This window comes from Adiantum capillus-veneris, chromosome 6, assembly GCF_014529385.1.
Source record: "Adiantum capillus-veneris isolate H3 chromosome 6, ASM1452938v2, whole genome shotgun sequence".
Taxonomy (NCBI): Eukaryota; Viridiplantae; Streptophyta; class Polypodiopsida; order Polypodiales; family Pteridaceae; genus Adiantum; species Adiantum capillus-veneris.
The window spans coordinates 94,397,324-94,541,502 of record NC_140936.1 but is presented as its reverse complement, the minus strand read 5'-3'; the positions used below and the strand labels follow the sequence as shown (position 1 = coordinate 94,541,502).

At 43.9% G+C, this 144,179-nt stretch overlaps 1 protein-coding gene across 3 annotated transcripts; it reads left to right on the top strand.

Annotated features, from left to right (window-relative positions):
- Positions 1 to 45,347: 45,347 nt before the first annotated feature.
- Positions 45,348 to 120,556, top strand: MLH3 (MUTL protein homolog 3). 3 transcript variants are annotated; one of them, XM_086514540.1, is made up of 24 exons: positions 45,348 to 45,636; positions 46,457 to 46,615; positions 46,733 to 46,784; positions 46,864 to 46,911; positions 47,038 to 47,192; positions 47,261 to 47,318; positions 47,465 to 47,522; positions 47,613 to 47,705; positions 47,853 to 48,018; positions 48,110 to 48,125; positions 48,210 to 48,430; positions 48,546 to 48,624; positions 48,715 to 50,022; positions 94,754 to 94,853; positions 117,120 to 117,267; positions 117,477 to 117,674; positions 117,837 to 117,881; positions 117,964 to 118,017; positions 118,136 to 118,239; positions 119,334 to 119,379; positions 119,463 to 119,525; positions 119,607 to 119,679; positions 119,894 to 119,979; positions 120,163 to 120,556. In XM_086514540.1, exons 2-24 carry the CDS (start codon positions 46,490 to 46,492, stop codon positions 120,352 to 120,354), a joined length of 3,489 nt encoding a protein of 1,162 aa, XP_086370666.1. In that variant the 5' UTR covers positions 45,348 to 45,636; positions 46,457 to 46,489; the 3' UTR covers positions 120,355 to 120,556. The 3 variants fall into 3 exon arrangements, with proteins under 3 accessions (XP_086370666.1, XP_086370667.1, XP_086370664.1); XM_086514541.1 differs by having other exon boundaries at positions 48,712 to 50,022; positions 117,477 to 117,605; XM_086514538.1 differs by having other exon boundaries at positions 48,712 to 50,022.
- Positions 120,557 to 144,179: the final 23,623 nt, after the last annotated feature.

The following is a 144,179-nucleotide window of genomic DNA, read 5'->3' as shown; positions in this document are numbered from 1 at the left end:
TAAGAGTTTCCAAAGGACTAAGAAATTTTCTAAGAGACGTTTTAAAAAAAATGTTTTTGGGGCCCTATTTGAAAAAGCTTTTTTTTAGCTATGTGAGAGAGAAGAAGCAAGGCCAAGGGTGCATTTTTGGTGATCAAAAGCTCGTGGAGTGGTGAGAGGAGAGAAAGAGCAATAATTTGGGCTATATACACCTTGTAACTATTTTTTTGGTTGGTGAAAAGCATCATTGCGCAAATTGGTGTCGTTCCCCCTTTCCCCCTTCTTTTTTTGACCTCTTCTGTGCAAGTTGCAGTGTTGTGTGCATGTGTGGATGTATGCCGAGCTGGCAATGTTTTCATCAGTTGCAAAGAGGGTGAGAGAGAAGTATTATGTGTGCAAAGATTTGTGGAATGAGCTTTATGGAGAGTGGGCTTGAGTGTAGTGCTACATATGGTGTGTGAGTTTGCGCACTGTGTTGACAATGCCACGCTGGTGTGAGTTGTGGTTTTTGAAGGTGTATTTGAGAGGATAGGGGTGATGTGACTACCCTGAGCTATATAGGGGCATTTGTGTGTGTGTGTGTGTTGGGTGTACTCCCCATTCCCCCTCTCCATCTTCTGGTGCCCTCACTAAGGAGGTACATTGATTGCTCCTCGATTGACGTAAAGAAGTGGATTTTTTACATTAGTAATCATGGCGACACAAAGCTATGGTCCAATTTTCACAGGTGAAGAGAATCCAGATGAATGGCTTGGATATTCAAATTGTATATGTTGTCTCTATAAATTCCAAATGAGAACAGCAAAATGCAAACTTTCCCGTTGGTGATGCATGATAAGGCTAAGATGTGGTTTGAAGCTTTGGAAGGAGAGCCAAGAAAGGCATGGCCGACCCCATGGATGATATTTTTGCATGATTTACGTAGGGAAGCATCCCTAATCGAGATGGATGCGAAGATAAAGGCTCTACAATAGGATGTGAGTGAGAAGTTTAATCTATTTTGGATCAATTTGAAGTATCCTCGTCCGAGCAATGAAACAACGATAACCATAGATACCGCTTCTCCCAAGATGTATGTAGAGCTAGCAACATATATGCAGCTAACCAATGGTGAATATTTCAAATTGGATAAATTTATGGCATGTTTGCATCCCAAGGTTTGAGATAAAGCGGACTATGAAAGCCCGAAAAACTACAATGGTGCAATGGTGATTGCAAGGTCAAAAAGCAGGAAGATAAAGAAGAAGATATAATAGGATGTAACACGTTACAAAATGATGGTGCATGTTCAACTACAAGGTCCTCCATCCCAGGAAGAGAATAAGGGGAATAGTGCAGTGGCTACTATTTCCACAACAGTAGGTGTATACGATCTAAGATCTATCGAAGAAAATACAAGAATTGCGGCTAAGTCTGATAGACAGGGGGCAGCCAAGAGGAGGGGATGTAACATTTAATGGTCTAGTAACTTGTGCGTAGCGGAAAATAACGGACATAGTGAGCATTTCATTATAATAGATTCCTAATGAGCATAGCAAGAGTGCTTGGATGGAGAGAGTAACAAAAGCATAACAACTAGTTAGATAGGCAAGACCAATATTTCAAAAAGAGAGAAATTAAGCTATTGACAACAATTTAGGACCATATTTACATGGAGCCGCGGTCCCCCCTCCAAAAGGCTTTGTATTATAGGTTTCCCCATCAAGGGAGACATTTCACAATACAATACTTTGTGTTCCTTCAATAACTTGCTGGTGCAATGAAGATGGAAGCTTCAAGCACCATGCTCACACTTATAAAACACAACATCAATTCCCTCACGGTCTCAGACCCAAGACCTCACACACCTTCGAAGATGGTGAGAGCTAGTGAGGTATGAGAGTAGATTGAGAGGAAGAAGGAGTATTCTTACGAGAAAGAAGTATATCTCCTCACATAATCACTCATAATAGCTTAGCATAGCTTAGCATAGCTTAGTAATTAGCATGGTAGAGGAGATGAGCATGCATTGGAGATGGCTCTTCGTTCAATTTGCATCACAAAGCCAAGAGTTGCTGGTGTAGGCCTCCCTTCTCACAAGCTTGGAGTAGATGATGAGCTTTCCATTAAAGCTTGAGAAGGAGAGAGAGTCTTCTTTGCTTCCTACATGAGATTGTGTGAGTATGTGTGTGATAGTCCTTATCAAAATCAGCCCCCTCTTTCTTAGTCGACCCCTCTTGATTTTTACTCATGTTGGCATCCCATTGGACCCTGCAAAGCTTAGCCAATGATAATTAAGAAGCGTAAGTGATAGCCTTGTGACATGTGTCCCCCTTTCCCCTTTTGTGTAATTAAATAATGCAATTAAACTCTCATTGGACCCCTTTGTCTTCTGGCCAATAGAAATCAGGCAAGCCATTGGGTTGTTGAATGCTCATTGGACCCCTTGGGAGACTGTCCAATAGTCTTCTAAAGAGCTTAATTTCTATCGGTTCTTTTATCAAGTGTTTTAAAATGAATTAAACTAAATGTATTCTGGCCTAATTTTCATTGGTCCACCTCTATGGCCATCCAATAGGATTTGAATGCACCTTGGGGCAACTGGGCTAGGGAGCTGACATGTGTCCCCTATTCCCTTTGTGTAAAGGGAGCCTACTAGTGTGTGTGTGTGTGTGTGTGTGTGTGTGTGTGTGTGTTTCTCTCTCCTCCCCTACAATTTGGGCTCGCCCCCTCCTATCTACGGATATGTGAAGACTCTATGGTCTTCACATAAGCATTCAATTTTACCTAGAGTTTGACCATTGGACATAACCTTTGAATTTTGGAACCTTAGCATTTTTGGAAGTCTTAATGGGCTGAACCTTAGGGTCTTTGAATCCCATTGTTGCACATTGCTCTTTTGAAGATGGCCCCCCCTTTGGATCCCTATTTTCCCTCCTTTGGATCCCTATTGTGACCGATCTGCCAGCTTAACCAATATTCTAGCTTTTTCTCCCCTTGTACTTCCCCATATTAAATGATCAATTTAACATGAGAAAATCATTTAGGAGAATTAGATATTAGTTATTATGACAAGGAAGAGGTAGGGCAAGATAGTTTTTGGGCAGGTCCAAACAATCCAATGCAGTTAGCCCCACCAAATGGCGGTGAAGTCTCTAGGATGAATATTATCAGGTTGGATAAGCAAGAAGTGGATGACTTGGACAATAAGAGAGCAACACCTGGAAAAGGAAATAGAAACCGAGTGGGAAACCAGGCTCACAATGGTAAAGACAAGGTATACAACAGTAGAGAATAGCCTGAAACTAGCAAGAGAAGAAGGCATTGCAAGATCAACCACACGGATTTTCAGCTTGGACGTGGCTATCCAAAACATGACCCGGTAAGTGATGTTCAAAGTCAAGGAGCCAATATCACTTTTGAGCAGTTATTGGTGTTAAATCCAAAGCTAAGGCGATGAGGCGGTCCGGGGCAAGCAACACGAGAGGCAACCTCTAAACACCCCTCAAGGCTCCCGTGCTGCTCAATTGGGGTTGGGGCAGCCACAAACAAGAGAAACCACAACAAACCCACAGTCAACAACAAGTGAAGGGGCACCACCTAGTTAGAGAATGAACTAGGAGGCCGAAGAGGAGAATCTCTTAGCAATACAAGCGAGAAGGAAGGGTACTCATATCAATGCTACAAATACACACACCAAACACCTATAGAGAGAGAGAGAGAGAGAGAGAGAGATTTGTGCAAGAATTAAGATTCGCTTTAAATGATTGATACGGGTGTATAAACAGTTTGGAGGAGAGTCAAGAGACACGATTAAGTTTGATGAAGTTGCAATCTACACATTATCTTAGGATTATGGGTGGGAACACTCTCACCATACAACCCTCTTATAATGTTTTCCCAAGTAGCAAAAAACAAACGCAAGAGCTCTTGAGTCACATACATGCAAACACTACAAAAGAATCTCAAAATGAAAACGCGTCATCTTAAACCAAACAAGATGAGGTTGCCAAGCGTGAATTGGAGGGACTCAAGAGAGTTTTGAACCGCGATAGCACCCAACTTATTGATTCAATTGATGTGCAAGAGTAGGTACAACTTTGATTGGAAGTTATGAATCACTCACTCCCTTGCAATGCTACAACTAGCTCAAAGAAGCCTTCCTATACACCACACGTAATGGTGTATAGCGAGCGCACTCTCTCTCCCTACAACTAAGATGACGAATGGTACGCTCAAAGTAGTGAGCAATAGTGTAGAGATCATGCCCTTTACAAAGGGAAAAGGGCTCTATTTATAGGTGAGGAGAACCCTTATTAGGATTATCTCCTGATCAACGTTTACATAGAAAACCATGTTTATGAATTTTTTTATATGTTCTTATGAGAGTGGGGCTCTCTTGTCTCTTGAGTCACATGGATGTGGGCTCAAGAGGAGAGAATTATTAAGGTGAAATAGAGAAGAATCTATAGAGGTAAGTGATTTTTGTGTGAGGTTGCCTACTCCAAGGTAGAGTAGAGTGGGTGCAATTTACAATAAAGGGTTAGCAGTTAATGTCAGTAATCACTAGAAAAGTTAGTAATATAGTTACAATGGGTTGAATGACTTGAAGGATGAGAAAAGTGGGGTGAACGAGATGGGTGTACTTTTGAGATGGTGAATCCTTAAGGAAACTTGGACTCACCCTTGCATAGATTGTCGAAAGTGATCGCCGTTCTCCTTCTTCTTCTTTTCACGCCGCCACCATACACGAATCACCACAAAGAGAATGAGGGTTTTGTTGAAAAAAAACCCCAATTTTCAAAAGATTAAGTATGGTTAGGTTGTTGATTTTTTATGCATTCTTGAAATGGTAGGATAAAATTGTAATATGGAAGTAATAAAGAGAGATATGGAGATAGTGGATGTAGGTAGAGCTTCAAAAGAGAGCTGTGTGTGTGAGAGGGGAGGCTAATGGTGAAGAGGGTGAGAGAAAACCATGGAAGTTGCACGTTTGAGTGAGGAATAGAGAGAAATGAGTGAGTGTGTGTGTGTGTGGGGGGGGGGGGGGGGGGGGGGGGTAGGAAAGGAGGTGAGAGAAGACCAAGAGTTACTTTGTGAGAAAAGTAGGGCAAACTGGGGTCCACAAAAAAAATCATATCTCACCGGTGATAGCTCCAAACATTATCAAAAGTTTTGAGATGAAATTGAGCTCTTGGTCCATATTTTGTCTTTTAGTCATTGCTTCAAATTCAAAGTGGAGATAGATATTAAAAGTCCCACTTAAATGCCTATTTTTCTTCACAAAAAAGTCTTGAGTGGCCCCCCTTTTGTTGAATTTGCATAAGGCCCCAAAGGTGAGCCCCTCCTTGCATGAGAGCATGACCTAATATATTTTTACAGGTTTGAAAACATGCATGGTTGTGGATTATGTACAAATATAATATATGGATATGATGGGAAAAAAACAGATTAGTATATAATTAATTCATTGAATCTACAATAGTGTTAGTTGTTTATACAAAAAATAAATTTATAGAAATCAAATGAGAAGGGTCCTCATTTGTTTTTATTGATGTATATTTATTTACAAGAGATAAGAAAAAATACCTTCAAAAAATAGAAATTTAGTGAAAGGCCATGACTGATGGTGAAAGGTATTTTTTTTGAGGTTTTTCCTTGGAGTGGATTCACACCAAAAATAAGAAAAGCTTGCATGAAATGATTTTTTATAGAAAACATGGTAAGAAAGATCATGGTACTGGTGACTAAATGTACATAGCATACTTAGATAAATAACACACATATAGGTAAAAATATTTAAATAAATACCAAAATCATTATAGAAAATCCCTATATTTAAGCTTTATATACAATGAAATACTTACACACAAATGGGCCATAATATTTTTTTAGTATTTATTTTTTTGGTTCAACTAGTCCAATTACTGGCTAGCTGAGGGTTTTAAGGAGATATGGAGAAAGTTTCCTAACTCACAGACGCCTATGTACAGTGAAAGAACGAGAATAACCACAGTGTTTGAGTGATTTTGATAGGGTGAGGTAGCTCATTATGGCAATTACAGAGAGCCAAGAAACGGTTGTCATTAGCACTCCCCTAGGATGATGGTACATTCATGTTACATCATGAGGCATTTTTTCCAAAGAGAGTGGTTCTGAGTCTTGTGTGACTCTTGTTATCTTGACAAGATTTTTATAGTGTAGCTCCTTGTCACTTTAGCTTGAGTTACACACATGCATCATGCAACAAAACTTACATGAGATAGAAGCTCTTTGATAATTCTTTGATATATCCTTTGGTAGAAGGCGACTCAAGTAGCACTTTAGCCGATACCCCGTTTACCTTCCTAGGGTGCTCTTAACCATTCGAGTCCATGAGCTAACTTGAATTGAAAGCCCTTTTGACAATGTATGGTCCCTGCCATCTAAAACTTGGTATCAAAGGATTATTAAGTCAATTGTCATACCTTAGCACAAGATCTCCTTCCTTGATGCCTTTGTCCTTCAGTTTCTTGTCGAGCTTTTCTTTTGCTTATATAGCTTTCCTCTTATAGCACTCATAAGCCGCTTCTCTCTTCCACTCAAGTTCGACTAAGATAAGAAGTTAATTTGTCCATGTTTCTTGATCATCTAGTGCCCTCTTACCATGAAGCCTCATTGTTGGAATGTTGAGTTCCATAGGTTGCAAGGCCTCTTGACCATAGACCAAGTGAAATGGTTTAAACTCTCTGGCCTCCCTATATGTGGTTTGATATGCCCATAAGGCACCATCCAAGAAGTCATCCCACAACTTTGTTTTGTTTTGCACGTTTTTTTTATGATGCTTGCAATGACACCATTAGCCTTCTCCACCAAACCATTTAATTGTGGGTAGTAGGGTGTACTATGACGATGGAGAATGTGAAGCTCTTCACAAACTTCCGTGAGTAAACCCTTCATGAACCCCCGACCATTATCAGAAACAATCTCCAAAGGTGTGTCAAATCTACAACAAATATTAGTGTAAACAAACCTGCACATTGTTTTCCCATTTACCCTTCCCACACTTTGAGCCTCTACCCACCTAGTTATGTAATCTAAAGCCACTACAATGTAGAGTTTATCATTTTTAGTTCTAGGGAGAGGACCCATAGCATCAATGCCCCAGTTTTCAAAGGGTCCGTTTGCAAGCACTATTTGCCTCGGGCCATGCACCAACCTTTTATTTCCATTTACCTGACATTTGTGACAGCTTTTACACCAATGTTGGACATCCACATACAGGCTTGGCCAAACATGCCCCATAAGCAAAATCTTCTTCATAGCTAACTCTTGGGCAAAATGACCACCACATACCTCTTCATGCAAACCTTTTAGAATGGATGGAATTTCCTCGATAGTTGGTACTCTTCTGCACACTTGATATAGGGAGCCTTCTAGGTAGAGATAGAAAGTTGCCTTCTTCATGAGTCTCCTCTTCTGAACTTTTGTGAAGTCTTGTGGAAACTGACCCTCCAAAATATAGCCAATAATGCGAGCCAATGACTCCAATCCCTGGTATCTTGGTTGCTTGACAGCTTCTGCCACCATGATGACCTGCACTTTTTTCTCAATACATGTAGCTGCTTATTGTGCAAGTAAATCAGTATTTTCATTCTGTTTCCTAGGAATATAATACAATTGCACTTCTTCAAATTGATTAAACAACCTACGGATGAAATGAACCTTTGTCCTTAGGCTTTTATTCTTGCATGCCCAAATGCCTAAGATTTGCTTCACAATGAGAAGTGCAACCCTCTTTACCATGAGATGTTGTATACCTTGACTAATGCACATCTTCAAACCATAAAGTAATATGTCATACTCTGCTTCATTGTTGCTAGTTAAACCTGGTAGATTGACCTTCTCTTTCATGACCACCACTCCAGTTGGGTTGAGCAATACTAGCCTCCCCCCCTTCTTTTCCTATGGCTCATCAAAAAGCTCTATCAAAGAACAAGGTAAAAGCATTAGGAATACTTTCTGGTGGTGGCAATGGTAGGGTCTTTACTTTAGGCACCTTAATCTCCTTATCATGTACCCTATAAGTGAGAATCTCTGCCAATTGTGCACGCACACTATCTTCTACCTTGAAATAGTATTGGAACTCTTGCAACTCCATAATCCACTTTGAGATCCTAGTACTAACATTCATTTGAGATGACACCCAAGGGAACAAATTTTCTGCAGTGAGAATTACAAAAGGTTTTGGTAGCAAGTAGGATCTAAACTTTCTCACTACAAACATGAGAGAAAGCATCATGAGTTCTGCTTCTGTGTAGTCTCTCTCCAAAGCATTCATGACCCTACTAGCAAAGTAGATGGGTCACATCCTGGTACTGTGGGAATCTTATTGTAGCAAAACAACACCAATTGTTTCTTTCCCAACGCTAGAGCTAACAAAGAATGTGTACTCCCAACAATGAGACAGAAGTGTTGGTAGTTCTGACAAGATGACTTTGATGTTACAAAAATATTCTTCAAGCTCATCAGACCAAAAAAACTTGACTTATTGTGTCAAATTCTGCAAGCGGTGAAGTAACTCCGAGGCTAAGTGAATGAAGCGTGACATATACTTCACATATTTAATGAATGAGATGACCTCCTTAAGACTCTTGGGTGACGGTAACTCAATAAGAGCCTTTGCCTTTGAAGGATCCACTTTGATGCCTTTGTAAGAAACTTTGTGACCAAGCAAGATCACTTGATCCTCACCTATGTGGCACTTGTCGAGGTTGACTTGACCTCCCATGTCGTAGAGTTTCTTCAAACCCTCTTCTACCTTAATAGATGCAATTATTTTGAGCTATAAATACAAAAATCATCAATAAAAACCCTAATGGACTTTCCAAAGAATGCTTGAAACACCATGTTCATGAAGTGTTGGAAAGTTGCAGGAGCATTTGTCAGGACAAATGGCATGACTCTGAAAGCATAACAACCCCAAGGAGTGATAAAGGTTGTTTTTGATTGATCCTCCAATGCAATACCTATTTGAAAGTAACCTAAATAGCCATCGCACACAGTATACTTCTCATGACCAGCTACCTCATTTAGTATCTCATTTGAAAGTGGAGGAGAAAGTGATCTCTTTTTGTTGCCTCATTTAGTGGATGGTAATCCACACACACCCTCCACTTGCCGTTCTTCTTGGGAGTGACAACAATGAGAGAGACCCACTCTAAATTCTTCGATAGATAAATGAAACCTGCTGCTAGAAGTTTACTTACCTCCTTGAGTAAAGCCTGCTCCTTGATGACTCCTAGCCTTTGTAGCTTTTGTGCCTTAGGTGCGGCCTCTGGCTTTAGCTCGATCTTGTGTTGAACATCATCTACTTCAAGCACATCGGTGTATTCTTTAGCAAAAAGATTAGGAAACTTCCTTAGCACACATTTGAACTCCCCTCTTTCTTCCTTTGTAAATGTGGTTGATAGCATACCTTCTAGCATCGCTTTGTCTTGCACACCTTGGTTCTCTTGAGGACCTACCTTCTCCAAGCTTAGGCAAGAGGTTTCTTGGTTGCTGGGCTTAAACCTTACCCCCATGAATTCAATGAAAGACTCCTCTTTCGTAGTGCTACCACTACCTTCTTCTTTTGAAGTGCAATCAGTCCAGTCTTCCTCCTTCTCACTTTGCGATGATTCTTCATGGAGCTCCTCTCAATGTTGCTCCTTCATGTCAAAGACAACCTTCTCATAATTGTCATTCCTGCAAATCAACTTTCCACTTTCCCAATCCTACAAAGCTCGCATTTTTATTAGCCATGGTCTTCCTAAGATAAATGGATAGCCACTTCCCTTGGTCGACATAACATAAAAATCCATCGCCTTCTTAATGTCAAAGGCCTCCACAAAGACATTTTTACAAATGCCTACGCACCTAGACTTGCTATTGTTTACCGTTTTCACTTTGATTTCAGGTGACTCATGGATGTGCATGCCTAGTCTTTGCACAAGTCCTTTTGTCATGATGCAAATTTGTGCACCCCCATCCACTAGACCTTTCCTAACCAACCTTCCTATGATGTAACAATCTAGCATAGGTGTAATTTCCTCATTCTCTAACTTCCTTCGTTAAATCCCTCCTAACTTGTGGGCATAATGCAAGAAATTGAGGCCATGAGATATCAGTGCCCTTGCCTCTCATGTCTTCCAACAGGTTGTATGGAGCCATACCATGTCCAAGAGGAAAGTCTTGGAGGTTGATACGACGTCGAGTCCTTTTGGCTTCCTTGGTCTCCTTTGCCTTCGTCTCTCATCCATGGTCACTTTGTGACGTGACTCCTTCTTTCTCTTTACCTTTTTCACGGCCAAGCTTGATGCCATTTGCTTCCATGTCAATCTCATTTGAATTTGTCACCTCTCCCACATGCACATTTGGATCTAGCAAAGGTGGAACTCCTTCCACTCCTTGTGGAGGTGGTCTTGCTCCATTTGGCTTTTGTAGAAGCCTTGGTTGTTAGCTAGTTCCTTCACCTGCATTCATCACTAGGTAATTCAAGTTAGGTCTCCCTGGCTCCCCACGGGGCCAATAAAAATTATACATCCCATGTCCAGACTCTCCGCAATTCCAACATTGCAAAAGTCTCCATGTCGTGGCTCTCACTTCTCGGCTTTCTTTGTTTGCCCCTTGGGGCCTACAGCTTGTGCAAGGTGGATTGACAAGTTGCTTAAGGATTCATTCAATTACCTTCGCTGTCACCTCATGAATCTCTCTAGATATTGATGCTTGCAATTTTCCTAGACCCTCTATTGGAACCTCTCCTCTTAGACACTTGAGTTTCCTATACTTCAAGTGTGAATTGGAGAGACTCAAGAGAGTTTTGAACCATGGTAGCACTCAGCTTATTGATTCAATTGATGTGCAAGAATAGGTACAACTTTTATTGGAAGTTATGAATCACTTATTCCCTTGCAATGCTACAACTAACTCAAAGAAGCTTTCCTATACACCACAAGTAGTGGTGTATAGAGAGCTCACTCTCTCTCCCTACAACTAAGATGGCTAATGGTATGCTCAAAGTAGTGAGCAATAGTGTAAAGATCATGCCCTTTTACAAAAGGAAAAGGGCTCTATTTATAGGTGAGGAGAGCCCTTATTAGGATTATCTCTTGATCAATATTTACATAGAAAACCATGTTTATGAAATCATTTATATGTTCTTATGAGAGTGGGGCTCTCTTGTCTCTTGAGTCACATGGATGAGGGCTCAAGAGGAGAGAATTATTGAGGTGAAGTAGAGAAGATTTTAGAGAGGTGAGTGATTTTGGTGTGAGGTTGTTTACTCCAAGGTAGAGTAGAGTGGGTGCAATTTACAAGAAAGGGTTAGCAGTTAATGTCAGTAATCACTAGAAAAAGTCAATAATATAGTTACAATGGGTAGAATGACTTGAAGGATGAGAAAAGAGGGGTGAATAAGATGGGTGTACTCTTGAGATGGTAAATCCTTGAGGAATCTTGGACTCGCCCTTGGGTAAATTGTCGAAAGTGATCGCCGTTCTCCTTCTTCTTTTCACGCCGCCGCCATACTCGAATCACCACAAAGAGAATGAGGGTTTTGTTGATAAAAAAACCCCCATTTGCAGAGATTAAGTATGGTTAGGTTGCTAATTTTTTGTGTATTCTTAAAAGGGTAGAATAAAATTGTAATATGGGAGTAATAGAAACAGATATGGAGATGGTGGATGTAGGTAGAGCTTCAAAAGAGAGCTACGTGTGTGAGAGGGGAGTCTAATGGTGAAGACTAGGGTGAGAGAAAGCCATGGAAGTTGTAGGTTTGAGTGAGAAATAGAGAGAAATGATTGTGTGTATCTGTGTGTGTGGAAGTAGGAAAGGAGGTGAGAAAAGACTATAAACTAGGGTCCACACAAAATCCTATCTCATTGATGGTAGCTCCAAAAATTATCAAAATTTTTGAGGTGATTATTCAGCTCTTGGTCCACATTTTGACTTTTAGTCATTGCTTCAAATTTGGAGTGGAGATAGATATAAAAAATCCCATTACAATGTCTATTTTTCTTCACAAAAAATTCTTCAGTGGCCCCCTTTTTGTTGAATTTGCATAAGGCCCAAAGGTGAGCCCCTCCTTGCATAAGATCATGACCTAATAGATTTCTAGAGGTTTGAAAACATGCATGGTTGTGGATTATACACAAAGATAATATATGGATGTAATGGAAAAAAACATATTATTATATAATTAATTCATGGAATCTAGAATATTGTAATATGTATATACAAAAAATAAATATATTAAAATATAGAAAATCAAATGAGGAGAGTTCTTATTTGTTTTTATTGATGTATATTTATTTACAAGAGATAAGAAAAAATACCTATAAAAATGGGAATTTAGTGAAAGGCGGTGACTGATGGTGAAAGATAATTTTTTGAGGTTTTTCCTTGGAGTGGATTCACACCAAAAATAAGATAAGCTTGCATGAAATGATTTTTTATAGAATACATAGTAAGAAAGATCATGGTGATGGTGACTAAATGTACATAGCATACGTAGGTAAGTAGCACACACCTAAGTAGAAATATTTAAATAAAAACCAAAATAATTATAGAAAATCCTTATATTTAGGTCCTATATACAATGAAATACTTACACATAAATGGGCCATAATACATTTTTAGATTGTTTTCATTTATTTGTTTTTGGCTCAACTAGCCCAATTACTAGCTAGCTAAGGGTTTAAAGAGATATGGGAAAAGTCCCCTAACTCCCACACACCTATGTACAGTGAAAGGGTGAGGATAACCACAGTTTTGTGTGATTTTGATAGAGTGAGATACCTCGCTATGGCAATTATAGAGAGCCAACAAATGGTTGTCGGCGACAATGGTCTATGACCATCAGCACGAGGCTACCAAGGGCTAAAGGAAATGCACATGCGGTTCAGAATATAGCCTTGATGGTGGAGATCCCTACGGATGTTATTTCTTTTGAGGAGGCAGTCATCAAAAAGAAGATGCAGATACATGCATATATAGATGTTGGAGCTCAGCTTTGTGTTATGATAGAAGCGGCTATGAATGAGGCAGGTGGCCAGGTCAAATGTGCACATGAGTATGGCCAACCATGCTAAGGCAAGGTGTTTAGGTGTGGTTCAGGACGTAAGAGTGAAGGTAATGGGAATAGAGTGTTTGATTGACTTTTTTGTGATGAAGGCAAGTGATAATGACTACTCTATTATCTTGGGGAGGCTGTGGGTGTTGGCAATAGGAGCTAAGAAATATTGGGAGAGTAGGGTGTTCACCTTGCCAGATAAACAAAAGGAAAAGCAAATGGGGCTAGACCTGAAGATTAGAGAGAGTCAATGTCATCCTATGGAAGCAAGAGATGATGGGGATTCAACAACAAGCTATGAGTACAAGACTAAAACATCTTACAATGAAGGCTTTACTAGAACTACAGGAGAAGAGGGGAATGGTGATTATATGTTGGAAATTGATACTAATTTTTGGTGTCACCATGGAGAATCCCCCTATATCAAGAAAGATATGCATCCTCATGTACATGGCATAGGTGAAAAACAGGGGATGGATATGTTTAGCGAATACCTAACCAAGCAAGAGAAGGAGACTCCAGCTTTGTGCTTCTTACCCTAACTTGTTTGTGACGGAGTACAAGGATTTGCGAGGAGCAAACGGAGTAGAGCAGAAAATTGTACTTAAGGAGGAGTACCATCCGAGAGCCCATAAGTTAAAGGAGGTTAGGTGAAAGTCAAAAGGAGACCTTATGGCAGGACATAAACAAGCTGCTAGATGCAGGTATCATCTATCCTGTGAAGGAGTCGGAGTGGGTTTCACTAGTGGTCACACTCTAAAAAAGAATGGGAAATGGAGAGTGTGTTTTAATTATAAGGAATTGAATGCGGCTACCAGGAGGAACCACTACTCGTTGCCATTTCAAGATGAGATTTTGAATCAAGTGGCAGGTCATGAGAAGTATTCGATCATGGATGGGTTTTCAGGATATTTCCAAATAGACATTGCACTTGAAGACCAGCTGAAGACTACATTCATATCTACTTGGAGATGTTTTGCCTATCGCTGAATGCCATTTGGTTTAGTGAATTCCTATGCCACTTTTGAGGATTGGATGAATAGGGTATTTGGTCCATATTTGGGTAGGTTCATAAGGGAGATTATGGATGATATCGGTTGGTATAGCTCAAGGTTGTAGTTGTGTTTCCAGAGGGTCAATGAGGTAGGTGGCCAATTTAACCCTAAAAAATTCAAGTTGGCACAACCTCGAGCTCATCTATTAGGTCATGTAGTGTTGCAAAATGGAATTGAAGCGGATCAAGAGAAGATGAAAGCATTGGTATTGATGGAGCCACCATCAAATGCTCAAAGTTTAGCTTCATTTGTGCATATAGTAAAGTATTTTTCATGCTTTTTGTTAGCTAGCTCAAAAAATTTATTTTGTCGAGATCTTGCGTCAATTGACTTAATTTTATGGAATGTTTGGTGGTAAGTTTGACATCCTACATGCATGGCTATGGTGTGTAGAGCTTGGGAGGGGGGTAAAAATTGCACATGAGGAGGGCCTTTTGGGCCCATTGCCCAAAATTTGGGCCAAATTCAAAGTTGTGGACATTTTTGTAGTGATCGAACAATAAACTTTATCGCTGGAAGTCAAAACAGAGTTGTTCTCTACATTTTTTAGTAGGAAAACTAGCGCAGCATTTTGTAGAAAAATCCATAGCTCGTCATTTTTGCTTGCCAAACCAAGCATGACACGACCTTCCTTGCTTACTGGCATGCATTCCAACAATTTTTGTAGTAGTTAGAAGGACAAAAGTTGCCTTGATTGGGCAAACGAATCCCATCATGATTGGCAAAGCAAGAAGTATAGGAGCAAGATTGACGCCTTCAATATGCACAAAAAGATCTTCAAATGCATGTTCAAAGATGATTCTACTATGTATTGGCTTTCATGGGATTTGATTCGTAGGTACATTGTTCCCAAAGAGGAACAAACACCATCCGATGTGCATGTCGAGATTGCTTTAGATGATGATGATGAGCAAAGTTTGGCTTATTTCTTGGCAAGTGAGAAGAGGCATCTGAGAATCTCAAATGTATTTCTCAATGTAGATATGAAGCATGAAATTGATGAAGTGAATTCTAGTTGCGATAATGAGAATTTGATGCATGTCATGGATGCGATGGATGATGCACTGGCAATGCATGCAATTCTAAATCATGAGGAGCTTATGCAAGAGCCACTTATGCATGAATCTATGCAAGAAAAGCCTATGGAAGAAGAGTATGATTGTGGATCTATGCATGCTTCAGTTAGTAGGAGAGGCCATCCTTCAAAGTACAAAATTGTGGGAAGATTAGACCAAAGTTGTAGCAGGTTGATGTGGTTTGTGATAGTCATGTAGATGATGCTGATGAGGTTTTTGATAGGCATGTTAATGTTCATGTGAACAAATTTGATAGGTCTCATGCTCAGGCGGCAAGGGATATGGGCTTCTAAAGGAGCCAAGCAAAGTGCATAAGCCTATTGTCCAACAAAGGTCGGCCTTTGAAGCTGAGGATTCAGGTGATGAACATGATTCGATGGGAGAAGAGGATGAATGCAAAGATGAGCTTTTGGAGACTGAAGGTTCAGTTTTACGTGAGAGTGATGATGAGGCCGATTGGTCTGATGTATCCATGCCAATGTGGAAGAGTGGGGACAATATGCATGTGAAGCCTCAAGGGACATTCAAGCAACTCCCTTTGTTTGTGGATATAGTCAAGTCCTAATATGGGGCAAACTCCACAAGAGCTTACCAAAATTCAGTTGTTTTTCACTGTTCCCAATTGACTTAGTTGACATGATTGCACACGAGACAAATTGTTATGCATTGGAGAAGCGTGAGCATATTTTATGCCAGCACGAGTCTACAAGAAGATGGACTGATCTTGATAGACAATTTTTTTTACGATTCCTGGGTGCATCACTTGCTATGTCTTTACAGTACATGCCTGATAAAAACTACTATTGGAAATAAGAAAATGGGCCAAACTGAGTATCAACGGATTAAATGCTTCAATGAGAAAATGGGCCAAACTGAGTATCAACAAATTAAACGCTTTCTGCATGTAAGAGATAATTCTTAGAGGCCTCTTATAAGGGGTCCTAGAGACCATAAGCTATGGTAGATATTTCCAAGACTAAATGTACTTTTCAACCTTATTATAATTGTGGGAAAAATGTTGTGGATCATGTTGAACCAAGAACATTAATGTACATAAGTGGTCCAATGGGTGGACACACCTTAGTGAAGTTGAGTGCAAAGGCAAGCAAGTGTTGCTTTGTTTGTGCGACAGAAAGGAAGAAGCATATACATGAAGGGAACCTAAGCTATCAAGAACAGTGTATGGCTATCCTAAATGTAAAAATTTATTGTGTGTGGATCTGTGCTTCTCCAAATACCATGCCATGGTAGGCTATGATCGCATGGGTATAAGCGCGAATCAAGTTGTGCGGTCATATAATCGTCCAGTGCAAGTTTGAGATCCATTTATGCATCTTAAGTACATTGATTTGGGATCTTGGACTCTTGTGCTTGGTTATGATCATTTTTTTAGTCCACATTGTCATACGCACTGTTTGTATCAATTTGAATATGCTGCCATGCACGCAGTAAGGAACTGTTGTTTTGTTGATCCTAACCAAAATAGAGGACAAGGAGGCTAGGCAATGATGGTGCATCAAAGTTGTTCGATATTATGAAGTGGCATGAACAATGTTGTGGGTGCATGTGAGTGTAGGACAAAGTGCTAAAGTAGATGTGAAGGCCCTAGGCAAGCATGTGTTAGAGGAAATATATGCACGATGCACTTTTTCAAGCCAAAAAGGCTTTAAGATGGGCCAATTGGGATGGCAAGTCCAGGTGTCTAAAGTGTCAAAGTTGTGCTCTAGAATGTGGTGTTCAAGATGCTCTTTAAACTGTTCTAGAAGGCTCCTCAAATGGAGCTACTGTGTGAAAGATAGGGTAGTTCAAAGTTGGTATGCCTTGCAAATCCCCAACGGATAGGACAAGTGGGGACAAATAGTCCAAGTTGTGTCTTATTATCTTTCACAATAACTCAAAGGCTACATATACTTGCAGGTGTGTGTGTGTGTGTGTGTGTGTGTGTGTGTGTGAGAGAGAGAGAGAGAGAGAGAGAGAGAGAGACTCGTAGAGAGAGAGAAGTGGATAATTTATGGGAGGAGAAGCAAAGTTGGATGTCGGAGGGGGGGGGGGGGGGGGGGGGGAGGAGGTTGAAATGGAGAGAAGACTCAATTTTCTATAAGGAAGTAGCGCTATGGCGCACGGGAAAAACACTATCGATCGCAAAAAGCTACTCGCATGCCATAGTGCTACTTTCTGCGAGAGAGAGAGAGAGAGAGAGAGAGAGAGAGAGAGAGAGAGAGAGAGAGAGAGAGAGATAGATAGATTTTATTATCGTCCTCGGAGGTCAAATATGACCTATGGGACCAAAGTTACATGTGATGTAGTATGTGTACGGCTGATGAGTGACTCTCGATGCTCCAAAATTGTAGTGATGAGAGTCGCAATGGAGAGCCCACACTTTGGCTGGGAGAGGAAAGTGTGTAGGTCTAAGTTATGGCTGAAAATGTGAGTGAAGCAAGTTCGGATGTGATCAAAAGCTAAGCACTCTAGTAGTGTGTGGTACTCAGACTCTCGAACTTGCAGTGAGCATAATGTGCACAATCGATTTGACTCTTCTCCATTGCCCCAACGCCCTATCTCGCATCGAAGGAAATGGGAGCTAAGCCGAATTGCTGCGATAGTGCGTATCGCGGACAAGGGAATAGGCTCAAGCATGTAAGTGTGAGTACGGTTTCCTCTCTCAGTGAAGAACATGGTTTTGTAGTTGGGGGCAATATAGGTGGTGTAATGTATGAAGCGTGACCCACCGGATTTCTCCCAAGCCGTAATACATTGGCGTTGTAGAAAAGCTTCATTCACTTGAGAGTCAATTGAAGCATCATGTAGCAAGTGTAATGCATCCCATCTCCCAAACCACTTCTTTATGTCTTGCATCCATCCCGTGCTCAAGATCATGCTTTTATGCGTCTTTTGAACTTTTTTGCTTGCTTCCCATGCAATTGTAGGAAGTCGATGTGAGGGGTTTTGATGCATCTTTATCATGTACTCCACAACCCTTTCCATGCCCATAACCTCAATTGGAAGAGATCCCGACTCAAGAAGTAGGAGCATATATGGTGTTTGTGTCTTAACTTGGAGAAAGTTTGTAAGAAAACGCTTTTCGACATTCTCAAACTCTTTCCAAGTAGACTTTGAGATGCTCCCACCCCACACTTCAACTCCATAAAGAAGAACCGGTGTCACCAATGCATCAAAAAGATACTTCTTGAGAACCCAACACTTGATGTTTCCCGCATTACACATGTTCTCAAATGCATAATATGCTCTCTTTCCCGCTTCCAAACGACGCATAGCACATTCATGCCACTTGTGATTGGATGGAACCTCAAGGCCAAGGTACTTAAAGCTCTCAACAACTTCAAGTGTCTCGTTGTTGTACACAATGCATGGCTTCTCCTTATGGTTGGTTTTCACAAGCATAACCTTTGTTTTGGATTCATTTACAATCCGCCCACTATGCAAGCAAAAGTTCTCAAGGACAACCATAAGCTTTTGTGCATCTTCTAAAGTGTGTGCTAGAAGCACTACATCATCCGCATACAACAAAAGCATGATTATCGCATTGCAAATAGTGACCTCTTCAATGCCTTCTTCTTGCATAAAGTCAAGTACCATTTGTTCCAATTGATCGATGCATAGACCAAAGAGATTGGTGACAATGGACATCCTTGTTTAACCCCAATAGTGCTTACAAAAATTTCTGAAATTTCTCTTCCCATGCGCAATTGACAAATCACCTTCTCATAGATTCGAGAAACCGCAAGCATAAACTCACTTGGCACTTGGAGTTCTTCCATCCTTCTCAGAAAATTGTTACGTGGAATCATATCAAAGGCTTTCTTAAAGTCCACAAAACAACAATACAATCGCTTGCCTTTCAACCGACTTTCCTCCATGAGAACACGAAGAGTGACAAGATGATCAATGGTGCTATGGCATCGACGAAAACCCGCTTGTCCCTTTGCACGCTTGTCATTCTCTTCAGCCCAATCACTCAATTTCATCTCCATTATGCATCCAAATAACTTTGCCATAAGAGACCCAATCATTATAGTCCGGTAGTTGCTTACATTCTTTACATCCCCTCCTTTATGCAAAGGCTTAACCCAATTAGTACTCCAATCATAAGGCATACCATGTTGAAGTGCAAGGTTGAACATATCATACATCCACTCATGGGTAAAATCTCCCGTCCATTTGATCATCTCCGGCTTGATACCTTCAAGATCTCCCGCTTTGCGAGTGGCCAACTTTTCAAGCCCACCGCATACATCCTCAATAGTAAAAAAAGACGGCATACATGGGAGTGAACCATAAAATGGCATTTTTTCAGTATTTTCTTGCTCATATAATTGCCTACAATGTGTGTACATATCCACTAGACTCAAGTTACCAAAATTCTCAACCCGCTTGCCTCTCAAGTTTTTCCAAAATCTTCCACATGCATGTGCCTTTTCTTGGACTTGAAATTCTTGTTGCTTTACTTCCCATCTTCTTCTCTTCTTTTGAATCAATGCCTTGTATGTATGCAAATGACTTTGATACTTGTCTTTGTCCATAGTTGCATCAAGCTTTATCAAGGACTTTCGAGCATCTTGACATTCTTTATCAAACCACCTTTTGCGTGATCTATCTTTGTTGATTCCATGGAGATGCTTTATGGCAAAGCATTCTTCCGCACAAGAACAAATAGCTTTCTTGAAAGCTTCCCATTTAGTTTCCAATGGTGCATCACATTGAAGCTTTGTCATCCATAATTTTTGCTCAACCATTTCAATGTACATTGGTGCCCGTTTGAAATCCATACATAGTGATAACTTCTCTTTCCTTTGGCTGAGATTATCATGCTTAGTTGCTTCTCCACATGAAAGGTCAATACATAAGGTGCGATGGTCGGATTCCGGGGTCCATTGACCAAACATAAAACTCTTTATGCGATACATGATGGCTTCAGAGAGTAGCATATAGTCAATCACACTATCCCCATTATGTCTTCTACATGTAAATCCATTGGTTCCACTCCACAAAGATACACCATTGGCAATGAGAATACCCGTGCTATTACACATGTGTAAAAGTAACTTTCCATAGTGATCGGGCTCTTTCTCATCCATTGAAGTACGATCATACAAGTGAACTTCCTCCAACTCCCTTGAAATGTATGGCATATCAAATTGTTGAGTATCATGTTGCAATGTTTTTGTGCGAGCATTCATATCCCCAAATACAATAACATCACCTTCACCTTTGAAATAAGCAATGTCCTCTTCCAAATCAGAAAATGGTTGATCTCTATCCATGCAAGCATAAAAGGGAGAATCATGATGAGGAATGTAGCAACCGGCTACAAAAATGGGTGCTCTTTTTGGTGTCATAATTTTCAGCCATACATAACGTTTGTACTTGTCATCTTTCACAATTGATACAAAATCTTCCAATCCTTTCTTAACCATACATGCTAACCCTCCTTGTCCTCTTCGTTGCTTGAGATTCTTTGACCACATCAATGAATGTACATTGTAATCCTCCAAGCCGTTAATCCTTTGTGTATCATGCTCCCAAGTTTCAACAAGAAGTACAACATCGGCTTTGCTTGTTAGTTCATCAATGCCAACCCCCGCATTCCATGGGTATCCATTACAATTCCAAAAGCATATTTTCAATTGTAACTCGGTCTCATAGGTCACGCATCCCTATTTGCTTGAGAGACTTGCCTCCTCCTTGGGCACATTTTCTTCATGAGAGATTTCCTTGTTTTTATTATTCTTTTCCTCATATGCCTTGCGACGCATATTTTGTTGCTTAATAGTGCGATCTTCACATACAAAACATTTTGTATTCCTCAAATAGATCCAACTATTATCAAGGATAATCTTTCGCTTGGTCTCATCCGGCATGGTGCATACAATTGGCCGTTCTCCCGAGCGAGGAGCTCCTTGCTTCCCCACTCTATGTGCTCCATAGACCATAACTCCGGACATGCCAAAGTGGGTTTTGAAGAAATCTTCAATAACAATGGCAAGAGAAGGAGGTGTCTCTAACTTCTCTTCGGGAATTCCACGAATAACAATGTTCTTGGAACGTCGCTCCCGTTCCTTCAACTCCTCCACATCTACATTCTCAACATTCTTTGTTTGAACCATAGCTTGCATGAGTGAGGAATTAGAAACCACATTGCTACCACATACATCAGCCCAAGACTTGTTTGTGCATACATTTTTCATGTCGCATACATCCCGGCTCATAGTGTCAAATTTCTCCTCTTTCAATACATGGTCATGCTCTACTTTGCTCATTCGCTCCTTCAAAGCATTCAAGTCCACAAGAGAGCGTTTACATATTCCTTGACTTCCTCTTCAAGTTGCATCAAACGTGTTGTTTGCATCTCAAGTGTCCTCTTGAGATTCTCATTCTCAACCACAAGTACCCTTAGTGTGCCATTCTCCATTGCAAGTGCTCGTAAGTCTTTGCCTTGTTTGTTTACGGTCTCTTGCAATGATACCAAGTACGCCATGATCATGGTTTCCGATGTCGTTGGTTGGGTGGTTGTGTTGCTATCTCCACACTTAGGAGATTTTGGATCATTTTCCACAATGGTTGTGGACCTTGTTGAAGAAGAAGAACCCTTGCGAGTGCCGGAAGACATTGTATGTAAAATAGGAGATGAGAATCAATTTTGTTGAACCTGTTCACTTCAGAAATGCTGCTACAGAAACGCCTTCCATAACCCTGAAAATTTCTGTCTTTACATCAATGCGTAGAGGACTTCGTGCTCTTCGATTGAGGCTATAAATCACCCAAATCGGAGTTCGGATGAAGAAGTTATGATCAAAAGAGTGGACTGTTGTCTACTAGGTCTGAATGGGGCGTTGGGAAGTCTTAAAGAATAGTTTGAAAATATATAATTGTCTGAATGGGGCGCTGGGAAGTCTTAAAGAGAGGCAAAAAGCCACCCCCGTGCCATACTACCACGTACACACACACACACACAGAACCTTGGCTAGGAGCCAGGCTGGAGCATGTAGCTCAAAGGGGGAGGGGGAGCAAGATAGAGCAGCTACAATTGCACACGGTCGAGATTGTAGGTTGTTGCCCCGCAGTTCGAGGAGGGAGGGAGAGAGAAGCTTGAGGACAGAACACTCGAGAGTCACGAGAGAGACAGAGCTAGTAGCTCAAGAGAGAGACTGAACCATCATGTTGGCTCCCATGATGGATGGGATGAGGATCCAAGAGACAAGGGGAGGTGAAGCCTGTGGTTGCATAGATTCACAGCACTCATGGAGCTCAACATAGAGAGAAATGAAATGAAATGTTATATTAACGTCTTCGAAAAGCCAAAATGACCTATGACACAAACTGTTACAAAATTGTGAATCTAATACCATGTCTGGGTACAAAAAGATTAGAACAAAAATACTACTACTACTAGAATCCATCCTCATCTGCACTCTGGATGTCGAGAGAGTATGGCTTGAATCCTCTATTGTAGTCTCTGTCAATGATGTGTAGCCCCTCTCCTCAATCGTGGCCGTTTTGATATCCATAGCTCCAGTGCTCGATTGATGAGAATGCTGGTAGTGGTTGAATGACTGTGGGTCGAGCTATGCAGTGATGACTGCTCCTCTGGCTGTCCCATATCTACTGAAAAGAAATCAGTAATCTGTCTCTGGGATTGTCTCTCTCTCTCTCTCTCTCTACCTCTCCCCAGTAAAGTGTCTCTATATCTGTGCAACCCATGGAGGTGGTCTCTCTAATGATATAGCGTCTGAGCTCTGCTTTAATAAAAGCCAACTTCTGGTGGAGAGGGTGCCAAGAGATCCAAGGTATGTATTGGTATGAGTTTAGTGGGTTTAATTGGCAGTTAGAGTCTAGAATGCCACATTGGCTAAATCGATGTCCTTTATGAAAATGGACATCTAGGATAGTGGCTTCGAAGGTGAAGATGACATGGGTGATCACTATATGTCTTTGTAAAGGGGCGGCATAGGAGTCTAGGGTTTTGGAGAGTGTGCTAAGCGTGCCTGACCAGATTCCAAATGCATCACCCATGAATCTTTTATAATAAGCCAGGTTGGGGTTGTGGATAAGAGGGGAGTGGTTTTCTAAGTGACAAAGAAATAGGCAGGCATAAACCATTGCAAAGTTTGACCCCATAGCCATGCCTTTTATTTGTTTCCACACCTTATCTTTGAAGCAAAGATAATGCTGTGAGAGGATTAGGGTGGCAAGTGAGATGATGAACTCCGTTTTTGGATTATCAAAATGGTTAATGATAGAACTTCTAAGGGCTAGAAGACCTTGGGATATGGGGATGCTAGGGTAGAGAGAGGTCACGTCAAATGTGAAAAGGAGATTGTGTGGAGGGAAGGGTTTTTCTTGGAGATCTATGATGAGGGATAGTGAGTCTTTGAGGTGTTGTTTTTGTGTAAGGAGGATAGGGTAAAGTTGGTAGTGTAGCCATTTGGAGGCATTTTCTAACAGGTATCCTCGATACGAGCAAATGGGGCGGGCTACAAGGGAAGGTTTATGAATCTTAGGAAGGAATTGGATAGGGCAAGGTTTAAAGGGTTTGGAAATTGGTGCAAGAATAAAGGTTGAGTCTTCTAGAGTGAGGACAGTGTATTTGATGGTGATGGAGTAGAGTATGGAGGCGACGTAGTTGTGTGGTGGTACGGTGACGGGCTGATAAGTGGATTGGTCATTGAGTTGCCTAAGGGCCTCTTGGTCATACCACTCCCTAGAGAGGATGGTGAGGCCTAGGTTTTTATCGACCAGTTTAATGATTATGGAGGAGTCCTTAGAAAGGGTTTTAAGTGCTTGTTTGACAAAATTTGGAAATTTAGAGCGTGAAGCGTTACAGCCTGAAAGTGCAAAAATTAGATTGAGGTGGTTTTGAAGTGTGATGTTTTCCAACTGAGGGTCCAAGGAGGGGGGCATCCAAGAGGGGTTAGGGGATTTGAAATGGGAAGGTGGGTTGGAAGGTGAATTTTGAAAGAACACTTTGAGTTGAAGGCTCCTAGTCAAGGCTTCGTGGGCTTGGAGGATGAGCTTGGGTGGGGGGTTGGAGGGTGGGGGGATGTATTTGAGCCCTAAGTCTTAGCATTTACTTTCGTTGAAAGAGAGGGGACGAGTGGTTATTTTATGTACAAAACTAGAGGTAGGGTTAGTAACAAGTGAGTGTGAGGGAAGCTTACCAAAGAGCATGAGTCGTTAGGCATGCGGATTAGTGAGAGGAAGCCAAAATTTTCGCCTACTTCTTCTTCTTTTCATATACTCATGGATAGGGGTGGGGGGGATTTGTGTGGAAGATGGTGAGGTAGAGAGGGAGAAACCAATCCAAAGGTTCGGGAGGAGGGGGGGGCTTGCTAAAAAGCAAGTGAATCCAAGACAATGGATGTGAAGGCCCTAATCCCTCCTCCCTCTCCCTTTTTCCAAATCATTGCCATTGTGGTTGCCATCACAGTGATCCTCAAGGTTGTCATTACAATTGCCATCAAGGTTGCCATTGTGGTTGCCATCTCGGTTGCGAACGCCAATGCGGTTGTTATCACGGTTGAGGTTTAGGTTTAGGTTGGTAGGTTTGTTGTATTTTGAAGGTTTGGTAAACTTGTTGTAGGGGAAGGGTTTGGTGGTGGAAGGAGGAGGGATTTTAGGTGAGAAGAGGTTGTGAATTGATTGAGAGGATATTTAGGAGCTATAGTAGGCTCTTTGGGCGTGGGGTACTTAAAAGGTCTTTTAGAAGGTGGGGAACATGGTGGAGAGGGGGACTGTAGGTTTTTGGAAGATTGGTTAAGAGGTTTGGTAGGGGATAAGAAAGAGTGTGAAAGATGGGAGGGGTGGGAGAGATCCTTGGATGGTTTGTGGGTATGGTGGGAGGATCTAGGGGGGCCAAAAGGGGCTTTGGAGGGAGGAGTGTGCCTTGAAGTTTTGAAGTAGTGGGGATGGGTGGAGGTTGCAATAGTAGGGGGTTTGGAAAATGGGAGAGATTTTAAATGTTTATGGACTTCAAGTTCCATGAGCTCTTTCATAGTTTGATCCTTTGGGAGGTGTAGGATTCCCTCTTTCATGGTAGCAATGGAGCATTTCCTAGATTTGTTAGCTTCTTCTTCCTTTGAGGAGACCAAGTGAGAGTTAACAATAAAGGATTGCATTAGCGAGAGAAATTGTTGAAGAGAGGATTCCTTCCAAACCCTTAGGTATTGGTGCTAATCGCAAGAGGCTAATCGGGGCAAGGTGATACAAGAGAGATTTTTCACAAGATCGGTGAGGCGGCTTTCTACTTCAAGGTGATATCCTTCAACTTTAGGTTGTAGGTTTTGCACTAGAAGATTTTGCGCTTGGGTGAGGGCTAGAGTACAATCCATTTGATATTGGATTGTAAGGGCGGTGAACTTGGCATTAAGGAGAGCTTGGGCTTGGGTATCTTCCAAATGTAAGCGTGGTGGTTTCATGTTGAGGCTATTGGGATTGGCATTGTTTTTATGAAGTTCTACCAAGTGAGTGGTGTACAAGGAGGCTTTGGTTAGCTTTAGATGTAACTTCTTGAACTCAACTACTGCGGTTGATGATGTCTTCGAACTCCTTGGGTTTTGCAGAGGAAAGGAGGCGTGATATCGGTGAAGCGGAGGTGGGGGCCTTGGGTGAAGAGGAGGTGGGGCCTTGGGTGAAGAGGAGGGGGTGATCCTTGTAGTTGGTGGTGGGTGAGAGGAAGGACTCAACCCGCTAGGTGAGTAGGATTGGCGTTAGATGGTGGAGAGGGTGATGCGAAGGTTAGGTTTGGTTTTCTTAGGAGGATTAGGGTTGGGTGAGGTGGGTTCATTGTCTAGATTGGGCTCGAGGCAGGTAGGTGAGTCTTCAACTCTAAGAGTAGCTTGGTGAGGGTTGGGGGAGAAGTCGAAGGATTCCTCCGAGAGGTAGTCGAGTTCGTCGGTGTTGTTCGAGGTTTTTAATGTGTGGCTCCTCGATCGGGGTGGAGGGATCGTTGAGGATTGTGGTGCCGAAAGGTGTTGGAATTGGTGAATTCGTGCTTAATCGAGGTCGGCTAAGAGTTATTTTTTGTGAAGTCGAGGGTTAGTATCAAGCTACTAAGATAAAAACCAGGTTTACCAGGCTGACTCGCCTCTTACACTATGGTAGTATGGGAATCTGGCCTCCAAAGTGACGAGCTTCTTTTAGTGAAACTGAAACTTTGCAAGTAGGGAAATCCTACCACAGTGGATCGTTGAGAGAAGCTGAAACAGTGAGGTAGGCGGGGTAGGCGGGCTGAAATGGTGAGGTTCGTCTTCGAGAGGTTCGTCGAGAGAAGCCAAAGTAGTGAGGTTGGCGGGAGAAGCCAAAACGATGACGTTGGTGGGTTGAAACGGTGAGGTTTGTGGGCTACTGCACTGCATGTAATCACCAGAGAGGATAGTCGAAGAAGTAAAAAAAAAGGGATAGCCGACGAGGCTAAATAGGTGAGGTTGGCGGGCTTAGAAGGGTGAGAGACCTACTGCATTAAAGGTTAAATGTTGCGTGCAGCTGCGTGTACCTGAGGTTGATAGGTTGCGAAAAGATGACGCTAGTGGACAGACGTTCCTGGTTGATTGTTGCGTGTAGCTGAGGTTGACAGGTTGCGAGAAGATGGCGCTGTAGTTGCGTGTAGCTGAGGAGATAACGCTAGTGGACAGACGTTCCTACAGTCAGCAGGCCAAGAGGAGCCGGAGTCGCGTAGGTATGACAGGCTTCAAGGTATGACGATAGGTGAGTGTTTGTCGGGTTAAGCAACGAGCGGCAAGTGGGTGTAGAGTGAACTAGAGTGTGAGTTAAGTGTTGTAGGGGTGGTAAGGGTGGCTGTGGTGAGTACGTAGAGGGGCAGAGATGGTAAATAACGCTACAGAGGCAAGCAAGGTGCAGCGTGCACAAACGTGTGATAGACAAGGTGCAGGATTAGAAGGTGTTAGGTAATGCAAGGGTGGTAAAGGTAAGTGCAATGAGGGGTAGCGAAGGCAAAGGTGATGTGTTACATAGGCAAGCAAGGCGACGAGTCTGCAACAGTGTGTTGCTAAGGTGAGCGTGAGTTTGCAGGGTTGCCTGAGGGATTAAGCGGAGTAGTGTAGAAAGTTAACTCGGCACGGGGGGAGTCGGGTGGTGGTACCAAGGGCAGAAGAACCAGAGGTTGGTCGTATACCTCTTAAATGTTGGAGGTACTACACTAATAAGGCTTCAAAGTTTGGAAAAACGTAGGTTTCCAAGGAGCTTAGGTTTCAAAGTATAAACCACAATGCGGGTCTGCGGGGTTAAGCTAAGGGAACAAAGAAGAATCCACATCCAAAACAGGGTTTATAACGGGTTGAGGACTAGGGTTCGGGTTGAAAAGCGGAGGACGGGAAAGATAAAAGGCGCGGTCGCGGTGGGGGGGGGGGGGGGGGGGGGGGGGGGGGGAAGAGGAGAGAAGAAGTGTGCAATGCTTATGTTTTCAAAATTGTGCATCAATGGTAAAATTATGTCAAGCATTCGTAGCACTTAAATTTAAGCATAAGGTAAAGGGGTTAAGGATGGGGCTAGGTTAAGGGTTGAGAGAGGAACAAAACGCGTTTCGCTCCATGAGGAGCTCATCAGTGGTAGAAGTGGTAGTAGGATTTAAAAGGAGTTCTAAAGAGGGAGAGGGAGTTTATATAGGAGGTGGGTTGGGGAATAACAAGAGGGGGGGGGGAAGGTTTGTATGGGAAATTGTGCCTAAAGGGGTTTGTAATTTTGAAGATTTATAGAAAGGTCAAGGGGAAGGGGGTGAGGGCAGAGGCTAGTTTAAGGGAGAGGTTTCCCCCAAAACAAATTGGGGGGGGGGGGGGGTTTCCCAGGAAGGTTTATCAAGGGGTGTAAACGGGAAGGAGAGGTTAGTAAAAGGTAACCTGGTTTTAAAAGGTTCGAGGGTAAAAACTACCGCTTAATTAAAGGCAGCCTGGTTTGAGTGTATTGCAACTAGAGCAAGTGAGAGAGGGGGAGACCGCTTAGTTAAAGGCAGCCTGGTTTTAAAAAGGTTCAAGGTTAAGAGCAAATGAGAGAGAGGGAAACTGCGAGGGTGGGGGTTAGCGTGTGCAATATAGGGAGGATGGGGGTTTGCAAGTGAAATAGAGAGAGCGAGAGAGAGAGAGAGAGAGAGAGAGAGAGAGAGAGAGAGAGAGAGAGAGAGAGACGGGGGGAGGTGGGATAATTTTACCATAACAAATGTTTGGGCAAGAAAAAATTATAGTGGAATATAGGTAGGTGGTAAGGATATCAACATCAAGAGAGGGTTAGGGGGTTTTTTTCTTACATCAACAAGTTTTGGCAAAACTTTTTTAATGGTAAAGGGTAAAGGGTAGGTGGTGGTAGAGGGGGTTTTATTTACATCATGAGATCAATGCAAAGAAGGGAGTACAATGAGCCGAGCCAAAAAAAAGGAGAAAGAGAAAGAAAAGGAAGCCAAGGGATGTCGAGGTATCTTGTCGGGGAGGCCCAAAAACAACGGGAAAAAGGAAATGGCCAAGTAGGAGTGGCCCAAGTATGTGGAGTTATGGGCGTTTTCCTACAAAACACAAAAATGGGTGTTAGGGTAAGGTAAAAGATAAAGGGAAAGAGAGGTCCTTTAATGTGGTTCTAAGGCTCTAGTTAGGATAGAGCTTAAATTAGGGCCATTAGTCCAACAAAGGTTGGGTTTGTCGACATGTGCAAGGGTACGAGAAAGGCTGCATGCTAGCTGGAGAGGTTTTCCAATGGTTAAGGTAGGATTAAGTTTCCGAGTTTCTGGTGAAAAAGGAAGTTTAAAGATAATGGGGAGAACGTTTTTGGGTTTTGGAGTTTTACTTAAAAGAGAAGGTTTCTCCTGGTAAGAGATTGAGCAAAAGACTTTTATTAAAAATCCTCTAGGATATCCCCTGCAAAGGAGCCTTTGGAAGAAGAGGTTTCTTAGGCTTGAGAATCCCATGGAGGTGCTCTCTCTAATGATATAGCACCTGAGCTTTGCTTTAATAAAAGCCAACTTCTGGTGGAGAGGGTGCCAAGAGATCCAAGGTATGTATTGGTATGAGTTTAGTGGCTTTTGGTGGCAGTTAGAGTCTAGAATGCCACATTGGCTAAATTGATGTCCTTTATGAAAATGGACATCCAGGATAGTGGCTTGGAAGGTGGAGATGACATGCGTGATCACTATATGTCTTTGTAAAGGGGCGGCATAGGAGTCTAGGGTTTTGGAGAGTGTGCTAAGCATGCCTGACCAGATTCCAAATGCATCACCTAAGAATCTTCTATAATAAGCTAGGTTGGGGTTGTGGATAAGAGGGGAGTGGTTTTCTAAGTGACAAAGAAATAGGCAGGCATAAACCACTGCAAAGTTTGACCCCATAGCCATGCCTTTTATTTGTTTCCACACCTTATCTTTGAAGCAAAGATAATGCTGTGAGAGGATTAGGGTGGCAAGTGAGATGATGAACTCCGTTTTTGGATTATCAAAATGGTTAATGATAGAACTTCTAAGGGCTAGAAGACCTTGGGATATGGGGATGCTAGGGTAGAGAGAGGTCACGTCAAATGTGAAAAGGAGATTGTGTGGAGGGAAGGGTTTTTCTTGGAGATCTATGATGAGGGATAGTGAGTCTTTGAGGTGTTGTTTTTGTGTAAGGAGGATAGGGTAAAGTTGGTAGTGTAGCCATTTGGAGGCATTTTCTAACAGGTATCCTCGATACGAGCAAATGGGGCGGGCTACAAGGGAAGGTTTATGAATCTTAGGAAGGAATTGGATAGGGCAAGGTTTAAAGGGTTTGGAAATTGGTGCAAGAATAAAGGTTGAGTCTTCTAGAGTGAGGACAGTGTATTCGATGGTGATGGAGTAGAGTATGGAGGCGACGTAGTTGTGTGGTGGTACGGTGACGGGCTGATAAGTGGATTGGTCATTGAGTTGCCTAAGGGCCTCTTGGTCATACCACTCCCTAGAGAGGATGGTGAGGCCTAGGTTTTTATCGGCCGGTTTAATGATTATGGAGGAGTCCTTAGAAAGGGTTTTAAGTGCTTGTTTGACAAAATTTGGAAATTTAGAGCATGAAGCGTTACAGCCTGAAAGTGCAAAAATTAGATTGAGGTGGTTTTGAAGTGTGATGTTTTCCAACTGAGGGTCCAAGGAGGGGGGCATCCAAGAGGGGTTAGGGGATTTGAAATGGGAAGGTGGGTTGGAAGGTGAATTTTGAAAGAACACTTTGAGTTGAAGGCTCCTAGTCAAGGCTTCATGGGCTTGGAGGATGAGCTTGGGTGGGGGGTTGGAGGGTGGGGGGATGTATTTGAGCCCTAAGTCTAAGCATTTACTTTTGTTGAAAGAGAGGGGACGAGTGGTTAGGTTATGTACAAAACTAGAGGTAGGGTTAGTAACAAGTGAGTGTGAGGGAAGCTTACCAAAGAGCATGAGTCGTTAGGCATGCGGATTAGTGAGAGGAAGCCAAAATTTTCGCCTACTTCTTCTTCTTCTTTTCATATTCTCATGGATAGGGGTGGGGGGGATTTGTGTGGAAGATGGTGAGGTAGAGAGGGAGAAACCAATCCAAAAGTTGCATGGATTCGCAGCACTCATGGAGCTCAACATAGAGAGAAATGATATGAAATGTTATATTAATGTCTTCAAAAGGCCAAAATGACCTATGAGACCAAAAAGTTACAATGTGGTGGATCTGATACAAATTCAGAGTAACAAAAATGACAAAATAAAAATAAAATACTATGGAATCCTTAACTGCTAGGTGTGAGCTAAGTAGCTAGGTGGGATAGCTAAATCAAAAAAGATCCAGCATCTGTCTCATCAATCTCCTCCATGGTCAATAGCCTGACCATGCCGGGCCACAATGATCCGAATCCTCTGAAGGAGCCTTCGTCGATGCTTTGTAGTCCTTCGAAGTCGTGGGCGTCTGTATCTCCCTAGCTCTATCTCTCGGTCGATCAATGTGCCTCTGGTGTGAGGCGACGAGCTATCCTGTGGTAGCAGCTCCTCCAGGTGTCTAGTGTCTGCTCTAAAGAAGTCTGTGATCCGTCTCTGAGACTGGCTAGCCTCTCCCCCCATCAGGCTCTCTCTGTGTCTATGCAGCTCAAGAAAAAACAGACCCAAGCATCTCTAATCCTCGTACTGCATGACTCTGGAGGGTGGTGGTCCGAAGCCCTCTATGAACAAGCAGTGGAAGCGGCCATGTATCTCGTGGTAGATGGGGCAGTGGCATGTGTAGTGCAACTCTGTCTCAGGCTCCACATCACACAGGAGGCATGTCCTTGCCTCTGTTGGTACTCCACTGTATCTCCCAGTCTCGATCCGCAGATGGTGTGAAGACCTGCGTATCTGCCTAGCAGCACATCGTATAAGAGTTGGTCTCTTCTTCAAAAAGTCCTTCTTCGCTTCCATGGAGGAAAAATGAAGGATGAGTGCCCTTTCTTTCGAGGTTTCCCCCTTGCTCCCATTTTTCTTGTTGCCCACTCTCCAAGCTCTTGAAGTGCATCGGCTCATGAACCCCCATCAAAGCCATGAGTTCTTTTACCTCTTCGTCCATTATCTTTAAGGCCGCAAATTCTCACATGTAGAGAGCGCACACGCCTTCTTTGCTCCTCTTTTAGTGTCAGGGTAATTATGGTGGTTGTGGACGTCGTTGTTTCCTTGCTTTTCCCTTTCTTGGCAACCTCAATCCATTTCTCGGCCTCATCTAACTTCTGTTGAGTCTTTGTAATAATGTCCAACCAAGAGGTCGTCATTTCTTTGTGCTGCTCTTCCCCCTCTTTGATGGCTCGCACTTGCTCTTTGATGGTGTTGAGCTCTTCTATTACTGAAGGTTGCAATTTTCCTTCTTCAAGTGTATTTTGTGATCGTGCCTCAGTGAGCTCCCTCTTGAGTGATGCAATCTCTTCGTCTTGGGCTGTCACATGATCACCCAGTGTCGTTACCTTGCTTTTTTGGGCCAACACGCGTTCGTCGAGCATTTTTATTGTGCCCAATAAGTTGCGGATGATCTTGTTAATGGTTTTGGTCATTTCTTCTTTGCACTTTTGAACTACATCCTCTAAGGGGTCGAGCTTATCATTATGTTTCCTCATGATTGGTCACCATAAAAAACGAGAGGGAAATTTGCGACGGATGACCTCTGCCCCTGTCATTAAATATCTAATATCTAACCAACCCAAATGATTTTCTCATATTAAACTGATCGTTTAATATGGGATAATAAACGGGAACAAGGGTTAGAATATAGACATGTGCTTACGGATCTATCTCAACACGGGGCCAATGGTAAAGGGGCCCAAATGAGAGATGGTCTGTCAAAGAGCAAGGTTACCTAATGAAGCTTAAAAGACCTTAGGGTTAGCTACATTAAAGACCTCCAATAGTTAGTGTTAAAAGTCCTTTGACCTTAAGCAAACTAGGGCTGAGCTTGAGGTGGGAACTCGACCTAAACTTAAGCAATCTAGGGCTGTGCTTGAGATGGGAACCTTAAGCAAGCTAGGGTTGTGCTTGACGTGGGAACCCGACCTAAACTTAAGCAAGCTAGGGCTCTGCTTGAGGTGGGAACCCGACCTAAACTTAAGCAAGCTAGGGCTATGCTTGAGGTGGGAACTCCACCTAAGGTGCTTATCATGCTTAATGACTAAGGTACTTGAGGTATTTGTCACATTTAATGAGGAAGTTGCTTGAGCAGCTTCCTATGCATGGGGGGTAAGATGCTTGAGTAAAAAAGAGAACCTACACACTTAATGAGGAAGTTGCTTGAGAAACTTCCTATGCATAAATATCTCAAAGTTAGGGAAATTCTAAAAGAGCACATGGGACACATGTCAGACTCTCACTAAGCTTAACCACTTGGTGTGCTTGAATGCTATTGTTTGGGCTAAAAAGGGGTCCAATTAGCTTCTAGTTCCATCCAACAAATATCTAGATATTTTCAAGATCTCTCTCTCTCTAAGGGGTAAGAAGGACACTTGTCAAAATACTACCCATGTACTTGACTGCATGTTGTATGTGATTGGCTAGGGGGAGAAGGCTCCAATGAGCTTGCAGCATGTGGAAAGGTTGCAACTCGCCCCAAGCAAGCAAGGGGGGGTGCTAAGGGGGTATACTCCACACACACACTCATTTGGAAGGCCATTCTCACTTGGTGAAAGTTGAGGAACACCACCTCCTTCTCCAAGCTTGTGAGAGTGAAAGCCTACACCAACACTCTTGGCTATGGAATGAAAATCCAACCAAGGGTCATGCTTCAATGCTTAAGCTTGCCATCTTCTCCATCTTCGTTACTATGCTATTATGTAATGATAAGTGAGCTTTCTCCTATGGAATGTTTCTTCTTCCTCTTCCCTATCCTCATTCCTCGCTAGCTCTCTCCACCTTCGAAGGTGTTTGAGGCCTTGGGATTGAGGCTTGGGATAGTTAATGTTTTCTTCAAGTTTATGTTATGTTTGTGATGCATGAAGCTTTCCTTCTTCATTGCATCACTTAGGTTACAAGGAACACAAAGATTTTATTGTACCAAGTCTCTCTTGATGGGAGAAACTATAATACAAATTCCCATTGGAGGGGAGACCGGATTCATATATTCTCATGTTCTCTAAACTCTCTCTCTTGCAAAAGTATTGTTCATGCCAAGTTAACTAAGTACCATGTTTATGTTGCTACCATCAATTAAGTTCACCCGCTATGCTCACAAAGTAATGTTTCAAAAATGCTTCACCTAATTTCCTAATTCCGCTACTCTCAAAGTTAATAGGCCATTTCCATTACATAGCGTTTGGTTTCTCTTTTCTTGCTTAAGAAGAGAGGTCCTTAAGTAGCCTATTAATTGTTGTTTTTGTTAATTATATTTGGGCAAGTGGGACTAGGATCTATAATCGGTTTTGTTGAGCCCACTATGTGGGATATGGTGCACACCTCGGGAGCCATAAGAAGTCCGAAAGGAGCTATCCCTCGGCAACTTCGCTATGTTAGACTCACTTCACTACTCTCTATAATTAACCAATTCGAGCCGTGGGTGTAGATACTTAAGTGCCTATTTTCAAAGGCTAAGAGGAGTAGCAACTAAGGTTTTGAATTGCCAAAGCATACACTAAGTAAACACATAAGTTTAACATGGATGACCATAACCAAGAGAGTAGAATGAACATTGATAACTTTGATTTTGCACATGAAGGTGTTAATGATGATGTCCCCATGTTTGTTAATTATCTTGTTACTAGGTTGCAACAAGCTATGGGCAACCCCTCTTTGCAAGCCGAAGTTGCTCTATAACTTAGTGCTTATGGGATTTCCATTCCTCTCAAAGACAAGAGAGAGCTTAGGAGGCCTCTTGCTGAGACCCCCAAAAGAAGACTCTCTCCCATACGAGAGGAGGAATCCAAAGAACGAAAAAGTAATGACTCCCTAAGTTCCTCAAAATATGTGGCTCCATGAAGATGGCGGTCTAGATGATCGCCAACTCCTCCCAAGAGGAAATGGTTAACCCATAGTCCTTCTCCTTGTCACTCCAAAAGGGAAGAGAGGAAACAAAGTAAGAAATGGGCAAGAAAGAGGTCACCCTCTTCTTCTTCTTCTTCACCTTCCTCCTCTACCGATGAAAGCTATGGCTATTCTCTTAGAGAATACAAGAGGGGAGGACATTGCAAATCTTACCCTGCATGGCGAAGGTCACAAAAGCTAAAGAAGTTCAAAGAGGGAGAAAAGAGTATCTCTTTTCTCACCTATGATGGCACCTTTGGTTCTACTAACAAAGTATTGACCTTCATCCAACAATTTAATGGTCCTTTGGAGACGAGGGCTTCACGAAGTCCTCCAAGCTACACCATGTAGCTATGCACTTTCAAAAATCAGCTCGTCAATGGTGGGCTAGCCTTCATGGCAACGACAAAGCCCCAAAGACATGGAAAACTCTACGAGTTCCATCATGAAGCAATTCCTTGCAAGTTATGCAAAGGACAAAGTGCTTACCAAATGGCGAAGTTTAAAGCTTCTCTCTCATGAGTCTGGATAAGTTCTGGGATTTACATCTCAAGGCTACTATCTTTCAAAAGATAGACTTTGCCGAGCAAAAGCAACAATTATGTGTGGGATTACCCAAAGAGATGGCTGAGTATGTCACTTCTCAATGGCCTGGTTTTATCACTGAAGTAATCCACCAGACCATGGTTGCTTGGAGCATCAATTTCCAACAAGGGGCTAGACGGAATGTCAAGCCCATGGAAAATAAAGACAAAAGTGATGCCAAGAGGAAATCCAATGCCCAAAATTCTTCACAAGGCCATTCCAACAACAACAACAACAATCGGTCCAAGGAGAAGGGAGTAAATATAAACTTTCTCCTAAGGATCTAGAAGCTTTTCGTAAGGACCACAAATGTTTTAAGTGTGGGGAGCAAGGCCATGGTTATCGTCCTTGCCCCAAGAGAATTGCTACAATGAGACTTCTAAGAGCCTCTATGTTTGAAGCTCCAAAAGAGGATGCTCCTTGCCAAGGATTTCTCATTTCCTATGCTTGGGGAAAGATGCAAGAGCATGATGCCTTTATTTTGTTTGACCCTGGTTCAACTCACAACTTCATATCCACAAAGTCGACCACCAAGCTAGGCATACAAGCCCATGAGATGGGAGATGCATTGAAAGCCAATGGAGCTATCAAGGGACAAGACGTCTCAGTTTCTTCCTTAATTGGAAAATTAAGGCTTCATGTCCAAAGCTATGTGGACAATAAGGATTTCTTCATCTCCCCTCTCAAACTTATCGTTGGGGCACCATGGTTTAACCGCATGGCTTCCAACATGAATTTCCTTGAAAGGAGAATCTACTTCACCTACAGGGAAAAGAGCATGTACATACATGTTCATGAGTCGGGGAACACCATATCCTTGCAATAAAGGGAATAAAGAGGAATTAGAGTTGTCTAATTTCCTAAATGGATTCCAAGATGTTTTCTTTGATGACATTCCTACTGAGCTACCTCTAAAATGAGGGATGATGACCATGCAATTGAGCTCCTACCAAGAAGCTCACCGTCTAACAAGCCTCCTTATCGAGTTTCACAAGCTCAACAGAGAGGAGATCATGAGGCAAGTGCATGAATGGTGGAAAAAGGGATGGTGAGGTCTAGCTCCTCTCCATTTTGTTCACCATTGCTTTTAGTGCAAAAGAAAGATGACACATATCACATGTGTGTCGACTATAGAGCACTAAGCAAGATTACTATCAAAAATAGTTTTCCCATGCCGTGCGTAGAAGATCTATTTGATAATTTACAAGTTTTTGCCTGACCAATGCTCCAGACGCATTCAAACTCATGATGGACAAAAATCTTCAGGCCATTCAAATTCTCTTGAGGAGTACAAGCGACACCTCTAGGTAATCTTTCAAGTTATGAGAGAGAATAAGCTTTTCATTAATTAAAAGAAAAGTGAATTTTTCCTACAAGAGATTCAATATTTAGGTCACATTAGCTCTAATGATGGCACCCGTATGGATCCAACAAAGCTAGAGATAATAAAAGGATGGCCTAATTTAAGGAATCTACATGAGGTACGAAGCTTCATAGGTATGTGTGCATACTATAGATGCTTCATAGAAAAAAAAATGTCGCTAAGAGCAGGCCCATTACACGACTTAACAAAAAGAAACATTAAGTATTCATGGACTGCAAAAGTGCAAGAAGCTTAAAGAGAATCTTATCTCTCAACATGTGCTCACACTATTAGATCTCTCAGAGCCATTTGAGGTCCAATGTGATGCTTGTGGTAATTGCCTTGGAGCTATTTTGCTACAAGAAGGGCATGCTATAGCATATGAGAGTCAAAGACTCAACTTCGATAAGTGAGTATTGGGCAAATACGGAAAAGAGCTGCTAGCTATTTTATATGCCCTAAACATGTGGAAACACCGTCTCTTGGGGACTCCGTTCATTCTACAAATGGATCACAAAGCCTCAAGAACTTCATGACGCAAACCAAGCTCTCCGACAAACAAATGAGGTGGAAAAAATTTCTTTTCCAATTTAAATTTCATATTGCTCACATTGTTGGCAAGCACAATCGAGCGGTCGATGCACTTTCACAACGACCAAGGGTAAATGTGGTCTCTATAGCAACTCACAATGATCTATCTTTTATGATAGATGAGTATGCTATTGATTAAGACTTTAAGTATGTAATTACAGCCTTTGTAATAATGAAGAAAAAAAAAAGAACCATTCACCTTGAAGGATGGTTATCTTCCAAACGGCAATAGGCTATGTGTTACTCACCCATACAATACGAAAGTCATGTATGAATCCCATACTTCTCCTTATGCGGGGCAAAGAGGAATTCCATAGGCTACTCTTCGAGGAGTAGAAATGTATTTCTGTTGGTCTACCATGAAAAGTAAACATATAAGAGTATATTTCAAAATGTGTGGTATACCAAAAGTTGAAAATTGATTGAGGGAAGCAACTTGGATTGTTTCAATCGACAAGATTAACAAGAAAACACACTCTACGCCTGTCAAAATGACTATTAAGGCACATCAGATGGCAACCCTCTTCAGATCTTAAATTTTCAAGCATCATGGATTTCCAACATCCATAGTGTCGGACAAAGATCCTAGAATGACCAGTAATTTCTAGAAGGGTCTCTTTTGGAATCTAAGAAGTAGATTACATTTCTCTTTCGGCATATCATCCACAAACGGGGACCAAAGTGAAATAACTAATCTAACGATTCTTGAATCTACTAAAAGCCTATGTCATGGAAGTAGATCAACGTTCTCGATGATAGAAGTACCTACCTCTTATAGAGTATGCGTACAATGACATTGTACATACTTCTATGGGAAAAGCACCTTTCGAAGTTAAAGAGGGAAGATCCAAAAGTCCCTTACTACTTCAAGTACATGGGAAGATCTTTGCTGCTGATGAATATAGTTGAGACCTATAAGAATCTTTTCCAAAGATTAAAGGGGTTTTATCCATCTCACAGGAAAGGCAAAAAGGGATGCTGCTAATAAGCACAAAAGAGCCTTAGCCTTTAAGGAAAATGATTGGGTCTTGCTACAGTTTCTCAAGGCTTATCTGAGGCATACTAGGCAAGAGTCCTATCAACCACCAAGAATATGATGCTAAATCAGCAAAAAGATATTATGGTCCTTTTTAAATTCTTAAGCTAATTAATGAGATGGTTTATCAATTAAAGTTGCCCAACCATTGGCTCATGCACCACGTTTTCCATGAGAGCCTACCTAAGCCTTATAAAGGAGCGCCATCAAAAGAAACAATAGTTGTTACAGACCCTCCAAAATCGAAGATCAAGAAGAAGTACCTCAACCTTAGTCCATCCTATGACATGAAAAAAAGGTATTAAGAAACGGTAAGATTATCTGACGATATCTTATTAAGTTTAAGAATTATTCTTTTACAGATGCTAGATGGATGCAAAGAACCTAACTTAAGGATAATATGAACCTTGTCAATGCTTACAATGTTGCACTAGAGTAAGCATAAGAAACTACATTTTAAATGATCAATGTTTTTGTCTTATAAGACTAATTCTCTATTTATTGTGCACAAATTTAAGTAGTATGCATACTAAGAATCATGTTTGGGATGACAACGTCTCACAAACACCATGTAGAATTTGTCACCCTACTTGGAAGGATGAAATGGACTAAAGAGCAGACATGCTTGTGGCAGCTATGTCTCCCAAGCACCAAATGGATTAGTCATCCATCTTGGAATGATGTGGTAGGGTAAAAAGGGATCTCTACTCGCTAAGACAAATTGAGTAATGAATATGACTTTATCTCTTTTACCTCATAGTCGAGGATGGCTATGATTTCAAGAGAGAGGTAATGTCAGTAAATATCTAATATCTAACCAATACAAATGATTTTTTTATATTAAACTGATCATTTAATATGGGATAATAAACGGGAACAAGGGTTAGAATATAGACATGTGCTTACGGATCTATCTCAACACGGGGCCAATGGTAAAGGGGTCCAAATGAGAGATGGTCTGTCAAAGAGCAAGGTTACCTAATGAAGCTTAAAAGACCTTAGGGTTAGCTTCATTAAAGACCTCCAATGGTTAGTGTTAAAAGTCCTTTGACCTTAAGCAAACTAGGGCTGAGCTTGAGGTGGGAACCCGACCTAAAATTAAGCAAGCTAGGGCTGTGCTTGAGGTGGGAACCCGACCTAAACTTAAGCAAGCTAGGGCTGTGCTTGAGGTGGAAACTCCACCTAAGGTGCTTGTCATGCTTGATGACTAAGGTACTTGAGGTACTTGTCACATTTAATGAGGAAGTTGCTTAAGAAGCTTCCTATGCATGGGGGGTAAGATGCTTGAGTCAAAAAGAGAACCTACACATTTAATGAGGAAGTTGCTTGAGAAACTTCCTATGCATAAAAATCTCAAAGTTAGGGGAATTCTAAAAGAGCACATGGGACACGTGTCAGACTCTCACTAAGCTTAACCACATGGTGTGCTTGAATGCTATTGGTTGGGCTAAAGAGGGGTCCAATGAGCTTCTAGTTCCATCCAACAAATATCTAGATATTTTCAAGCTCTCTCTCTCTAAGGGGTAAGAAGGACAATTGTCAAAAGACTACCCATGTCCTTGAATGCATGTTGTATGTGATTCGCTAGGGGGAGAAGGGTCCAATGAGCTTGCAACATGTGGAAAGGTTGCAACTCGCCCCAAGCAAGCAAGGGGGATGCTATGGGGATATACTCCACACACACACACACTCATTTGGAAGGCCATTCTCACTTGGTGAAAGTTGAGGAACACCACCTCCTTCTCCACTTGTGAGAGTGAAAGCTACACCAACACTCTTGGCTATGGAATGCAAATCCAACCAAGAGGCATGCTTCAATGCTTAAGCTTGCCATCTTCTCCATCTTCATTACCATGCTATTATGTATGCTAGCAAGAAGAGTAATGATAAGTGAGCTTTCTCCTATGGAATGTTTCTTCTTCCTCTTCCCTATCCTCATTCCCCACTAGCTCTCTCCACCTTCGAAGGTGTTTGAGGCCTTGGGACTAAGGCTTGGGATAGTTAATGCTTTCTTCAAGTTTATGTTATGTTTGTGATGCATGAAGCTTTCCATCTTCATTGCATCACCTAGGTTACAAGGAACACAAAGATTGTATTGTACCAAGTCTCTCTTGATAAACTATAATACAAATGCCTATTGGAGGGGGGACCGGCTCCATATGAATCCGGTCCTCAAATATTGTTATGTTCTCTAAACTCTCTCTCTTGATAAACTATAATACAAATGCCTATTGGAGGGGGGACCGGCTCCATATGAATCCGGTCCTCAACTATTGTTATGTTCTCTAAACTCTCTCTCTTGCAAAAGTATTGTTCATGCCAAGTTAACTAAGTACCATGTTTATGTCGCTACCATTAATTAAGTTCACCTGCTATGATCACAAAGTAATCTCTCAAAAATGCTTCACCTAATTTCCTAATTCCGCTACTCTCAAAGTTCATAGGCCATTTCCATTACATCCCCTCTTATGTGGGTGTACGAAGCAGCACCAGCAGCGTAGGAAGCAACACCAACAACATGGGATGCAACACCAACAGCACGATCAACAGCAGGGCCTGAACCCGCAACACAGGGGATGGTGCAGCAGGTGGATAGTGCAGGCCAGCACGACAGGAAAACAGAGGAGAGAGAGAGAGAGAGAGAGAGAGAGAGAGAGAGAGAGAGAGAGAGAGAGAGAGAGAGAGAGAGAGAGAGAGAGAACCTTGACGTGGAGCCACAGACTGGAGCCCATAGCTTGGGGGGCGGGGAGAGAGCAACTACAACTCCACGCGATGGAGCCAGCAGGCTGCTGCCTCGTAGCTTGAGGAGGGAGAGAGTATCTTGAGGAGAGAGAGAGAGAGAGAGAGAGAGAGAGAGAGAGAGAACCTTGACGTGGAGCCAGACTGGAGCCCATAGCTCGGGGGGCGAGGAGACAGCAGCTACAACTGCACATGATGGAGCCAGCAGGCGGTTGCCTCGCAGCTCGAGGAGGGAGGGAGGGAGGGAGAGAGTAGCTTGAGGACAGAGCACTCGAGAGTCGCGAGAGAGAGCTTGTAGCTCGTGGAGAGAGAGAGAGAGAGAGAGAGAGAGAGAGAGAGAGAGAGAGAGAGAGAGAGAGAGAGAGAGAGAGCCAACAGTACTAGCAACGCCACCATTTGCCCAGCTTCCCTGCTTGCTCTCACCGTGTCTCTCTTCGAACTCCTTTTTTGTCATCAGATGAATGAGAGAGAGAGAGAGAGAGAGAGAGAGAGAGAGAGAGAGAGAGAGAGAGAGAGAGAGAGAGATAGATTGAATTATCGTCCACGGAGGTCAGATATGACCCATGGGACCAAAAACAAACATTACAACCACTTCTTCTAAGTGAGGGCAATGGATACATATCAGTTAAGGACTGAGGGTCCAGCAAAAGAAAAAGCAAAGTCTAAGGGGGGTCCTGTGGGGCAGGAGCAGGGGTCGGTTTAGGAGTTCGAAACTCCTGGATGATGGCCTTCCCTCTACGGTATACTGCCCACTTGCCTTTGGCTCGTGCTTCACGCACTTTTTTCAGCTCTTCGCCTTTGTGCTTGATTTGTGTCGGGGTGAGTTCTTCGGCGATCCAAAATTCGGTGTCTCCAAGGAGACGCGATTGCTGGAGTAGTCGGAGCCGTTCCTCTTTGTCTTTGAACTCAACAATGGCATGTCCACTAGGTGTGCGCTTGGTGTTGAATTTGTTGATGATACATTCTACCGCATTGTAGTCGACATGGACCGGTTTAAGAGTTTCGTTGAGGAGGTCGATTAATTTGCAGAAATCTTGTTTGCACTCGTCCCATGCTTGGGGCAGTCCTCCAATGCGAAGCCTGAGGGCATTCTCTTCTTGAAGTTGATGTTCCCGCAGTTCTGTCTTCACACTAGTTTCCACTTTGGCAAGTGCAATCGTGTGCGCTTGAGTGACTTTTTCTTCGACTTCCTTCACTTTGTCTGTTGTGAGGCCGACCATGGAGTCAAAGCGTGCCTCGAGCGTGCTGAGGCGCGCTTTGAGGTCGCGGTTTTCTTCCATGACCATGTCGAGAGCAGCTTGCAATTGACCGATGCGATCTGTTTTGCTCGGGGCTGCCAAGACAGCGGCAAAGCTAGCCCGGTCTCTCCCCGATGCTTTTGTGCTGTTGGTCGCCATCCTCTCACTTGCTGAAGATGGCTTTGGTGAGAACATTCTCTCCAAATGCTCAAATGCTCACACGCAAGGATTAGAGCTTGAGTTTGAGGCACGGGTCGGCAAGCCGATCCAGAAAAAACCAGAATCAGGGCCGAACCAGGCCCCAAAAGCATGCTCAGATGCTCATGCGCAGGAACTAGATCTTGAAGTCGAAAATCAATGCTTTAAAAATGCTCAAATGATCTCTGTGAAACGAGCATATCGAAAACCGGCAGTGCAGGGTTGAATCGGCCAGAGTTGAAAATTGTTGCAAGCTCAATGTTGCAAATGGCGCCCTTCTTGAGATGCAGGTCGGCAGTTCGGGTTTGGAGATGCGAGTTGAAACGGCCTTGGGGCAGGGCTTGTGGAGTTGAAGCTGCAGGTGTTGAATCGGCCTGTAGTAGGTTGCCATGGAGTTGAAGGCAGGTGTTGAATTGGCTTGGGGGCAGGGCTGCAAACGCAGATGTCGCAGGATTGAAGTGCAGGTCGGCAGGTTGAAAGTGTTCGCTACAGGTCGGCAAGTTGAATATGCTTGGATAAGGGCTGTGAATCGGCTTGGAGCAAAGCGAGGCAAAGCTCAGAGCTAACCCCCCCCCCCCCCCCACAGGGCTGCCCCTCGCCCAGGGGGGGACTGTGGAAAGGCGAGAGAAGGGGACTGTGAGAGAGAGAGAGAGAGAGAGAGAGAGAGAGAGAGAGAGAGAGAGAGAGAGAGAGAGAGAGAGAGAGAGAGAGAGAGAGAGAGAGAGAGAGAGAGAGAGAGAGAGAGAGAGAGAGAGAGAAATGAAATGAAATGTTATATTAACGTCTTCAAAGGCCATAGTGACCTATGAGACCAGAAAGTTACAAGGTGGTGGGTCTGATACAAAGTCAGAGTAACAAAATAACATAACAACAGTACAAAACAAAGATATATACTATGGGATCCTAGATTGGTCGTTGTGAACTAAGAAAAAACTAAGCAAAAATGGGCGGCTTGTTGGGATAGCTGAATCACAAGAGATCTAGCATCGGTCGTTGGCGAATCTCATCAATTTCCTCCATGGTTAGTAGTCTGACCGGGCGTCGTGCATGCATGGCCAGTGTGCTCCGAATCTTCTGACATAGCCTCTGTCGATGTTGTGTAGTCCTCCGCAATCGTGGGTGCCTGGATTTCCCCAGTTCAATCGCTCGGTCGATCAGTGTGCCTCTGGTGTGAGATGAGGGGGAGCTCTGCTGTGGGAGTGGCCCTTGCTGCTGTCCCGTGTCTGCTATGAAGAAGTCTGTGAACCGTCTTTGAGACTGGCTAGCCTCGCCCTTCATCAGGCTATCTCTGTGTCTGTGCAGCTCGAGCAAGATCAAACCCAGGAATCTCTGATCTTCGTATCCCATGACTCTTGAGAATGGTCCAAAACCCTCTCTGAACAAGCAATGGAAGCAGCCTCGTATCTCGTAGTAGATGGGGCAACGGCATGTATAATGCAGCTTTGTCTCAGGTTCCATGTCACACAAGGGGCATGTCCTGGCCTCTGCTGGTACTCCGCTGTATCTCCCAGTCTCAATTCGCAGCTGGTGAGAAGATGTGCGTAACTGGCCAATAGCACATCGTATCCCATGAGACAAGTGGGTATCCATGTATCTGGGTCTCGTCACAAAATCACCTTCCGTAAGCTGGAGCAGGTGGTCTGTGTAGAAAGCCATCTTTGTGCCCAATTCCTGTGTTGGTTGTATCCATGTCCTCCTAGTGTCTAGCTAGGTCAGGTCTTGGCGGATGAGCTTGGTGATCTCTGACTGTGTAAGAGTGAGAGATGGTGCATCCAATGAGTACTGGAATGGTGGCAGCCTGTCTATGCTGAACCCATGATGTCATCTCCCCATACTAGCATGTTGTATCTCCTTGTATGGCTAACTGTCGAGAGGACTCAAGTGCTATGCGAGCATATCTGTCTCTAGGAAGTTCCCATGTGCGGTTTATGAAGGAGACTGATCTGGTGAGCGCCTCCACCACTAGTGGGGGGCCGCTAGCTCTGCTCTGATAATGGCCCGTGGTACTGATGCCTTGGCTCTAATGAGTCGCAAGATCATAGAGACGAGAGGTTTCTCCATGTTCCCCCATCCGTCTGTGCGACCCGACCTCCCGCGGTGATCCAATGAAGGTCCCCATATCTCAGCTCCATAGAGCAATGCTGAAGCCACCAAAGTGTCAAAGAGCCAGAGCTTCGTCCGGGGCTCTTGAAACTGAACCTGCGAACACATCTTCTCCAATCTACCCAATGCTGCGTGGGCTCTAGTCAGTCTGGTTTGTGCTGCTCTTGTGAGAGAGAGAGAGAGAGAGAGAGAGAGAGAGAGAGAGAGAGAGAGAGAGAGAGAAGAACCCATGTAGACAGATCTACACTATCACATGAGAGTCTAGCTACCCCAAGATACTATGCCTGACTGTGTGCACCCTGCTGAGCGTGTGTGTGGTCGTGCACACATAAAATTAGTGTGGGAGGGGTATGGAGGAGATTATATTGGGACGGGAGGAAAAGGGGAGAGAGCCGCCGGAAAGGGTGGAGCTTGCGGTAGGGAGGAGGAGGAGGAGGAGAGGGGTTTAGGCAGGAATGTATTTTGGCGCAAGTAGCAGCTCTAGTCACCCGCAATTAATGATAAGCCTCAGGGAGCTAATAACGCTTAGTCGTGACTTCGAGTCTCGGACTTCAATGAACATTGAGGCCTTAGCTATTCTACCTCGGGCTACGGGGGTGTGGCTGCCAGCAAAGCCAGTGCACGATTGGTTAGAAATCCAACGTGGCTACACTTCGCCTTCGACGATGGCAACAAATGTGGAGAAGATGGAGAGGTGTCACGGCTTGGCTGCATGGATTTGCAGCCACATGAAGCCTCACCCACGTCTCTTTTATATATATTTTTATTTTTATTTATATATATATAAATGCATTATATTATATTATATTATATTATATATCTATAATGGAATTGAGAAGGGTCCTTGCATTTCCAAATATGCATTGCAATCCCATAGGGTGTGCATAGCGCTGCCTACGTAACTAACGCGGGTCGCGGGAGTGTACATACTCACTCACAGTCTCACACTGCAACTCGTATGCCAACCTTCTTCGTTCGTCGCCCGTCTTTGCTTCTCTCTCTTTGTGTTTGCTCCAGCGACGAGCAGAGCGGGAGGCCAAGCTCATTCGGACTCTGAAGTCGGTGGGTTCTCGTGTTTTCTAGTCTCGCATCGTCTCTGCGAAATGGGTCAATCTTGCACAACGGGCAAAGCCAAGTCTAAACGCTTCAGTATGTTTTAGGTATCACTTTGCCCTTGCATGATTGCTTCATCTGCTTCTGTTGAAATGGTTGATCCTGCCATGTATCTCAATGCTGCACAGCGGAGTTTTCAATGTTTCAATTTACAGACATAGCACTTTAGGTCAGATCTTCTGACATATTGTGGGTTTTTTGACCGCAATACTCAAGTGTTCAAATGGCTAGAGCTAGGGGTGTCTCCGACATGCCATTATCTGCACTCACATTTGCGCTTCATGCCTCGTATCTTGGGCCTTGTAGCTGTTCAATCCATTTTATGTTCGAAGTAGACTTATGCTCACACACTTACATCTTGTTATCTCAGGCCTTGTAGCTGTTCAATCCATTTGATGTTCGTAGCACACCGATGCTCACACACTTACATCTTGTTGAGGAGATTGAACTTTGCTTATGTGAATAACCAGCTTCTCTGGTTATGTGTGTGTCTAGAGGGAATTGGACTTCAAGTTCAATCCCAATTTGATGGGCAGCTTCAGATGGTGTCATTCCCACTTTTTGGCATGATTATACTGGCTACCCTCTGTTGAAGGCATTGCTATACTGGGTCGACATGCAAGGATGGCATTGTTATTGTTTTTTCAAACATCATCACAGCAAGGATAAGTTTTGTAATAAAAAAATTACAACTGGGAGAATGACGTGGACAGAAGGTTGTGGGTGCTAGCATGGAAAGGTTTTGGATGTGTTGAATGGTGTAAATTAACGTTTCAGCACCTGATATCAGGCCATTCTAATCATTTTTGTTTTGGGAAGTTATGACTTGTGAGGTGCAGTTAAGATTATTTTCTGTTCGCTCCTCAGGGAAACTGACAGTCGCTTCTCATCGTGGACAATATGGGATACATTGCGCATCTTCCAAAGTCTGTGATCGGCCAACTGCGTTCTAGCTCTATCTTGTCAGACTTAGCTCAAGCTGTGGAGGAGTTGATTTGTAACAGTCTGGATGCTGGTGCAAAGAAGGTGAAATGGTTGAGACCCTTAAATTTGTGTCCTTCCACACACTTAGTGCGTAGTTTCTTTTATAAGGGAGGCTCGAGTGATACAATTCTTGTAACTAATCTTGAAGTATGTGTTCAGATCTGTGTCTACGTTGATCTACCATCATTTTTCATCAAGGTTGAAGATGATGGTATGCCACTATTTAAAATTTATTATCTGCATCAACATGCATGCATAAAAGTGGTGAAAAAGCTTTTAAATGGTTGCAGGGTCAGGAGTCGCTAGAGATGACTTAAAACTGATTGGGGAAAGACACGGTAAATACTATTGTTCATGAAGCTGTAAAGATGTTTATCTTGTGAGGGTCTGCATAATAGCAGACTATACATGGGCTTCTTCTGAGAAGCTTGAGTGGCATCATAATTATTTCTTTTTGTTAACAGCAACTTCAAAACTACATGACATGGTGGAGCTAGAAAGTGGTGTTGCAACCCTAGGTTTCCGTGGGGAGGCTTTGAGTTCTCTCTCTGACATTGGAGTTGTTGAGATCATCACTCGCACGAGAGGAAGTCCAAACACGTACAAGAAAATAATGAAGGTAAGAGGTTTGTAAGGAGGTTTTTCCCAAGGACTCATATTTACTTTTTGTAGTTGAGTTGGTTGCAGGCTTCCAAGAAGCTTTCACTTGGGCTCTATGGTGAGCAAAGAGCCCCTGGCACAACAGGTTAGCTGCCGCTTTATCAGGCATACTGTACTAAACTATATGTATTTTCTGTCACTAAGGATAAAACAAGAAAATTGATGGTTATTTATGCTGTAGGATTTAAATTTATTTGATTCTTTTTATGACATTCTCCATCTTTGGTACAGTTGTTTTGCGGGAGCTATTTCACAACCTGCCAGTGAGGAGAAAAGTTATCCAATCAAGGTAAGTGACTTTTGTGATAGAAGAGTTGAGGTAATATTGATGGCTCTGAAATATTTTAACATTATTGAAATGACGGTGCATGATATGCAGTCCCAGGAAAGTTCTGCAAGCAGTTAAAGACCGGACACTGCGGCTTGCCTTGATACATCCTGATGTTTCTTTCAGAGTATTTGATATGGACAGGTATGCAACACACTTACTATTTTATACAAATGAAATCTCAAGATTGACATCGTGTGTGCTTAAAGGACAATGCTTCATGCCCAAAATTGAAAGCTTCTTGACCCCGTGATAGTTTGGTTGATACTTGTCTTTTCATGGCTTGTCTAGGCTAGAGAATCTTATTTGTACAAAGACTTGTTCGTCATCTTTGGACATTCTTTGTGAGTTCTTTGGGGAGCATCTTCGTCATGAGCTACATGAGCTGCATTTTGCAAAGGAGTGCTTGAAACTAGACGCATTTATCTCCAAAGAAACGAGCCGGTTTTCATCGAAGGTGATGTAGAAATTTTGAACCCTTTGGTTTATATGCTTTTTTTGCTTTGCAACTGTTCTCACAAGCACTTGATCTTGCACGTCTGATGCAGGCTGTTCAGTTCTTGTGTATCCTTTTGAATTCAAACGTCCTCGTTGCCTTCTTTGTTAACATTATCTTGGAAATGAGTTGTTCCAGTTAACTGCACACAGATCTTAATGGCCGTTTTGTTCACAAAACACCTGTTCACAAGCTTATCAACACCTTGTTTTTGCATAGCAATTGTGGTCAGGAGCTTGCAAATCCGTTTAAGTCTGATTTTTCGTGTCCTGGAGTCAAGCAGGCCCTCCCCATGTTTTTGATAAATTTACATTGTCCTCTTTCTACTTATGACATCACCTTTGAAGCGACCAAGACTTCTGTTGAGTTCAAGGTATGACCGTGTTCTTGCGAATATGGTGCTAGTTCCAATTTACAGGTCCTTCTGACACAGGTGCTGCTTTGTGCAAGTTTTCTCGTAAAGCTCATCTTTTAGCTTGCTATTTTAGGACTGGAAATCCATTCTTTCATTTATAACAGAGGCTTTGGGTACAAAATGGAGGAGGTTGACACGTAATCTGGATGAAGGTAATTTGTTTGAGAAGCGATTGTTTTTTAGCCAGTTCGGGGGACTCTCTACTAACTATGCGCTTTTTCTGTCTCTCTTAACAACAGCAGATTGTCACTCGTCAAAGCATGGTGTGATCCGTAAGCGGAAAATGTCATGGCAGCACGTTGATCCATCTTATCGTACGAGGTGTACCAAAGATATGAAAAAGGGGGATGTGTTGTGTTTGGCTGGTGGAATGCAAAATGCAGGCCAAGCTGTTAACAAGGAGCAGGACCTCACATTCTGCACACCAAAGGGGATCAGAAGCCCTCGGAAAAAAAAAGCATATCAGGAACATAACGTTACTGATTTATCCATCCATCCATGGAGCTTCCAGCCATGTAGCACCAGGAGAAAACTGGATAGTGATGTTAGATATACTGGAAGTCAACATGATCCTGGAGGAATGGAGAACCTTTGGAGCCAAAAGGACAGCTTACAAGGGTTTTTGAGGGAGACGAGCACCGGTGATGTCCTCGGTGATGATGTACTTGATTGTATTGTTGGGCCAAAAAGTCAGGGTCTCTCTGGACAAGATGTTCTTTGTCAGAACGACTCGAAAAATTTGTGTTATGGGGAAAGTACAAACGCCGTGATTGATTTTATGCAGACACCGCCACAACTACGCAGATCTTTCTCAGTGTCCAGTCCAGGAGTCAGGAGATGTCTGTATGAATTAAACATGACGTCTTCTTGTGCAGATGATTTTTGGTGCCATTCTGAAAGGCAAACAATCAGCAATCTCGAAATCCCTTATAATAGGGAAAGGCTTTGGAATAATGATAGAGGTATGCTATGCATTGATTTTCCTAGACATGGTTTTGCCAAAGGCTATGAAAGAGAGGTTGAGGAAGGGGGCCAACTTGATTACTTGCTGTCTTTCGATGGCAATGATCGTTTGGTAGAGAATAAGTCGTCTTTATACCCACAACAATGGGAAATAGAGAAATTTGATTCTACAGAAACGCCTGCTGTAAACAAGTTTTCTTTTCTGGGTAAGGAAGGCAAAGCTTCTCCGTACCCCATTGTCATCAAGGTGACAGTGGATGAGTTGAAAGAAAGGCCCGAGAGCAAACAAATAGGTGGTTCTGGTTTTTTGACACTGTCAACGCATTGTGTGGACAAGGAAATTGTCTGCAAAAAGAGAGGTCGAAATTCTCCCAAGCATAGTTCAAGGCAAATAGTATCCAAGAATATTCCAGTGAGACCTTCAAGTGGGCGCTTGCGAAGGTCGCTTTCAGCACCTCCATTTCATCAACCACCTATAAAGTATGGAGCAAGCAATGGAATTTTTACATTAAAATGTCCGAGGGAGAATCACAAGTTGCAAGCAGATGTCGAAGTGTTTGTTAAAGCACAAGGTTTCTCAACTGCAGGTAATAATGGAGGCTTTTGTAACTACTTTCTCCTCAGTTGTTTTGGTTCAAAGCTTGCTATGCCTTTTAGATGAGTAGAGGGTTTGAGAATAATGTTTGTGCTGTAGCGAACTGGCAGACTCCTAATAAAGCATTGAAATTGAAAAACCAGAAGACTTGGCTCATAGCGCAGACATAAGATGAGAGGCAACGAGAATTTCAATATTTAAATTCACTTCAACTGAAACACAGAGTGGACATATGTAGAGACACACAGAAGCACATAATTGTTTCAACTGTTTTTTGATTCATTGAGGGTGTTGTTCTCTAGATTGGTGCCTGTTGATATCAAAGGTATGGACACACGCAGTAAAGCACAACTGCCCAGTAATGCGTATGACTGCACAAGGGAGAACTAACTCTATTTGTCAAGTGCTTGTCCTAATGCCTCATGCATCTATGCTGTGCATTCATAATCTAATGAGATTGCATCTTCAAGGCCAAAAGGAGATTTAATTTTATGACATCTTTGTTGTGATCCTTAAATCTACCTCGCAGCTACGCGTAGGTCATCAAGTGTCATTTCTCAAGCTTGTGTACTACTTCTTCCCCTCAAGTGAGAGCATTGGAAGGTGTCACAAATTGATGACGTGGCATGACCACCCGTGGACATGCATATGACGTGGCAGGCTGTACGGCAGCTGTATGGACGCCCGAAATTCGCACTGACATGCCACGTGGATCAGCAGTACGGATTTTTGCTTTTCATGCTGACATGCTGACGTGGCATACTGTATTTAATTCCGAAAATTACGCTGGCTGTTTTTGACAGTTTTTGGAGCTAGTTGCTAGTTGCTTTTGGGACTTATTGCTTTTGAGTTTAACTGCTTTTGGGGCTCTGCTTTTGGCATCCCTTTGTAAGAATAAAAGGAATTGAAGGGCCTCACTCTTTAGGGCATCTGGACGCATAGCCTGAGAGCCGAGGACCCGCGGGAGTTGTACTTTGCAATGATTAATGAAAATGAAATACCGAAAGGGGTGCTACCAATCTCTATGGGCACGAAACTATGTCGGGCCGTGTCTCTCTCTCTCTCTCTCTCTCTCTCTCTCTCTCTCTCTATTAAAGTTCAGTGAGTATGAAGATTCGGTTCGCGTGTTGCTATTGATTTCTCGCTTGGAGTGTCCAAGCCGGTTACAGTGGTATCAGAGCATAGAAAGATTCTTCTTCTACGGAGGATCCGATCCTTTTTACATGCAGGTTTCTGTGAAAGAATCTTGTGTGTCCCGACCCCGGTCTTATTAGCCACTCCCACCCTTTGTACATTGCGCATCGGGCGCACCTATCTTCATTGCTCCGTCTTACAGGGCATAAGCCATAAAGAATTCCAGATTACTCATGGGTTTTCTCAGAGAATCTGATAGAGATAACATCTCTAGGTGGGCAGGCAAAAGAAAAGTTGAAATGTGGCGCGGGAACTGAAGGAAAGAATGAAGATTTGGACAGATTCTTGGTGGAAAATTTTGCCAGAGCGGAGTACAAACGTCAATTGCAGGTTGACTTGTGTGAAAAGATTGATCAAGTACTCTAGAGACCCGAGACTTGCGAAACACCTGAAGGATTATCCGATTGATGAGATTTACTCGAGATGGCGTGAGGCCATTGCTTCTCCTCTCAGGTCGGGAGGAAAGTTGAAAGGATAGACGAGTGCAGAAAAGCGGAACCTGTGCTCGCAAGAAGAGCCAGACAAAAATCTTGAATAGAAGATGAACTAGAGGACCAACAGAAGATAAGCCAGAAAGTTACAGAGCAACAGAAGCACAAAACTTTGCCGCGCATGGGGCAAAGTGAAAGATCAGGAAGCCCTCATTTTCTTTGATGGAGGAGCCAAGGCCAACTTCATTTGTGGCTCGACTTGGAATTACAATCGATAGGTTAAGGCCACAGGTAGAGGCAGTTCTAGCGGTACCCGGATGGGATATTGCCATTACACCTGTCATCGGCAAACTCTGTTTGCATTGTTATGGGTATTTAGGGCACGAGGACTTTTATATCATGCCTTTGGAAGGGGGTGATGTTCTCCTAGGAATCCCTTGGTACTACCAGAACAACACCGTGGTTGACTATCGGGCTAAGAAAGCGACTTTGACGAATGAGAAGGGCAAAGAGATTGTACTTGATGGAAAAAAAGAAAAAAATTTGAAAGTTCAAATATGTTTGACCTTGAAAAGGAACGACAAGATTTTCTACAATAGAGGCTGACTATTTCTTTGAGGGCGTACTAAGTGAGTTGCCTCCTTCACGTCCTGAAAACCACATGATTGAGTCCTGGTAGTACACCATCCGAACTGGCCACCTTACAGAGTTAGTCGAGGCCAAAATAAAGAAACAATGAACCATAACAGATTTCCACATTACGAGGATCGATGATATACTCGACAGACATCAGGGTTTTACTTGCCAAATTGATATGAAGAGTGGTTATATCTGAATTGCTCTTGGAGAGTCGAGACGTCTATAAGAGAGCTTTCAGGATGACTTCTGGGTTTTTTAGAGAGTTTTACAGGCACTACGGAAGCATAAATTGATATAAATGTAAAAATGAGCAAATTTTCTTCCCTAAGATACATTTCTTGGGACATATCGTCTCAGTAGTAGGGGTAAATATGGACCCAACCAACTTGCAAAAGCCATTCGAAATTTTTTGTGATGCTTATGGTCGTTGTTTGGGAGCACTCTTGATGCAAGAAGGCCATGTATTTGCTTATGAGAGCAGGATGTTTTTACGTCTTGCAAATCCAACCCTAGCTAACTTATAGATCCCAACCAAGGGGCTTAAACTCTAGAAGCTATAGAAGAAGGAGTTCCCACCAACTTACAAAATCTCGCCGAAGAAGGAGTTGTAGATCTTGGTTAAGGGGCCTAAACTCTAGAGGCTCCGAAGGAGTTCCCACCAACTTACAGAATCTCATCATGTGGAGCGATTTATCGAAGGGTTTTTACCAACTTATGGGACCCTATCCAATGGGGCCTAAGTTTCTAGGGCCTATGCCCATTAAAATAGAGCTGACCCCCCCCCCCCCCCAACCACCACACACACACACACACACAAAAATAACTAAGTAGACTTATGTTGACGTGGCTGGCTTGTACCGAATGCTCGTACTTTGCGGTGACAGATTGTATAGACGTCGCATTCTGCGTTGACTACTGACGTGGCAGCAATACGGATTTTCGTGTTTTTCGCTGGCTAATTTTAGTGCCAGCTTTTGGGTTAGATGCTTTTCAGAGTTATAGCTTTTCATGTAACTGCTTTTGAGAGGCCAAGGGCCTTTAAATATCACTTGAAGGCCTCTTCTCTGGCATTTTCACAGGAACGAAAGCAGAGTAAGAGCCTCGGGATGTTGTACTGAGTTCAAGCAATATAAAGAAATATCGGAAGGGGTGCGAGGGTTTGGGGCCAATGCTCTCTTGTGGTTGACCTCCACCACTCCCCGTCTTGTGTGTCGTGCATCTCTTTCAGCTTAGTTGTTATTCGTGCTTAAAGTTGTTCAGTTTGTTTGAACAAACTGGATATCTTTAAGCACGTCAAATAACAGCTGGCCCTCCCGTTACAATGGTATCAGAGCTCCTGTCGTGTGCTTTTCTAAAAGCATACCGGTTCTACCAAAGAGCAGATAGAGTAAGATGGCGCTTCTAGATTTCACAAGAAATTTTTCCTCGCCTTTCGGGAGGGAAAGATTCAAGGAAAGCTTTACAATTTCTACAACAATTTGACAACCTCTACGCCATGGGGAATTATTCAGAAGAATCAAACATCTTTGGAGCCACTGCTTTTCTCAAAGGCAGTGCCATGCAATGGTGGATGTCTATAGCTACCAAGCCGCACACTCTAATCGGCAAGCTTTTAAGAAAATTTTTACCTGAAGTTATATGCTAATTGATATCTTCTTTTGGAGTGTAGCTTTTGGTAGAGTGGGGTATCTTGAAATGCTTGCCATGGAAAACCTAGCAGATTACAACTTGAAATTTCTCGACATCTCTCAGCAGGTGTCTCTTCTCAAACCGATGACCTTGGAGGCCCAGTGTGATTCCCAGTGTGATTCCTATATCATGGGATTGTCATCACCGCTTCGGGAACACTGTCTTTCTAAGCGAGTTTCGACCATTCTAGAGCTTATGGACCATGTTGCGGGCGGCTACAACCTTATGGAAGGAATTTAACCCTAATTTTGGTGCAGGTTTGAGGATTGCAGGCCAGGCGACTTTGGAGGTCGATTGACATGGAGAATGCTTTTTGAGATTGATTAAGACACTTTTTGAATTTTGTTTGAGGATCTGTTTGAGAATTGTTTGGAGATTCTGTTTGGAATTTGTTTGAAATGAATTGTATCTGATTTGAACCTGTCTTGGTGCCAATTTGAATTGTTTGACTGTGGTTTTAATATTGGTTTCAATTATTGGTGATATACTCCCGAGTGGAGTAGTGAGATGTAATAGACTTGGACACTCCAAGCCACAGATGTAGTGCTACACATGCGAGAGAAACTGAAAGAACTGTGAGAGAGACGACACGGCACGACGGAGTTCCGTGCCTAGTAGTTCTCGCCCCAAATTCTCAGTATTTCTTTATTATTATGCTTCAACAAGTACAATGTCGGAGGGTTTGATCTCTTTGCAGTGCTTCCAAGCTAACCTGCCAGAAGAGAGACCCTGGCAATTCTTATAAAGGCCCCTCACGAAAAGCAATACATGAAAAGCAGTAGTCTAAAGGCATCTGGTACCCAAAAGCTAGCGCCCTGTGGGGCTGTCCGTTCACGGTGCCTGGAAGCATGTCAGCACGATTTGCGATGCAAATCGTGGAAGTCCGTACAGCTTGCCACGTCATCAACCGCTGAATATTCACATCACATTCACATCACTATCCCCATCGAGATCTTGAATGAGAATCATGATTATTGTAATTTGTTGAGCAATAACACCCAGGCCGTGCTGATCTCTGACGGATGTCTTGATTGACTAAATCTCGTTACTATCACATGCATATCAGCCGCTAGGTGAACAAGATATAAATACTGCAATCATTTCGTCTTTCAAACATGCACTCACACAATACACACATGAGAGAGCACATGTAATAGATTCATTTTAGGACTTCCCACTTCAAAGTACTTTTTGATATAAAGTCATTGAGCATAATAGTGTCAGCCTGTCAGTATTCCTGAAATCTCAAAAGAAATCAGTGACTTTATTCCATCAAGGTAACCTGTGACAAAGGAGCGGAGTAACTCCCCTCTTGTGCAGTCTGCATCGCACCAGATTCAATATGCTTCAACATGCTGATTCATCGATACCTCTTGGAATAGTCGGTGCTAAACCAAAAGCTTCAAGGTAAAGGTCTAATATGTGAGGAGTTTCTGCTAGGTCATCCTCCTCCATCCACTTTGCATCCAAAGCTGGGTAGTTCCTGAACTTGACCAAATATTGGCGTGTCAGCTTACCTTTCAAGGTTCCTTTCCTTGTGAGCTAGGACTTGTTCTGGAATCAAAATCCCCTCTGTCTTTTCCACTTCGGGCTGTTTCTCTGGCTCTCTGTCCAGTGACACTTCACCTTTGAAAGGTCTCAATAAACTCAGTGCTCACATGAAATGCATTGTGAATCTTGCAAGTATCTGGTAACTTCAGCTTGAAAGATACATCATTGAAGGGCCATAGTATTGCATACTTAGCTTTGGAAAAGCTGCCCCTTACCCTTCCGTTTCCGTAGGCGTGGCTTCTCAAACCTTAAAAGAACCCAATCATCCTCCTTCAGCTGCAAGTTACGTCGATGCTTTTTTACTGCCTTCTTATGTCGTGCTTGAGACTTCTCGAGAGCCTCATGCACCTTGGCAAAAGCAATGTCAAGGTCCTGAGTGTATTGATCTGCTAAAAAAATCTTATCTTTGGTGCTGAGAATAGGTGGAACCTTCTTAACAGCCTCGAATATCTCAAATGGTGCCTTCCTCGTAACATATGAACTGTGTTGTTGTAGACAAACTCTACCAAGGGCAAATACTTCTCCCGTTGAGTCTTCTGACCAAAGATGTACGACTTCAACAAGTCCAAGACCACGCTATCTCCGAATGCCCATCTGTCTGTGGTTGGAACGAGGATAGGAATTGTAGTCGTGCGCCAATATTCTCCCAGATTGCCCTCCCAAATAAGCTCGTAAAACAGGGATCTCTATCTGAAACTATAGACTCAGGCATACCATGTAATCGAAAAATCTACGAGAGAAACACTTTAGCCAAATGATATGCTTTACTTGTCTTCTTTACTGGAATGAAGTGAGTCTGTTTGCTGAATGTGTTGATGATTGTCCTAATACCATCATGCCCACTCTGACTCTTGGGAAGATAAAAAATGAAGTCCATTGCTATACTTTCCTAGGTCAGCTAGGTTTAGATAGAGGTTGTAAAAGACCTGATGCCTTATGCCTGTCAAACTTGACCTTTTGGCATACTAAGCAACTGCGAACAAACTCGTCCACATCCTTTTTGAGCCTCGGTTAGGAGAAGTACGTTTCCACATCTTTCAGGGTGGTGTCTATGTTGCGATGGCCCGAAAAAGGTGGACAATGACACTCTGTCAAAACCTTGTTGCTTAATGCCTGCGTGACACACAACATAGTTTTTCGCATCAAGTAGCCTTCCTTTAGAGAATAGCCTGCAACTGTCTCACCACTTTGTAACCGGTCAAAGATGTGTGCAAAATTTGGATTTGTGGCGTACTGATCTACCATATCCTCGAAGCTCCGATGGTGAATCGCCGAAATAGCCAAAATTTTTGACTTGCGAGGCAATGCATATGCCACCAAGTTGTTCTTTCCCTTAACACGGACGATCTGGAAGTGAAACTATGACAAAATATTCGCCCATCTCATCTGTTTGTCCGAAAGTTGTTTCTGAGATAGGAAGTATTGTAAACTTTGGTGATCGATGAACACTCTAAAGTGGTGTTACTGAGTAAGAGCATGGATGACTACCAAAAGCTCTTCCTCATAAATTTGTGCAACCTGTTCTGGCCCTCCTTCATGAAGACCGCTCCTAGACTGTAACCAGAGGCATCACGATAAACCTTAAATGGTTTTTGCAAATATGGTAATACCAACACTGGACGAGTTGTCAACTTCTCTTTGAGAGTCTTGAAAGGCTGCAATCTCAGACGGTCGCCAAGACTTTTTGTGTTAAAATATGCAATGGAGAAGCAATTTCCACAAACTTTTGAATGAACCTCATGTACATTCTTCAAATCTAGCCAAACTCGAATGGTTTCAACCTTCGCTGTCATTTTTACACCCTTTGTAGAGACGTCGTGTCCCAAAAAAGTATATCTCTGGCAAGAAAAACTCGCTCTTTTTCCCATTCATCACTAGTCTATGTTGCTGTTATGCCTGGAAACCTGTAACAAAGGGTGTCTCTTCTCTAGCCTCACTCTTGGAGAATATGATGACGATGTCAAGAAAGGTGCCTACAACTGACCGATATTCTCTAAAAATCTTGTCATCATCGTGTTGAACATTGAAGGAGCATTTCTGAGACCAAAAGGCATCACCAAATACGCGTACAATCCAAAGGACGTCTTGAACGCGGTCTTGTATACATCTCTAGGAGCGATCTTGATGTGATGATAGCCGCTTTTTAGGCCGATTTTGCTAAAACATGTAGAACCTTGAAGCCTATCTAGTATATCATCGATCTTGGGTATTGGAAACCTGTTCTTGATGGTGATTTTGTTGAGAGCTCTGTAGTTAATGCACATTCTCCAAGATCCATCTTTCTTTAATACCAACAACACCAACAAACAATAAGGTGATGTACTCAACTGAATTAGACCCTTTTTGAGAATCTCTTTCACTTGGTTTATAATTTCTCTCATTTTGGGCTTTGCTAACTTGGTAACGTGGCCGGTTCGATGGTGTGCTGCCGGGAATCAAATTAATGGTGTGATCTTGTCACGTGCACATGGCTCTGTGTGCTAGGAGGACATGCTTCATCCTGTTTTCCCCTTCTTCCTAGATAGGAGTGTCCAGAATCTTAGGAGGATTAGTACCGGCAATTTTGTGAGCTTGTTTTCAAGACTTGCATGTCCGGACCGGTTCATTAGACGAGGTTTTCCAATTTTGTAACCCTCTTGCATAAGTGGTTTGTACACGTGTTTGAATATATGTTATTACATTACTGTGGGCATCTGGCATGACATGCATGTAGTTTTAGGTTAGAGGAATCCAATGAGCCATTCCCTGTGTTGATCGGATTCTCGAGTGGACAGATGTGCGATAGTTTCACTCGAAACTTAGCCTTGGACAAAAACTTACAAATTAAGTCATTTAATGATTGAATTTGCTAGGTTGGTGGATAGTTTGCCCTAGCTAGCCCTTCGCAGATGTATAATCCCAAATCCTTTCCTATAAAAGGAGCCATCGTTGGAGTCACTTGCAGATAGCACTAATCAGCCCAGCGTTTTCGAGCAGCCAGCCTTGGCGTTTTCTTCAACCTCAGATTAGCGCCAGCGTTTTTGCAGCAAGCTGCCAAAGTTTGCAGATTTCAGCATTAGCGCTCCCTTCTCACTTGCAGATCAGCCAACATTTTCATTTTCAGGCCAATTAGTCGCCAGAGTGTGCCAGATTTGCTAACGCTCGCCCCTCTCCGGTCGTTCAGCAACCCATTGAGCCTCCCCTTGGCCATTCCCTCACCTTCATCGAGTTTTCCATTGTTGTCCATCATCGGCATCGTCGAGATCTGCGTTTTCAACCCTTCATTCCCCTCACATCAGGAGCGCAATTCAGCCCAGATCGACCCCTTAGTCATCGCTTCTACGGAGGCATGGGGTCGGTATGCATCATCTCTTGACATAGTATTGAGGTAGCCACCTCTTCTAGATTCTCCAGAGCCATGCCCACACACATGTGCGTTCTTTACCGCCGAGATGGTAAGAAATGCATTGACCGGATGAAGACCAGGAGAGCATATGACCGCACTCTCATGATTAGACACACATTGGCACCGTTGTACGCATCTATCCTTAAGCAACAATTGAGTAGATGGTTAGAGAGAGAGAGGGTGTATGGGCAATAGGATATGCACGTATTGACACTGAGAGCCATTATTGAGGAGGAGAGATCACGTGGGAGACGACTCTATTGGTACGCACTCCATAGGGGTATTTTTGATTTGGTTCACTCCACTATCGGGGTGAAACATGGCTGCCTGCTATCTCCTACACTATTTGGCATGTATGTGGATAAGATTGTTGACTACATTGAGAGGGATGGTGATAGAGGAGCACAATTGGCAAGGAAATGGATCCCATTATTGTTATATGATGATGATATTGTGTTGATTTATGACTCCTCGGAGAGGATGGAGCGTCATTCAGATGCTTTGTACACGTACACATTTTGGCCTTGTCTCCTCCTTGACCTCGTACTTTTGCCCCATGCTTTGCAGAGCTCCGTAATTTCATCCATTCGCTCTTGGTCGGTCCCCTCAAAATCCGGTACCAGTCTTGCTTTTGTCGTGCCTTTCTTTGGTCACTCCTCCGCCGCTTTGGAACTCTCTGACTCGTCATGTGCCTGATCATTGGACGCTTTATTGGGACACTTGGCAAGCACTTGCCCTTGTTCCCCGCATCCGTAACATTTGCCCTCTTTGTAGTACTCGGCGCGTTGCTCTGCTGACAATCTAGGGCTTGATGGTTTCTTTTTCTGTTGCTTTCCCTTCTTCCTGTTACCGTTGGTCGGTTCTTGTCCGGTCTTGATTGCCACAAGTCTGTCTATAGGGTAGGTGAGTGTGCCTGCATGCATAGCAAACCCCTGTTTGTCGTGTCCCATAAGCCGCTGCATAGACTAAGACCTTTTTGAACATCTGGCACAGTGAGAAGCGCTGATGTGGCGCGTACTAATGAAGGTGCCAACTCGGAGCACTTCTAGCAAGTAGCGCCATGGAAATAAACGTTCCTTGAGAGGCAAACGACTCTTCCAAATTGTAGTAAGAGCATTTCTCCACCATCGATCTAATTTGTGCAAAGACCACAATGCATTACAGTGGCCAGCCAGCCAAGACCGAGGCAGGAGAGAAGCAAGCATAAACCGGCAGAAATACCAACAAAAGGTGTGTCCCATAAAAGTCCAATCCAACAAGCGGCATCCAACTGCCAATGGTGGAATGGGCAGGAAGTCAGCCAACATGCGCTCACGTTTACCCCAGAATTGACGATAATGCATGCCCAAACCAAAGTGAACAGCCAGCTGAGGATAATGAATCAAATTGCCATACATGTCAACTACATCATCCACCGTGCGCACGCCACGACAAGAAAAGAAGTAAGCCAGGCATGGTGATTGATCTACAAGAGTAAGAGCAAAAGCTGGGCTCCAGTGAATACTTTCCAGGCGCAACGAATTCCCATCTTGTGGTTGCCTGCCATTCCATGAAAGATGAGCTGTAACGGCTTTTTAAGCATCAAGCAAAGTAGAGGAATATGACCGATCATCTTGCCAAACACAGTCTCCCAAAGTGACGTCTTCCAGTGACCAAAGGCGGAAGTGGTAATGTTGACATAGTGAGGCTATCATGAGAGTCCAAGATTGGGATTGCTGCGCAAGGGTAGGCAATAACATGGCCTACCTCGCAAGATGATGGCGGCAAAGGTCCAAAATATGTAATCCTCCAAAACCCTTCGAAGTGCAAAGCTTCTCCATTGAGAGTAAACGGAGCCCTTTCTTGCGGGATTAGTACGCCACAAATGAGATAAAATATTAGACATTAGCAATGATAGGCGATGACAAGGCTAATGCAACAACGGCAAGTAAAATTGAACATAGGCCATCATGATGCTTTGAACTATTCGGAGACGAACATGCAATGGCCATGTGGACACTTTCCAATACTACAATTTGACGATGAGGCGTTGTATAACCCAATCCACTTCCTGAGTTGTAGTGACCTTCCATCCAATAGGGTACCCCAAGTGGCAGACAATGACGTTCAGATCAAGAATATCCCCAAGCCATAAAAGATGGTGCCATTCCCGTACATTGAGAGGTAAGAGTTTAAATTTCGGGAAATTTAACTTTAAGGCCTACCGTGAGCCCAAATGTATCCAGTGCCTGCATGATCACGCGCATATCATCTTGATGATTGCGGGAATAACAAGTCAGCAATATAAGCGTGCCCGATAAAGTCATTTCTAGAGGGTAGTTGCAACCCATGAAGACGACCAAGGCAAAACCAAATGATCCAAATACATCAACAAGGGGTGGGTGGCAAGGGCATACAATAAGGCACTGAGGGGGTAACCTTTGCGAACAAAACACTCAAGTGGCCAAGGGTGAGTCAATTCCCCTTCAAGAAGGCGTGAAGACATACTATGGGCGGGCAGAGCCTAACATGTATTTCAGCTTACGCTATCATGCACAAAAAAAACCTCGTGCAAAGATGGCCAGTAAGTCTGAATGAGGAACGAACGCTCGCTGCTGCTGCACGCTCCCCCCCCTTGCGCCATCGTTGCCCCTCACCCCCCCTCTCTCTCTCGCCCTCGCGCTGCCTCCAGCCCCCCCCCTCGCCCTCGCGTTGCCTCCCCTGCCCCCCCCTCTCGCCCTCGCACTGTCTCCCTCGCCCAGTCCAGCCCGCCACCGTTGCCCCTAGCTGCCCGTCGCTCTCGCCCCTAGCTGCCCTTTAACCCGCCCGCTGCCCCCCCATTCCTTGGCTGTCCTTTAACCCGCCCGCTGCCCCCCCCCCCCCCCCCCCCCCCCCCCTGTCTGCATTGCCCCCGAAGGTTTTCTGCACCTGGCTTTGCATCGCTTTTTCTTCGGACTAGTGTTCGGCGTACTTGGTTGCAGTTCTTCTTCACCATCCGCTTCTTCGACTCAGCAGTAGACACAGATGGAGGCTCCAGCTCCGCCACAGAGGGACTCGCCTGAAGCCCCCTCGCCCGACCCCGTTGAGCCCACCATTCGACTTGCTCTTTCGCCGACAGAGCAAGCGAGCCTTGCCGCAGAGGTAGAGCGCTTGCAGGCGACTTCTGTCATCTGCAAGGTTCTCGGCACCCGTCGCAGCAGAGGAGAGCTGCGAGACCTTCTCCAGGCCCGCCTTCTCGCAGAGGTGGGCAAGATTTTGGATGTCTAGATCCTCGGACGGGGGTACTACCAGATCGAGTTCGAGACTTCCGAGATGGCCTCCAAGGTCATAGCTATGAGTCCACTAGCCATCCGAGCATCACGCGCCCACTTTCGACAGTGGCGACATGGTTTTGACCCGACTTCGGATGTGCTAGTAGAGGAGGCAGACATCCCCATCTCAGTCTGCTTTCCGGGTTTACGGAGGGAGTACCTTCCACTTCTCTCCAGGATTGGCTCCGCCATCGGGACTGTCCTGGAGACACCTCGTACGGCAGCATCAGTAGCTGCCAAGGCGGTTGGCATCCCTTCAGTTCGAGTTTTGGTCAAAGATACCCACACTCTCCCGAAGGTCATCCTTCTGCCTCGGGTGAATGGGGGTTGGTTTAGATAGAGTGTGGAGTACTCGGGTCTCCCGAACCAGTGCTTCATTTGCAGACAGATGGGCCATTTAGCGAAGGCCTGTCCACGGAGGAGGCCACGACCTGCACCTCAGCCTCAGCCCTAGCCTGCCAAGGCTGGGCCGCAGCCACAGCCAGCGGCACAGCACACAGATTCTGAGCCACCCTCCGAGCCTGGGGCTCCAGCGGAGGAGGGATGGCAACAGGCCCGTGGCCGTCGACGCCAGGGGCCTTAGCGGCAGCCTGGCACTCAGAGTGGCCCTCAGGTGCCTACTCAGCAGCAGTGGGTTCCCATGGGGAACCGCTTTGGTCCTCTTGAGCAGGAGGAGCCCCCTACGCTAGCCTCCACTTCCGCTTCACCCTCGCCAGCCACCCCACCTTCATATTTCCTCTCTTCCTCCTCATCCCCTCCCCCGTCCTCTGCTCCCGCCCACTCCCCACCTCGCCCCCTTGTCTTTGTCGCCCCACCCCGCTTCTCTTCTCCTCCGTCCCCCCAGCTCCTTCCCCCCCTCCTCCTGCTTCAGTACCACAGTCGACTCAGGAGACTGGTCCCTCGCCGGCGGCTAGGAGATCTCTTGGCAGTGCCTTTGCCACGAGTCGCCTAGCGAGAGAGGGTCAGTCCTTCTTGCGGCCCCCTCTGCAGATTCAGACATCTTCCCTTGCAGCTATCCCTCGTGGTCTGACGAGCATTGACCTCCGACGCCGCTGGGATTTCTTCGATTACGGATTCACTCGCTTTCTCGGCGATTCCGCAGCAGACCACGAGGCAGCCTGCTTCAGGGTCCACGCTCTGTTCCTCGCCGCTAGGGGGACAGAGGCCTTGGACTCAGCAGTTGGTTTCTCCTTTCCCCTCTGTGGTCGGACCGAGACAGAGTGGTCCCTAGACTCAGTGGTGGGATGGTTGCATACACAGGTTCTCGAGTTCTCTCACCACATGGGAGAACTTGGAGTTACAGATTTGCTGCAGACTTTGTGGCCACTGGCCAAGTTTGCGGTGACACCCCCAGACTCAGCAGGATGTAGGCACATTGTGGTGTACTTTTTTGTTGATAGGCAGTGTTTGCCTTGCTATGTATACATTCATGAGGACTCCTGGACAGAGGAGGTTGCTTTGCGCACGGCTCGCTCTGCTTGGGCTTGGGCCAGGCACTCACTACAGGCTCGCCTATCTAGAGGACGCTCGGATGCGGATTACTCCCCATCCAAGCCTGCCTCGAAGATAGCCCGTCTTGCTGCTGTAGTAGCATCTGTTCTCTCTCGCTCCCCATGAGGATCGTCTCGTGGAACGTGCAGGGATTAGGTGGGCCTCAGTTTCAGCGACAGCGGGGCCGATTGAGTCAGGAGCTTCAGCGTTGCCTTGTGGGAGGAGAGATTGATCTCCTTATGCTTCAGGAGCACCATTTGTCTGAGAGCCGCATTCGACGATGTGGTCAGATTTTGCGGGGACGTTATGATACCTTTTGGTCAGTTGCTTTTGGACCTGGAGGCATCCAGGGTGGGGTATGTATGACTATTGCGGACTCATTGCAGCAGGCCATTGTGGGCAGAGGGATTATTATGCCAGGCAGGGCTCAGTGGATTACTTTGCAGGTTCAGGGTGGCCTTGTGGGCTTCCTGAACATCTATGCGCCCAATGTGGCGAGTGCTCGTGCAAAGTTTTGGTCATAGATTGTTGAGTCTTTGCCACAGGTTGACCATTGGTGTGTAGGAGGGGACTTCAACATGTTGGAGGACCCCTCTGACAGGATCGGAGGCAGCCATGCTACTGTACATGGAGTCGAGTTAGCAGCTTGGGAGAGGTTGTGTATGACTTTGAGGGTCTCGGATACATGGCAGCATTCTGGCTTTGTGAGGCCTCCAGAGACTCTTGCCTTCTCTAGATCGGACCGCAGAGTGGGAGGAGTGAATCTATCGCGGATAGATCGCTTCTACACTAGTGACCACTTCAGTGACTTGGGGGGATCAGTGGGCATCCTAGCAGGGACATCCTTCTCGGACCATGCACCAATGATCCTCACAGTGGTAGACAGGCAGAGGAGTGGGAGCACGATGCTTCGCATCCCAGAGCGGGTCTTGTTGGACTCAACACTCAGAGAGAGGGTAGAGGCTCTCTGGACAGAGGGCATGGACAGCCAGGCTCTACTTGCAGACAGAGTGGCCTTAGGCCTAGCTCAGCTTAGCCACTTTTTTCTCCATGAGTCTTTGGCTCGACGGGCTGCAGCGAGAGAGGAGGAGCAGCATCTCAGACGAGGCTTTGCTTCACTACAGAGGATGCAGGAGCAGCATCCAGACAGTCCATGGTTGGAGGAGCAGTTACAGCAGGCTCGACAGGAGCTTGCTTGCACAGAGGAGAGGCGCCATGAGTTTGCCTTGCACCGACAGGCATCTCAGTGGACTCAGGTGGGTGACAGAGTGACAGGTGCTTTTTTTGAGACAGTGTGTCACCAGCGTGTGACTACTATCTATCCTTTTTGTTGATTTCTTTCTTATTATCTATTTACTTTCACTTTTTGGAAACACCCCTCGGGAAATCTAACTGCCCTGCATTGCATAGCTAGTGTGGAACTGTCCAGAGGGAGTCCAGGCCTGAGGGCAAGAGAGCACTAAGGTTGGACAAGGACTATGGTTAGCCAAGTGGGGTCATTGACTAGCCAAAGTGGAATCCTTTGCTACAGAGGCTACATTTCAGTTTTGGATGTGGCCGCAGTGTACAAAGAGGGTCGGATGACCTAGAAAGATACAATGGCAGCATCTCCTAAAATTTAGGGAACTGCTATTTTGGGACCTGAAAATGTGTTGGCGTCATTACCTCCGGAATGACAAAGGGAACATTTTCTTACTCTGCCGTGAAGTCAACTGGGCAACTGGTTGGGATATTTTTAGGCGGCAACCCCGAAACGGGAAAATGCTTGTAAAAGTGCCAAGTGGCACCTTCTGGTGCACTTGCCTTATGCAACAAGAAGTGGCGCTGAATTTGAAGAGGAGAGAGCCTCATTTTCAGATTTTGTCACAGGATAAGAGCTATGGAGTGCTTGCTTTCCCTCTTATGCACAGTGCGGTGCCAGGAGTGATGCCCTGCACGCTACGCACTGCCCTCTCTCTCCCCTTTGGCAGTATGTTATGCCCCTCTAGTGGGCTCTTCATTTGACCAATGTACAGTTGTGTGGGTTCATGCGCGATTGCCGAGGCAAGAGCCTCTTGCACAGGTATTGGATTAGCTAGCGGCTAATCCCCCCGCAGGTACAGGTGAATTCGGAGAGGTTTCACGCCAGAAATCTCGTCCGATTCAAAGGGCAAGTAGCCCTACAGGTGCGGGAGCTCGAGGACTTGCTAGGGATGCGACCGGCACGCGAAACGGAGCCCGAAACAGTGAATTACAGCCTGCTGTGTATTTTTGCAGGTTTAGGGTTTTGGCCCTAAACGGACCCTAATACCCCCAGGAGGTTCGGGGACGCAAGGGGACCGCTGTACAGGCGATCTGGAGCATTTTCAGGGCTGAAAACAGAGAATTCAGCGTGCTGCAGATTCTCGCCAGGTTTTGCAAAGTGCCCGTATGCGTCGGGAAAGTCAGTCAATGCGTGGGAATACTGATCGTGAAGGGTTCTAGTACAGTTATGCTGCCGAAATCGGGCTGGAACAGTGGAAATTCAGCCGAGTTTGTGCGGGGCAGCTTGTAGGAACCACAGCGTTTATTCCTTCTTTTGAACAATAAAGAAATACCGAAAGGGGCGCCTAAGTTAGGGGCCAATCTGGTGTCCGTCTACTCATACAGGTGCAATCCAGCAGCCTGTATCCCTCTCCCCTTTGTTGTGTCTTGAAAATACAAGTAAAATAGACGACTAATAATGGGTGAAAGCTAAATCAAGGTTTAAAGTAAAGTCTACCGCCCTTTTTGGATTGAACAGGCCGGTTTCATGGTTCCATCGACGGGATTAAATCACTTTTTCCCATAGAAGTGAGCCTTGGTCAGTTTTGGGCTTGAAGACACAGGGGATCATAGACGAGACACAGGGAATTGTAATTATGGCTGACAGACCAGATGATGTGACTGAAGAGGTTTCCTCTTCACAGGGTCAACAGACACATGAAGTGGGTGAGTCCTCAAGACCACCACAGACTGATGATGATATATTCAGGACCCAGTTGGCTACTGCTGTGGCTATGTTCACACAAGTAATGCAGAACCCAAGGTTTTTAGCCTTTCTGCAACCTCCTGTTCCGTCTCAGCAAGTTGGGTCACTGGATCATATTCAAAAGCCTGTTAAGGCTCGAGCACAGGTGATTCATACCGCACAGTCAATGGAAACACCTGTACACTTGACGGAGAACATGCAGTCTCCACAACCTGTGCCTAAGGTGCAAGAACAGGTGGCTGAGATGCCAGTTTTTCAAGCTGTACCAATTCAGCCCGCCACCTTTCAACAGCCTATAGCTGGTTCTAATGGGCAGGGAAGCAATTTACAGGCTATGCAACAGGTCTTCCCACCACCTTCAGTACACCCTGGCTATTTTGGAGGTGGATCCGTATTCCAGAGCATGGCTGGTCATGCACCTGGAAATCAGTTTTATACGCCAGGAACAGTGTTTGGGGGTGCTCAAACGATGATGCCTAACCCCATGTACAGTATCATGGGTATGCAACCAGGGTTTCAAAGCACTCAGGGACAATTTGGGATGCCACAAGCAAATTTTGGCATGGCTGGAATTACAAATCAGCAGCCAAATATGGCATTTCCAGGTCAAGTTAATAGCGGCCAAGGAACACAGATGAACCCTAATAGTGTTCCCATGTTTCAGTCACTTCCATATGACAATTTAACGCCGCTGGAGAGGCCAACTCCGTACAAAGAAGGTGGCAAAGGTGTGTCATTCACGACCTTTACAGGGTTTGATGACAGGAAGAAGGCTCTTTCATTCCTCCAGCAGTTTGATAAGGCCTATGCAGGGGGAAACTTTACAGAGGCTTCAAAGGTCCGCAAGGCAGCCACTTTCTTGACAGGGAATGCGGGACAATGGTGGACAACTTTATTGCTTCAAGGGCAAGCTCCGTCCACATGGATTTACTTCAAGCAGATTTTTGCAGCAGCATGGTTATCTGATGATTTCGAAGCAGATGTCATGACAGAATGGCACCAGCTTAATGCTGCCACTTGCAGAAATCTGGATGATTACAATCGGAAGTTTTGGAAAGCTCTACTTCCAGTAACTTCCTATAGGTTTGTGCCATTGACAGAACAGATTGAAAAATACTGTTGTGGCCTACCTAAAGGATTGAGAAAGTACTGCACGAAGACAAAAGTCACTACTTTGACGCAGCTCATCGAGGTAGCAAACACTGGCAATGGTTTGCTCAAGGGAGAAGATTGTGAATTTAACACTGGCGTCAAGGCAGGAACAGGCAAGAAAAATTCAGCCAAGAAGCACGTTCCCAATGAGGCTCCTAAAGGGACTCAGGAGTCGGCCAACACAGGGAAAGACAAAGCTACGGCTGAATCAGAAAAAGGACCAGCAAAGAAATGGAAAAGACGTTTTCCTCGCAAGTCAGAAGAGCAAAAGAAGGTCCTGAGGACAGAGAACAAATGCTTTATATGTGAGCAGCCTGGCCACATTGCCTACAACTGTCCTACAAAGAAAAGGCCAGCTGATTCTGATGACAAGGAAGACAAGAAAGGAAAGAAGCCCATGGCTGGTCTAGTGCCAGATATGGTGGGCGACAAGCCAAATTCAGATGCAAGTGAGCTTTGCAGAGCATGGGAAAAGGTTAGGGATCAAACAGTGCTTATCTTCTTTGATCCAGGTGCCAAAGCCAACTTCATTTCCCCAGAATTGGCTTCAAAGTTGGGAATCAGACCTGAAGAGATGGGGTATACAGCAGAGGCAGGTTTGGCATGTCCTGGCCATACAGAGGCTGTGACACCCATCATTGGAAAGTTGCGTCTACATATCCAGTCCTATGTAGATGCTGAAGAATTTTACATCATGCCACTGGACGGATGTGATGTGTTGTTAGGTATTCCTTGGTTGTTTCGTGTACAGGGAATCATGGATGCCTACAACAAAAAGATCACTGTACAGAGCAGGGGAAAGACTCACATTCTGGATGTAAAGCTTAAAGGGGAGTCTATTCCTACTGTATCAGCTTCTGCTATTACTTCTGTAATGAAAAAGCATCTTTCTGCGTACTTGGTTTTTGCACGTGAAGTGTCAGATTGTGATGAATCAAATTTATCTGTGCTAGATAAAGAAAGGTCAATGTTTTTACAACAGTATAGTGACTGTTTTTCCGATTCATTACCGTCTCAATTACCGCCAGAGAGACCCGAGGACCATGCGATAGATTTGGTGCCAGGCAGTAGCCCACCAAATAAGCCTCCGTACAGGGTTAGTGCGGCTCAGCAGAAAGAGATAATGGGCCAAGTACAGGAGTTGTTAGAAAAGGGGCTGATTCAGCCCAGTTCATCTCCATTCTGTTCTCCAGTGTTGTTGGTGCAGAAAAAGGATGGCTCATGGCGTATGTGCATCGACTACCGTGCACTGAACAAGAATACCATCAAGAATAGGTTCCCTATACCTAGAATTGATGATATTATGGACAAATTAGAAGGAGCAGCTATGTTTAGCAGGATAGATCTAAAGAGTGGGTATCATCAGATCCGCATTAGATCAGAGGATGTGCACAAGACTGCTTTTAGAACAACGTTTGGCCTTTACGAATTTTTAGTGATGCCCTTTGGTCTCACAAATGCTCCTGCTACGTTTAATAGGATGATGGACAGAATTTTCCGTCCACACCAGCAGTTTGTTGGTACATTCTTTGATGACATGATAGTCTACTCAAAGAATGAAGAGGAGCATAGGCATCACTTGGCCATTGTGTTCAAAGAGCTACGCAGTCATAGGTTGCTCATCAATGCAAAGAAAAGTGAGTTTTTTTTGGAAGAGATTCACTTTCTGGGACACATTGTCTCAAAGGATGGTGTCAGAATGGATCCTGCAAAAGTCGAAGCGATCAAGTCATGGCCAAATTTGAAGACGGTGCATGATGTCCGAAGCTTTTTGGGACTATGCTCCTATTACAGACGGTTTATCCGAAATTTCGCTGAGATTGCTTCACCTTTACATGCTCTTCAAAAGAAGGCAGTCACCTTTAGATGGACACAAAAAGAGATTTCAGCTTTTAATCTCTTAAAGGAAAAGATGACTTCGGATCCAGTCATTGTGTTGCCAGATCTTAGGAAGTCATTTGTGGTCCAATGTGATGCCTGCGGTAGTAGCATTGGTGCTGTGCTAATGCAAGATGGCAGGGTAGTAGCCTATGAGAGCAGAATTTTGCAAGGGCCAGAGATGACCATGCAGGTCTATGAGAAAGAGTTACTGGCTGTGATTCATGCGCTCTTAAGTTGGAAACACTACCTGCTAGGTGCAGACTTTGTTGTCCAAACGGACCATCAGACCTTGCGATACTTCTTGACACAGACAAAGTTATCTGAGAAGCATATGCGATGGGCAAATATCTTGTCCATGTTCCATTTTCAGATTGTGCATGTGGAAGGCAAGAAGAACGTTGTGGCTGATGCCTTGTCAAGAAAGCCACAAATTTCAGCTGTGTCGATTCCTTATCATCATGAACTTGATGATATGAGAGAACAGTATGCAAATGATGAAGATTTTGCAAGGGTCTTCGAGCAACTAATGGATGGACAACATCATGAACACTATCTTCTTAAAGATGGGTTCATGATGATGCATGGCAGATTGTGTGTCACAAAGCCATTGCGACGCAAAGTTATGGAAGAGAGTCATGTCCCACCGTATGCAGGGCATCGTGGTATCGATGCTACAGTTAAAGCGGTTGAGACATTCTTCTATTGGCCTACATTGAGAAGCGATGTGGATGCCTTTGTGCGAGAATGCCTAATATGCCAAAAGGTCAAGTTTGACAGGCAAAAGGCACCAGGGTTATTGCAACCACTACCTATTCCAGATAAACCATGGGAAAGTATTGCTATGGATTTTATCTTTGATCTTCCAAGAACCCAGACAGGAAATGATGGTATTTGGACCATTATTTGCAGATTCAACAAACAGGCTCATTTTATTCCTGTCAGGAAGAAGATAAAGCCAGATCAGATGGCACGCTTGTTTATGAGCAATATTTTCAAGTATCATGGCATGCCACAGTCGATTATTAGCGACCGTGATCCACGCATGACTAGTTTGTTCTGGAAAGGCTTGTTTGAGAATATGGGTACCACGCTCTCTTCGTCATTTCATCCTCAAACAGATGGGCAGTCAGAAGAGGCAAATTCTACTGTCCTAGATCTGCTGAAGTGCTATGTGTCAGAGCATAAAGGAAAGTGGGAGCAGTATTTGCCATTGGTGGAGTATGCATACAATAATACAGTGCATTCATCAACTGGCAAGGCACCCTTTGAGATAGTTGAAGGTGGCAAGAAAGTTCCTCCCATACTGCATACAAAGGACAAGATATTTGAAGCAGATAAGTATGTTCAGGACATGGATGAAATGTACAAGAAGGTCAAAGTGGCCTTAGAAAGGACTCAGGCAAAGCAAAAGAAAGCAGCTGATCGTCACCGTCGTGAAGTGGTATATTCACTTGGTGATTGGGTGCTTCTACGGTTTGAAAAGGCAAGGTTAAAGAAGATGAAGGGCAAGGAAAGACTCTTTCCAAAGCTCAACATGCGTTACTATGGGCCTTTTCAAGTGTGCGACATAATCAGTGATGTTGCATATAGGCTGAAATTGCCTGACAGTTGGAAGATTCACAATGCGTTTCATGTGAGTCTTCTCAGACCCTATGTGGGTGATGTGCCAGAACATATGCCAGCTGAAGATCAGCCGGAAGTCGAGGAACTTGACGAGATCTTGGTCCCTGAACAGATTTTGGCACACAAAGAAAGGAAAGTGAAAGGCAAGGTTGCTAGGCGTTACTTGGTAAAGTTCAGAAACTATCCACCAATGGATGCTAAGTGGATGGAAGAAGGTGAACTTGCAGAGTCACCAACTGTGTTATCACTTTACCTGGAAGCCTTCGATTTGCAACCTACCTTGACCCCTTGAGTTTCAAAGCTAAATGGATTGTCAGTGTGACAATGGCTTCTGAAACAAATGATGTACATGGTATTTAAAGTGAGCTCAAATGAAATACCTGTTACATGAATGTTAGAGCTGTACAGATTGTCAGTTTGGCAATTGCTCTTATGGAATGTCCAAAAGTTTGGTTAGTGCTATAGAAGTGAGTATTTCTTGTCAGTTTGTCAAGGATACAGTGATTGCTTCTATTGAAGAGTACATGTGTAACTGCATTCTTAAACTGTCGGTTTGGGTATGCTCGAAAGTGTTACGGGATCCAACGTGTACTATAAGACAGTGGCAAAATGTGCAGCTACCATTTTGTCATTGGAAAGTTAGTGACTCAAAACAATGGCAGAGTGCGAAGCTACCACTATGTCATTGGGACAGGGTTCACACGCAGGCAATACATGAGTCGACGAGGTGTTGAATACACCAGGGTTGACAATGAGCATGTATGTGTCGTATATGTGTCGACAGGTGTTGAATACATCAGTGTTGACAGTAAGCATGTACGACATAGATGCAAACGAGGACGTTTGAGATTTCAAGAGGGGGGTATGTCACCAGCGTGTGACTACTATCTATCCTTTTTGTTGATTTCTTTCTTATTATCTATTTACTTTCACTTTTTGGAAACACCCCTCGGGAAATCTAACTGCCCTGCATTGCATAGCTAGTGTGGAACTGTCCAGAGGGAGTCCAGGCCTGAGGGCAAGAGAGCACTAAGGTTGGACAAGGACTATGGTTAGCCAAGTGGGGTCATTGACTAGCCAAAGTGGAATCCTTTGCTACAGAGGCTACATTTCAGTTTTGGATGTGGCCGCAGTGTACAAAGAGGGTCGGATGACCTAGAAAGATACAATGGCAGCATCTCCTAAAATTTAGGGAACTGCTATTTTGGGACCTGAAAATGTGTTGGCGTCATTACCTCCGGAATGACAAAGGGAACATTTTCTTACTCTGCCGTGAAGTCAACTGGGCAACTGGTTGGGATATTTTTAGGCGGCAACCCCGAAACGGGAAAATGCTTGTAAAAGTGCCAAGTGGCACCTTCTGGTGCACTTGCCTTATGCAACAAGAAGTGGCGCTGAATTTGAAGAGGAGAGAGCCTCATTTTCAGATTTTGTCACAGGATAAGAGCTATGGAGTGCTTGCTTTCCCTCTTATGCACAGTGCGGTGCCAGGAGTGATGCCCTGCACGCTACGCACTGCCGTCTCTCTCCCCTTTGGCAGTATGTTATGCCCCTCTAGTGGGCTCTTCATTTGACCAATGTACAGTTGTGTGGGTTCATGCGCGATTGCCGAGGCAAGAGCCTCTTGCACAGGTATTGGATTAGCTAGCGGCTAATCCCCCCGCAGGTACAGGTGAATTCGGAGAGGTTTCACGCCAGAAATCTCGTCCGATTCAAAGGGCAAGTAGCCCTACAGGTGCGGGAGCTCGAGGACTTGCTAGGGATGCGACCGGCACGCGAAACGGAGCCCGAAACAGTGAATTACAGCCTGCTGTGTATTTTTGCAGGTTTAGGGTTTTGGCCCTAAACGGACCCTAATACCCCCAGGAGGTTCGGGGACGCAAGGGGACCGCTGTACAGGCGATCTGGAGCATTTTCAGGGCTGAAAACAGAGAATTCAGCGTGCTGCAGATTCTCGCCAGGTTTTGCAAAGTGCCCGTATGCGTCGGGAAAGTCAGTCAATGCGTGGGAATACTGATCGTGAAGGGTTCTAGTACAGTTATGCTGCCGAAATCGGGCTGGAACAGTGGAAATTCAGCCGAGTTTGTGCGGGGCAGCTTGTAGGAACCACAGCGTTTATTCCTTCTTTTGAACAATAAAGAAATACCGAAAGGGGCGCCTAAGTTAGGGGCCAATCTGGTGTCCGTCTACTCATACAGGTGCAATCCAGCAGCCTGTATCCCTCTCCCCTTTGTTGTGTCTTGAAAATACAAGTAAAATAGACGACTAATAATGGGTGAAAGCTAAATCAAGGTTTAAAGTAAAGTCTACCGCCCTTTTTGGATTGAACAGGCCGGTTTCACAGTGGGACCTCGGCACTCGCATGCCAAGGTCAATCAGCTGAGGAGACACGATGGGTCAGTTGTTTGTGAGCGTGAGGATATGCGTGCAGTTACTACTGACTTTTACTGTGAGCTATTGTCGGCTGAGCCCCAGTCAGAGAGACAGGATGCATGCAGGGAGCAGGTTTGGGCGCAGATGCCTTGTCTTGTGACTGAGGAGATGCGCCAGAGGCTAGAGATACCTCTTCAGCTTGAGGAGCTGCACACGGCTCTTAGGGCCCTCCCTCGTGGTAGCTGTCCAGGTGAGGATTAGCTGACTCCCAGCTTCTTCTTGGAGTACTGGGACCTGCTTGGCCCAGATCTTTGTAGTGCCTTTCAGTACATTCTGCACACAGGAGTGATGCCGGATAGCATGAGTGAGGGCCTGATTTACCTCATTCCGAAGGAGGGTGGCTCCTTGGATGAGATTCGACAGTGGCGCCCCATCACCATCCTCAACTCAGCCTACAAAATTCTTGCCAAGGCTCTGAGTTTGAGGATTCAGCCACTTTTGGAGAGCCTTATACATGGGACTCAGACAGGTTTTGTCAAGGAACGCAGTATCCTTGACAACATCTTCACTTTCTGGGAGGCTTGTGCCCTGGCACGTCTCCGTGGGGAGGACCTTGTGATTCTTCTTCTCGATTTTGAGAAGGCATACGACAGAGTTGACTGGGACTTTCTAGAGGGCACGCTTCGCAGGATGGGCTTCTCAGATGCTTGGATCAGAGGGGTGTTAGCTTTATACATACAGGCTCACAGTCAGGTGCTTTTGGCAGGAGGTAGAGGTGAGCGCTTCATGCTCACACGATCGGTCAGACAGGGTTGTCCTCTTGCCCCCTTTCTCTTTCTGTTCTATGCGGAGGCGATGAGCAGATTTTTGGTGTCATAGCAGGTTGGTTTGAGGGGCTTAGCACTCCCTATACGGGGAGATGAGCTTCTGGACGCTGAGTTTGCAGACGACTCAGCCTTGTACTTAGAGGGCCAGGAGGCCAATTTACACGGATGTGGGCAGGCTTTGGAGACCTTCTGCTGTGCATCGGGCGCACTGATCAACTGGAGAAAGACAGTGGCTTTCTCGGTTGGTAGTGCTCCTGTGCCAAATTGGATGCCAGGAGAGGGTTTCAGGTGGATTCCTCCAGGGACTGCAATTCGGTACTTGGGTTGTCAGGTTGTTTTGGACTTGTCCCCTGAGCAGCAGATTGCTCCTCTTCTCCTGTCCATCAAGAGAAAGCTGTTACATTGGAGCTCAGCACGACTTTCGCTGGCTGGTAGAGTAGTAGTTGCCAACCAGGTGTTGTTGGCGACTATGTGGTACATCACTTCTTGCTGGATCTTCTCGAGTTCTTGCATCAGCCAGGTAGAGAGGCTGATCAGGAACTTCCTTTGGTCAGGTCGCGACACTCAGATTGCCCGAGCCAAGGTGGCTTGGTCGGTCATCACACTTCCTTGTTCGCAGGGAGGGCTTGGGATCATTGATCCAGCACAGCAGAGCAGAGCCCTTCTTGGAAAGTTTGTCGTCAGAGAACTTCTTCCAGGCGAGGAGCCCTGGAAGGAGTTCTTGCTGCAGAGGCTTCGTGCCAGGGTGCCTCAGTCAGGAGCCCTTGGCAACCTTCGACCAAATGGATCTTTACAGAGTCGTGCCGAGTTGGTTTGAGCAGGAGACTGGAGGACCGATTCGCTATGAGTTTGTTGCGTTCTTTGGAGCTATTACGGCGTGGCCTAGAGCAGAGACAGCCGACGTGCACAGAGGAGCGCCTACGGCAGCCCCTCGTCTGGAACCCCATGGTTAGCACTCAGAGAGGCCACTTGGTTGAGAGTAGGCCTCATGTTTCTTGGGGTCCCATGGCAGCAGGTCCAGCGTGCTCTCTAGGTGACTGGCTAGAGTTCACAGGTTTGTCAGAGGAGGTGCAGGCTGTCCAGCTATAGGGCATGAGAGGGGTTCAGAGCATGTGTCAGGACATCTCAGAGTCAGTTCCAGTTGAGTGGCTCACGCCTCTCGAGCCAGTAGCACCTCGGTGGATGGGAGCCTTCACACGACTGGAGATTCTCATTTCAGTCAGGGCTTGCTCAGAGACTGTCCCAACCCTGTTCTTCGAGCTTCAGGGTGGGGGACGATTACAGCGAGTTGCAGTAGAGGCCCCGCAAGTAGCAGAGTGCTGTTTCCAGAGGATCCGAGTTGTGGGCATCTGTGGAAGGACTTGCGTCATAGACCCTGACCCAACAGCTCTTGAGACAGGACACTGGAGGCTATGGGCTTGGGAGTGCTGTCCACTAGCACGAGTACAGTGGGATCGTGGTGAGTGGCTTTGGAGGGACCCCTTCTCTTCTGTATACCGCCCAGGAGTCCCTTTCTTTCAGTACACTGTTCGGCTTGGACGTCATATACTTGCAGCACAGAGAGAGGCCCGCCCCGCTGCAGCACGTCATTGGCAGGAGGAGGGCCTCATAGTTGAGTTCTTGGCAGCTTTTTGACAGAGGCTGTGGGACTCCAGACATCCGAGGCGCGTCGCTTTGTTCCAGTGGTTGGTTGCACACAGAGCCACAGCAGTAGGGAGCTGGCTTGTGCATAGTGGTGTCTCAGCCGCATGTACAGCCTGTGACCAGTTGGTGGAGAGTCAGCGACACTGTCTTTGGGACTGCCCCTCGGCCCAGTAGGTGTGGCTACGAGTTCTTCGGTTGATGCCTGCCCTCTCCACGGCTCGACAATACACTTGGGGGGCAGCGGCTTGGTCCACCCTCACAGGCCCGGCACTTCAGTTTGAGCTATCTTCAACCAGCAGGATGATAGTGATACAGGGGGGGCGACCTACACTCCAGCCTGCTGCAGACCTTACTCCTCAGGAGTGGTGCAGTGAGAGAGAGGAGTGTTGGGAGCTCATCAGCGGCCTAGCTCTCTGGTTCATCTGGCGGACCCGTTGTTTCCGCATCTTTGAGGCTCGCCCTGTGCCACCAGCAGAGACTGTTCGTGACTTTTGGCTAGAGCTGATCCATACTCTCAGAGGACAGCTTGAGGGACTACAGGGCAGCTCCGACCGCATGCGGGAGCGCCGCGAGGCTTTCCTTCAACTCTGGCGCCCTGGGCCTTTCTACACCATGGTCCAGGGGGTGCTCAGATGGCACTACTGTCCACCTGTGTGGCTCTTCCCTCCTCCCATCTCTTGATTTAGCCCCATTGTATATATGCTGTTTTTTCATTGGGAGAGTCTCCCCATCATGTTTGTTGTAGCCCTCTCTTGCAGAGGTGGATGTAGCCCTATGGGTAGTTTTCATTAACTAATAGAAGGATCTTTTTCTCGGAAAAAAAAAGACATACTATGGGCATATAAGAAATAGACCACATTAGATAACTTATGCATAGTTACCAAGAACGGGAAAACGGAACGGGAACGCGGAACAAAATGCCATTCCCTGTTACGGGTACTCACGTTTGAAACACGGAACGGGGATTCGGAACGGGAACTTGGAATGGGGAACGGAGACTTGAAAACGGCCATTCCCGGTTACTATGAACTTATGACCGCATCTAAGGGCCCGCATTGTGTCAGCTATAAAATCCCATTGTATTGTATCAAAGGCCTTTTCAATGTCAACCTGCATCACGAGTACATCTTGCTGTTGTATTTAGCATATTCCATGCCAATCAAAACATTAGCCAAATTGTCTATGATTTGACGACGGGGGATAAATGTAAGGATTCTAGGTACTAATCCTTTATTAAGTACTTAAATTCATGATTAGACTTAAGAAACTGAACTGAACTCAAAGAAATACTCAGAAGATTGTGTTTGATCGAATGAACGACTGCCTGAAACTGAGTACAATAGGCTCCTTATACAGGAGACGAAGAGACAGAATGAAAAGACACGTCTCTTGGTGAAGAGACACGACTTTAGACGTAAAGACACATCCTTTCGGTGAAGAGCTGCAACCATTAGGCGAAGAGTCGCACCCGTAGAGTGAAGGTGTGTGACCGGTCGTCGAAGGAGTGTGGCTTTTGGCGAAGAGGCACGTCTCTTGAGCGAAGGGTCGTGACCATCCAAGCAGAGCGGTCCTCCTTGGCATGGCACTTCGCGTATCTGCAATTAGGAGTATATGTAATTCCTGCAACATAGTCACAATCGTGACATTTCCTCCCTCTTTAAATAAAACCAAGGGTAGTTGAAGAAACTCCGGGAAGAAGGAAATGCATTGTTGTAGTGCTTCTGCATCCAAATCTCTTTCTGTTAAGGCCCATGTCATGGCACTGTTGTTGATCACAACTATTTTTCCAAACTGAAAACTGATCATATCTGCAACTTGTCTTATCTTTGTCAAAAGTACGAGTATCACATCTGCAACTTGATTAGTGCCTTTGTCAAAGTCTTTTGTAGCTTTGAGCTTTGTCCAATAAAAGATTGAATCCGTATCTGCTTCGAGTGAAATTATTGGTAAACTGACTTGAGTTTTCTGTTGAGTGATAACCGTTGGTTGGAAATCTGTGAGGTATTCCATTGGTTTATCTAGAACAATAAAATCCTCCTGAAGGGATGTCCTAGACTGAGACAGAGTAGTGTTTGGAGGTATATCCATCTGTAAAGGTTTATCTGTGAAACAAGTTGTGTCCAAATATTCAATTGTAGCGACTAAAGTCGTGTTGCAACAGTTTGCATCTGCTTTATCCTTTGCATCGCTGAAGGCAAGGACTGGAGTCTTCGAGTTTGAAGAATTATCATTCACCATAGCATCTGGTATCTGTTTAGAGACAAAGACTTTATTCTGCAAGGGCGGTGACGAGGCAACTTTTTCTGCCTGGATCACGGCCAAAGAAGGGTTTATGTGCTTGTTGGTTGTCACATAAGAACTGGAATCTTCTGAATCTTTAGCTTTCTCAGCGGGTATTAAGGCTTCCAATTGACAAGGGGGAGGTTGAGGAAGTTGTCACCTCTTAGACCTCTGAAGGATCCTCTTGCACAAGGAAAGGATCAGTAAATCTTCAACTTTACCACCATCAAATAAGAAAGACTTAAATGTAGGGCATGGCTCGCGAGGGGGAACTTGTCCAGCATCGCGGCATTCACGACCGAGTACTCGGCTAGGGTCGGATATATGTGCCACTAAGTAAGCCCATCTTGATATCGCTAATGATCCGTTGGAAGCTTCATATTGCTGCTTCTGTTGCTGACGATTCCAATAAGAAGTTGGTTGCTTAGTACTGTAACTTTTCCAAGAATATTCACGTTGAGACTTTTGCTGCTCGCACGAAGGTACTTTGTGTCTAGTTGTCTCTGAGAAACCATGCTTTGGGTGAGAAAATTTCGGTTCCAAAGGCTTATGTTTGAGTGGTTCTTTCTGGTCGACCACTAAAGGGTCGGAAGAAGATGGCAGAGAAACTACAAGTGTAGTCCGAGAAGCAGTTGGGTGACTCCGAGAAGAGGTTTGTATCTGCATCTGATCCAAGCGAGTGTGAATCGATGCGAGGCTTGTTGAAAGTGTTGCCATCTGCTCTTTGAAAACTGCTATTGGGTCCTCGGGTGGAATAGAGTTCATGCCATCTTGTGATTCGGCCATGCCTATTGTTCAATGAAAGTAACTGTTTCTCCGAATAAGCTTAAGGACTGATACTTCGGAGCGCAAACTGCATTTGGAACGGATTTTGGCTTTGGAGTCGGGGAATCTGAGATAATTATCACTTCGGATGTAGAGAGTGTTCTGCAAAATCTCCGCCGGAATCTTGTCTATATACGAGATATACAAGAGAAGTGCCCACCGGTTCTTGTCGGCCATGGCTAGGAAGTGTACGGCGTTGATGAAGCAAGAGCAACTTGGGAAGTCTGAACCCGCTGCTGGCTGAGTTTGTTTGAGGTCACGCTGCCTAGGAAGAGCAGCCACGTTGGCTTTTGGTTTGTTGTTTTATGCCTTATACTAATGTAGTATAAGTTGATGGCATGGCAAATTTTTTCAATATTGTCGCAAAATATGCTGACGTGGCACTAGAAAAACCATTTGGGCAGCGTATACGACGTTTAGGCTTGCTGCGCATCACAAAGGTCGCATAGGCACGTTTTTAATGCAAGGAGATAACACAGCAGCGTTTGAAGAAAAGGTTACTACCCTTTGATGAAGAGGTGCAATCTTTTGTGAAGGGGTGCACTCAATGTTGAAGAGAGCACATTGGTCGTATGTTCTCTATGCTGGCTGTTTATGCAAAGGCTGGGCTGCCCACCATTGACCCAGTATGAAAAGAACCTCGTTTAACAAGAGGCCAACGATTTAACACCAGTGCAAAGGGTACGATGTTTCAGCCAACGAAAATCTGAGAGCAAGAAGGGGCACGCCACTTCACGTAGAAGCATTGAAAACGGAGCAGAGAGGAGCGCATGTGCAAAGAGAGCCATTGGGTCGACACCAAAGGGCACAAGGGGGAATCTACAGCCAATACTCCCATCTCTGCCCGGGTAAGGAATTGCTTTCAAATCAGCCACCAAAGGGTGTGTGTGTGTCTCTGGTGGAGGATGCGGGAGAGGGCTACATCAAGGGGTTAAACACCGGCATCGCAATCTGCCATCCACCTTTCTTTAGCTTCCATACAACTCTAGGAGAGGGGGGGAGAGGGTAGTGGTGAGGGTGAGAGGCTCACAACCTTCGGGTCCCGGGAAATTTTTTGCTTTGATACCACTGTAAGGATTCTAGGTACTGATCCTTTATTAAGTAGTTAAACTCATGATTAAGACTTAAGAAACTGAACTGAACTCAAAGAAATACTCAGAAGACTGTGTGTTTGATTGAATGAATGATTGCTTGAAACTGAGTACAATAGGCTCCTTATATAGGAGACGAAGAGACACGAATGAAAAGACACGTCTCCTGGTGAAGAGACATGACTTTAGACGTAAAGGCACATCCTTTCGGAGAAGAGCTGCAACCATTAGGTGAAGAGTCGCACCCGTAGAGCGAAGGGGTGTGACTAGTCGTCGAAGGAGTGTGGCTTTTGGCGAAGAGGCACGTCTCTTGAGCGAAGTGTTGTGACCATCCAAGCGCAGGGGTCCTCCTTGGCATGGCACTTCGTGTATCTGCAATCAAGAGTAGATATAATACTGCAGCATAGTCACAATCGTGACAATAAAACCATATTGAGCCGGATGAATACCTACAAGAAGAGGCTTCTTGATGCGATGCACAATCATCTTTGCCAAGATCTTGTATACAACCGGCATGAGAGCAATCGGATGCCAATGAGAGAACTGATCACAAAGTGCCTGCTTGGGTAATAATTCTAGCAATCCTTTTTTGGAGGATGTTGGCAAATTCTGCTTATTTCATGCAGCATTCATCATGTAGAGCAAAGGCTCTTTCAAGGGCTCCCGAAATGAAATAAACAATTCCACTTTGAGGCCGTCCCAACCAGAGGAGCGCCTCCGGCCAAGAGCAAGCAAGGCTGAATGCAATTCATGCTCATTAAAGTCAACTTCCATGGCTTGGGCATCAACAGGCGCGAGAATCAGATGCACCGTAGATAACAAACGTTGTCGTGCATGATGAGTTTCAGCTAAAATTGGAGGTGGAGCAGCAAACACTTGCCCAAAGTGCGAAACCATACTTCATGGGGCTTCTCCATCCCTTGCTGGTGCTGCTTTCCCTGATACAGGCATGCAAGATACTGTAATCGACACATGGTTGGCTGATGTTGATGTGCCTATGGGCACGTCAATGTAGTCACCTTCTTCTCTTGCCTTGTACATATTCTTAGAATGCATAGTTGTGTTTCATACAATGTGCGCAGGTTATGCAACCTTGCGAAGTGGCGATCAACCTGGCACTATATACATACATGTAAGGCAGATATTGTTGTTTTGCAAGAACACAATCAACATGAGTTCGTTGGGCAATGCTTGTACTTTGCGGGTTACTAGATTGCGTATGCTGGTCTGACGAGCTTCTCAGGCGTTTTGGTGATGGTTGGGCATGAGTTGCAACCAGTTCTTGCGTACAATGATCTCGCGGGTCACTGGATGGTGGTTCAATGTATGATTAATGGCCATGTGTATGAATTTTGGGGGGGGGGGGGGGGGGGGTGTCTCCATGCGCATACAACCTCGGGTCAACGGCCTGCTTTATGGCGTGATATGTCTTCATATCCATGGCTCTCCAATGCTTTGCTTTGTGGTGATTTTGATGATGCCCTGCATCTTCCGATAACACTACAGGTCATTCGCACATGTTGGTGCTTTGGAGGTCTACATTGTGACCAACCTCTCTCTCGGAAACGTTTACTACACATCAATAATGCCTACCTCTCTCATGAGGCATTTCGAGAGATGATTCATCATGTTATTCCCCCTTTGGTCGCCCAGATGTATCTTGACTCTGATATTGCTTGGTATTGTTTCGTTGTGTGAGCACCATATGCATCAGTTACGGGGAGATGTTGAGGATGCCAAATCAGTGTATCAAAAGCTCCAACTCTTTGCTGATGCGTGCTCATTGACTAAAGGTGAGCTGACAGCGTTATGTCAAGCCTAAGTACGCCTGCAACATAATGATAAACGCAAACTTGATAAATGGCAAACTCGAGCTCGACATAGAGCCTTTGTGGATAAGGGTTGCGCCTTGAAACAATTTGTGAAGCACTTGCATCACTCGAGGGCTTCTCAAACCATCAAGAGGGTTATGCGTAGCTCAGGTTCTTGGACAGCCTCTACTGCATTTCTATAAGAGTGCACCACCTTGTTCCATGCTTCTGCAAGTGCGACTATCATTACAAGGAAGGGGGTTTTGCACCGTAGATTTCACAGCAAGGGGTACATAATTGCGAGAGGAAAGCGGTTATCGTACTTTAACAGTCTTCTTGGGGGTCTCCCAAGGAGATCCTTCATGCGAATCCACGAGCTTTCCTTTAGTCCTGGTCTCTTGTGTCACAAACTGCTGACGTGTCAAGCCCTGAAGAATGGAGCCGAGTTGTAGATCACGGCCAAGCGGCCTAAACCCTAAGAAGAACAAGCAACAACAGAAGAAGAAGTCCTATCAACTTATGGGGACCCCGTCCGATGGGGCCATAGTGACATAAAAGAATTAAAATAAAGTAGGAGCCACACACACACACACACACACACACACACACACACACACACACACACACCCCAAGAATTGATGACGTGGCAACTGTACGAAAAACCCGAAATTCATGCTAGACTGTTGATGTGACAAACGGTACGGAATTCTGCGTTTTGCGCTGACTGTTGACATGGCAGCTCTATAGATTTTCGTGATTTACGCTGGCACTTTTTGTCACAAAACGGGAGCGTACACGAGCACTTATAAATCTGAAAAATATAATACTTTGCAAATATGAGAGAAGGGAGAAGATCGACACAGTATTGGGGACCAGAAGATGGGCTGGTCCCCCTCCGTTAAGAGTATTCTTTTATTCAGGGAGAATTCTTATACAAGCACGAGAACTCGAGGAAACCCCTCCGTTTTGTAATCTTAGACCCGAAGGTCGTGCTTTCCCATAAAGGGCTTGGGCACAAGGCGGTTCCTTCCCGTAAGGGACTTAGGCGCGAAGCCGTACTTCCCCGTAAGGGACTTAGGCGTGAAGCCGTACTTCCCGTGAAGGGCCTTCCCGTAAGACGGGAGATTCCTGCAAAACAAACCACACAAAGCAACAATTCTCAATGCGTATCAACACCTTATACCTGTCGCTCCTTGCTCGGAAAAGCGACCTCCGTACTCAGTCGTCACACGAACACTTGCAGTTTCCGTCGCGAGTCTCCACTCCAGAATCCTAGCGCTAGCACTTTCTGCTGCTTCCGGCATGTGAGAATTGAAACGCTGGCTACCCTTTTATAGGGTCTGGCACCCGGTTGGAATAGAGCCGAAAAAGCAGGGCCTAGCGCTCCTAGAGAGAGGAGAGAGAAAATCGCTGAAGTTGGAGCTTTCTAGAGAGAGGAGAGAGAGAGATCGCAGATTTCAGCCCTCTGCGTTGGTTTTAGCGTTGGCTTTTTTATAAGGGCCTTGCTTGCTTTATTTTATTAATAAAAGGGCTGGTCACTTTAAAGTGACCGGCCACTTTATAAAATAAAGTGTGAACCTGTTCAAACTTTAAAAACTCACTCAGTTAGTGAAAATAATGCTACACGGACACATTCCAGGCGTCCCCGGGTGCAGGACACGACACAGATGCAATGCAGACACAGACTCCTCGCGGGAAAACATCTGTCCTCCCGCGACTGTTCCTCCTTTTCGTAAAAAGCTTCATTGAACCCATCTTTATTCTTGTGCTTGCGTTCTTACGCGTATTTTCTTACTCAGTTCGGATTTCCTCCTTAGCCTACGGGATGCCCCCTTACTGATGCACCCGTCACCCATCATGTGACGCATCAGGGGCACTCGTAACCCGGCCCTTTCCACCGAACTTACGGAAACTCCTTCGCGATGTTTACCGTCACCCATCAAATGACACATCAGAGTTTGTCCGTTCTTGATGGCAGTTCCTGTAGCTACAATCTTTTAATAGTTCTTAGTGCACATAATAAAATATCCTCAAAAAGAGATTAATCATTAAAAATAAGAAAATAGTCCAATTAGCAATATCCCTCTGGCTTCTAAACAGTTGACCTCAACTGTAGTGCTTGGACATATCCTCCAGTATCTCGGGATAAGCTGCTAATTCCTCCTGCGTCATCCACTGAGCATCTAGATTCGAAAAGTTCTTAAACTTAACCAAATACTTCCGTGTTATCTTTCCGGATTTGAGGGACCGCTCCTGATGATTTACTATCTGCTCCAGTTGGAGTATTTCTTCTGTTTCCTCAACCTCAGGAGGTTCCTCAGCACCAGGCTGGCTCGGAGGCGGTTCCACATACGGCCGGAGTAAACTGACATGGAAAGCATTATGGATCTTCCAATTAGGCGGTAGCTCTAATCGGAAAGTGACATTATTCACTTGCTCAGTGATCTTAAACGGCCCATAGTAGCGGGTAGAAAGTTTTACCACCTTCCCCTTATGAGACGCTTGTTTCTTAAGTCTTGCCTTCTCAAACTTGAGTAAGACTAACTGTCCGACTGTTAAGTCTAGATTCCTTCTGTGCTTGTCTGCAGCTTTCTTATGCTTTTCTTGAGAGCGTAGAATAGCTCTCCTAACTTGCCCGTAGGCTGTGTCCAAATCCCGGACAAATTCATCCGCTGCAAAGATCTTATCCTTAGTTAAAAGGATGGGTGGAAGCAAAGGCTTACCATAGAGAATCTCAAAAGGTGTTTTCCCCGTCGATGAGTGTATGGTATTGTTATACGCATGCTCGACAAGAGGCAAATATTTCTCCCAGTCAGATTGCCGGTCTGACACATAAGCTTTTAACATATCCAATACTGTGGAATTGGCTATCTCACTTTGCCCGTCCGTTTGAGGATGGTAGGTAGATGAAAAATTCAGCTTCGTACCAAGATTATCCATCAAGGCACGCCAAAAATTTCCTGTCATGCGAGGATCTCGATCACTCACAATAGACCTGGGCATTCCATGATGCTTAAAGATCTGTGCTAGAAAGACCCTAGCCATATGATCTGCTTTGATCGTTTTCTTGACTGGTATGAAGTGTGCTTGCTTGCTAAACTTGTCCACGATGGTCCAGATCGCGTCATTTCCAATCTGAGTTCTAGGGAGGTCCATGATGAAGTCCAAGGCAATACTTTCCCAAGGTTCATTAGGCACAGTCAAAGGTTGTAGCAACCCAGGCGTCTTATGCCAATCATACTTCACTTTTTGGCAAACCAAGCATTCCCTGACATATTTATCAATGTCTGCTTTAAGGCTAGGCCAATGAAATATCTTTCCATTGCTAAGGTCGTAGGGAGAATACCCCGATGACCCGCATAAGGGGAAGCGTGTGCTTCATCCATGATCTTCTTTCTTAATGGTTCCGCCACATATATGGCTTGATGGTGGTAGAGATAGCCGTCCCGAATGGAATAGGGAAACTCATTCTCTCCACAATGTAGCTTTCCCCAAATGGTGGAGAAGTCTAGGTCATTCGGATACAAATCCGGTAGTGCTTCCAGTTCTTGGTGATACACAGGGGTGATAGCGTTCACCCTTGGCCGCCTAGACAATGCGTCCGCGCCCACATTCTTACTCCTAGCCGTGTGAAGGATCTAAAAGTGAAACATAGACAAAAAGTTTGCCCATCTCATCTGCTTCTCAGATAGTTTCCTTTGCGTAAGAAAATACCGCAAACTCTGGTGATCAGTCTTGATCACAAAATCCGCTCCTAGAAGATAGTGCTTTCAGTTGGATAAGGCGTGAATCACAACCGTGAGTTCCTTTTCGTAGATTGATGCATGCAACTCTGCATCCTTAAGCCGTCTGCTTTCGTAGGCCACTGCATGGCCTTCTTGGTTTAACACTGCTCCGATGCAATCGCCTGAAGCATCGCAATGAACCTGAAATGGTTTCCTTAAGTCAGGCACTATCAAAATAGGTCCATGGCTTAGCAAGTACTTGAGCCGATCAAAAGCTCCTTGTTGTCTCGATCCGCATCGGAAAGGAATCTTCTTCTTTGTCAAATCATGAAGTGGTCCTTCTATATGAGCAAATCCTCGAACAAACCTTCGATAATACGAACATAATCCCAGAAAGCTACATACATCATGTACCGTAGTGGGAATAGGCCAATCTTCTACCACTCTGATCTTGGCAGGATCCATACTCACTTGATTGTGAGAGACTATATGGCCGAGATAGTGTATCTCTGAGAGAAAGAACTCGCTCTTCTTTGCATTCACATGCAACTCATGCTTTCGCAATTCTTGAAACACTAAGTCCAAGTGCTTCCGATGTTCCTCTTCTGACTTAGAGAAGATGAGTATGTCGTCCAAGAATACTCCCGTAAAAACTCGATACGGGCTGAAAATGCGGTCCATCATGCGATTGAAGGTCGCAGGAGCATTGGTCAAGCCGAAAGGCATTACCAAAAATTCATATAGTCCAAAGGTTGTGCGGAAAGCAGTCTTATGGACATCCTCAGGGGCGATCCGTATCTGATGATACCCACTCTTTAAGTCTATGCGAGTAAAAACACTTGCACCCTGCAACTTCTCAAGTATATCATCAATCCGAGGGATCGGAAAGCGATTCTTGACTGTGATCTTGTTTAACGACCTATAGTCTATGCACTTTCGAAACGTGCCATCCTACTTCTGCACCAGTAGAACTGGAGAACAGTAGGGTGAATTCAACACTTGGCCGTACTAACCCTTTCTCTAGAAGCTCGTTGACTTGCTTCAAAATTTCCTCTTGCTGAGCAAGACTTATCCGATAAGGGGGTTGATTGGGAGGCGAGCTACCCGGTATGAGATCTATGCGGTGATCTTCCGGGCGTACCGGAGGGAGTTCATCAGGAAGTGTTTCCGTGAAACAATCTTTGTACTTTTCAATAAATTGAAGACGCTTAATTTCCAGACTAGAGAGAGAGTCGCTACTAGTTTTATCCTTCTCACGTGCAAAAATCAAGTAAGCAGAAACACACTTCTTCATTTCTTTCTTAATGGAGATATGGCTTACAATTGGGAACTGCCAATCTCCTGCATCAGCATGAATCTTTATTTTCTTACCCCCATGATCAAAAGTGAGGGTCTTTTCCACATAATCGGGAATAGGTGTCATGTGGAAGTGCCATGGCATACCCAACATGATATCACATCCCTCGATGGGTGCCATAAAAAATGATTCGCAGTCCATGTACTCGCCAATCCGAAGATTGAGCTGTCCTTGCACGGGAGTTGCATTGGTTGTCAACCCCTCGAATGCCGATCCGGATGTAACCGGTGTGCCAAGCTGAGCCGATGTGAGGCACAATCGTTCCGCAGTATCCAGGGAGATGAAGTTATCCGTGGATCTTGGATCATAAAGAATCAGTACTCGTTGGTTGTTCAAAGACCCCCAGTCTTTCAGAAGTTGACGCTTCCCTTTCTCCGTTTGTGTGTTTCCTTGAACATCTGGGATTGAGTTCGAGCTTGGTGGTGCGCATTCCTTCCTTGCTTTCTCTTGCCTCGTAGAGGCTTGCTCTTGCCGTTGCTGCTTTAGAGGGCAGTCCGGTTTCATATGTCCTTTCTCGCCACAGTAGAAGCATCTTCCTTCCTCTCTGAAAGTTTGAAGTTGAGTAGGAGAAAGATACTTAGTTCGTTTGCCAGTGCCCTCTGGCTTCTTAGAATGATCATCGTCTCTAGATGGAGGACGTTTTCTTCCTTGGCTCCCATGGTCATCGTAGACCCCTCTTTGTCTTGCACGGTAAGTGCTATGCTCCATCTTTCTGGGCGTTCCAGTTGAGTGCAAATCCTCAGCAATGATTGCTGACTCCATCATCCTCTGAAGAGTATCATGCGGATACACTTTCATACTCTTTCGAAGTTGCGGTTGGAGACCCGCTTCGAAGTTTCGTTTCTTTTCCTCGTCGGCAATCTTCATGAAGGGAGTGACCTTCAGAAGAACCGACCAATACTTGTCCACATAAGTCGTTACTCTTTCATGTTCCTTTTGGGCAAGCCAGTCCCATTCCTTCCGTATGTCCTTCTCGAAGTCAGGCGGAAGAAATTGTTCATAAAATTCAGATTTGAAGCCTTCCCAGGTTTTGGCCTGAGAACCTTCGAGAATCTTGGCTAACCACCAATTACTTACCGTTTCCTTGAGGTGCATCCCCACATGGCGTAATTTGGATTTTTCTGTGAAGTGCCCATTGGTAAAGGCGACTTCAAACTGTCTGATGAAGGAGAGCGCTTTGGAGATGTCTCTCCGTCCGTTGTAGGTTTCGAACTTGATGTCCTTGTCGCCCGATTTGAAGACTCTCATGCGATGTTGAGACTTGTGACCATGCTTCTTGAATGGAGGCTTATCTTTAGGTTGATGTAGGGTAGTGGCAGTAGTAGCGGCTTCCTTCTTTTGACGAGATGATCGAGAAGTAGAAGTATAATCAGGAGAGTAAGATGGAGATGAGATAGAGATGTCCTTGCTCTCGTCTAGCAAAGAGAGCGCTTTTTCCTGGCCTTTCCTTGAAGTAGGCCGTTCATTCCGATCCGAAGATCCTTTGTGCACCTCGGCACGTTCTTCTTCTCTTTCCTCCTGTGGTCTCACGCCAACAGTGTTGTCCGGATGCTTGGCTGCATCAGTTCCATTCGTTTTCTTTATTCCGCCCAAGAGCTTTTGGACGTCTGGCAACAGTAAGATTTGTTGCAAATCCGCAAGCTGAGCTTGCACTTGTTGAAGCTCCTCTTCAACGCTTCTCCCTTGGCCCGACATGGTTCTTCCCGTTCTACCCGGAATCGTCCTTCTTTGTAGAGAAAGAGAGGAGTCCGAGCTCTGATACCATTGTCACAAAACGGGAGCGTACACGAGCACTTATAAATCTGAAAATTATAATACTTTGCAAATATTAAAGAAGGGAGAAGATCGACACAGTATTGGGGACCAGAAGATGGGCTGGTCCCCCCCCGTTAAGAGTATTCTTTTATTCAGGGAGAATTCTTATACAAGCACGAGAACCTGAGGAAACCCCTCCGTTCTGTAATCTTAGACCCGAAGGTCGTGCTTTCCCGTAAAGGGCTTGGGCACAAGGCCGTTCCTTCCCGTAAGGGACTTAGGCGCGAAGCCGTACTTCCCCGTAAGGGACTTAGGTGTGAAGCCGTACTTCCCGTGAAGGGCCTTCCCGTAAGACGGGAGATTCCTGCAAAACAAACCACACAAAGCAACAATTCTCAATGCGTATCTACACCTTATACCTGTCGCTCCTTGCTCGGAAAAGCGACCTCTATGTGAACCTGTTCAAACTTTAAAAACTCACTCAGTTAGTGAAAATAATGCTACATGGACACATTCCAAGCGTCCCCAGGTGCAGGACACGACACAGATGCAATGCAGACACAGACTCCTCGCGGGAAAACATCTGTCCTCTCGCGACTGTTCCTGCTTTTCGTAAAAAGCTTCATTGAACCCATCTTTATTCTTGTGCTTGCGTTCTTACGCGTATTTTCTTACTCAGTTCGGATTTCCTCCTTAGCCTAGGGGATGCCCCCTTACTGATGCACCCATCACCCATCATGTGACGCATCAGGGGCACTCGTAACCCGGCCCTTTCCACCGAACTTACGGAAACTCCTTCGCGATGTTTACCGTCACCCATCAAATGACACATCAGAGTTTGTCCGTTCTTGATGGCAGTTCCTGTAGCTACAATCTTTTAACAGTTCTTAGTGCACATAATAAAATATCCTAAAAAAGAGATTAATCATTAAAAATAAGAAAATAGTCCAATTAGCAACACTTTTGAGCATTGCTTTTGGACCAGATGCTTTTGAGTTTAAAGGCTTTTCACTGTAAACTGTTTTTGGGGCCTAGGGCCTTTAAATATGAGGCCATGGGCTCATTCTTTGGCATGCTTCCTGGAGAAGGTTGAGAGTCTGGAGTACTGACTTGTACTGTGTTGATGCAATATAAAGAAATACCGAAAGGGACGCCAAGGTTTGGGGCCAATATTCTCTGGGGTGGAATTCCGCCACTCCATGTCGCGTGTCGTCTCTCTCTTTCAATTGAATTGTTATTTAAGTGCTAAAAGTCTGTTCAGTTCTATTGGCACGTGGTGCCCGTCTTGTGACAGTGGTATCAGAGCATTAGGCGTGTGCTTTTCTGAAAGCATATCGGTCCTACCAAAGAGCAGACAGAGCAAGATCGCACTTCCAAAGTTCATTGGAAATTGAAGCGGACTAATTAGCCACTCCCACCCTTATTTCATCGCGCATTGGGCGCGCTCCCGTCTTCACGGCTCATGTCTTACAGGGCATAAGTCATAAAGATCACTTGCAAGAGAAGGATGTTTGTTTCGAGCTGCTGTTTCTCTCAGAGGGAGTGCCATGCAAATGTTGATCTCTATAGCTACCAAGCCGCACACTCCAACGACTCGGCAAGCTTTCAAGAAAATTTTTGCCCGAAGTTATATGGTTTCTGACATCTTCCTTTGGAGTGCAACTTCTGGGAGAGTGGGGTATCTTGAAATGCTTGCCATGGAAACCCTAGTAGATTATAACTTGAAATTTCTAGACATGTCTCAGCTGGTGTCTCTTTTTGATAACCTCGGGGTCTAGTATGATTGCTATGTCTTGGGACTACCATCGTCGCCAGAGGAACACTGTTTGTTCAAAGAGCTGATAGACCATGCTGTGGTCGGATACGACCTTATGGAAGGAACCTAACCCTAATTTATTTTGGTGCAGGTTTCAGGTTGGGAAGTCAGTCAAATTTTCGAGCTCGACTCATGTCGAGATTGCTTTTTAAGTTTGAGTTTTGTTTGAACTTGTTTGGTGATCTTGCTTGAAATTTGTTTGAAATGGATGGTATCTGTTTTAAACCTGTTTTGGTGCCGATTTGAACTGTGTGACTCTGGTTTTAATACTGGTTTCAATGATTGGCAATTTTACTCCCGGGTGGAGAAGTGAGAAATACCTTAGAATGATGTAGGCCGATGCCTGGGGAGCGTTTCGTTGTATGTTTGAAAACCTCGGAACGACGCAGACCAATGTCTAGGGAGCGTTCCGTTGTATGCTAGAAAACCTCCGAACAACGCCGGCCGATGCTTGGGGAGCGTTTGGTTGTATGCTTGAACCTCCAAGCGACGCAGACTGCGGTCTGGGGAGCGTTTAATTGTACAGTCCTCTGAGCTCATGGCCCGGACCTTTTTAGGTTATTTGCAGGGGGAGTGACGAGGTAGTCGTTGAGTAGCTTCATACCGCAAATCGTTTGTCTCGGGGGAGTGCTCAACGGCGCTGTTTGTTATGTCTTGTAACATGCATATGTGAGCATTTGTTTTGCATTGTGATGTGCCAACCACTGAATATTCCTAATTGGATTAGATGGCCTGGGTATGTTATTTTAGTGCATCAAGACACCCGTGGAAGATCAATGCGGTCTGGGTGTGATGGCTAATTTTACTACGTTGGAATATCAAGAGTTCCGATCTGGACGAAAGGAGAAGCCAAATCCTTGATCAAAAGAGCTGAAAGGAGAAGCTAACTTTTTAACAAAAAGAGCAAACTGATTGTCCCTTGGAATGGCCCTCGGAAATTTTTGAGCTAACTTGAGTTGTTTTGCAGATATGCTGTAATCGCGGACGATTACTTTCTTTCAAGAAGGGGGGATGTCACAAACTGTTGACGTGTCAAGCCTTGAGAATGGAGCCAACTTGCAGATCACGGCCGAGGGGCCTAAACCCTAAGAAGAACAAGCAACAACAGAAGAAGAAGTCCTACCAACTTATGGTGACCCTGTCCGATGGGGCCATAGTGACATAAAGGAATTAAAATAAAGCAGGACCCACACACACACACACACACACACACACACCAAGAATTGATGACGTGGCAATTTTACGAAAAACTTGGAATTCGCGCTTGACTGCCGACGTGGCAAATGGTACGGAATTCCGCGTTTTCCGTTGACTGCTGATGTGGCAGTTGTACGGATTTTCGTGATTTACGCTGGCAGCTTTTGAGCATTGCTTTTGGACCAATGCTTTTGAGTTTTAAGGCTTTTCACTGTAAATTGCTTTTGGGTCCTAGGGCCTTTAAATATGAGGCCATGGGCTCATTCTTTGTCATGCTTCCTGGAGAAGGTGCAGAGTCTGGAGTACCGGCTTCTACTGCGTTGATGCAATATAAAGAAATACCGCAAGGGGCGCCATACTCTCTGGGGTGGAATTCCGCCATTGTGTCGTGCGTCGTCCCTCTCTTCCAGCTCAATTGTTATTGAAGTGCTAAAAGTCTGTTCAGTTCTATTGGCACGTGGTGCCCGTTTTGTGACATCTTGTGTAACTGTAGCCTTTCCCTTGTTCGGAGTGCTTGGGGAGCCGGCAGATTTGACTTTTCCTTTATCCAGAGGCGGAGTAATAGTCAAGGTGGAGGTCCCAATAGAAGATGATCTAGGATTAGAGACCTCTTTTTGGGGGGGGGAGCCGCAAGCTCTGGAACTGCTGAAGGAGGAGGCTGCAAATTTGGCTCAGGACATTCTGATTGTATGCGACCAAATTTACCACAGCAAAAATAGGAACTTGCAAATTTTCCCCATTTTAGCTTGAAAGGGCATTTTCCAATGAGAGGGTCATCGAGTTGATGGTAATGCCTGCGGGGGTGGGAACATTTATATCCCAAAGCACACAAAACAGATTCCTGTTTGCAACAAGTTTGGGAGGACATATCATTTTACCCAAACGAGAAGCATGCATAGGGAGAAAGTGTCGCCATGTACGCGGGAAGTCAATTATCTCCACCCAAACGGGACGCTTGAGATGGATGAGGCTTTGATAGTTTTTAGTGAGGGCCCATGGCAATACATGTGTCATGTGTGTTCCAAAATACAAGGGAGATGATTCAAGTAACATGTTGTGGTTGTCATTGTCTGTCAACAAAACCTCATAGAAGCCTCTGGCACCAAAATACACTCCTCGGACTGCTTGATGTTTAAGAAGGAAATCAACCCACTTGCCCACATTCTGCGTAGTGGGCATCTTGCCCGGAAAAAACAAATTGACCGCATTGAGAGCATACTGGGCCACTGGACCCATGAGGGCTTGAACTGGAATAAGCACCTCCATGGGGGGTTCCTGACCCTCCCAAGCATTCCTTGCATCCTCAAAATCCTCGAGCAAGCAAGCTCGGATTTCGCCCATTTCCGAGGACCGTGTGACCATTTTCCTGCGCTTGTAAGAGCAAAGGGCAGGCGATACAGAATTTTTCATACAACTTATTAGGAGCGCCAAAATCTTGGAGAGCTGGATAGAAGCCTACTGGAGCGAACAAAGACCTTAGACCAAGATGTGGATCCCTTTCCTCTGTTCTGGATTTCACTTGGGCAATCCTTACATTTTGCCCTTGATATTGGGGACATATCTTTGGATATCCTACAACTCTACTATGTGTGCTTTTAATGCCTTCCCCTTTCAGAACACCTCTCTGTTCTTCTTTGTATTTGCTCTTTCTGATGGGTTTTCCTCACGTTGAGGTTTCCCATCTGTAAATTAATCCAAGATATACAAAAAAAAGTGTATCTATGTGTACATATATTATAACACATTAAAATACATACATGTATACTATTGGGCACTGGTGGTGTTAATAGGGACGTGTGTATTTTAGTTAATACTATGCATTTTGGATAATGGAGCTGATAGTTATATGGTCTACACGTATGTATATGGATGTATGTATGCATGTGTGTGTGAGTGAGTGTAAATGTACATGCATAGGTATGCACCCATGTATGTGCATGTGTGCACCATATATGGACTTTTAAAATCAGTAGTAATATCCTGGTCAGTCTAAAACAGAAGGAAGAGTGACACAAATAATGTCTCCTATTACGACTCTGGCACCCACAAGTTTGATATGTGAAAGTTGTGGATCATCTGGCTCTAGGAAACGCTTATCATAGCTATTTCTCATTGCTGCATGTCCTTCAGCTTAAACGTACTAGGGAAACCTTGCATAATTGTTCGCCTCTTATGATGTAGCCTTCTTGTTTTGTGTTATAGATGTCAAAATTTAGCATAAACTGCCTAAAGAAGACAATTGACCAGTTCTTTTTGTTCATGTCTACAGAAAATACATAGCTGCTAGGTCTCTCTTACTAGTTGATAGCATGAAGTAAGAAATTCGGCATAAAAATGGCAAAGACGAAGCACATTCCTAGCATGTAATGACCCATTTTCCCTGATAGTCTCAGAACCATTAATGTTTTAAAAAAACTATGATACTGAACTGTGGTCACATAACAAGTAGACAGCATTTTGTAACTGAAGAGCGTATCCCTGTTCTACAGTTGCAGCAATGAAACCTCAATGAAAATTACAAGTGCATATGGCACTCTCAGTATGCTCTCACTTATGCGTAAGGTTACATGTTTTGGACAAAAAAATTCTATCATCGTATTCTCTTGTGGCTTGTTGGCTTCTTTTCAGCTGCTTTGTCGGCAAAGTCCTGTGCAAGAAACATATTTGAGGATTGAATGTTGAATGGCCTGGTTTTCATCGTGTGCAGATACGGAAAAGGTTGCTCAAAATGAAAGGCGGCTTGCCTCACCTATGAAGGATGGACGCCAGTCCTCAACAGCTGAAGTTGAATTTACTTCAAAAAAAAGGTCCGTAGATTTTTAGAATCAGCTGTGGGAGTTATTCAAGGGTGTTTCTCCTTGTAGTTAAATGGAAGAGTGATATATAGCTAGATGAATGTAGGATAAGCCCAGATTCACCCTTCGCAAGGTGTAGACTCATGGTAGTCACCCACAAGACAATATAACCATCAGCTCCATCATGCATAGTATTGACTAAATACCACGACATCCCCACTAACATCGTCGGTGCCCAATAGTGGGTGTAGAACGAGGTACTAACATATGCTCCCAAACACATCACACCACACCATTGAGCCGCTACGTAACCCAAGCCACCTATTGAGCGTGAGAAACATGCCATCCAATTGGATACCCCAAATGCCTGACAGGGCACATTCGGAGGAACAATCTCACATGTCCACAACAAACTGTGCCATTTGCATGAATTAAGCGGAAGAAATTTTGATTTACAGAAATTGACCCGAAGACCAGCTGCAAGCCCATACAACTCCAAAGCATCCATAATTGCGTGGACATCAGACTGTTGATTGCGAGGCATAAACAATGAATCATCCGCATAAGCTTGCTCAAATGAAAATCCAATCCAAGGATAATTGCAAGCCATGAAGACGGCCAACGGAGGGCAAATGATCAAGATGCATTAACAAAGGGTGAGTGGCAATAGCATAAAACAATGTACTAAGAGAGTAGCCCTGCCTCGCAAAGCAGCCAAGGGGCCAGGATGCCGTCAGCTCACCTTCAAGGATCCCCAAAGAGGTACTGCGAGCATACAAGAAGTACACGATATTGACTAACTTGGGAGCAAACCAAGACACCGCATCGTATTAGCAATGAAGTACCATTGCACAGTGTCAAAAGCCTTTTCAATATCAACTTGCATGACAAGGACATCCTACTGCATATATTTTGCATACTCCATGCCCATCAAAACATTAGCCAGGTTATCAGTGATTTGGTGACGTGGAACGAAACCATATTGGGCCTGATGAAGTCCTGTAAGAAGGTAGTCTTTAATCCGATTCACCACCATCTTAGCCAATAACTTGTAAACAACAAGCATGAAAGTAATTGGCCGCCAATGAGAAAACTGTTCGCAAAGTGCTTGTTTAGGTAACAATTTCAGCAAACCTTCTTTCCATGATACAATCAAGTCGGTCACATTCATCATGAAAAGCAAGGGCTCTTTGAGAGATTCCCAAAAGGAGAGAAAGAACTCCATAGTAAGGCTATCCCGGCCAGGGAGCGCCAAGGACCCAATGTATGCAATGCACAGTGCAATTTAGAATTAGTGAATGGTTCTCCAAGGCATTGTACATCCTGCCGATAATGCGATACCATGGCATCGAACCCCACACACACTTTTTTTGTTGTAAATCATGCTTTAATTTACAAGTGGGAAACCTCAAAACGAGGAAAACCCACAGTAAAAGGTACAACAAGTGGAGCGTTGTGATGCTCTGATAGCTAGAAACAATCAAAGAAAATCCTGTAAGCTTCAAGAGAGATATCTCCCACATCATAAGCATAATGCAGGGCTTGTCCGAGTTCAGTTTGAAGTCCTGACTCCAATAACTAGTAAGCACTAAAAACCGCACACTCAGCATTGCACTCAAAAGCCATCATCATCATCAGAGGACGATGAAGATGATGAGGAGGACATCTCTGCCTCTGTGAGGACATTGCCCTCATCATCATACTCTGGCCCTGTAAATCTTGGGTCCCCTGGTGTGTCTGCATCATCCTCATGTGGATCACCCTGCTCTGAAGTCTGGAGAAGACGAACAGCCGGGTTTGCTCGAACGCGAGGTCTGCGTACTGGAAGCTTCCCAATCCGAATGCTCTCTCGCCGTGCGATGTCAGGAACTGCAGCCTCCTCTGTTGGAGAGGGATGCTCAAGGCCCGAGCGCGTGACCTGGTGACTCGTCTATCCCCACTCTCCAACTCTTTGTGAAGCTCTCGCAGTATCTCCTCCTGCTCGTCTTTGTTACGAGTATCTATCTCCTCTAGTGTAGGGTCTGGAACCATCTTTACCTCCGTAGGATCCACCTGCACCAACATTGATAAAAATCCATAAAGATTTAGAGATACTTCAAGTAATTCAGCCTAGTCTATATACGAGCCTTTAGCAGACTGAAGCATGGAACGAAGTTCAAACCTGCTTGGGATTTCCCAAAGCATGGAAAGAGCGCACTAGCCTCATGTTCGCTCGACAGTACACCAACTTCTCTAGCTGGGTCGTGCTCAATTTGTTCCTGATCTTCGTGTGCACCAAGGAATATGCACTCCAATTGCGCTCACAAGCGCCAGCTGAACAATCCTGATGGCAATGTAGTAATGTACACGAGGTGCAAATCTTTAGAGGACAAAAGTGCACAAGGTCAACATTTTAGGCACAATTCACAAACATATTACAACTTGAGTACCTGAGAGAGAATACGTAGAGCTGGCTTGCAAATTTGTGGAAGACCTGAACTCATAGTTACATGGGACGGCGGGTACGGGAACGGGGACGGGGACGGGGACGAGACGGCAAAAGTCAGGAAACGGGGACGGGGGTCGGGGCGGCAAAAAAGAATTTAGAGTTTTTTTGGCATTTTTTGACCTATACACATGCCACACACATAGAGCATCACTTTGACCACAAATTTACACTAAATAGACCAAAGAACATGAGTCATATAGATGCAAATGTGCTAATAAAACATCGAGAAATGAGGACCCAAAGGGTGGCTTTTATAGCCATTGGGGTGCTTCAAAGTTCAAACATATGGCTATTAGAGAGAAACTAGCCTCTAGAAATGATCAGGTTTTCAAATTTTAAAAAAAGTCCCCTCCCATTCCCTGCCGTCCCCTGTAGTCCCCTCCGTCCCCTGCCATTCCCTGCTGTCTCCTGCCGTCCCCAGGACGTTTTGCCTGCGTTCCCACTTGGCAGCCATTTTTCCGTCCGTCCCCTGCCGTCCCCACCCGTCCCTGTCACGGAAATGGGCGTCCCCCGTCCCTAGGGTCCGTCCCCTCCGTCCCTTGTAACTATGCCTGAACTTCCATAGTTCTGCCACCAACTGAGGGGAAGCTTGGTAGCCTCGGGTCTCACTGCAACACTCCTCATGAAAGTAGGACCCAAGTTGTTCATGAAGCTTGACATCTCACCATCTATGATCAGCTGCTCATCCTCGCTGAACATGAGATTGAGGTACTCCGAACGAAGGGTCAACAAGGCCATGTTTTCAAAAAGCTTGGGCTTTTTGTAGAAGGGATGGAGTATAGCCACCATCCCATGAATGGGACGACGCATATACTGCCATCGATTATCTACAATGGCCAGAATGTCGTTCCGTTTGCAAGTTCAAAAAGAACAATCATTGAATCAATGAATCCGAGATTGGCAGATTGCATAACATTCTATTTCAGAAAAAGCAAGGTAAGCAACCTAATGAATCAATGATTCTTACCGCTCTAGAGGTAGTGTCCTACACGTCTCAACGTTTCCTCATGAAAAGGTGAAATACTAGACCAAGGGTAGATCCCTCCATATCTGTCACGCGCAAGAGAACAAAGAGTGGCTGAAGAGCCATGGAAAATCTATGCACCTCTGTCCAGAAGGCTTCATCTAGAACCTTCCTCTGAATGGCCTTGGTAGGCTCTTGTCCTGCATGGCGCATTAGGCGCCACTTTGGATCCACAACAGTCTGCAAAAGTGGGTCCCTCAGCCTGTACAATCTCTGAAGAACAAGGTACATGTATGCAAATCTGGTCTTCGAGGGCCGCACCATATCCAATGTGCTGTGGCTCTTGAAGATTGCTAGAGCTTGGTGCTTCTTGCGGAAAAAAGTGGTAATCCTCGTTGCCTCAGAGACACAATAGGCTGAACCCATGGCAATTTTCCTATGTCCTCCATGAGTAAGTCTAGGCAATGGGCGGCACATGGAGTCCACACAATGCGAGGGAAATCTCTCTCTACCATATCACCCATGGCCTTGCAATTGCTAGCATTATCGGTAACAACATGCAAGTAGCCAAACCATGTACATTGAAATAGTAGAGATAAAACAAAAAACACAAGGAGAAGAGATGCCAGCAGCAAGATGGGGAGATTGAATTTACCTGCACCACATTCTCCTTTCCTACCTCAAGAATGGCCCGACGAATATGTTTGTAAATGAACTCTGCAGTGATCTTCTCACCTGCCTTTCCGGCATCCACGACTCTCAAAAAGTACATACCAAGGCAAGATGAGACTAGAATGTTGATGATGTGGCGTCTACGTACATCACTCCATCCATCAGAAATGATAGAACACCCAAAAGTCTGCCACCCAGCTTTTACTGGAGTGATTGCTTTGTCAATGACCGCTTTCTGCTCATCTAGCATACTTGTACGCATCTTGTAATCCAAGCCAGTCCACAACTCTGTGGAGCCAACCTGAGAAATGACTCTGACCATCCTCTTCCATTGATCTGTTCGAAGCACATTGAATGCAATATTGCACTCTACAAGAGTGCGAGCAATCTCCATCTCTGCTATCTTTTGTCTCTCTTTCACCCAAGATTGAGAGTTTACGCGTGAAGGCAACGAGGTCTGCCTCGGTGCATTGGTGGGAGCTGTAGACCGTTCATCCCCAATGTCCTCCTCATCATGCCCTGCTACACAAGCTCTTTTCCTACTAGTGCCGACACTGGAGGGCACACTAGTCTGAGAGCCAGAACCCATCCCTCCATCTCTTGGATTGTCACCAAGGTTCCTAAGTAATGCAACCTGCAAGGCATCTTGTGAAATCGAAGACCCCCTCGAAGGTGCACTCGATGCTAAGGAGAAATGCTCTCGAATTAGGTTTTCCTTGATTAGAGGTGGAATCTTCTCACAGCCATTGCAATGATTTGTAGCACCTATCCCTGTAAGATGCTTGAGAACACGAGTAATAGTACTTGTCTTGCTTTCGCCACAGTATTTGCACTGCCACTGACGAGTACCCGACCCTTGCTGACCCGGCGTAGTAACTATTTGGATCACGTGGGTGTACGTGTCCCACACTGGGTTGGGTTTGCGAGGCATCTTACTGATCACCTGCAAGAGAGGAGCACTCAATGGTCAATTGCACCTTGCACAGTACCTGCAGCTTCTAACCAGAAGCGCTCAATAATCAGCCCGCAGAAGACGTTTTGCGATAAAAGTCCCCAGTGCCTGAAATAGGGCTTAAATTTAAATTTAAAAAAAAACTCGGGTACACTACCTATCCGTACGTACATACGGATGCAACCTTGATTGATGAGATCTCAATATGTAGATTACATATTGTGAACTGGTGGCAAGGGTGTATTAGACTGTGGAGGTACCCTAGTGCATATCATGCTATATGCTAACGACCTTGTTCCGATCTATGAATCATGGTAGGGCTTATAGTGACACCTCAAGTCATCTACAGAGAGATGCGTTATAGGATATGTAGACTTGGCCATGCTAGAGCTTGCACCATGGGGTGGCTCTTCGTCATTTTGGTCACCTGAGTTTTGCTGTATGCTGCAGCAGTATGGGCCCTTGGACTATCAGCCACCTCATGGACACAGATTGAGAGACCACATGTATGTATGATGCTTGTTCTGCAACAAGCCCTCAATACCACACGACATTATTAGAGAAAAATTACCCACTCCACCCATGCTACTCGAGGCTATTTTCCAGACAGTTTGCCTCATTCAAAGGTTGAGAGAGACGCCATCAAATAAACTTATATGCATAGACTAGGAGGCCTCCAAATAGATTTTAGAGTCAGGTGAGTAGGAGTCTGGGTACTTGCAAGGGAGATAGTGGTTTGAAGAACGTGGACTAGACATGGGTAGATTACTACCCTTCGATTACGACCCGGGGACTCACCCTTCAACCAACTCTCACACAATGAGAGGAACTCAATACTCAAATAAGATCTATGGCAGCTCTACATGAGAGTAACATGAATCTCACCTAGATAGCCTCTTCCCCCGAAGATGTTGTATTACAGTGAGCTTGCTACATAGACTAGACATGATAGATTACCACCCTTCCAGCATGACCTGAATTCATCCTTCATCCAACTCTCACACAATGAGAGGAACAACATAGTGCTTCGACAGAATCTATACCAACTCTACATCAGATTGACATGGATCGCACCTAGACAGCCTCTTCCCCCAAACTTTGAAGATGTTGTATTAGAGTGAGCTTGTTGGATTCTTGACCTTGCTAGAGGAGAGGTTCATCTAGAGACCACGCTACATGGACATTGTTGCTAAATTGAAGGAAAAATAGTTCTAAATGAATTATTGGAATTATAAGTGAGAGGGTTTTTCCATAGTCACATGGGGACGGGGACGTGGCATAACAAGGGACGGATTCCAATAAGTGAGAGGGTTTTTCCATAGTCACATGGGGACGGGGATGTGGCATAACAAGGGACGGATTCCAATAAGTGAGAGGGTTTTTCCATAGTCACATGGGGACGGGGACGTGGCATAACAAGGGACGGGGGATGGGCCAGGGGACACGTGTTCAAAAACCCTTGTTCTATACTAGACAACACTAAGAGCACAAGATTGCAAAGAAAAAGTGGGTTTTGCACTCATAAATATCAAAATATGACATGCAGTAAGAACACGGCGAGCATGTGCTGCACACGTTGACGTGATGATCAATCATCATACTCAAAGGGAACAAGTAATGATGTACAAGTGAAGAGTTGATTAGTAGAGTCTAGTGGGCAACATTGGCACATAGCTCAAGACTCTGAAAAGCCTAGAGAAAAGGTAGCTTAAGACTCTGAAAAGCCTAGAGAAAAGGTGTGGGGTCCCCTGTTCGCGTCCCGGGACCCGCGTCCTGGGACGCGTCTCCTCTACGTCCCATGTGAGGGACCCCCCTGTCCCGACGTGTCACATGCACATCTAACCCTATGTGCATGTGGACAAGCTACTCCATGACAAGGGTTCAGTCAGCCTAGCTTAGGAAGTGTTGTGGCACTTTTGTGAGTCTGTTCGCAGAACGTGCATGTCTAGACACTTATGAGTAGATGCATATCCTTTGGTTGCACACAACATGATCATCAACATTACCATCAGAATTCATCAGGAGCATTTTACAGTGCACAGAACCTATTTTTCCTATTTTAGCTATTTTTCACTTATTATTAATAAATGACTTTGTTGGGAAACTGGGTAGGGCAAAGTTGCTAAGTTAATATAAGAGAAAACTGGCAGTCACTCTGTAGAGCAGAAGAAGCAAAGAGAGCGCATGCAATCCTCTTGCAGCAGGCCCTCTAGCTACCCTTCTCAAGCAAGAACGCCTCAACAAAACTCTAGCGTTTACAGCCTGATCTACTAGCGTTTTTCAGCCTGAACTGCTAGCGTTTTTCAGCCGGATTTGACAGCAGTTTCAGCCCTGGTTTGCTGGCGTTTTCAGCCTGCTGTCCACAGAAAGAAACCAGCGTTTTCAGAGATCTGCATCAGCGTTTTTCAGCAAGGTGTACCAGCGTTTTTACAGCCTGCTGTCCAGCGTTTTCAGCCATAAGGAACAACGTTTTTCAGCCCTAAGAAGCAGTGTTTTTCTCAGCCATCAAGTTAGCAGATCAGCCCCCGACTTGGTGCAACAGTTACCGCTTCGCAGCATTCAGTTTTCAGCCTTAGCATCGTCATCGTCGTCCTCTCCGTCGAGATCGACATAGCATCATCTAGGACTCACAGCATCAGCACCTTGTATCAGATTTGTGCAATCAATAGCAATCGCCATAGAGAGTGGGGCCTTCGGAGGAGGGTTTGACAACATTCTGGTGTCGTATTCTTCTCTCTCTATCTCTCAGTCTCAGCACCTTCACTCACAGTGTTTACCACTTTGTTTATGATCATTTGCACTCTCTCACTAAAGGAACGGAAGGCTCTCCCTTCCGTAAGTAAAAGGAACCTTGAGCACAGTTCGGAGCACTCATCTTAAGCAAAGTTCAACATTCACTTCCGCTGCACCTTACTTTGGTATCAGAGCTTTGGCAGCGTTCTGTATCACTCAAGGAAAGAACCACAGATTCTTTTTTGCTTGTTGCGGTCGCACGTAACCCAAGTTCACTTGGGCGTGTCGATTCTTAAATCGTGTTTCTGAAGAGTGACAAGAAACCCAAGAAAGAAGGGCTTGTTGAGCCTTTTCTTGTGCCTCTTTTCACTCATTGAGAGCGGACCGTCCACTTAGCGGTCGGCCAATCGACGTGAGGTTGGAAAACGCAACCTTGGTGTGAGCGGAAGGCCGCCAATGGGTGCGCCCGTAGGAAAGAGTAGAACTCCGATAAGAGAAGATCCTTCTCTAACACAGATTGCAAGCTGGAGAAAGAACCTCAAGAATCTCAAGGACTCAAGAACTCAAGAACTTAAGAACCCAAGAACGCAAGAACCTCAAGTTCCTCGTGAACTTACGAATCCAAGATCTCAGTGTATGGTCATCACCCGAAGCGGAATGGATACTTTGCATGAAGGTGATGAGCATGAGGGTGGTGAAGAAGAATATTCCCTACCAGGTGGTTTTTCCGACCCTCCCCCTTCCCCATCTACACCACGATGTGCACCGAATCCGATGGAGGCTTTGGTCACGTCGATGATGGACATGATGATACAACAAGTGGTACAATGCGCCACTTTGATTGCGAGCGGTTAGCCTTGGAGCATGAGCGCGCTTGGCGGCCGACGACAAAAGGGTAGCCTTGGAGCGAGAGCGTGAGCGTGAGCAAGCTCACTTGGCGGCCGAAGAAAGACGAACGGCCTTGGAGTTAGAGCGTGAGACGCAAAGAGACCAACGCATGCAAGAGTTGGTCCTACAGGTACTCACCTCGAAGTCCGAGCCGGTCAAAGAAGTTGGTAGTTCGTCAAGTAGCACAAGCAGAGATTCAGACTCCAACAACCCCGTCACAGAGAAGCTGACATTGAGTAAGTATGACGGTAAGATGGATGCTACTATTATTCATTCTTGGTTGCATTAATTTAATGCTTACTTTGCGACAACTAAGAAGATAGGAAATAGCAAGGTTTTGACGGCAGCTATATATCTTGCCGGTGATGCTATTAATTGGTACCACGCATGGCAAGAGACACAGTTGACTGCGCATCTAGAGGAAGCTAAGGAAGGCGCGCCCCTTTCTTTCAATTGGGCCGACTTCCAAGACAGCTCAAGGCACTGTTTATGCCACCCGAGTACCTAGCATGATTGAAGGACGATTGGCGCGGTCTCAAGCAAAATGGTATGCTCGTTATGTCTTTCTCTAATCGTGTTTTGCAGCTCGGCACCCAATTACACAAATCGGATGGTGAACGCAAGCATGCATTCCTTTATGGATTGGACGAGTATATCAAGTTTGATGGCGAGGTACTCGATCCAATCGATCTCAACAAGGCGGTAGCGATTGCTCTCGCCCAAGAGATGAAGCACAATAAGGGAAAGCCTAAGGAGAACAAGACTTCTCAAAGTACCTCTCAGAACCCTGAGAACGGTAAGAACGGTAAGAATGGTAACTCTTCTAGGCAATCTTCCTCTAATCCTTCGGAAAAGAACTTACAAGTGAAAAGTTAAACACTTGCTAAACCTAAGCTAACCCCGGATGAAAAAGCTGCAAAAGGAATTATAGGAGATATATAACGGCAGAAGAACAAGTCATTTATGCTGAGGAAGGTCTTTGTTATCAATGTCACGTCAAGGGTAACATTAAAGAGGCTTGTCCTAAGACAACCTCACCCAAAGAACCCAAAGAACCCACAGCTACCACAAGCACTTTAATGAATCAATCTGAGTCTTCACATGTTCTTGACACACATATTGATGAGTCTCTCATGAAGTGTTATGGTCATGTAAAGGGTCAGGGTTTTCTCATATTGTTTGATCCAAGTAGTATGCATGATGTAATTAGTGCCTCTCTTGTAGAGAGAGCCCGCCTAGAGGTTAGTCAGACCTCCTCTCGAGGTGTCTGGCTTCACTCTCGGTATGGATTTTCTCATCACGCAAGAGTGCTGTGATATGTTGTTTACAGTTCAGCAAGCTTTCGTAGGAAATTTGTCGTGTTTCCTCTCTCAGGATGTGATATGCTTTTGGGCATTCGATGGTTTCGTGAGCATAACACTCTCATTGATTGGAAGGACAATACTCTCATATTAAATGCCAAAAGTGACTCTCCCATGATCATTCGTGTTGAGGAGGGTCTGCATTCTTTTCCTCTCATTTCTCATGTACAGGCAACGCGTGAATTACGACGAGGAGCACAAGCGGCATTCATCTATGCCGCTCCAGTTACCCAGAGCATTCATGCTCCATACAGGTATTCAGCTTTGTTTACGAAGTTTAAGAATCTCTTTTTGCAGGATATCTTCCACCCCGTCTCCCACCTAAGCGGCCGGAGGACCATCGCATCGAGCTTATGGAGGGGGCACAGCCTGTCAGTAAGGCTCCCTACCGTGTGAACAAGACTCAGGAAGAAGAGTTAGAGCGGCAACTCAAGGAGTTAGTGGCCGGAGGATTCATACGTTCTAGTGTAAGTCCTTTTGTTGCTCCTATTTTGTTTGTCCGTAAGAAGGATGGCTCGTCGCGTTTGTGTGTTGATTACAGGGCATTGAACAAGATGACTGTCAAGAACAAGTTTCCGATGCCTTGCATTGGGTATATCCTCGATAGGCTCAATGGGGCAAAGGTCTCCAGTAAGGTTAATCTCAAAAGTGGATACCATCAGGTAAGGGTATTCAAAGGTGACATCTTCAAGACCGCTTTTCGCACAGAGCAATGGGAATATGTAGTCATGCCTTTTGGATTTATAGGTGTTGTGGGTACATTCAATCGTCTCATGGTAGGTCGTTTTGGCGATATAGTTGGTGTATGTGTGTTCATCTTTCTTGATGATATTCTCATTTTTTCTACATCTTGGGAACAACACGAGAGGATGTAGAAAGGGTACTAACCCAATGTAGAAAGGGTACTAACCCGTCTGGATGAGTGTCAACTGTACATTGCAGCTAAGAAATTTGAGTTTTTTCTCATTGAAGTTACTTATTTGGGTTATATCATTTCTGCAGAAGATGTCAAGCTAGACCCGCGAAGGTGGAACACGTACGTAATTGGGATTTGCCCAAAACTGCATGATGTGCGTTCTTTTCTTGGTTTATATCAAGCACATAGTTTGCACATAGAGAATTTTGCACGCATTGCCGTATCCATGACTAATGTTTTGAAAGGGGTAAAGACTCGCCGACAGCGCATGAATTTACTTGAGGCAGTCATTGAGGCTTTCATAGCTTTCAAGGTTGCGGTGACAGAAGCGACGTGTCTTATTCTTGCCTCTTGGGATGACCCCTTTAAGGTATGGACGGATGCGAGCAATGTCGCCATAGACTAACCTTCCACCTAGTTTGCATTCACCTAGTTTGTGACTAACCTTCCACCTAGTTTGCATTCAAGGAACACTCAATGTTTGACAATTTGATCGTTTCAGCAAGTTTTGCATGTTGATTCCTTGTACGGCCACAGTCACTGCACAAGATGTGACACGGTTGTTCATAAAGCATTGGTACCCCCTGTGTGGTTTACCAAAATCGATTGTTTTAGATAGGGATATTAAGTTCACGTCCAATTTTTGGCGCGCACTCTTTGAAAATTTTGGCTCTAAGTTGAATTTTTCATCGGCTTTTTATCCATAGATAGATGGTCACAGAGAGATTTACAATCAATTGGCTTTTGATGTTATAAAGTCATATGTGCATGATCAACAGTTTCATTGGGAGCTCTTATCTCCCATTGGTTCATGCTATTTTGAATGACTCTTTTTTCTCTGCCATTGGTCGAACTCCATATGAGGCAGCTTTTGGTCGTCTGTTCCAATCACTTTTGACTCGCTCGGTCAGTCAAATGCCTGATGCCAATGCTGAAAGTCAGTCGTTGGATGAGATTTCTGAGAGTGTGAAGCTTCGGCTAAGCAAAGCTCAGGAGTCTTACTGACACCAGGCTAACAAGCATCGTCAGGATGTTTCGATCAAGGAAGGGGATTGGGTGTATTTAAGAATCATGAAGCAACGTCTTAAGCAAGTTAGAAAGAAGTGTCCAAAGTTGTCTTTTAGAATGCATGGTCCATTTCCTGTCATTAAAAAGATAAATGAGGTTTTGATGAAATTGCAATTGCCTAACTCAAGGTCAATGCACAACGTTTTCCATGTTTCTTGGTTGAAAGTGTTTCAGGAAAAACCTCCAAAGGACATTTCGAAGAAGAAGAACCGGAGATCATCGATGAAGCAGAAGTCATGGAGCCGGAGCAAGTGTTGTTGCATTGGTTTTACTGTGGTTTAAAGAAGCAAGTGAGACAGTACTTTTTGAAGTTCAAAGATCGAGGAACCCACGAAGCGGTGTAGATCAATGAAGAGTTTTTCAAAGATTATCCCGAGAACAAGGAAGCCATGCAGATCGGTACGAGTACCTCACTTTAAAAAGGAGGGGATGTCACGTGCACATCTAACCCTATGTGCATGTGGACAAGCTACCTCATGACAAGGGTTCAGTCGGCCTAGCTTAGGAAGTGTTCTGGCACTTTGGTGAGTCTGTTCGCAGGCCGTGCATGTCCAGACACTTAGAGTAGATGCATATCCTCTGGTTGCACACAGCATGATCATCAGCATTACCATCAGAATCCATCAGGAGCATTTTACAGTGCAAAGAATCTATTTTCTCTATTTTAGCCATTTTTCACTTATTATTAATAAGTGACTTTCTTGGGAAACTGGGTAGGGCAAAGTTGCTAAGTTAATATAAGAGAAAACTGACAGTCACTCTGTAGAGCAGAAGAAGCAAAGAGAGCACAGGCAATCCTCTTGCAGCAGGCCCTCTAGCTTCCCTTCTCAAGCAAGAACCCCTCAATAAAACTCTGGCGTTTTTCGGTCTGAACTGCTAGCGTTTTTCAACTGGATTTGACAGCGTTTTCAGCCCTGGTTTGCTGGCGTTTTCAACCTGCTGTCCACAGAACGAAACCAGCGTTTTCAAAGATCTGCACGTTTTTCAGCAAGGTGTACCAGCGTTTTACAGCCTGCTGTCCAGCGTTTTCAGCCATAAGGAACAACGTTTTTCAGCCCTAAGAAGCAGTGTTTTTCTCAGCCATCAAGTTAGCAGATAAGCCCCCGACTTGGTGCAACAATTACCGCTTCGCAGCAATCAATTTTCAGCCTTAGCATCGTCATCGTCGTCCTCTCCGTCGACATCGACATAGCATCATCTAGGACTCACGGCATTAGCACCTTGTATCAGATTTGTGCAATCAATAGCAATAAACCGCTCTCGCCATAGAGGATGGGGCCTTCGGAGGAGGGTTTGACAACATTCTGGTGTTGTGTTCTTCTCTCTCTATCTCTCAATTCAGCATCTTCACTCACAGTGTTTACCACTTTGTTTGTGATCGTTTGCACTCTCTCACTAAAGGAACGGAAGGCTCTCCCTTCCGTAAGTAAAAGGAACCTTGAGCACAGTTCGGAGCACTCATCTTGAGCAAAGTTCAACATTCACTTCTGCTGCACCTTACACCGCGTCCCCTCTTCTGTCCCTGCCAAAAAGGGCCACATCCCCGTGTCCCCTGTTTCTATAGGTTTTTCTCACTGGAGACATCCGAGTACAGATATTTTTAGTGCGTCATTCAAAGTAATGATGTGAGCATTGTGAAGAGAATATCTGTAAGGTCACCACGATCGGATACTTTTAATGCGTCACATTGGATGGGTGATAGGGAGCATCAGGAAGAAGTATTCGACCATTCGGGAACGGACGTCTCTGATGCGTCATAGGATAGGTGACATAGAGCATGGTGAAGGAGATGTACCATAAGTTCGGTGAGAAAGGACTAGGTGATGGGTATTCCTGCTGCGTCACAAGGTGGGTGACGGGGGCATCAAAAAGGGAATATTCCATAGTCGGGAGGAAATTCCGAACTGCGTTAGATTTGTGCACAAGGATGAGCAGCACTTGAATGAAGATGGGTTCAGAGAAAACTTTGAGGAACTGCAGTTGCTTTCTAAGAAAGCAAGTTGCTTCTCGGGAAAGCAGATGCTTTCCCGCGAGGAAGTCTATGTTTGCATTGCATTTGTGCACGTGGTTGATCTAGGGACGCCTGCGAAGTGCTATGTAAGGTCCGTACCATTTTTAAAAGACTGGCCGGCTACCCACTTAACAAATGGGCAGCCATTTGCAAAAATAAAGCAACAAATCAGGGCGCCCCCACCCTTCCTCTATCTTTGGCAGAAGTAAAAGCGATCGCTCCTCTCTCTATCTGAGGAGGCCCCACCTGCCCTATTCTTGCGAGAAGGAACCCCCCTATTCCTGCTGGCTGCTAGGAGCAACAAAAGCGTTCTCTTTCTCACTCACAGAGATAGAAAAAGCCAGCGCTAGTAGCAAGAGTAAGGCTGCTGCAGATGTCAGCCGCGAAGACGCCGCCGCCGGTGATGCCCATTGCTGCCTTGAGTGTACAGGATGATGCCAAGACCATGTAGGCGAGTTCCATCGCGAAGAAGTGCCTACGAAGAGCGTTTCCATGGCGACAAACTACTGTTTTTCTCTGTTTTCAGCCCATAAACGTCATAGACGGGGCTGATTTACGAGAAGGAACCGAAGAGTGCACCTCTTTTGTGTGTAGGATTGGAAGAGAGGATTCTCTTTCTAGAGTTTTCTTTTTCGAGAACCGAGCTATGTTTCGAGTGCAGAGACTTCGAAGGTAACGCTTTTCATGTTATGATCTCTGAGTGCTTGTTTGCAAGTGTACTTCCTCTTCATGAGGGAGTAGGAGTAGAGGAAGGCATGAGCCTCTGCAAGAAAAAAGCGCTTTGAGGAACTAGAACTGGGTCAGCGCAAGGGTATCGCACCCTGAGTTTGGGAGTAGGTTCACGGATTTGAAAGTGGTAGACTCTCGAGTTGGGATCCGGAATTTGAGATTCCCAAGGAAGGAAGTCGCGTTCAAGAAAGCGGAGTTGCTCTACAGGAAGAGGACTATGGGAAGAGAGTCCGAAAAGAGTTGTAAGGATACCATGCCCTGAGTCTGGAAGGTGAGCTCCAGAGGCGGGAACCTTGGTTCTTAGGGATTCGGAATAAGGAACAGAAGCTCCTTGGAATAGGGTTTTCCCTTAGGAATAGGAAGCCGAGGCTTTTGAGTGCCATCAAGTCTGATTCTAGAACGAACGTGGTAATATGTTCGGTTCAAGTGCGTGCATGTACTTCTCCTCAGTAATAAAGATACTTTTACGGGGGGGGGACTAGCCCATCTTTTGCTCCCCAGTACTGTGTCGATCTTCTCTCTCTCTCTCTCTCTCTCTCTCTCTCTCTCTCTCTCTCTCTCTCTCTCTATTTCCTTCTACATCCTTTGGTTTCCGTATTAAGTGATAAATTCTATTTATTGGAGTATATTTTTTATTGTTATGCTCCCGTTTGTGACAGACACATACATGCCACATAGCTCACGAGTGGCGACTTGTCAACTCCGAGCTAGAGATAGAGGCAAGAACAGCTGCTCATACCCCTTGAGCTGACAGGTTCTGCTAGCTTTGTACGGAGAGGTAATTGAGGACGAGGAGCACTTTGTGTCTGCAGATGTATGAGTGTATCAGAGACAGATATGATGCTCTTTTCACAGGACAACCAACCATATGATAGATCATAGTCTAGAGACCAGCACGAGTTTTGTTGTTTTCTAGTGGAGATATATAGACATAGGGAGACATTGTTGGCACTTGTAGCAGCACTAGAGGGTAGCAAATTGTCATAGCTTATAGACTTCTTCCAAAGGACCACAACCCTACTATGAGTTATCACACAAACACAGGGAGGTGTCATGTGCACATGGCTATGTGTGCCACGTGGACATGCTTCATCGACCTCTAGAGCCAATTTTCTACCTATCCCTAGGTAAGAGTGTCTAGAATCCTAGGAGGATTAGTACCGGAAATTTTGTGAGCATGTTCACCAGGACGTCATGTTTGGACGAGTCCATTAGGTAGGTTTTTCAGTTTTGGAACCCCTTGCATAAATGGATTGTACAAGCGTTTTTCTAGCATGGCATGCATGTAGTCAGGTTAGAGGAATCCAACGAGCCATTCCCCACGTCAATAGGGTTCCCAGGTTGGAAGATGTGCGATAGTTTCACCCAGAAACTTAGCCGTAATAAAGTTTTTTTATAAATCATTTCAATGATTTATTTTTATAACTTTGTCTCCAACTTTTTGCCCTACCTAAGCCTTAAAAAGTTCTTAACCAGTAACTTGGGTTATAAAGACAACAAAGGAGCCAGCGTTTGCATCAAATGAACCAGCACTAGGTGAAGCCCTAGCGTTTTTGCATCTCCCTGCCTAGCGTTTTGGCTCCTCATTGCATATCAACCCCAACTCTATCATTTGAGCCCAGCCTTTTCCAATTTCAGCCCTTTCCCTCACCGGAATCGGCCCACATCTGTTAACAATAACCTCTTCGTTGCAACATGGTGCCCATTGAGCCTCTTCTCGGTCCTTCCGTCGCCGCATTGAGTGCTCCCATTGCTGCCCATCATCGGCATCGTCATCATCTGCATATTCAGCCCTGCTTTGGGTGACAGATCTGCTGCGTTTTGCTTGCCAGATCTGTGTTTTTGCAGCCAGTTTTCAGCCCTTGTTTCCTCTCACATCGGTAGTTCAAATGAGCCCTAGATCTAACCCTCGGTAGCCATCAACAACCTCTCATCGAGACGGATCGAAAGGTGCATCAAATCAGCCCCGGAGGTGTTTCATTTTGAAAAGTTACCGCGGCAATATTTTCCATTCGAGTCAGTAGAGTTTGCACTTGAGGTATTGCATGTGTGTACATTCCATTTACGCAATCAAAAGCAAGTACTACATCGGCAACAGTGTGGGGGGACCCTTGAGAGGGTTGGTTGGGGCCTCATGGGGTGTCACAGTCTCTTTCTCTCTCTCTCTAGGAAGCAGAATGACAAGCCCGACCCCTTAGAAGATGCAGTTCAAAAGTGCAAAGAAGAAATGACTAAAACCATTAACAAATCAACCCTAACCAATTAGGGACAATAAAAATGCTCAAAGATCGCGTTTTGGCCCAAGAAAGCAAGATTACTGCAATGGGAGATCGTGTAATGGCCCAAGTCGAAAAGATTGTGTCACTCAAGAAGGAGCTCGCTGATGCACTATCACGAAACACGCTTGAAGAGGGAGAATTGCAACCCTCTGTAATAGAAGAACTCAACACAATCAAGGTGCAAGTGTGAGCTATCAAAGAGGGGAAGAGGAGCATAAAGAAATGACGACTTCGTGGGTGGACATTATTACAAAGACTCAACAGAAAGCAGATGAGGCTGAGAAATGGATTGAGGTTGCCAAGAAAGGGAAAAACAAGGAAACAACGTCCACACCCACCTTATCAACCTGACACTAGAAGAGGAGCAAAGAAGACGTGTACGCTCTTTACATTTTAGAATTTACGGCCTTAAAGACAAAGATAATGTAGACAAAGAGGTAAAAGAACTCATGGCTTTGATGGGGGTTCATGAGCTGATGCACTCAAGAGCTTGGAGAGTGGGCAACAAGAAAAATGGGAGCAAGGAGGAAACCTCGAAAGAAAGGGCACTCATCCCTCCATGGAAGCGAAGGACTTTTTGAAGAAGAGACCAATTGTTAAGAAGATGATATTTTTCTCGGGGATGACCTTACCCTCTCACAGATCGCCCATATGCAGGAGGTAATGCCGAGATTAGAGCGGCAAGGAAAAAGGTAAGATTGCTTTTTATCAAGATGGAAGAGTTGTGTTATTGGAGCGACGCTCCACATGACGGTGTGAGGCCTATGGGACCACACTCAAAGTTGCTACCTGGAATTGTAATGGATCTATGTGCCTTGATGTGGGTGCTTTTGAGAAGAGTTTTATCGGGAGAGACATCATCTCTTCTACTTTGAGACACATCACGCGCCTGGGCAGTCTATGGCTCACATTAGTGGATACAGATGGGAGACAGCCTATAGACAGGAGACACGATCAGAGCATAGAGGGCGGGGCTCAGGAGGAGTGGCGATGTTATTCAGGGAGGAGTTGCAGCCATTGATACATATAGCCCGTAGGGATGAGCAAGCAAGCTACATGTGGGTGAGATTGAGAGGAGAGATAGGCAGATATCTTTACATTGCTATTTGCTACTTTCCCTCGAGTACGTCAGTATATACACCACCCAGAGGATAGTCCCCCTTCTCTATTTTGGATGATGACATATGGGAGTTCTCTAGAGATGGTGACATTATCATTGGCGACTTCAATGCTAGGATTGCCCATCATCATACAATATTTTATGATACTTTAGAGGAGATGCTGAGAGAGCTGGATGTTGTAGAGACGGGCCTATCCAGACTATCACAGGATGGGGAACATACTGAGTATGGACGACACTTTATAGACATGGGGATTGCACATGGATTGGCCATCTTGAATGGCCTACAGAGATTTCCCCTTGCGGGAGGTTTCACATGCTTTCTACACAGACATGGAGCCAGCACAGTGGATTATGTCATGGCACAACTGAGCCTCATCTCTAATACCCAGGATCTCATAGTTGGGTCTTGTTGGGGTGGCAGTGGATCATGCTCTTGTGTCGTTGACCATCTCTTTCCAGTTCAGTGCAGCACACAAGCCATGGGTAACAATCCCTACTCGCTACACCTTCACGCGGGAGACATATTTTGTATACATAGATGGGATCTACAGACGCCTATGCACTGAGGAGCCAGGGCAACCTCTGGAGGAGCTTACTACTATACTGACACAGACATTACATGATGCAGCGGCAGAGACATACCCACACACCTAACCTGAGCAGAGACCCCGTTCTGGGAGCAAGCCTTAGGACAGCTGGTATGATGAGGAATGCCGCTAGACTAGAGCTAGACTTCAAAGGGAGGTGCTTTTGGGGGACATCACTCACAGACAGTCACATATTGACTTCCAACGCCTAGTGCGGTGGAAGAAGAGGGCATTTTTGGCTCGAGTCAGGACTCACGTGAGGCATGGCCCCCCCCCCCCCCCCCCCCCCCCCCCCCCCCCCCCCCCCCCCCCCCCGCCATTACCTCTACAGAGACCTGGGGTCAGTACGCATCATCTTTGTACACAGTTCCTGGACAGCTGCCCCTTCCCGACCCCCCCCCCCCGATCCATGCCCACACACATGTGCTTTTTTCACCGCTGAGATGGTGAAGGAGGCCATTGATAGGATGAGGATTGGGAGAGCACATGATCATGATGGCTTAGTGGGCGAGCATTTCATGCATGCTATAGATCTACTAGCAGAGCTTCTAGCAATTATGTTTAACCGTGCCATCTGTGAGGGCTTGCCTGATACTTGGAGCCTATCTACGATTGTACCTATCCTCAAGTCAGGAGACCCTATGGAGACTTGGAATTATCACACTATCATGATTGGACACACATTGGTACGGTTGTACGCATCCATTCTTGAGGAGCAACTAAGTAGATGGGCAGAGAGGAAGGGAGCGCGTGCAGCTGGGAAGGAAGGGTTCAGGAGAGATTTTTCTACTCTTGACCATATCTTGACACTCAGGGCCATCATTTAGGAGGGCAGATCCCATGGGAGACGGATCTATTGTAGCTTTGTGGACTTTTGCAAAGCATTTGACACAGTACCCCAAAGGTAGATTGATGCACAGATTACAGGAGATGGGAATACCCACAGAGCTCATTTTGGGGATCATGGCATTGTACAAATCAGTAATAGGGCATGTAGGCACCTCAAAGGGTCTATCTACATTGATTCACTCCACTATTGGGGTGAAGCAAGGCTGCCCGCTCTATCCTACTCTATTTGGTATGTATGTGGATGAGGTTTCTGACTACATTGAGAGAGATGGTGATAGAGGTGCACCGTTGGCAGGGACATGGATTCCGCTATTGTTATATATGCTGATGATATTGTGTTGATCTCCGACTCTCCGTAGGGGATGCAACGTCACTCGGATGCTTTGCATAGGTTTGCCCATGAAAGTGGTTTGTCTGTCAACCTTGGTAAAACCAAGGTCATGGTATTTAATACCACCGCACAGTGGATCAAGAGGTCAGCGCCCGCGTCCACATACGACCAGGAGACAGTGGAGTGTACAGATGCTTACACTTACCTTGGAGTGGTTTTTAGTGGACCAGAATTTTCATTGAGGAGAGCAGTAGAGACTAGATTGACCAGAGCCCATGCGGCATTAGGTAGATTGGAGAGGATGTGTTCACAGGTTCAGTTTCAGGAGCCTCGGACGAAGGTCTGGCTCTTTGATACTCTGGTGGCTTTTGCATTGCTCTATGGAGCTGAGATATTGGGGGACATGAAGAAGCCTCTGGTCTCTATGATCTCGCGGCTCATTAGAGCCAAGGCGTCAGTATCACATGCCATTATCCAAGCAGAGCTAGTTGCCCCCCCCACTAGCGGTTGAGACGCTCATTAGATTCGTCTCCTTCATACACTGCATGTGGGAACTTTCCAGAAATAGATACACCCGCCTTGCACTTGAGTCCTCGCGACAGTTAGCCATGCAGGGAGATACAGCATGTTGGTATGGAGAGATGACATCATGGTTTCAAGCGCATGGGTTCAGCATAGACAGATTGCCCCCCTTCCAGTACTCACTGGATGCACCCTCTCTAACTTTTACACAGTCCGAGATCACGAGGCTCATCTGCCAGGACCTGACTCAGCTAGACATCAGGAGGACATGGATACAGCTAGCACAGGAGTTGGGCACGAAGCATACTTTCTACAGAGAGCATCTTCTCCAGCTTATGAAGGACGGTTTTGTGACGAGGCCCAGATACATGGACACCCACTTGTCTCATGGGATACGGCCAGATACGCACATCTTCACACTAGCTACAGATCGAGACTGGGAGATACAACGGAGTACCAGCAGAGGCCAGGACATGCCCCCTGTGTGACATGGAGCCTGAGATAGAGTTACACTACACATGCCACTGCCCTATCTACTACGAGATACGAGGCCGCTTCCACTGCTTGTTCAGAGAGGGCTTTGGACCACTCTCTAAAGTCATGAGGTACGAGGATCAGAGATGCGTGGGTTCGTTTCTGCTCGAGCTGCGCAGACACAGAGAGAGCCTGATGAGAGAAGAGGCTATCCAGTCTCAGAGACACATCGCAGACTTCTTTAGAGCAGACATTGGAGGAGCTACTACCACAGCAGAGCTTGTCGCCTCACACCAGAGGCACACTGATCGACTGAGCTGGGGAGATCCTGATGCCCACGATTGCGGAGGACTACACAGCATCGACGAAGGCTACATCAGAGGATTCAGATCACTTTGGCCCAACATGCACGACGCCTGGTCAGATTGCTGAACCATGGAGGAGATTGATGAGATCCGCCAGCGACCGATGCTGGATCTCTTGTGATTTAGCTATCCCAGCTAGCTGCTTAGTTCAGACCTACCAGTTTAGGATTCCATAGTATTTGTATTTTGTCATTTTGTCATTTTGTTCTCTCTTTGGGGAAATAAATGGAACTATCTCCGTGCTAAGTGACACACACAAACACCAAGGAAAGAAGTAAAGATTTGTGGAAGTGTAAAGTCTAGATCTTCACCATTTCAATTCCATTTTACCTGACATGAGTCGTCACCCTCCATTAGACTGAGACAGTCAAAGCTAGGGGACGCCCGTGAGCCCTAGACTACACATTTCCGAGACTCCATCACAGACTCGCCACCAGGCAGCCCAGGAGAAAATATCTCTGATACTAGTAGGTCCAGCCTCAATCATGCATGCAGCCCTAACTCCCACCCACCCATGCTTACACCCCCAGTTTGACGTAGGATGGAGGTAGTGAGCTTGATACACTTCATGATTGTACTTCCTTGAGCATATAGATGTGCACCCATACCCCCTAGAGGTAGAGCTCAAACAACCCCACCCCACCCCACCCCACAACACCACCCCCCCCCCCCCCCACCCCACCATGTATCTTGTATCCTAGCTGTCCATGGATCACCCCCTCCCCCGTTACCACAGGACCACATTTTTTTACTTTGTATATTTGATTTGTCTCATAGGCCGACTTCGGCCTCTAATAGACGTAATAGGATCTTTCTTTATTTCTCTTCTTTCTCTTATCCTCACTCTTTTCCAGAGTTCATTATGTCTTTTAGAAACTTTTTAACTTTGTATACTGATTTGAGTGTATTGAAGTCTGACTGAAAATCTCAGACTGTGGAAAGCTGACTAAGGAAATACATGTCTAGAGTTGCACAGGAGGAAATGCTGCATCATCAAGATCCTGAATCCTCACTGGCAAATAGCAATGGTGATGATTGTTTGCAATCGAAGTGGAGGGATACTGTCTGTGATGATATGGCTGCAAAGGATGTGACTGCTATTCAGCTTTATAAGGTTTCAAAGCATGACCCTTCTTCTGGTCTTGTCTCACTTTTTTATTAGTTCTTAAAATTGCATGTTACTGGTTTGTAACAGGGAGTTTAGGGTTGTATCTTCGGTTGCTGGCCCTATACGATGAAGTAGTGTGCCAGCATGTGTTTTTGCAAGGCCTCAATAACTTACCAGTGTGCGTAGTCTTAACACTTTGTTACTTTGTACGGCAGAATTGGAAAAATCCATGTATCAGAAGCATCGAGCCAAGTATCCTGCATTTGTCTTCTGGAATTTTGGGGCCCAGCAATAAGCGTTTACTGCCTGAGAGTATTACAAAGGAACGACTGCAGAAAATCCAGGTTCTTCAGCAGATAGATAAGAAATTTATTGCATCTGTGGCTGAGAGAACTTTGGTGGTGATTGATCAGGTTAAATAATGATTTACTTCTGCTTTTGTGCTCCTTTGAAACAACACATAAATGTGGGTGCATGACACAGACAACTGTGGGCTCTTGACACGTGCACACATGCGTGCATGCTCATGAAGTTACACACCCTGTTACCCTGGCTGATAGAACTGGTACATGCAGCATGCAGCTGATGAGAGGATTAGGCTGGAACAACTTCGAAAAGAGGTCAGTATTATGAGAACATGTATCATATCCTTCGCACAGCTTCTCTATGGCAGATTCAGATTATATCAAATGGTACATGCAGGTTCTTGAGGACCACCAACGCTTGAGTACATTGCTGGATTCCCCAAAAAAACTGGTACACATGCTATCTGTAAAGAGTTGGCGCTTTTTTGACCAGCGCTTGTTCTTGAGAAAAAGAGTGACTGAAATGTAGAGACCCTTAGTTTACTGGTTTTTGGTCTTCCAAAACACAGAGCATAAGCATGGGTGATCAACAGCTTCTTCATACATATAAAGCTCAGGTAGAAGAATGGGGATGGCGGTTCAAGCTTGTCGCTAAAGGGAAGAATGAGAAAAGGTACAAGAATTTAGACTTCTGTCTTGCCTCATGAGTCAGCACAAATCAAATTGTGGTTCATATATCTAATCACTTTAGGTGATCAAGGCGCCAAACCTAAAGTGATTAAACTAATTAACTCATTGCAGCAAGTTGCATTCTGTTTTCACTATCTATATCTTTGATGTTTGTGCTTGAACTCCTCAAATGGTGCACGTAAAGTGGGTTTGACTCTGGGGATCAACCAGAGTTACAATCCTCTTTTCTGTCTGCTACTTTGAACGAGGCGTTGATTGCTTAAATAACAACATATGAGGCATCGTTGCCTCTCTGTGAATGGGCATTGATGGACGACAACAAAATTGGCTCTGCAAAAATTGACCATGGAATCACGAACATAAATGGTTTGCTGGTTCGATGAAACTTTAATTAAAATTATTTTCCGCTTATAAATAGATTATTGCTGTAATCACAAGGTAAATCAATTTACAACAGTTGTACTAGTTCCTTGTTGGAGAAGTCACTTTGAAGCACGCACGCATATTGAACCTCATCAATATTTGCATTATTGATGTATCATTGTTTCGGTTTAATGTAAAATATTATTTGTTTTTAAACGAGCATATATGATATTCTTTAGGTAGGTTTAGAGCATTATATCTGCCAGAAAAAATGGGTGTAATTGAATCAGAAAAGAAAATATTTTATATACTCTGGATAAGCAGAACTGTTCAATTAGAGTGACTTCATTTTGTAGTGCATTGGACTATATCTGTCAGAAAGTGTTTATATACTCTGGATTGCAGATCTGTTCAATCAGATTGCTTCCAGTGCATTGCATGAGTAACACATGCAACATGCATGGTGTTTTTTAATCTTTAGCTCTAGGGTTGTAAGCTGGCTTTTGAGTTTTTCTATAGAACCCTTGGTCAATGAATAATGTAAGAGTTTTCCTCTTCATTCTGATATTTAATTTTTATGAACCACAAAAACGATCTTTTTTCATGTTTTATTGCTTTCTTTATTCTGCAATATGTGATTTGTCTGTGCCCTCTGTCCCATTTCTAAATTGAAAGGTTGGATTTTTCTAAACTTTCAACAACACTAAATGACAGATGTGAACGAGGGCAGCATGAAAACTCTACGGTTCTACTTACAGCAGTACGTTAATTCGCATTGTGATTCATGGAAATTTTGTTGCTTCTTGCCTGCCACAAAGGAGTCCATGGTGATCTTACATGCAGGTACCTAGCATTCTTGGGGAGAGTCTAAGTAGTGCCGACCATCTATCTGAGTATTTGCATCAGGTATGCAGAGCTGTGGATAGTTTCTCTTCCTAACAACTAAACTGCTCTGCGCCTTTTGAGTCTGTCTTCTTTGGTTCACAGCTAACGACAACAGAGGGGACATCCGTCCCCCCACCTGCAGTTCAAAGAGTCTTAGCCACCAAGGCTTGTCGAGGTTTTTTCCTTGTCTTCTAGGTTACTTTGCTTCTGTTGCTTGTGAGTGTGCTTTCAATTTGCCTATGCATGCGAGGCCACTCATCTCCATGAATGTGTATGTATTAGATGTGTGCGCTTGCTTGCTTCGGCTATGCATCACACTCTATGCTATTACATGCGTGTGTATGTTGTGGTGCATGGCTTGACATATATCGACTCGTTCTTGTCACCAGGGGCAATCATGTTTGGCGATCACTTATTAAAATCTGAATGCCAGCAGCTTGTTGAAGGATTAAAGAAGACTGCGCTCTCATTTCAGGTTGTTGTTCAAGCCTTGCAACCTTAGTTTAGGAGCATGGATGTGTGGGTATATGCAAGTGTGGGGGATGGATAAATGGCAGTATGAATGCTTCAATTCTAGTGTATAATTGGTGGGTGGGATGCTATGTAACCTTGTATAAGGCTAAGCAAAGTTACTGATTTCTGATGTCAATTTATGCAGTGTGCGCATGGGCGTCCCACGCTTGTACCAATTGTCAATCTGGAAGCTCTCCATTCTCGCCTCAATAGGCTACATTCTAAGATGAATTCTGATGATAGGCCGCCTCATTCGTCTAGTTGGCATGGATTGATGTGGCATCGCCCCACATTGGTGCGTGCAATAGAGAGGCTTCAAAGAGCTGAGGAAATGTAGCTGAAATAAACTTGCTGCACCACGCATTGCATTCTTTATCAGCCTGGAATGGGCCTTTGAATCAAACACGGCTTCTAGCATTCAAGCCACACTGTACTGTATGATTGCTACTTTGAGCTTTTACTTGTAAAGAGTCCTGTCATATCCATGTAATCTACAAGATGGAGTAATTTTCTCTTTTATGGTTAAGATATTTGAGTCATGGGAGTGCACACACCCCCCCTAGCTAATGAACCATATGAAAGTAGTTGAAGACTAACACTTAAAATATGCAAAAGGATGCCCTTTTTTCTGGTTTGGGGGGGGGGGGGGGGGGGGGATATAACATGATTCCTAGCAGCTTATTTGGCCCCTTATGAATTATTAGAACATAGGTGTGGTACCCAGCTTCCAGAGGAACTAGGTGAGAGCAAGTAGTGTTAAAAGTTAGAGCAAGTGGCTCAATTTTTGGACTACATAAGGAGTCTTTACTAAAGGGTTGGATTTTTGGTGCAATTGTTGACCATTGGATAAAGCTTGCGGATTAGTGCCACATGGTAAAACCTTTCTTTTTTAATATTTCTTCTAGGTCTTTGTGAGAGGTGCGTACCTCTTTTTTTAAAGAGGGCCATTGAATATTGGGTCACACACAATCTTTCTCGTCCTCTTCCACTTGTTTTTTTTTCTCAATTTGTTACAATGCTTCCAAGTGGTTTTTCAAAACATTATTTTTCATGTTTTTGGAATCTGTTGTAGTTTAGATAGTTTATTGTTACACTTTTTCAAGAAACATAATCTTTTATTGTGATAACAAATGTTTTGAAAAATTAATCACTTGTTTTCTCTCACAAAGAAAATTTTTATTATTAAATTCTTCTCATAGCCTTATGTAGGCCATAGTGAACTTTCACCTTGTTAATAGTGAAAATGAAAGGGTGGTGAAGCTCTAAGATTAGAGGGTTGGATGCATTCACCCCTTTGGCTTTAGGCTTTTGGTCAAATAAGTGGAAGGCATTGTGGTCCAATTGTTCTCAATCACAAAATTTTGTATAGATGGAGGAGGATCAACATAAGTGCTTTCATGTTCTTTGATCCCGGCTCCACTCATATCTTGAGTTTGCTTGAGCTAGCTCGAAAGTCTGGCATATTAATGTGCACCCTATGAAGAGCGGTGATGCGTGCCTATAAAAGGAGAGAGAAATACCATGCTCTACTTTGCTAATATTATCACATAGGAAATTCACACTTCTAGGCTCTCTTTTGGCCAAAGGCTTGTTAGTTATGTTCAACGATGAATATTCTCCATGTGCATAAATAATTGTGAGAAATGAAATCCCTTTCAAAATTAATATGAATGGTCCTTGGCACACTCCAATCTTTGATGCACATGGTCGACTTTTTAAGTATTTGAGTTTAAACTCGTCTGTTTTTTTCCTCCAATTTTTAAAATAAGCGAGTGAAAAATGTTAGCAATTTCAGCCAATCATTTCTATTTTGGCTCAAGATTTTTCCATGAGAGAAAATTGAGACCATTCTATGCACTTAGAATTTTTGTTAAGTTATTTTATTCCTTCAACAGGAAATTATGTAGGGGCAAAACATGTTGGACCATGAGGAGAGCTTCCAATAATAAGACTTGCTAGTAACAGACCAAACATATCCATTAAGAAAATTTATTTATTTATTTTTATTATTATTTTTTTTTGGGGGGGGGGGGGGGGGGGGGGGGGGAGGAAAAGAGAGAGAGAGAGAGAGAGAGAGATGATTCAGGGGACACCCCCTCATGTCAATCTATTTTTAAAAATTTAGCATGATTTATTTTTAGCACTTTTGTCCTTTTTTTTGGATACCAAGAGGGTACACACATGTTAGGACAAGGGTAGTTATACCCTACGGGACATGCTCCGTAGGCCAAGGAAGATAAGGCCATCTATAAATAGTGCCATAAGGGCTCCTAAGATAGGTGATAGGATAGGAGCCCTATCAGAGGAACTGTATTGGGTGGAGAAGAGGCACATTCACATTCAGTGCTTTTACACTTGTAGCAGGCTTGAAGTTTGATCTCATTGCCTTCTCTTTGTGTAGGAAACGCTATTGGTGTTTTTAGAAGTGGTTCCCGTGCTTTGCAAAGCTTTCAACAAAAATTCGTGAACAAGATTGAGTTATTTTATGATTCTAAAATACAGGTAAGAGAATTGTTCTCGATCTTTTTTGAGATTTTGTAGAGGTAAAAGGGTAGCAAGGTTTGTGGCGGCAAAGAAGGGAATTGCAACAGACAATTTGTTTTCGCGAAAATGTCGATTTGTTTTAAAGATATCTTCTTCTATTATTTGACATGTCTTCCGATTATACACTTTTGGATGGCCACCGCTTTGACTTCGAGAATCCTCCTCAACCTTCATGGTCGCATCCAACCTTAAAGGCTAAGGCTGTGCCGAATTTGTGAGAATTTGAGGTTGATGATTTACAAAATGATTACGGCTTTGTTGACATCCATGATTTGATTACACTTCTTGGCCGCACTCAATAGATGGAAACGACTTTTTTGTGCTTAATACAAATTTGACTACACTTATTGAATTGCAATTAGGAGCTGATAGTTCAAAACTTGCATGTGATGCTAGTAAAGTGCCACATGGTGTTTTTCCATCATTTGAGTCTCCTCATGTTCATGTTTCTATAAGGAACTATAATTAAAAAACTTCATCATGGATGAAAGATCTTAAGTCGTCGATTTTCAAAGGCGAGGGTCAAGAACATAATATAGATGCTATTAATACTTTTTTGCATATGTGGACAGATGTACATCATCTTTTAGTTGCACCAAATGCTTTTTGGCCTACACATACCAGTCTAACCTTGGAAGGCAAGGCCTACAAGTGGTGGATGTATCTTCCACAACAAAAAACTTGACGTGGGCACAGTTTAAGAGTGTGTTTTAGAAGGAACTTTTACATAGTAAGAGGTGGAGAAGAATTGGAAGGCTTGGGACAACTATTACATGCGTAATTCTTCTCTAAACAGTATAGCTTCAAGAACAAAGAGATTGTCCATAAGTTGGATGAATTGGATGAGCTAGTTTTGTTTATGGATTGCATCCCAACATCAAGGCTACAACTTACTCCTTTGCATGTATTAGCTTTGACTAACATAGTTCCATGTGACAAATTTGTCCATATGTTCTTGGCCTAACAATGACCCACTGTCAATAGCATGAACACCATGAGTGGTCTTACAAAGCCTAACAAAGCATAAAATATAAAAGGTTAGATTTATAGTTATGGCTTTATATTACTTTTATGTTTAGCAAATATGGGATAGAAAATTTTATTAAAAAGACAAAGCTTTGTCTATTCTAGGAGGTCTAAGTTAAGCTTTTCATGAATATTTGATTGTTTTAGTTTGCTAACAGTTCGCTAAAAAGTGTACTTTGCCATAATTTAAGGTAAGGATACCATAGTGAGCCCATTGTCAGATTTGAAAATATCAACTTGTAACCAAAGGTCGCTATGTCATGTACCTTACAAAAGAAGGGGGGGGGGGGGGGGGGGGGGGGGGCAACATCATTTACCAAAGGATGTGTTCCTTGAGAGAGCAAGAAATCACATTAGGGAATCATCTTTTCATGATCAAAACCTCTCCTCCATCACCTTGTTTGCTCATTGGCAATTCAACAACCCGTTGGCTAGGAGCAAATTGCCCACGATCATATGCACACTCAAAGTGCAGTCAAAGTTATATATTCCAATCAATTCCGTGAGGCAACCATAATTATGTGGGGTTAAATTTGAGAGACGACTCAAAATTTATGTGTTCAAAATAAGCATGTTGTATGAGCTATTATGTGCACATGGTTGTCCATGAGTGCAGTTTGATTTCTTCAAGCGTGCAAAAAATCTAGTTTTCATTGTCACCTCGATAGTTCTCTTGAGAGCAAGACAACACACATGGATGGCCACATAACATTTATTGCAGGAAACTACGAACACAAAATCATTGCAATACATAGAAGAACAGGCCTTGAGACAGTACTTTTTTTAATTACCACCACCAATAGTTAGAGCATGATCAATCATCTCGTGCATCAGTAGAAACTAACAAAGCAAATCACATGTCAAATATATGGGTGACCAAATCACTTGAAAATCACTTGGCACAATCATGAATCGTCACTAGAGAGTACACTTTTGAGATGCACAAGGGTAAACGGAGAGGAATTTTCCACCTAAGAAGGGGGAGGAACCATGACTTCTATGCCCATTGATAGCAAATCCTTGCGGAGTTCTCTTTAGGCCATAAATGAAAAATGAATAGCCCTAAAATGTTGTGAATTTTAACAATACAACTCTCATCAATTCAATAGTTCTCACCAAGGAGACAAAACCATCCAACACAGTTCCAAAGCACATGGTTGTAGGTAGCTATTAGCTTGTTATTAGATGCAATTATTGAATCCATATCCTAATAACCTAATCTTGTACATGGATAGTCACAAGGGAAAGTCTAGGGATGTCTAAAAATCAAAGGCTAGATAGATCAATATGTGACAAAGTATATATATGATATCAATTTCACATAATATGCCCATGGGATGCATATGGGAACAAAGTTGTACTAACAGAGTGATTAAACATTTAAGATCAAAAGTGGATGTCAAGACTATGTTATGATACCCTATTAAAAATTTCCCATTACTCATGGCCAACTAGAAGGTGTCAAAAGATCTAGATTTGAAGAGCTTCATGGGCATAGGAGCTTAGAGAAAGTGATGTCTTAATGTAACAATGCAAACATATACAGCAAAAACGCTAGGGTAGTTATTAAAGTCACTAGTCAATTTTTTTTTTTCCAAAAAATCACCTTGGATTTATTAAAGTCAAGAGACACATATGTAAGCTAAAAATGCAAAGCAAGGTCAAGCTCAACAGTCAAATCTTAGAACAATTCAAAAGTAGGGTATAGAGCAAGAAGTTGTAGAAGAGGCCAAAATAGTAAATTGTTATAAAGTATGCAATGACATGATTGCCACCAAATATCAATCGAATGGAATTCTAGAAGAGAATCAAGCTAGAGCGGCCTCACTAAAACAACCTAAGGTAGCAAAGCCAATTGATGCCACTATAGCTAGTTAAGAAAATCACGACATTAGAGGTCACAATGCAAGAGGATATCTAAGAAGGCATAGTGGTTATTACCTCTTAGGATGTTGAAGTTGCAACATACCCAAAGGTTGCTATGTGATTCAAAGTGAAGGCTAGAATGCAAATACCTCAAACATGGTAGAAGTTGTGAAGCTGGAAGAATCAATATCGGGGTTGATTTACCAAGCACCTGGTCTAGAATTTTTGAGCATTGATGGAGGAAGAAAACAACTCGGGGGGAGTCTTGTGACCATAGTAAATCTCCTATATATCTTAGTATGTTTTGGAAGGATCTGTTTGGTTAAGTTGAGATAGACTAGGATTAGAGAATAATCCCATGCCTTATGGGATTTGGGTATTTTCTAGTAAACCAAAGCTGCACAAAGCTCCGAAATTAATTTCCATGTTTGATAGCTCTTTCAAAGACTCTTTGTACATTATGGTGTAAGAGTGGGTGTTGTCTTTGCTCTACACACTAGCATTTTGCTTCTAATGAGGTATCTATGGCTTAATACTATTAATCCAATCAATAATAAATTGTTACCATATACATGTGGTAGTGATGTGTGTGAACACACTAGGACCGCCTAGGCATTTTTTCCCTCTTTAGGAGGTTTTTTCCCCCATGCATTGTATATACGCCCATCACTCTAGGGCTATCAATCTTTCCATTGCACACTAAGTAACACACTCTCTATTGTGTGCCTTGAGCTTCCTTCGTCTTCTCCAAGCTGTGTGTGTTTCTCTGCAACCCAAATTCTAACAATTGGTATCAGAGCAGGTCACGTCCTCTCGGGCTTAGTCTCCAGCTGCTCCAGCACACACCTGCTCACTTTCTCCGATTTTAGTGAGCTTTGGCGAGCGTTCGTAGGTCGACAAAAATTTTGGGCTAGCTCAAAGAGCTAGGTCTGCTCAGAATTTTGATTTGGGCTCATTTCGGTCTCCGTTTCCACTACAGGCAGTACTGCACAGGCTATTTTGTCATTTTGTGCAAAATTTCTGTCAGTGCCGTTTTCTGCATAACAGGTGCCTTATAGTCTTCTACGGTTTGTGCTATATAGCACAGGTTGTTCCCGCTCCGTTTCTCCTATTTTCGGGCAGTTTTCACATCAGGTGCAGCATTTACCATGGCTGACAACAACAACACAGATGTGTTTAAGATGTTTGTTGCTGAGGACAGGTTGGATGGGGACAACTACCCTATGTGGGCTTATATGATGCAACATGTTCTTGTGTCAAAGGGTGTCTGGAACATTGTGCAGGGCATTGATGTACCTCCTAGTTCTGAGGATGTAGGCGATGTTGAGGATGTTGCAGGTCTTGCTGCAAGGATTGCAGCTGTTAGAGTTGTTTTGCCTACGGCAGAACAAGCTCGTTGGGATGTTAAGGATGCGCAGGCTCATGCATTGATTGCGTTGTCTGTGAAGCTCACCATTGTTCCTCACATCCGTTCAGCAAAATCTGCAAAACAGGCTTGGGATATTTTAGCAGGTCTTTATGCAAGCCGCAATGAGGCTAAAATTGCTTTGCTGCGTAAAGAGTTGGAGTCGAAGATTATGCATGAGGAAGATGATATGGACACTTTCCTTGCTAGTGTCAAGGATATCAATGAGCAACTTATTTCTGCACGTGAAGTCATTTCAGACAGTTCCCTTGTGCAGACTGTTCTTGATGCCTTACCAGATTCCTACTAGACTTTTGCTAGTACTTGGAGACTTATGACCCAAGGAAATCCTGAAGTTGTCAAGTTTGATGCATTATGCACATTGCTGTTGCAAGAGTCACTTTCTAGAAAAAACAGGACTAGGCAGCGTGCAGTTGAACAGGCTTTTATTGCTTCTCAAAGAAAGGGTGGTAACAATAATGCAGCCACTTCTTATGGTTCTGCTACGAGTGGCAAAAATTCTGTTCCTAATGCTTTTGCTGGCAGCACTTCGTCTGGCAATTTTGGTGATAAGGGCAAAAAGAAGATGCGTGGCCATTATTGTAAAGCCAATGATCACTTGATCAAGTCGTGTCCTAAGTTGAAGGCCAAAGATGCTAAGAAGAAAGAGGGTGGTTCCACTGAAAATGCTGGTTCCACTACAAATGCAGCCATTGTTGAGTCTTCTGTGAAAGGAGACTGTGTTGCTGATGTTGATGCAGAATGGGCTTTTAGCGCAGAGTGCACTTACAATCCTATTGTCCATGATGCATGCTTGTCAGTTGCTGCAAATTCACATGTGTGGTATTTTGACAGTGGTGCTACAAAGCACATTACCTCACATCGTGAATTGTTTACCTCTCTTGAGTCAGTCCCTCATGGGAATTCAGTCACTTGTGCCAACAACGCCTCTTATCCAGTTCAAGGAGTTGGAAAGATTGTGCTCACTGCTGCTAATGGCAGTTCCTTCACACTTGTTGATGCACTTTATGTACCTGGGATCAAGAAGAATCTCTTGTTTGTATCCGTACTTGCTAGACTTGGACTTGTAGTCAAATTTGTGGATGACAGATGTACAGTTCATGATCTCAGTTTTGGTGATGAAATTGTTGCATTTGGGCTTTTGTGCCGTGGGCTGTATAAGCTCACTTTGTATGACAAGTGTGGACAAAATTTTGCAAATTCTGTTGCAGATTCAAGAGCTATTTCATATGCAAAACTTTGGCATGCACGTTTTGGTCATCTGAATTTTGCTAGTTTGCTGCGTTTGCAGAAATCTGATCTGGTTGCTTCTTTGCCACCTCTTGAAGCACCTGTCGAACATGTTTGTGAAGGCTGTATTTTGGGTAAGATGCAGCGTTCTAAATTTCCAAAGGATGGTTCATCTCAGGCCACATGCAGGTTGCAGCTTGTGCATAGTGATGTTTGTGGGCCCATGCAAACTCCGTCCTTGGGCAATTACCTGTACTTCGTGACTTTCATTGATGAATACTCCAGGCATGCATGGGTATTTCCGCTTAAAGCGAAGTCCGAAGTTTTTATGTGCTTCAAACAAATTCTGGCTATGGTTGAAAATGTCTCGAAATGTACTATGGGCACCCTCCGTTCCGATCGAGGGGGGGAGTATATGTCTCATGAATTTAATGCATTTCTGGCTAGTCGTGGGATAAAACACCAATGTACAGTGCCTTATACTCGTCAGCAAAATGGTGTTGCTGAGAGTAAAAACAGGTCACTGACGGAAATGGCACGATGTATGGTCAAAAGTCAAGCTTTACCGCATTCTTTCTGGCTTGAGGCCATCATGTGTGCCACTTATGTACTTAACAGGTGTCCTACGAAAGCTTTGCAGTCTATTACTCCATATGAAGCATGGCATGATAGAAAGCCTTCTATTGAGCACATGTGTGTTTTTGGCTGTTTGGCATATGCTTTGGTGCCACAAGTGTAGCGCAGAAAATTGGATGATAAGGCTGTCAAATGTATTTTTGTTGGTTATAGTGCTGAAAGCAAAGGTTAACAGGTTGTATCATCCGCAAACAAAACGTATTCTGGTTTCACTGGATGTAGTGTTTGTGGAAGATTCTGTTCAGCCCTTGCTGTCATGTACCAGAGACAGTAATGTAAGCTCATAGGACATTTATGACACTTTGTTGCCTCTTTTCAGTGGTGGAAATACGAATGTAAGTTCCAGAGAGGCAAATGTACAGCCTATGGGGGTTTCTAAAAATGTTTTAGATCAGCCTATTACTGATGCAGATGTACAAGATGTACTTGATGAGGAAAGGGCTGAAAATGAGCAGGCTAGAGGTATGCCAAAATGGCTGGTGCACACTTTGCGTGATAGTAAATTGGATGCACCTTTGTCTAGTCGTACTCGTTCAGGCTCTCGCCATGCATCTTATGCATCAGATTGTTATGCTTTGGCTGTGTCTAGCTTACATGATGTTGAGGAGCCTCTGACTTTTGATGAAGCACAAAATTCAAAAAATTGGATGGCTGCCATGCAATCAGAATATGATGCACTTATAGAAAATGACACATGGACTTTATGTGATTTGCCTCATGGCAAAAAGGCCATTGGTACGAAGTGGGTTTACGAGTTGAAACGCAAGCCGGATGGTGAGATCGATCGCCATAAGGCTCAACTTGTTGCAAAGGGTTATGCACAGCAAAAGGGCATAGATTATGAAGAGACTTTTGCTCCCACTTGTCATATGACTACTGTGCGTTTTCTATGTGCATTGGCAGCTCATTTTGATTGGGATGTACATCAATTATACATTGTTACTGCTTTCTTGAATGGTGACATATTTGAGGAAGTTTATGTAACGCAGCCTCGCGGTTTTGTCATAAAAGGACAAGAGGACAAAGTGTGCAAATGTAACAAGGCTTTGTATGGGTTGAAGCAATCTCCTCGTGCTTGGTATGAGAAAGCTGACACTCATTTGGTCAAACAAGGCTTTCGTAACAGTCCAACAGAAAGCACATTGTATGTAAAGCGTGAGGGTGATGTACTTCTCATTGTGGTTCTTTATGTTGATGATTTGCTGATCACTGGACCAAATGAGAGACATATTGCTGAATTTAAGGCTGATTTGAATGCTACTTTCAAGATGAAAGATTTGGGTTGTTGCATCATTACTTGGGTATACAGTTTAAGCAGTGTGATGGTGGTATTGCCTTGTGTCAGAAAAGTTACATAGAGACATTGCTATGTAAGTTTGGACTTGAGGATTGCAAACCTATTGCCACTCCCATGGAAACAAGTTTGAAGTTGAGTCTACATGATGCTGGCGATCCTGCTGATGTCACTCTTTACCAAACTGCTGTTGGCTACCTCATTTATGTATGCAACACGAGGCCGGATATTCAGTTTGTAGTCTCACAAGTCAGCAGATTTATGCATAGCCCAGGGTCTAAGCATTGGCAGGCTGCAAAGAGGATTTTCCGCTACCTTAGTGGCACTTTACATCTTGGCTTGTTTTATCCCAAGGGGGGATCATTGCCGCCAGACTTACATGCTTTTTCGGACTCAGATTGGGCTGGTTCTTTTGACACGCGAGTGTCCACAAGTGGTTTTTGTTTCATGCTTGGCAGTTCATGTATATCATGGTTGAGCAAGAAGCAACCTACTGTGGCCAGTTCGAGTTGTGAGGCTGAGTACAGGGCAGTCTTCACAGCTACGGTTGAGTGTGTATGGCTCAGACGCCTTATGGCTGATTTGGGTGTTGGACAGGACACTGCCAACACTATCTACACTGACAGTCAGAGCGCATTGGCAGTTGCGAGGAACCTAGTTTTTCATGCTCGCACAAAGCACATTGAGGTGCATTACCACTATGTCAGGGAGAGGCTCTTAGCAGGAGAGATCAACTTGGCTTATGTGCCAACAAAGGACAACCTTGCAGATCTTTTCACAAAGGCATTGTCTCGTGAGAAGCTTGAAGCTTTCCGCAAAGCTTTGGGCTTACTCCCCTTTGTGGACTGATCCTATCCTCAGGGCATGGCACTTCCCTTTACTCATGTGCCAGCTCTCGTTCACCGCATCACTCCAGGGGGGATTTGTTACCATATACATGTGGTAGTGATGTGTGTGAACACACTAGGACCACCGGGGCATTTTTTCCCTCTTTAGGAGGTTTTCCCCCCCGTGCATTGTATATACGCCCATCACTCTAGGGCTATCAATCTTTCCATTGCACACTAAGTAACACACTCTCTATTGTGTGCCTTGAGCTTCCTTCGTCTTCTCCAAGCTGTGTGTGTTTCTCTGCAACCCTAATTCTAACATAAATTTTCTACAACCTTTAGAGGTGCACAAAATTAGCTTTCAATGGATGAAGCTTGTCTCATTGGATGCACCCTAACCGTGTTTGGCTTTAATAGATTAGAGGCCAAAAAATCTACACATGTGAGGTGAGATTAAACCCCCTATTTGGCCTTTGATTTTGATTCCCCTTGTGCAAATAAGATCCATGTTAGCTAATGTGAGATTTGGTGTATGTTGTATGCTTCTTGGTATGTACCACTTTCATCCCTCATATCCCAATTGGTGTGGAACCATGTGTAATTGATGTGCCTAATCCTAAGTGTACTAGACAACAAGGGGACGACAAGTGGATTATATTTTTAGCCCCTAGGGTTGACTCATATTCAAAGGAATGATTTGTGGGAGTTCTTGGGTTCATATGGACTTGCACTACTCATTATTCTACCTTCTCTAGCCCTAAAGTTGTTGTTATGTATAGGGTTTCATCTAATTCAACTATCAAGTATTTTTTGTTCTCTCTCTTAGTGCGTATTGTGATTGTGTATTTGGTCTTTAATCTCTCTCATGACTAAATGATGAAATTCACTTTGTTATTGCCACCAAATCCATCAAGCGGTATCAAAGCGAACTAGAAGAGGGTAATTGCCTCTTAGTCTAGTAGGGCTAGCAATAATCTCCTTCTCTCCAATCAAGTGTGTATTTGGTTGTAGAGCTCTAGCTCTAGTTCAATCAAGCTCTTAGTCATCGATCGACTTCCAAATGCTTGTTTAGCAGCGATGGCTATCTCCTCTTAAGTCTTGGTTCGCACAAGTGGCACCAATGCCAAATTTTAACAAAGGGAAGTTTCTCACATTGCACACTTTGACTGAATAAAGTAGATATATCATCTTGCCTTTATCAAAGCACAAGCTTTCGCTCTCTCCGCCCATTTTTTACTTCCAAAAAATTAGAAAATTGTATCCACAACGCAATCAAAGACAAAGATTGAATCGTTTGTTTTCATATTCTTTTATGGGAATGACTTTGTCTTTGTTGTGCTCTTTGTGTAAGAGACCAAACATTGATCAAAGGAGAGCCTCTTTGATCAAGACTTGTCTATAGCCTTATGGGAGATAAGGGAATTGATAGGCTAATGGATATGGATTTCATACATGGCAAACTAAGCTCAGTGGCTACTCAATGAAGAAGGGATTAGGGGAATAGTGAAACCTACCTTTAGCAATCCCTCTTTGAGTGAAGCAAACACAATCCATCAGTGCACAAACTCGAGCCAAAGATGAGAAACATCCAGGGATTATACTCACATCCTTGCATGATAAATATGTGCACTTCATACATGAATGTGAGACATCCTCATCAGCATGGGAGATTTTTTTTAAAAAAAAATTAAGACCATAAGGAAAAACCGTGGAGCAAGGGAAGACATAGCAGGTCTTGGCAACCACCTCAAGAGCATAGTCACGCAACTCACTTATGTGAAATGTGATGTGCATAGGGAGAACAAGATCGACATCCTTTTGGGTGCTTTACCATCTAATTATGACCACATTGTCACTATTATTGAGGAAAAAGCCCAAAACTTGGACATGCAAATAGTCCAGGTTTGGGTGCTTTACCATCTATTTATGACCGCATTGTCACTATCATTGAGGGAAAAGCCCCAAACCTGGACATGCAAGTTGTCATTAAATCCCTATAGTCTAAAGAAAAAAAGCAAAGTAGAGATCAACCAACAAAGGGGAGGGTGGATTAGTCGCGCAACTTCTGTTAAAAGCATGTTTTAAATGTGGCACGGAAGAAGACACCTATCCAAGGCTTGCACCATTTGTGTCAAGAAGGGTCATCCTCCTTCCAAGAGCTTTAAGAAGGACAAAGGTAGTACTAGTAGAGTAGTTCAAAGTCCAAAGCATCATTTTATGTAGAGGAAGAAGACCAAGGACAAGATGATGTCGATAGCAACAATCATGTTTCTTATGGCTATGAAAGGGATGACATTCTCAAAAAAATTGTTTAGCCTTTAACTCCTCAAGTGTATTCTTGTTGGAGATTGCTTGGAGTAGCATGGTCCCTTTAAATTAGGAGGTATCTTGCAGATTGTATCTTGGATTAGAGATGTTTCTTATCTCCAGATTCGAGATACTTTTTTCCTTCTCGATTGAAGTGTGCTCTTTCATTATGTCACTTATCATAGCCCAAACCCCAAACAAGGGGAGGATTGTTAGGTTATGTGGATTTGGCCTATCTTGTATGCTTCTTGGTGTGAGACTATTCTAGCCCCCGCACTTCTAGGGTCAACCCCATATTCTAGGGACTGATTTGTGGGAGTTCATATGGACTTGGACTAATTTATACTAAATGAGCTATCCCTACTTAAAGGTGCTATCATCTAGAGTTTTATCTAGTTCAATAATCAAGATTCAATTCATGTTTAGTCTCTCTTGGTGAATATTGTTATTATGTATTTGATATCCAACCTCTAATGCAATTAAGTGATGAATGCCACTTTGCAATCCCCACTATAGCCATCACTCCAATGGCCCACTACCCATGATAGCTAGGTAGAAGAATATAGGCCTTTGCCTTAAGAACCTATAGAGAGGCTTAAAATTATAGGCAGTGTGGAATGTTGAGAGCTATATGGCGATGTAGTGCTAGCTAAATAGGGAAAGATAGGTCACCTAATGTGAGCCTATAATAGCTTTTCAACAGGATGACAATGTAGTGATGGTAGCTAGTAGCTTATAATCTAGCAAGGCACCTTGTTTGCTTTCCCTAGTAACATCGTACGCTTAAGTACTTGTAGGTTGCATATGTAGACCACCTCAGGTAGCCAACACCAACCACACTAGGGAAAAAAGAGCTCTTGGTGAGATATAGTAGAGGTTACAAGCAACATTAGAGCCTATGTCCAACCTACAAAATTTTGAGAAAAACTCAACATGAGAGAGAGAGAGAGAGAGAGAGAGAGAGAGAGAGAGAGAGAGAGAGAGAGAGAGAGAGTTTCACAATCTACTCTTTGTCGTTTGACTATGTCACTACTACAGAAAGCCCCCCCTCATAAGATTGTGCAAACTAAGCTATTTTGTGAGTTTCCCCGTAATGAGGAAAGGAATCTATGTGTAGCACTACTTGTTAATAAAATTTATCCAATCTAAAACTTTGCCAATTTTTGAACACTAAAATTAGTGCTTGAAATTGAATTTCTAAAGCTTGCACAACTGTGTTAATGGTGCAAACCGTAGTCAGGCAAAGAAAAACCTAGTGGTACCTCTATAGGAGTGTCTCCTAATAATTATCAACACTAGAATTGAGCACCACAAAACACATCAATCCAAGTCCCAATAACCCTCAACACTTGCCTTGGCATCAAATTATGGCACATGCCACTATCAATGCAAAGACAAGAGCTTCTTCTTCCACAATTCAACACCCAAAACTAACCTCTTACACCATATCTACCTTGATTTGTACACATATCACACAATACTTGCTACACATAATTGCTTTAAAAATCTCATAAAGTGCCCATTGTAGTAAACCTCAAAATTTAACCAAAAAAATCCTTGAACATGCTCAAAATAAAATCCACACACAAATATGGGCCACATTCATAGGTGGGGAGCTATCTTGGCACTAGAATGCATAGAGAGGACAAATGAGAGCCCAAATTATCATCGCTAAAAGAGAGGGAGACCGAACAACCAAAACCAAAGAAATTTTAAAATAAGTTGGCCCCCTAATTGCTTAAGACTAGATTTTAATTATATATCCATAGCATCTCAAATGGTACACATACTTACACTTAAAGGAACATGCTAGCTAGCCTTATATAAGAGATTTGCTTTGTTGTATACATGTGCTTACTAAAGCAAGCTCATGTATTCTTATGTCACACTAGATTATGTGCATATGTAAAACTTACAAAAAACAAGGTGTTGACTAACAGTACATGTAGTGCCAACTCTTTAAATATTGATGCGAGCCATTTCATCTTGTTAACTTTAGACACTACCTTTGGAGCAACCAAAGTATAAGTGTCTATCACATTGCCCCACTGATTTGTGGCCCAGCAAAAAGCTAACAAGTTTGCCAAGGTCTTCAACATTGCAAAAAAAGGCTGTTGAGATGCAAGTTGACCTCCAAAGGGGCCGTGTTTTTTACCCAAAGCTAGTCATGAACCACCAACAATGGGCGTTACTAGTAGCTTTAAATACTACCTATATTGTATCCCGACGTGTTGTTCATGTTGATACTCAAAAAAGAGAGCTATCATTTATGCCAAGCATAGCATTAAAAATTGCTAGTTGTAAAGTTGATTAGAGGCCACACAAACTATTGATTTACAAAATCTCTATGTGTGCCCTTGTTGGCTATGTGCTGGTCAAAAAATCTCAGTGAGTGCCTGCACGCAAAAATGTTATGAAACTTTTATTGTAGGTTCTAACAGCCAAACAATATTTTTGAGGCCTTGAGCGACACAAGCATAGAAGCTATTTCCTTAATGAAGAAAAGTAAAATGCTTACAATCAGGAAAAGCTTTTAAAAAGAACTTTTTGAAAGAGCCCAAGAAGTTCTTTGCAAAAAACAAAAAATGAATTGTGTAATTGAATACATACACACAAATATAAGATATTTAATTATGAAGTTTTCATGCTCTTCTCACGTGGGTTCTTTGTTTTCAATTAAATTTGAATTGAGGGTTTATCCACATACATTCACAGTGCAAGGAGGTAAGCACTTTTATAAGTGTACTTAATTGTAAACGAAGGCCTATTTGAGCGAGACCAAGATAATTCAAATTGTGCAATGGGTAGCTCTCAATAATCACCATATGCACACACTTTGAAAGTATGACAACACTAAATGCTAATGCTCACTTAATGAGTTGATTAGAGGATGCACATACACTCATAAAGAGATTAATATTGGTGAATTAGTAAGCTCATTTGAAGTGCTAAATTTAAGAATCCCCACACTAATTAGACCTTGATCAGTTAGGGGGGTAGTGGGCGCAAGAGATCATAATATGAAGGCATCCTACGCCTATACCTCAAAACACCTTGAGGAGCTCTCCAAGGAGATTCCTAGCACAAGAGCACTAATATAAGCTCACCACCCAACTATAGGAGTCCCCTTTATATAGGTCTGGTTGTCCACACTTGGCTGGACACTGATTGAGCATGCCTATGGTGTGCTAGGCTACACACCCTAGTGGTTGTATTGGCCTCCTGAGATATCACGTGGGCTCCATACTTGACACATGGTACCTACATTTACTCTATGCACACTATATATGCCTACCATCTATACTCCATGGTATTGCTCTAACATATGGCGTAATTGTGACAACCTGAGGCATATGCCTCTTGGAAGAGATCTCTTGAGAGCTCTCTGATATAGGAGCATTGGCATAAAATTTCCACCAATTGTACGAGTTTCCTTTATATAGACCATATCATCCACACTTGGCTCGAGGCACTAGCTAAGCGTGCCCAATTCTATTGTGTGTTGGGCTTTCACACCCCTATGCCGACTAGGCCTCCTTAGATCTCGTGTGGCCTACGATGTGCTGTGTGCATGGGATCCATGATTTGCATCTATGCTCCATGGTCCTGCTCCTATAGATGCATACAAATTGACCTCGAGAACATGCCCACACTAACTAATTTTCTATAATTAGAAGTTGGAAGTGATAAATAGAGGTAGATGAATGACTAGGAGAAAGTTACTAGAATCTATTGTGTGATCAAGAAGTGCTAATTACCCTATGGGTACTTGAGTCTATGGAGGATTAATTAGACTGGTAGTCATGATGAAGAGAGTACAAAATGGCACACAAGATACAAAACCAAAATAATAGTAGCTTTGCATTAAGAGATGACAAACTTGCTCCTTACATAGGAGAGAGATGTCATCTTGGAAAAACCATCCTCTCTACAAAGTGGGTCAAACCCTACAAAGAAGGGGGTGCATTTGGGTCCATGTATAGAAAAACGTTTCCACCTAGGCATCACATGACTCCATTTGACCATCACATGAATATCTACCGCATAGGCATCAACACAACAAGAGAGGATAAACACCAAAATATAAATGAGATAACCAAGAAAGGGTCATAGGGCAAAGCCCTATGTCCCAAACAAAATAGATGAGTTTCACTTTGGGCCCAAAAAATAGGAATTTGCCCATAAAGGTTGGCATCAACACAAGAATGAATAGTCTAATAATCAAAATAGAAGATGCTTAATGGCATGGCTAACCTATGAGCCCTATTGTACTTTTTTCTATTCATTCAAACAACTTGGACATTCGTAGCCTTTGATTTATGTAAGTTGTCATTTTTTTAATTTATATGTGTAATTGTAAGCCTAACAGAAAGGGTCATGCTTCTAGCTTGTATCAGCTTGATTCTAGCCACATATGGGCTTAGAATTCATTTATTTTTGACTTGAAACCTTTTGGTTAAGCCAATTTTTGTAAAAACTCCTTAAGTTCTTTGGATAATGGATCATATGTCATTGTCTATGAGCATTGTATACTCTCCCTCTATATTCAGATGCTTGTATCTCCTTCGTGGATTGTCTATTTAGAGTGTCATCTACTTATATGCATTTACAGGTAAAAGCTTTATGCAAAAAACATACGTCTCTCGCAATGGTTCTATGAATTTATTATTGCTAGGCCTCTTGCTAATTAGCTCATAAGTCAACTCTTTAGGCATAAAAATTGTATTTTAATCAAAGAAGGGGTATTGGAGCATCAAGGCTAAGCTTTTAGGTGCATCTAGACCAAAACCAAGTAAGTCAAATCTGCCCTACTAAAAGAATCGATCTTCTTTTTCTTGCAAGTGGTCAAAAAGTGGATTTGAGGCCTTAAGCTTGTGTGTCTAGACCTTGACTACTTATCCTACAAGTTTGGTACAGTTTGGAGCTTGGTAACTTAGTACACTATCATGATTTGCTTGCCAATGTGTGACTAGATTTCTTTTCTAACATACAATTGAGTGTTGCATTTGAATAGATTAGGATTGAGTGTGTTTTGCAAGAGATTAACAACCCTTTGTATCCTCCATGCACTAGTCATGTCAGCTACATCTCACATATTTTCAATTTCTCACTATATCTGCAATACAATAAAATGAGGCCTGGCAACCCACCAGACATGTGGCACGGTTATTGGGACAAAGGGACCTAAACTAGGAAAAACCTTAGTGCTTGGATATCATTGTCCATTGCGTCCTCTAGGTTCACCTGGAGAAAAACATCATCTTTTAGAAACCACAAGTTGAGGGGTGTCATCTTCAACTATGTAGAGGTGACTTGGAAGTACTTGTACTTGCCAAAGACCTTTTAATCATAGATTAGGATTTTTTTTGCTAAAATTCAACACTCAGTTCATAAAAAAACAAAAAAACAATCAGTGTTTGTTGTGGAAATTTTCCACTAGGCATGTTGTGATTTGATTAGGAGTAGGTCAAGTAATCATCATGGTAGGTTTTCAGTTTATCTCACCCTCCAAAAGATCATCAACAAGTTGTTCTTTGAATTTTTAGAGCTTTAAGTTACTCATAAGGTAACTTTAAGAGGCCACTAAACAATGCTTCGAGTAAAAAATTGATCATGTGGAAGCTGTAGGAGCATTGTGGTAAGCTAAAACTTGTATCTGAAAAATTTCAAAGATCTACAAAAATAGAGATTATTATCTCCATTGTGATATCTGCATGCAAATTTGCCTTTTTTAAAACCAAAAGTGCTTGAAATCCAGTGTAAAAGACCTGTCCACCCCATCTAACTTTAAAAAAGTGTAATTTCAAGCTAGAAGATAATAACTGCTTTCTTTCTTTGAGGCTGAAATTGAGTTTTTGGATCAGGCCTGGTTTATAAGAAGTTTTGATTTCATTTGCGTTGGAAATTGATGCCATATTTGCTTTTGTCTTTGATTAACTGTTAAGTGAAGGCACATACATCAAAACTTGTTAGATTTGTTGAAACTTCTTGACAGACCTTGTACTAACTATGGGAACCCTAAAAAGTTGAAAGTCATGCAAATTCGGATACATAGATAATAATTGTGCAGCTTCAAAATTGAGCTTATGTTTCAAATATGGTGTCAATGATTGCTATTTATGCCCAATTTTCTTTGGAGACCAATAGGAATTACAAAAAGGGGGTTAAAAACCTTGAACATTGATCCAAACTTCATGAAACTTGTCAAGGGACCTATTCATAGTGTGTACAACTAGGATGTGTCGTGAAACTTGGAAAAAGTATTCATTTTAGGTCAAGAGATAATAATTGCGCGATTATTCTCTCTTGCTTCAAAACACAAAACTTTTGAGCTTTTATTGAAGGAACCTTGATCAATAATAGCAATAGAGTGCATGTGCCAAATTTCCAGTGATTTAGAGTAGCTTTAACTGAAATTGAAACTTGTTTTGTATCAATGTCTGCAAACTATTGAAACTAGTGAGCATTTGTACAAAACTTGTCCAAATTTGTTAAAAATTGATTCAAAAATCTTTGATCACATCCTTAATCAATGGATATCATCAAAATTGCAAAAAAAATCTTTTTGGCTTAGTAGATAATAATCACACTTATTATCTCATGTCAACTAGAGAAAGAATTAACATTTTTTTGGTTGCCAAGGGTAGATCACCTATTGCATAAGTAGCTTATAAAATTTGGAGTCATTTGGACACTTTTTGCTAGTAGTAACCTAACTTAACAAAAATTGTAGGTTGCAGATTAGTCCTTTGGCTATTTCTTCAATTTGGGAAAGTATTTTTTACCATCATTCATTGTACATGCATGTGGTGCTGATAGACCCTAGATTTTTAAGACAATATAGGAGCAAGAAATTGGAAGCCCATCTAAGGATATTTGAAACTCATATTTTGACTAGTAGAGTGTTTGGTTTTACAAGACTTACCGAAATCAAACAAGAACTAAGAGATAATTCAGAAATGAAGAATTTTGACATCTATATTGGGTTGGTATTGGATCAAACATTCATGAGGTACTCAATTCCATTAAACATTGTCAGTTTTTATGTACCTTAGATCAGGCCGTGCACTAGCAAATTAGAGATTTAACCAAGAAACTGATAGCAGAGTGTCAACTGAACAGAGTATCAACCAAGTGGGACCCCTAGGGACTATTGTTGAAGATCCGAATACTTATTTTGATTCGACCTCATACATGTCTTCCATCGCCACCCATTCAGGTGTTGGGAACCTCGCTATGGTTAGCCATATGTTAAGCTTCTAGACCAATACTCATGGGGCTCAAATTTATTTGGATCCTAATGAGGATACACGGTTCGATTTGATGAACATAGTGTTAAGTTTGAAGAGGAGGTTAGAGCCAACAAGTAGAAAACCTTCTACATTGATAGAAATGGGATGCAATACTTGAAAGTTGTAAATCCTGACACTGTCCAAGACAAATGTGGATTCACACTAATTCTAAACAAGACCACCAAGAAGGGACCACTAGTACTTGAGTTGGAAGGCTATGACCAAGCATGCACTAAGCCTCTACAGCACATCCCCAATGATAACCCACGACTAAGAGTCCATTGTTGAGAGGAAAAAAATTCTAGATACTTGCTGTGGACAGCTCATGACAAGCCAGGACACTTTGCACCTTTAAAGATCATGTATATTTTCAAAATTAGAAATAAGAGAATCAACAAATATCCTTATGCACCTTTTTAGGATTTTTTAAACAATAATTTTGTTATGACTCCAAGAGAGGTAGAATATATCAAATACCAAGGCTATTTGATCAAAAATGTGATAATGGGAATGGGACCTGAAACAAATCAAAAAGTTGGGTCAATAGAAAGATTGTTTGGTAGTATGGCTAATCAAGAGGGTAGTACGGCCCATGGAACTCACCTTAGGGATGGAAACTAGGTGAGGGGGAAAAAACCACTTAAATAGAGGGAAATCGGGTGACATTAGAACCAATAAAGGGCTACATGAATCACCACTACCTTGGAAATTGGTTTGAAGGCTTAGATGGAGAACCACCGGCTACTAGAGTAGGTGTTGAGTATAATCGAAGAGTCACATCGACAAATTTTTAAAAATGGGTCAAAAAATAAAATGGATCTAGGATTCATATGACCACTTAGCAAGCTTCAGACAAGTGCTAAGAGTAGAGAGGATTTCTGACTTCCATACTCAATTTGATAAATTTAGAATGACCTTATAAGGAGAAGCTTCGATTTGGTTTCAGACCATACCTCCTAGATCGATTATAAACTTAACTACATTGGCTAAGATATTTATTGCTGCTTGTTAAAAAATGGGAATTAAGCATAGCAGGATAACACAAAATCTATAGCTTTAAAACAAAACAAGGCGAATCTGTGAGAGATTGTGTGAGTAGAATGAATTAGCACATTGATAGATGCATAGAGTTGGAAATTCCATCTAAGGAGAGACTTGTATTCTTATTTCTTGACGGTCTACACAAGAAAGAATTGCATGCTATGCTTTATAGCAAAAGACACACAATTTTGGAAGCATGCATGCCTGACACAATAGACTTAGGAGACAATTACAAAATTTTCAATGAAGAAATCATTGTGAGAGACACTCAAAGTGAGGATCGCAACTACTGTGCCAATTCAAGTAGTACTAATTGTGGCAACTCCTCTAAATGCCATAGAGGACATGCTCAAGAGGATGAATGACATGATAAGCAACATGCAAAGAATACAAGTGAGAGGACTAGGACAAGGTCCACCACAAGGGCAACCTATGGGACCAACAAGGCCACCTAAATGGTGTGATATTGAGGGCAAGTGAACAAACCATGAGACAAATGAGTATTCTTACCGACCAAAGTACGATGAGAATGTCCCAGTACATGCCAATGAGACCACATGGACAACCAATGTACATAGGTATCCACCTAACATGGGCCAAACACAAAAACCACCTATGGCTATGGAGAGACCACAACCAGTACTAGGTCAACAACCACCACTAGTAGGAAAAATGCAATACCAGTTAAGTATATGCATTTTGAGGGAAAAGTGGATGAGCAACCCTTGGTACCAGTTACACCATACAATGAAGCTAGTACATCTACCATGGTAGCTGAGGAAGATTGATATCTTTAACCACAATCTCCCATTGCTTATCCAATTTATCAGGCACGTCTAGAAGCATATATCTATGTACTGCATTGCCAACCAAGGGGCTAGGCCACCCATACTGAAACCTATGCCTAAATCAAGAGGAAAATTTCATAATTATGGATCAAATAATCATTGAGAAATGATTTTCCAAAACCTGATAAAAATGCCAAGCCAATTGGGGCTTATTGTATGCAATGCAGCAAGAAAAGGGGTCATTATCTTGAGATTGTCCTAGGAAATAAGTGAACAAAGGAAAAATGGTGGTAAAACTTATCAATGTCTTGCTAGTTACCTCCTTTGACAATGAATCAATAATTCCATTCACAATAATTACAAGGGCGCAAGCCAAAAAGCATAACAAAACACTACAAATGAATCAAAAAGTAATAAAAAATCCTTTCAAGACTCCAAGAGAAGGAGATGTCGTCATTACGAGCTTAGAAAATAGAAATAGAGAACAAAAATTGAGAAAAAAGCTCCAAGGTTGTTTCCGGAAATAACATATCAACTTCGATAGAGTTCAAAAAACCAAAACCAAAATCAAGTGGTTCATTGCCTTGTTAGGATTTGGATCGTGCTAGCTATGGTGGATGAAAGAGAAACATGGTGCAAGTGTGTGAGTGTGTGTAAGCAAGGTTATCACTCAAGTGAATTAGGTTTCAAGATAGGATTAGCTTGGACTCATAAACACAATCTTGAGTATTGACTTAGCTTAGCACAAGCTCACCATAGACAAACATGTAGTGCAGAATGAGTTGTTGTTTATTCATTCAAGAAATGAGCTTTAAGTAGCTCTACAGCCTTGCTCCACAGTATGTGGGATAAATCCACTCTCCTCTCCTTGACTCACACCTTAGGACAAAGCTCACACTTTACATACCTGTGGATTAAATTGATGAGCCCATGAATGTAGCTTTGGAACCATTGCAAGCAGGATTGAAAGCAAGTCAAACCATGGAAAGAAAATGGATGGTCTATGATGATGTCCCGCCGCGACATTGTTTATCGATTGGACTTGGATTTGGATTTGGTCTGTGATGATTTTGTGTCGCGATAATGTTTATAAATTTGGACTTGAAAATTATGAGAATTGATCATTGAACGATGAATGTGACCAATCATATCCTCATACATCAGGATATAGTGTATACTCGTGGTATGGGACACTAAAATATGCAGTATGTGGATGATAACAAGCATAAGAAAATTCAGTTGTTTAAGTTTATGAATTTTCCTTTTGACACATGATATTCTTGACACAGAATGTTGACCGTTGTTTTTGACAAGTATGGTTTGCAGATTCTTATTTTAGCAACTGAGGACAGTTGCTTCCTAACAGCGAGGTATGCAATGGAAATTGATAAATAGTTCTTTATTGCAGTTGACAGGTGGCAAAAGCATAAGTGAACTACGAACTATGCGAAAGGATAGCACATTTATGGACTTCATTATTTAAGTGCTTTTCATGAGCTATACTCATTATTATGTCCAAAAGAAAAGTTTGTATTTATTTTGAGAATTTAAAAAATATATAAATAAATACGTGCAAAAAGAAAATGCTCACTCTTGCACGGGGGGAGACTGCATTCAGTGTCTGTGTCATTCTTCTTTGCTCTCACCCCTCCCCTCTCTTCATGCCTGTGCAACACTTTGCTTTAGGAGGTGCACCTGCACGTGCTCTCATGTTTTCTCCCACTCTCTATCTCCCCCTATCAGTTTCGTGGATCATGAGTATATATGCATCACCAAGTATGTAGATCTGTAACTTTTATTGTCTGTAGCATGCTAATTTGTGTAGATTTGCGGGCTCACTCGTCTCCATCTGTAGCAATATCCAATTCCTCATACCTATGTG

Excerpts from the sequence above, each read along its gene's own strand:
- MLH3 (XM_086514538.1), top strand. The coding sequence starts at position 46,490 with ATGGGATACATTGCGCATCTTCCAAAGTCTGTGATCGGCCAACTGCGT. Across the intron at positions 117,882-117,963 it reads TGGAACAACTTCGAAAAGAG|GTTCTTGAGGACCACCAACG; the intron begins GTCAGTATTATG and ends TGGTACATGCAG. Across the intron at positions 119,526-119,606 it reads TATCTGAGTATTTGCATCAG|CTAACGACAACAGAGGGGAC; the intron begins GTATGCAGAGCT and ends TTTGGTTCACAG.